The following is a 144,179-nucleotide window of genomic DNA, read 5'->3' as shown; positions in this document are numbered from 1 at the left end:
AGGCAACTCGCATACTCTTCAATTGGTGATATGAGATTAGCACATGAAGTGCAATAAAAAAAAACCAGTCCCCCATGAAGGCCAAAAGAGGTACAATTTAAACTTTTGTCCATCTGAATTTAAAATTTAAAACAGGCCTCAGATTTTTCTTACAGTTTATTCTGAAGAGGCCACATTTTTTTATTCATGTAAATAAAGCATTCCTCCGGAGCACATTCAACTTAGCATAAACTGGGGCTATTATCTTGATTTTGCACCAATCCCCAGAGTCGGGCATGACTAGACTTAATGTCAGGGGAAAGCCTTTACCTTAACCTTAGCCTTGAATATATTTACTAAAGTCACTGAATACCAGCTTAAAAACCCTAAAGGTACCAGATTCCATCTGATCTCGGAAGATAAAGAACACCGACCTTGATCACTACCAGGATGGGAGACACCCAACGAATACCAGGTGCTGTACACCAAATATCAGAGGAATGGACTGGCAAAACCACCTCTGAGAACTCCTTTCCTAAGTAAACTATAAAAGTATTGGGATCGCTGTAAGTCAACAAGTGCTCAGAGGCACATATATACACAAAGTGAGACAGAGTCCCAGTTTAACTGGAGGAGGCTATCATAACACCATTATTTTAAATAGCCCTCCCTGGTTCCCACCAACTGCACCAACTGCTCTTCTCTCTGGGGAGGGATCAACAAGAACGGTCTCCTCATCATCTGCCCCCAAGTTCTGGAATTCCACTCCCAGAGAATTTAGATGGATCCTATTTTTTGTGTTTAGGCAGGCATTTGGTGATTTAATCATAGAATCATAGAATAGTAGAGTTGGAAGAGACCTCATGGGCCATCCAGTCCAACCCCCCACTAAGAAGCAGGAAATCGCATTCAAAGCACCCCCGACAGATGGCCATCCAGTCTCTGCTTAAGAGCCTCCAAAGAAGGAGCCTCCACCACAGCCCGGGGGAGAGAGTTCTACTGTCGAACAGTTCTCACAGTGAGGAAGTTCTTCCTGATGTTCAGGTGGAATCTCCTTTCCTGTAGTTTGAAGCCATTGTTCCGTGTCCTAGTCTGCAGGGCAGCAGAAAACAAGCTTGCTCCCTCTTCCCTATGACTTCCCCTCACATAGTTGTACATGGCTATCATGTTTCCTCTCAGTCTTCTCTTCTGCAGGCTAAACATGCCCAGCTCTTTAAGCCGCTCCTCATAGGGCTTGTTCTCCAGACCTTTGATCATTTTAGTTGCCCTCCTCTGGACAACTAAATTTGATGATTAACTATGGTATGTTCCACCAAATAATTGTGCTGGTGTGTGTTTTAATGAAAATTTTAATTTGGTTTTAATCTTTTGATTGTTTAATCTCATAGAAGTTGACCATAGAGCCATGCTGGAGGACTTAGAGATTCATAGAGGTAACATATTTATCAAAATCTGTCAAATCCACAAAAACAAAACCTGCAAATGTGAAGGCTGACAGCAGTGGCAGGTTATTGTCTTTAACTATCAGGTTCCTAAGTGTAAATGAAGGAAGGAGGACATTACTCAGGTTAAATGTTTATCAAAGGCAAAATGTGCAGGCTGTGGTAGCTTGATGACTGATTAAATGAATGCAAATGAAGAACAATTAGTGATAATGCAATCACTTCAGCATGGACAAGAAGATAATCACCCATTGTGGGACAAAAGACAAGCTGCAATGAATATTGTACAGTCAAACTTTGTTATTCGTTCCAATTAGGCTCCTTTATCTTGGAGTCTCTCTTTAAATTCCTCTCGTGAGGAATCACAACTTTCAGTTTCCAAACAATAAGTAGTGACTGTCTAGAGCAGGGGTCCTCAAACTTTTTAAGTGGAGGGCCGATTCATGGTCCCTCAGATTGTTGACGGGCCGAATTATCATTTGGAAAAAAAAAATGAACCAATTCCTATGCTCACTGCACATGTCTTATTTGTAGTGCAAAGAAAACAAAAACAAAAAAACAGAACCCAGCAACAATTATTTATTTATTTACTAACTACATTTATACCCCACCCTCTCTCACCCCGAAGGGGACTCAGAGCGGCTTACAAGTTGTATGTACATACAATATATTATATTATTAGCATAGCACAATATTAGCATTATGTAATACTATATTGTACTATACCATTATACCATAATATTATTAGTAATATTACATTTAATATATAATATATAATTAATATTATCATATTATACGATATTATTATATTGTATTATTATTAGCTGCCCTGAGTCCCCTATTGGGTGAGAAGGGTGGGGTAGAAATACTATAATAAATAAATAAATATTATATTGTATTACATTATAATATTATTATCAATATTATATGTACACACAATATATTATATTATTACTATATCATTCATTTACAATATTTCATTTACAATATTAGTAAATGAAAGAACAATACAATATTTAAAAATAAAAATAATGTTAACCAACATACTGTCAACTTATCAGGATTGCAGTGGGAAGTGTGGACCTGCTTCTGGCCAATTAGACAATCAAGTAGGATTGTTGTTGTTGTGCCTTGAAGTCATTTCAGACTTTGGGTGAGCCCAAGTCTAAAACTGAGGGCGGGGGCCAGGTAAATGGCCTTGGAGGGCCGCATCCGGCCCCCGGGCCTTAGTTTGGGGACCCCTGGTCTAGAGAACACTGTTCTAATCACATATTAAGCCATGTTGTTGCCTTAAGGATCACTTTAGGGGACTCGTCAACATTGCTATAGCTATTTTAACTCGTTTTAAATGCTAGTGGACCTTTAAAATTAGAAAACCACTGTTAATATATTGACATTTATAACCATAAGGTAAGGAGATGAGAGCAAATGAAGCATCACAATCAGTGAGAGGCTTCCCACAAAATTATACTACTTTATTTCCCTCATTTTTGCTAAAATCTGAAGTAGTTTTCAGACAGGAAAGCTTGGAAAAGATCACAATGCTGGGGGAAATGGAAGAAGGAAGAGAGGCCGACCAAGGGTGAGATGGATGGACGGTATCCTTGAAGTGACTGGCTTGACCTTGAAGGAACTGGGGGCGGCGATGGCTGACAGGGAGCTCTGGCGTGGACTGGTTCATGAGCTCACGAAGAGTCTGAAACGACTATGCGATTGAGCAGCAGCTGAAGTAGTTTTCAGACAACAAAGGCTAAGAATTCTGCCTTGAATGAAAACAAAAGTCCTCTCTCAGACTCAATGGAATCACATGTAGCACCATGTTCTTCCACTTCCCAAACCACTCTAGACATTCCTGAACCTGTTTGATTTTGGAAGGAAAATAGAGATTCAAGTTTTGTTTATATCTGGATGGGAGACGAAGGATTTCCAGACAGTGCTAGGAAAGAATGATACCTGAAACCCTGGAGAAGCTGCTGCCTTTCAAAGTTGACAGTAAAGCCCTAGTTCAGTGGTTCTCAACCTAAGGTCCCCAGATGTTTTTGACCTTCAACCCCTAAAAATCCTAACAGCTGAAAAACTGGCTGGGATTTCTGGGAGTTGTAGGCCAAAAACATCTGGGGACCTCAGGTTGAGAACCACTGCCCTAGTTGGACCAATGGTCTGACTCAGTGCAAGGAGCTTCCTATGTTCTTCAAGAGTGGCACACATCAAAATATATGTAGTTTCACAGAAGATATTATAACTTGGTGCATCATTAATGCTATGCATAAAATAAATACCAGGTTTTATACCGGAGCCCACAACTGTTTCCCATACAAAGAGAAAAGCAAACTGTTCATAATCAGAAACACTGAAGATATCAGCTATTAATTTGTAAGAGATCGAGCAGTAGATCCCTATCTAACTTCTGTCTGCTCCTGGTGTAGATAGTTTCTGGCAAGATGAATAAATGACATGGCATGTTCTCACAACTCTGAAGTACCTCCAAATAATGGACAGCCTGAACATTTGTGTCTTTTAAAATGTTAACTTTGTTACAGTATTTATGAACAGGGAAGCGTATAGTTTGTCAACATTAGAGCCCTAGGTCTATGAATTTACGTTCCATTCTCTGAGCTAAGCTACTCTTTCTTTGCATGCACAGTTCTGGTATTTAGCTTTCACCTGATCTTTAGTGTTCGTTCTTATTGGCTTGTGCAAGTCTGTGTCTTGTTAAACATGTGGCTCAGGTCTCTCAGGCTCAACTCGAAGTGCCCTGAGACTTCAACTTACAGTCCTTAATCAGCTGGTTCCCACAGGTTGCTGTTATGAGTCATCCTCCTCAATTGGCCTTAATGCCTGAAAGCATGATCTGTCCTGAGCATTTCTTCCAGAGAGGAAACGAACAAAGATTGCCCCAGGTGGAGCCCCATAAGCATATTTCTAAATGTGGTAATCTATCCCTTAGAGATTCAGAGCTTTCTCGCTATCCTACGACCTCCGTACTCTTAATCTTGTAAATCAATCAGTCCAAAATGACCTAAAGCAGAGGTAGGTAGACTTCAGGTTTGCTGGATGTACTTTTGCTTTTGTTTATAAATAAAGCAGCCAGAACCAGTTGCAAAGCACATGTAGTAGCACTTCGATGAGAGACCACCAAAGAGTCCAAGGTGTTGTAGGCTATACAGGTTGGGTGCCCCTTATCAAAAATGCTTGGTAGCAGAAGTGTTTTGTATGTTGGAATATCTGTAATTTGCATATATTTACATAGTGAAACATTAGCAACCTTAGATATGCAGATGATACCACTTTGATGACTAAAAGCGAGGAGGAGCTGAGGAGTCTTATAACCAAGGTGAAAGAAGAAAGTGCAAAAGCTGGGTTGCAAGTAAACATAAAAAAACCAAGAGTATGGCAACTGATAACTGGCAAATAGAGGGAGAAAACATGGAGACAGTGACAGACTTTGTATTTCTAGGGATGAAGATTACTGCAGACATAGACTGCAGCCAGGAAATCAGAAGACATTTCCTTCTTGGGAGGAGAGCAATGACCAATCTCGTTATAATAGTGAAGAGTAGAGACATCACACTGGCAACGAAAGTCAGCATAGTTAAAGCAATGGTATTCCCTGAAGTAACCTATGGATGTGAGAACTGGACCATAAGGACGGCTGAGCGAAGGAAGATAGATGCTTTCGAACTGTGGTGTTGGAGGAAAATCCTGAAAGTGCCTTGGACTGCAAGAAGATCAAACCAGTCCATACTTCAGGAAATAATGCCCAACTGCTCACTGGAGGGAAGTATATTAGAGACCAAAAGGAAGTACTTTGGCCACATAATGAGAAGACAGGAAAGCTTGGAGAAGATAATGATGCTGGGGAAAATGGAAAGGAAAAGGAAGAGGGGCCGACCAAGAGCAAGATGGATGGATGATATCCTTTAAGTGATTGGCTTGACCTTGAAGGAGCTGCAGGTGGCAACGGCTGACAGGGAGCTCTGACGAAGGCTGGCCCATGAGGTCACGAAGAGTTGGAAGCAACTGAACGAATGAACAACAAAAAAACCCATAATGAGGTGTCTTGAATGGGTGAACCTAGTGAAAATAAGAAATTCATATATATTTTATATACACCTTATCACATTGCCTGAAGGTAATTTTATTCATAACATTTGTAGTCATTTTGTGCATGAAACAAGGTTTGGGGACATTTCTTTAACCAAAAACAAAGGTTTTACTATCTCAGCCCCCTGTGTGGACAATTTTGCAATTTGAAGTATTTTGATCTTGGAATTCCCGATAAGGGATACTCAACCTATATTTCTGAGGAAGGAACTGATAAAATCATCTCTGAGGATTCCTTGCTTAAGAAAACCCTATGAAATCCATGGGATTGCCATAAATCTTCAGGGAACTTGAAGGTACACATACATAGCATCTTTGGAGCTTCTGGGATGGTTTCAATACTTGAGCTGAACTGAACTTAACTCTCAGTAAATATAAGCTTTTATTATTTTAACAGCTTAACTGTGATAGAAAAAAAGTTATGCTTCTGCTATTGTTGAATAACTGTGAGTCATAAACCTTTGCCGACTTACTACATATCACTGCACAGATCTACCAGTAATCGCAATGACTCTATTGCCCACCCTGACCTAGAGGACTATAAAACAGCCCTCAGAAAGAGAACAAAGGTTTGTTTCCAGTTACAAAAGATGTGTAATTTGCTTCATAAAGATTCTTTTATGCAAAAGCTGTATTTTAGTCATGGCTTGGTTCGTTCTGGAAACAACATCTTTCTACACCACGAGGTCTAAACTCTTCTGCTAATAGTCTATTGCTCTTCTGCTCTCACCAATATATTTTTCTCGCTAATTAGTTTAAAAATTGTACAAGTTGTTGATCTTGTTGTTAGGTACTTTCAAGTTATTTCTGATGTATAGTTACTCAGTCATAGAGATTTCTGGGCAAAATTGGCTCAGAGTAGATTTGCCTTTGTGTTCCTCTAAGGCAGTCGTTCTCAACCTGTGGATCCCCAGATGTTTTGGCCTTCAACTCCCAGAAACCCTAACAGCTGGTAAACTGGCTGGGATTTCTGGGAGTTGTAGGCCAAAACATCTGGGAATCCACAGGTTGAGAACCACTGCTCTAAGACCAAGAAAGCATGACTTGCCTACGGCCACCCAGTAGGTTTTATGGCTGAAAGCATATTCAAACCCTGGTCTCCTGGGCCATAGCCCAACTCTCAAACCACTACACCATGCTGGCTCTCTTACTATTCTTTGTTAAGGTATTGTGCACCATAGCAAAAATATGCCCAATCTAAGGGCGCTTACAGACAGGAAAAACCCATGAAGCTGGTTTTAAAAAACTGCTTAGGCATGGTTTTTTGTCCCCACACCTCCCCCAAAACCTGGGTTTTCTCGGTGTGTGTGTGTGTGTGTGTCTAGATGCCCTCCCAATAATAATTGGGAGGTCACCCAGAAGCCCCCCTCAAAAGCCCTATTTTAAAAAACATTTAAGTTTAAAAGTTTTAAGGGCTTTTGGGGGGGCTTCGGGGGAGGGAGTGGAGCCATCTCAAACCCTTAGACTCCAGGAGCCCAAAAGTATGAGATGGCTGTGGGAACTGATCCCCAAATAGTCCCAGGACTATCCAGGGGGTCAGTCCTCACAGGCCCAATAACCCATTAGCCCCGGGTCTTTCAGAGAGACCTGAGTCTAATGCGGTATTAAATTAAATTGGAATAACTGCAGTTATTCTGAATTAATTTGGTTTTACCAGAGGCATTGTTTGGACACCTCCGGTAAACGCCCAACAAGCCCTGCATTTTGAAGTCTGTCTGGAAGGGTCCATATTCACATATAGGCATTAGTTTTGTGCTTTGATACAATACCAGGTACTAGACACATATTGTATACCAGGTATCTAGACAATCCACAAAGTGGTTTTTGGGAGAAGAGGCGTGGACATTTCTTAGCACAGAATCAGAACAAAATGAATGGTGCAACCAAAAGCTTGGCCTCAAAATTTGCAATGGGGAAAAAAACATAGCAGCAGGTTCAGTAGCAAGGTCTTCTAAGGCTTTCAGTCAGACCAAGCCCTGCATATAACCAAACTCATGTAGCTCTGGGCAAAATTTCTAAGGGAAAATCATATGCAGGGCGGATACTATCTTTGTTTAGAGTGCTGGTGTGGCACCTTAATTCCCTTGTTTGCTTGGTTTGCGTCTGGGTCATTAGGAGATGTGATTCACTGCACACAAACTTTTACACACCAAACTTCACAAGATTAAAATAAAAGCAACAGGAGCATTTTGGGCCACCATCTGTTTCGTTCATACCCATCATCTATCTTTTTATTTGACTTCTCCTAATAATTTTTCTCTTTCTTCCCCCATCCATTCATCTGTTATTCCCCAACATAACAACAGAATTTTCAAATATGTATCTTCACTCTGAACAAATCTTGCCAAGAAAACACTGTGATAGGCTTGCTTTAGGGTTGGCAAAAGTCAACATTGATTTGAAGGCACATAACAACAATTCTTCCCTCTTTTCACAGCCTCTTTCTTTAATGTTTCTCTTTTCCCCACAGAAAGCATTAAAATTTCAAGCAGTATAGAACTTTCACAATGTCATTTAACCATGTTCTCCCCAAAGAAGAAATGAATAGACAAAAAAACCAACAACAACATTGCATTAAAATGTGCTAATACCAAATTAGATCCATAAATGAGCCAGTGCTGTGTAGAAGTGATTTGAATGTTGGACTAGGATTCTGGGAAACTGTCAGGACCCTGGCTGCAGAGCACCAATAACCTTACACAGAGGCCAGTCTCTATCTAATATCTTTATTAAAGAAATATATAAAATCAATAAAAACAAGTGAAGAATATAGTTCAGAAGCAGACCTTTCAGATGAGGTCAAATATAGTCCAGAAATGTATTGTCCAATATAAGATATTAGAGTTCAAAGTTTTAATCCACTTGACCGAAACACATACTTTGCCAAGCAATAGTGTGGGGAAATAACAGAGTCCTTAAAGTCCAATGAAGCTTGACAACAAGGCTGGAAATAAACTTGATTATTGACTAGATCCGTGACTGGAGGCAAGACGAACATGAAGCATGAAACAGAGTCCGTGGTAAAACCGTGAGACAAGGCAAGGCTTGAAGCTTGATCCGGGAAGCAAGGAACTGGGATTACGAAGTCCACACACGATCTCTCTCCTCAAGCTGATCAATTGACTCTGCAAAGAATCCCTCGCGCCAAACACCTATATTGGGTCTCGTTTTCCCGCCAACAGAACTCTTTCCCTAGAGAACGAGAAGCGAAACCCAACTCTGTCCAGATGTGTGACTCCTTAGAATTTCCCAAGGGAAGCAGGCCTAATCAGCTTGATGTTTGGCAACTAAGCGTAAACTCCTCCGTTGGGCCTCTCTGACTCCCCTTTCTCTGGAATAAGATTCTTTTCTGGGAAACGGTGGGGAGTTCTGCCCAAGGCCTGTTTGGCTGAATTCTTGAGGGCAAACATCAACATCCTGCAGGTGAAGAGACTCCGGCTCTTGCTGAACTGGCGAAAACCCCATGTTTTCCTCTTCGTCTGCCACAATAGTACTAGGAACAGGACTACAAGGCCCATGAGTCCTCACAGAAACCACCCTTTCAGTCTTGATAGAGTCACCATAAATTACTTGAAGGCACACAGAAACCATAATGCAAGTTTAGAAATAATCAAATGAAAAAAATATGCTCCCATAGTGCCTAAGACTGTGCTCATGAGAGATATATACCTGCTCTGCTCTGCTGTCCAGGTACTAATAGTTGATGAGCAAATCAGGCTCCAGATCTTCCTCCTCCTTATGGTCCTTTATGGGTTTGGACTGAACCCAATGTAAATAAGCATTCCTTCACTTCTTGGAAACCTATGTTCATTCCTTTCCAGTAAAAAGTGTAAATTTTGCCACTACTCGGGCAAAGTTGCTGTTTTGCTTAATAAGGATCCTGATAGGGATTGTATGAACAGCCTTATGTTTGTATACAAGGGCTATAGGCTGCACACCCAAGACAAAGGGTGCTTTCATGTAAAGAAGCTCTTGTCACAAGAGCTTTACATGAGCAATAAAAATGTATTACAAGGTGGGCAAGCTGGCTAGAATCAATGTGATTTGCGCATTAGTCTACAACCTTGGAGACTAGAGTTTGAATCCCCACTTGGCAACGAAACCCACAGGGTGAGTTTAGACAAGTCACACTTTCTCAAGTTCAAGGGAAGGCAATGGCAAACCTCTTCTGAGCAAATCTTGTCATGAAAAAATATGCCTGTTTTGCTTTACGGTCCCCATAGATCGGAAATGACCTGAAGGCATACAAAAACAACAAGGCAAGCTAGCTATTCTATAATACTGCTCAAAAATGCCACTGCAACTTAACTATGAGGAAGTCAAATAAAGGCCCAGTCAGGTAACCAAGATATTATCACTCATTAAAAAAGACAAAGAGGAGAAAGAGAAGCAGTAGGAATTTGACAATGCAGCCAGTTCACCCGGTAATTCGGCAAGTTAGAGACCAAAGGTCAAACTATGTGTGGAGAAATTACAGTGAAATAGTCAATAAAGAGGTGTATGAATCAAAGTTTGCACTTGAACACTGCCCAGAAGCTTTGAATAGAAGGTAGGCGTTCTTTTGTGCTGTTATATTAACTGGAACAGCAAGACTTTAGCTGATTTGCGTAAGAAGTAGGTAGGTAGAAGGTAGTAACCTTGGTATTGTTGTTGCCTTAGTAACAAAAATGCTGCAAAAGGTTGTGAGGCATTATGTTTACCCAGAATGGCTTCCAATTTACCTTTCTAAAAGCAATTAAAAAGAAAGAAAAGAAACAATGGGTCAATTGAAAACACATGCTGTAGCAACTGCTTCTGCATATCATGGTGAGTGCCCACCATGTTATTGTGCATTGTAATCCTGACTCTCAGACCTTATTCAAAGATTAATTAGTATATGTGAAAGGGGGTTTAAAACACTTTTGTCAGATTTACATACAATGAGTAATGCTCATTGAAATTATATGATAATACAGTCTTGGAATTGGCTGAAGTTATGTGATGTTACATAATGTTTGCTGTCTGTTGGCCGCAGAATGCACACCCACCACCTTCTTTGAGGAAAAGAAAATTCAAGATCTTCCTTCTACCCTCTGACCCAGCTTGCCAGACAGAGTCACTTCAACTTCTCTTGTAGTCCTAACACTTTTTATCATATACTTTGACTTATTGTATATTCTCATATATAAGTTGACCTCATGTATAAGTTAAGAACAGGTCAATATTGTGGATTTTGATATGGCACATTGGTAAGTTGAGAGGGGAGTGCACCAATGCTGCTTAGGCAGGCTGCTGCCCTGGCTGCCACTGCCATTCAAAGAGGCCAGAAGCAGCACCATGGTAGTGAAAACGGCAGGGGTTGGTGTTTCTTTGAGCTTTTCCTAGGACGGACTAACCTCACCACTCTACTTAGAGGAGATGGATCCTTTTAGAATACTTACATTGACAAGTGGACAAGTTGACCCAAATATTTTGGGTGGATTTTTTACCACAGTTTATAGACCGACACATGAGCATATATATTCTTTCTTTATGCCTTCATTCTATCTCATGCCCATAACTAACACCTCTTATGTAATTCTATCTTAATTCATTCCTCAAATGGTCCCCATATCGCTATGGCTGTACTGCTTTTCCCCTCCTCCATCCACATCCCTCAAGGAGTCCTTCTCACAATACCTCACACATGGAGAATGCTAATCCATTTGAAGTATAGGCAGAGCATATACTTCAAATGGAATATTTCAAACACATACAATACATAAGCTTCAAACTTGGACTACTGCTTCCAGAATACTAGTTTCAGCTTGGACAAACTCTCCATAATTGGCACTAAAATGCAAGTTTACATTGGGTGCTGTGTACTTCCAGGATGGCTGTATGCCTGACAAGCTGGTTTCAAGGAGAAGACCAGAACAATGACTTCCTGACTGCATTTGAAGGGCTACATGAAGAACTTGTGTTGTATGAGTTCCCGGTAATAGTGTGAATACTATTCCTGTTTAACAAGACCTATGGTCAACATACTCTTCTTTTTGTTACTTCAGAGCAGGAGATGATATAGTAATAGTTTAATGCCTTTGTGTGTGTGGACAATTCTTTTCCCTCATAAAGGAATGGTAAAAATTGAGCATTGTTCACTTCAAACATTTGAGTTCTAAAAGATTTTCCAGTCATAACTTCAATATTTTCCTCATCTGCACAAAGAGAGATAAAGAGAGATTGATGGATAGACAAATATCCAGTTACTATGAATGTACCAACCTTCCATGTTGAATCTATTTTTCCTACTCACAACTTATCAGATAAGTTCCCTTTTTTTCAATCTTTCACAGACTCTAACTTTTTTGTTCTCTCAAAGGGGAAAAGATGAAAACATGAATACTCCTGTGGGAATGTCACTATTCACACCTCCTCCAATTGTCATGATGTCCCTGCTGTACAATGCCCTACTAGCCTGATGTAATCTTTCCTGTTTGGAATAAACACTTAATATCTATACCTATCTGTTGAGCTTCTTTTGTGTTTTGATTGCTCAGGCCTACAGTCATCCTTTTTTGGTAGCCGTGCTTTTGAGGTTCAGAGTTGTAATAGCATTTCATAACTGCGGTTTTCTGGCATTGTATATTTCTGCCGCTTCTGTGACTGCTCATTTGTATTTTGATTTCGTAGCCCACTTGTCGATGGATGCCCAGAATCAGCAGCATCCACCGTGGTCCTTTTTATCCTGGGCAACGACCGAGCCAGTATAGACTTCGTTTTGGTTTGATTCCCCATAATGCTAATGGGTTAGGTGCTCTTAGTTCTGCTCCTTAGCTGAGGTCTCTCTGGCTTGGTTGGACCTGCTGGTAGTTACACTACCGCCAGCACAGCTCTCAGTCATCATTGGAGCAGTTAAGCCCCTCCACCACGTCAAGGTGGCACCTGCAGGGAGGAGAGTTATTATTATTATTATTATTATTATTATTATTATTATTATTATTATTATTATCATCATCATCATATTGCTTTCATATAGTCCCTCTTCAAAGGAATGGTTCCCTTAGAAGATTCCTTGGGCGGAAAGTGACAAATTGGAATCAGAGAACTCATGCTTATCATGAGTTCAAAGGCAACATGCCACTCAGGGCACACGTTTTATTTGGCACAATGTTTCCTGGTCCATTTCATGAATTAAGATACAGTTCATAAATCCTTATGTTAAATTTAGCTTGTCAGTTTTGACAGATCATAATACACTGGTATTCAGAAGACCCACAGAACCATGTTTGTATAGTTATATGTTCGTGTGACTTGCAAATGTGGCATCCTCATAAGTATGTAGGTCTTACGGTATTCCTTTGTCACTGTGCTACCACCCAAAATCCACTAGGGAATAAGCTTTCCTAAAATGTAATGGGTCTTTACTTTGGAGGAAAAAAATGACATGCAATTGGATTGGCATATTTGTCAGCTTACTCACGTACTCCTACCATAAACACTTCATAACTTTATCTCATCTCCTTGCTCTGTCCCATTATGATTCCTCCCTCTGCCTCCCCCCTCCCCAAAAAGCAGCAAGGATTCATTATGTTAGGTTTTAATTAAATTATTTGTGAAGAGTTTGGCAATGCACATATCCATTGTGGCCAACAAAAAATAAAATGGCCAAAAATTGTGATGGGATGGGGGTGGGGGTGGGTGGACTTTACAGATAAGGTCAGAAATATACCAGTATTGGAGTAAGTCAAACCACATGCATTCGCAGTGCAGTGAAACACATGGTTCCAAAGAAGCAAGTAGGCAAAATTTTGCCATATTTGTCATTGAATGTCAAAAAGTGCAGGGGGTAGTGCAAGAACATAGAAATCATTACTCATTACTTGGGGTGTGGGTTGCTGTGAGTTTTTTGGGCTGTATGGCCATGTTCCAGCAGCATTATCTCCTGAAGAACTCACAGCAACCCAGTGATTCTGGTTATGAAAACCTTCGACAAAACATTGAATTTGCATGTGGGTCTTGTGAATGAAACCTATATATGCTTTTTTGGTAGAGTTAGGGCCCTTCCACACAGCCAAATAATCCAGAATATCAAGGCCGATAATCCACATTATCTGCTTTGAACTGGTCTGGATTATCTGAGTGCACCCTGCCATATAACCCAGTTAAATGTGGATTTTATACAGCTGTGTGGAAGGAGCCTTAGTGTCCCGTGCTTCCTCTGTTATCATCAATCTTAGAAACACACAAAGTACAGTAAAGTCTCACTTATCCAAGCTAAACGGGCCGGCAGAAGCTTGGATAAGCGAATATATTGGATAATAAGGAGGGATTAAGGAAAAGCCCATTAAACATCAAATTAGGTTATGATTTTACAAATTAAACACCAAAACATCATGTTCTATAACAAATTTGACAGAAAAAGTAGTTCAATACGCAGTAATGTTATGTTGTAATTACTGTATTTACGAATTTAGCATCAAAATATCATGATATATTGAAAACATTGACTACAAAAATGGCTTGGATAATCCAGAGGCTTGGATAAGCAAGGCTTGAATAAGTGAGACTCTACTGTATTTTCTAAATAGACGAGCTTCCAGAGAACTGTGGTGAGGAAAGGATCACATATCCTTGTATGTCAAATGCTCATTGTTTCAATTTTTTTAAAAACAAAAACGAAAAGAGCACACACAAATGCAATGTAAAATTTGAAATAAAATAAGTGTTTTCATATGTTCACATATGACAATGCATCTTCATTGCCGGTATTTTATAAGTAGGCTTTTTTGAGCAGAAATCAAGTTGTACATTTAATAAAACAATAAGTGATGAAAGAAATGTACAAAGCAGCTGTTCAGGTCAAGTTTTTTTTTAATTTAGCATATCGGATCTTTCATGTTTGCTCTCTGGCAAGCTTTGAAATAATCTGATCTAAGGATGAACAATTCTGCCTACTGACCCACTTGAGTGCCATTCATATTGAGTCATTTGTACTCCAAGAAGTATGCTATGGAGTAAGAAGACTAGTCCAGTCACCAGACAGATGTTTATCGTATGATTTGCATTGCTTTCATGTGCCTACACATTGCACAAGCATTGTTCTGGAAAAAAATTGACCTGTGAAACAAAATTAGTGTATTAACCAATTGGAAACCTACAAATAATAGACAAGTTATGTATTCTTTGATTTGTTGGTGCTTGAACAGTTATGCCAGTCATACAGTTATGAATCCTAATTTAACAGAAAGGTAGGTCACATCATAAATGGTATAAACACAATATGAGAAATCTTCTTAAAATGTTGTCTTTTAGATTCACCATTTTCTTTTTTGTGGCTGGCCACATGCACAATGACAGCAATTTTGTGAATTCCCGAAGTGGCAGCCTTTTTTGTAAGGAGTTCATGATACCTCCTTCAATTTCTAAACTATCCCAAAACAGGTGGGTGACTCTGGTCTATACTGACAAGTTTTTCAGGATTTCAGATAGAGGCTCCTATTCTATCCACAATTCCTAGGAACTGAACATCTGCTTTTTTTCCTAAGCCTGTGCTTTGTTACGAAGGTAAAGGAATTCTCCTCAATGGAAGATATGAAAATAGTGTGTTTTACAATAAAAAAGAAACCAAAATAAATGAATAAAAGGAAGGAAAAATGACATAGTACCAATGTACTTTTTAGTACAGTGGATAGAATTAATACAATATTTTATTATTTTCAGACTTCGTTCTTATTTTGCATTTTTGTACATTAAAAAGAAAGGGAAATTATCTTGCAGTATCTTTAAAACTAACAGATTTATTTTAGCATGCCTTTTTGTGGATTATAATTCCATTCCTCAAATACATAATTCCAAAACACTTGAGGATTTTTGGAATGGAAAATAGTACAGAAATATTTAAATAAATAGCTGTCATGCTCTGGAATGACATTCAGCCCTTTAAAAGAAGCCTGCTTTTAGAAGTTTTAATCTGTAAGAACAAACTGCTTTATCTATTCAACCTCACCATTCAAAAAACACAAACTGCTTGGCAAATGTTACAGAATGCGCAGAATACATAGTGACGCTCTGATATAAATGACAATTGCAACATCATAGGGATTTGAGCCAAAATTATTTCATGGCTGCTGAGGTCAGCAATGGGCAGTCCAAATGGTTTCTGATTAATGTTTACTGACATTAAAATATGTGCTCTTTAGGTGGTTCCAATATATACATACATACATACACACACACCAAATTACCAACAACAATATGGTGCATATAGACTGAACAAGTAGGTGTAACCAAACAGTATCAGTATGTTTTCATTTTTGTTTCTACATATGTCTATTACAGTTCCTGTTGTTTTACCCCCCCCCCACCTCTCTCTCTCTCTATATATAGAGAGAGATCCATGAGATTACTTTCATTATGTACATTCAGTTGGATTTTCCCAGAACTTCAGGATGATATTGCTATGAACTTCATGGAATTGTTTGTGTTCCTGCATATACATACACACACACACACACACACACACACACCAGGTATTAATAAAATGACATATTGCTTATGTTTCTTATTTGATATGTCGATTTTTCAAGTAGGGCTGGTGTCCACACTGTATCCAGGTAGGATCTTAAAGAAATATATTAATTGGTTTCAAATTTTTGGCAGCTTCAGATCTTGCAGTGGTCAAAAGCACAATATTAAGTTACTATTATGGAGTATAGGAGCTGGTTCCATTCTTATTTCTGTTTCTTAGGTTCACAATACTCTCCAATGCTATAACACCACCTTTCCCTACAGTTACATAATGCCAGAAAATTCATCCTGTCTGTAAAATCTCAGGCTTCAATTCCCTCTGGTTTTTCAGAGCCAGACCCCTCCAGATTTACTGGGCTGTTCTTTTTCTGGGAAACCCCACAGAGACTTCCTAAAAGAGAAGTCGGCGACTTCCTGTTATCCCCAGCCTGACTCCAAAGGTCCTTGGCAGTGTATGGAGGTCACAACTTTGACATGGCAAGAGTGATCTGTCCCTCCCTTGTCAGTCTGAGGACCTCATCACACGAGAGCTTGAATCCACTTTAAAGGTAAAGGTTTTCCCCTGACATCAAATCTAGTTGTGTCCGACCCTGGAAGAGCCAGTGTTGTCTGTAAACACCTCCAAGGTCATGTGGCTGGCATGACTGCATGGAGTACTGTTACCTTCCCGCTGGAGCAGTACCTATTGATCTTCTCACATTTGCATGCTTTTGAATTGTTAGGTTGTCAGAAGCTGGGGCTAACAGCAGGAGCTCACCCCGATCCCCAGATTTGAACTGCTGACCTTTCAGTCAGCAAATTCATCAGCTCAATGGTTTAATCTGCTGCACCACCAAGGGCATGAATTCTTTGAATCCACTTTCGGGAGGGGGCTTTAAATAGCTCAGCCAGACAGGTCCTGGGCTTCACCAAACTACAAACCCCAGAATTCTGCAGGAGGCAGAAACTGGATTTAAAGTACATTCATGCTCTAGTGTGATGAGGCAGTGAGAGGCAGAGATGGAGTGGGACAGAAAAAAAGAGACTGAGGGAGAGGGAGAAAAGGAAGGGCCAGAAAGGAGTGTGGATAGGGAACAAAAGACTGAGAAAGTGTATTGTTTCTTCTGGAAAACAAATCACCTTTTATATAGGTTGCTGATCCCTCTATACTGTTCAACATAATATATACCTATTTTTCAAAACTGGAAGTCATCTGGGAGTACTTTCTGGTTTTATTTTTTTAAAATCTGTACAGTTTGGGGGGACTTTGGCAAAAATATGGTCCTTGGACTCAAAATAATTACACATCCCCACCTCCAAGCAACTCATTTTGAAAGAAAACAAAATTAAGTACATTATGTAATGTTATTTGCTCACATGTTTTCTATTGACGCTTGTCTCATTTACTCCTCCCTTCACTGTGTTGCTTGTTCACTTTGTCCCTCCCATTATTGAATTTTAGATTGGGTCATGATAGGACCTTCTGTTTTGCTTGTATTACTCTGCAAAACATCTTGTACAATGCTGGTGTTATATAAATTCAAACAAGTCACAGATGAAATTAATGGATTTGGAGGTATAAGGCTTGATGGCTCAGATGTCCATGGAAAAGTTAATCCACTCCAGGTTTTAGTCTTACTTTAAATAAACTATCCAAGGTGCTGAACCTATTTCAGGGTGATAACTTAGGATCTACACAGCCATATAATGAAGTTTCAAATGCATATTATCTGCATTCTGAAACTGAATTATATGGCAGTCTAGATCCAGCCTTAGATAGCTTATTTAAACTATCTAAAGGTTAACAGCAGGAGTGGATTCATCATCCCACTGAAACTGAAGCCACTAGCTGCCTTTACCTTATAGGAAGTCGTCTCTTGTGTAATACCTCTAGGGTGCATCTACATTGTAAAATTAATGCTTTAACTGCCATGTCTTAATGCCATGGAACCCCGGATTTGCAGTTTGATGATGCACCAGCACTGTTTGGTTAAAGACCTTCCACAAACTGCAACTCTCATGCTTCCATAGCATTGAGCCATGGCAGTTTTTCCCCCTCTAAATGTCCACAAATGCCTATAGTTGGGCTGATGGTGATTCATTCAGCAAACAGTGCCACTTACACAGAAAGGCATTCTGCAGCTGGTGTTTCAACATCTGAATCTAAGGTATTTGTTTGAGCACGTGTTCAGGTAAAAGCTGCCTTTGTTTGAGCAGGACTGATGTAATGCAGGGATATGTATGACTTGACGGCACACATGAAGTCACAATGTGTTGACAAATGAAGCAAAGGCTGTAGGGAGGAAGCAGGTTTGTCTCACATGACTGGAGTTAACTGTACAACCATTCCTTGGCATAATGATTGTTAAGTGTCTAATTTAATGAATGTGCAGTCCTAATGTATGAACTGTCAACGGTAACATTAACTAATGTCCTGTCATTATAGAAGTTAAATTATTCTTTAAAAAAAACCCAGCCACAGTAAGTTGTGATGGATGGAATGAGTATGCTGGGAAAAAGTGTAGTCACTGTTCAGATAATTTGACATGTTATATAGTGGCTATTAAATATGTATCATTTGTTCTTTGTTCCTGAGGGATAGTATTTGTTTCTCGTAATGTGGGATTAGGAGTTTTGCCACTTTGAAATAAACCTTTATGCTTTTGGATAAATGATTATTGAGGAAAAGCCTTCCAGTGTTGAGGGAAGCCATGGCACTACTGTTTTATTTGCGGATGACCACAATTAACACCATTCTGTGTTACTATCCTGTGACTATCCTGGGGCAAATTTGGACACATTCTGTAATTGTGCAGTTAAGATGGGCTGAAGTTTCCAAGGTGTTCCTTAAAAAAGAATCTGAGGAAGATCTGGAAAAAAAATTAACTGAGGGGGCATGGGGAAAGGAGTGAAGTTTTGCTCTTGCTAGTAGGAAATGCAGAGGCAGGAGACATGGATAAGGAATGTAAAGCAGAAAGTGAAGGAGATACAATGGACCCTTGGTATCCACTGGGGTTTGGTTCCAGAACCCCATTTCTTGCTGTGGATACCAAAATCTATGGATGCTGAAGTCCCAATATATGCAATTTTTTTACAATGCAATGCAATGGAATGCCTGGTGGCACAATGGGTTCAACCCTTGTGCCGGCAGGACTGCTGTGTCAGCTTCAGCTTCCCATGCGGGGACATGAGAGAAGCCTCCTACAGGGTGGTAAAATATTCAGGCGTCCCCTTTGCAACGTCCTTGCAGATAGCCAATTCTCTTACACCAGAAGTGACTTGCAATTTCTTAAGTTGCTTTTGACACGAAAAAAATGCAATGGCGCAGTTAAATGGTGTCTCTTATATTAAATGGCAAAATCAAGCTTTGCCTTTTTTGGAGTAAAAAAATAATAATTCAATATGTAGATGCTTGAATTTGCAGATACGGGGGATCCACTGTGCTGAAGAAAGAAGTAGTAGAAGCTCAGGCTCACAAACAAGATTTCCAACCCCCTATCACTTTTAAATAAAAGTCTAGGTTTTCACAGACTCTAAGAGGAAGTGAAAACAGATGCACTGGGGACATGATATTGACTTCCTCTGTGTTCCCAGCAGGTTAACGCTTTGATGATCTGAACTGTGCTGACATAATGAACGCGGAACAATTTCAGTAACATTTTCAGTAACATTCAGGTTGCCGGTCTGAAATTGGGAAATGCTGCTTTAAATCCCCGCTTACTCATGAAAGTCATTGGGTGACCCTTAGCTGGTAATTCTCTCATGAAAGTTATGGTGAAAGTAATATGAGAGTGGGCGAGCTCTATTCATCCCATTGAGATAACTGAAGAATATAAATGTAATGGAAGATACCTACACGATAACATTTGGTATACACATAGTATTCACACATCAACAGAAATAATCCAGGTATCTAGTGCATATAGATGTAAATGTGGTATTAGTATAATTAGTACAGGTATCAGTATAACAAGATCATAATAATTACATGAAAGCAAATTGCAGAGGAAATTATGAAAACCATCCACCAGGACTATTATCAACATCCTACATTGCGGACTTCCGAGTATGGCAGCATGGCGGCTGGAAGAGTGATCGAGGATCTCTCGGTCACCAACTCTTCCTGGACCGGGTTAGGGCAGATTTTTCGCCCCCCCTCTCAGCGGATTGAGCTCTGAGAGGCAGCGAACCCACCGAGACCCCATCCGTGGACCTTGAAACTCCTCCGGTGAGTATAGAGACGGGAGAATGGAGACGGGCAGTGGCAGCGGGTCGGGAGAGATTGAGGGACAAGATTGTCCGAACAGACGCCTTGCTATGCTCCCAAAAATGACGAAAGAGTATTTCAAAAAATAAAGTAGTAAGACTGAAGAAGGATCGAGACACAGTTATAGCAATCTGGTGCCGGCGATACACTGAATAAGAGATTAAAAGAAAAGAGGAGGAAGAAGGAACGAAGAGAGAACAGTGAACAAGGTAACCCCTCTTAAAATCCCGGAAGGATACAGACTGTAAGATGGAAAGACTGGGAAAAAAAACCCACAACCTTCATTTTATTCGGATTTGCTGGAACATACTCACGCTTTATTGCTTTATTGCTTTATTGGTGGGGACTTGGACGGATGCCAAGCTTGGAAGGGTGAAAAGGGAACGTTGCCGAGGAATTGAGGGAGATAAGCATCGTCCTTGGAAAAACCCTGGTAAGCCCTTGTTTAGTCTACAGCCTGACGTCACAGGAGGCTCTGGAGACCCAGATAGGAGAAATGGAAGTGTGGAAACGGAAGGAGAAACAAAGAGAAATCAGGAAGGCATCCTGGCAGCTTTCCCGGCAGGGGAGTGGAGGACTAGAGGGGAAATAAATAAATAAAAGTGCCCCTCAGAAGCGAAAGGAGGAGCGAGGGAGCAGTCTGAGTGCTAGATGATCAGAGTGGGCTGGCTGGAGGAGACAAAGCAGCAGATAGAAGATAACAGTGAGAGCGGTGAGACGAGGACGAGAAGCAGACGGTAAGAGGGAGAAGAATCAGGAGGCGTGAGGCGTCGCGTGGGGATGTAAGGATGAGGACGAGAAGCAGACGAGGAGAACAGGGTGACAACGGGCGTGACGAGGATTAAACGAGGACGAGAAGCAGACGGGTTGAGAAGCGACAGAAGGGTTAGAGGATAGACAGACAAACAAGAAGAAGAAGGAAAAAAAAAAGAGGAGAGTAGAGAAGGAAAGGGAAGAGGAAGAGGAGAGAGAGGAAGAAAGAGTAGATTAAGTCAATTTAATTCCATTTAATTAATTAAGTTGAATTAACTATTAACGAGCGGGACCCCCCCCCCCCCCAAATAGGGGAGGAGGAAAAGAGTCTATAAAATTGGGGGGAAAATAAAAAAAATCCCCTTTATACATAAATCACAAAGAAGAAAATAAATATTGATAACAATCTACTTTAAACCTACAATAATCACATTAATTACTAGTTAGATAAAATTCTTTTTTTTCTTTCTTATTACACCGATATGTATAATAAATTGATTAGATATAGATAACATTACCCTGAATAAGGTTGACCCTTTCAAATCAATTTAAGGTGATAAAATTCAGCAAGTACATAAAAACCAAAAAGGACGGTGAATTGAGACTGTGCATAGACCAGGGGAAAGAACTGATAAGCCTTTGAATTGTATTGAACTCTCATTGCAGCACAACTCAAAGAAGATGTCGACACAAAAACTTAAGATGGATGAAAAAAAAGCCATGGGAAGAAAAGGATCATTGACGGACGATATAAATCTACGAGACGTGATGAAGGAACTTCAAAAAATAACAGAGAACCAAAAGATGCTTCAGGAACAAATGTTAGATATGAGAAAAGAATTATCAGATGAATTCACGGAAGTGAAGAGAGAAATAAAAGATTTACAAAAAGAAGTGAAAGAAGTGAAAGAAGACAAGCTAAAAATGGAGAAAAAACAAGAAATATTCCAAACCAGACTAGAAAAGTTAGAAGTTAAGAACAAGAGATTGGAAGAAAGACAAGAAAAACTGGAGAGGAAAGAATTAGAATGTCAGATAAGAATAAGAAACATTATAGAATAACCCAAAGAAAATTTAAAACAAATTACGACCCAAATCCTGGCAGATCTCCTACAAGTGCAGGACGAAGAGATGGATGATTACATAGAGAAAACTTACCGAGTAACCACTAACTTCTCCAAAAAAAATAAAGTCGCAAGAGATGTGGTGGTGCAGTTTGAAAAAAGGAAAATAAGAGGTGTTGAGAACAAGCAACAAAAACACCATATGTTATAAAGGACAGAAAGTGACAATACTAAAAGAGCACCCGGCAAGCACAATGCAAAAACGAAAAAAATACCTGTTTCTCACAGAAGAATTAAAAAGGAGGCATATCAGATTCCGATGGGAAAGGAGAGAAGGTATTATGGCTACATACAATCAAGAAAAAGTATGGACAACGTCGGAAGAAAAAGCAAAAAACTTTTATAAGAACTTGATGAAGAAAGAAAATGGACCAACCCCGTCGGACTCGATATCGGAAAGAGAGAGAAAGAGAGCCAGAACTATATCCCCCGAAAAAAGCGACATAGCAGCTGCTTCACAAACCCCAAATTTGATAAATCTAGAAGAAGAAGAAGAAGAAGAAGAAATCACCCAACATTAAAATTATGCAAATAAAGTGCCACTCTAATAATGTTAACGGTTTGAATGCACCTAATAAAAGGAAAGATTTATTTAAACAATTGCAAAAACAGAAATTTGATTTAATAGCTCTTCAGGAAACCCATATATGCCATCGGCACATAACACACTTAATTCAGGACAAATTGGGGAAAGAATTTATATCTTCCGCCGCAGAAAAAAAAGGGGGGTAGTCTTATATGTAAATCCAAAATTTAAGCCAGAATTAGCATTTAAAGATGACGAAGGCAGGATGGTAGGAGTAAAAATAAAAGTGGATAATCAGGAAATTTTAATCTGCAACATCTACGCCCCAAACGGGTCAAAAACATCCTTTTTACAAAAATTAAAAAGTAAAATTGAAGAACAAGATTTTGATGACTTGATGATAATGGGTGACTTCAACGGAGTTCTAGACCCGGAATGGGACAAGACAGGGATTAGACACGGGGGAAAAAAGACTCTAAACACAGGCAAATTACCAACAAATTTTTATTAAAACCTTACAGGACTGGGAACTCAGAGATGCCTGGAGAATACATCATGAAGGAGAAAAAGATTACACTTTCTTCTCAAACAGGCATAGTTCGTGGTCAAGGATTGACATGGCCTGGATGACCCCCCCCATTAATTCTTAAAGTGACTAAAATAAAAATCACTCCAAGATACATATCGGATCATTGTCCGATAGAATTCATGATTAATAAAGTACAAAGAAATCCAATCTGGAGGCTAAATGGGAATTTAATAAAATCTGAAGAGGACATCCAAAAAAATAAAAAACTTTTGAAGGAATACTTTGAAATGAACAATGTGGAGGGAACCCCAATTCAAGTAATATGGGATGCTAGTAAGGCGGTTATGCGTGGTCATTTCATTCAGCAAAACGCCCCAAAAAATAAATTGAAAAATAGAATCATAAATAAAATAAAGGACAAAATTAAAATAAATGAAAAAAAATTAAAATTAGACCCAAACAATAAAAATGTGAAACAAGAATTGGAAAGTTTGAAAGAACAAAAAAATCATGTGGAATTGGAAGAAACAGTGAAAAAATTAAAATTTATAAAGCAACAACAATTCCAAAATGCCAACAAACCAGGCAAATGGTTAGTCTGGAAAATAAGGAAGAAAAGACAAGCCCATACCATCATGGAAATCTCCTCAGAAGGAGTAAATTACATGACAGAACAAGGAATAATGGCACAATTTATAAAATATTACAGTAAATTATACTCAAAAGATCAGATTGGAAATGACAAAGTGACCCAATTTATTAGCAATCAAAAATTAGCTAAAATATCAGAAAAACAGAGAGAGATGTTAAATAAGGACATAACAGAGAAGGAAATCAAAGCAGCTATAAATAAGATGGATGGGAATAAAGCCCCGGGGCCCGATGGACTAAATGGGATATATTACAAAGTGTTCATGGAGGAAACGATACCATACCTTAAAAAAGTTATGAATAAAATCCTAGAAAACCAAAAAATTCCAGAATCTTGGTGTCAGGCAACAATAACTATGATTCCAAAAGAAGGATTAGATCCCAAAAATGTTAAAAATTACAGGCCAATATCTTTATTAAATTCTGATTACAAAATTTTTACATATATCCTAGCTGAAAGAATGAAAGAATTTTTGAGAGAGTGGATAGGAGAGGACCAAACGGGCTTCCTTCCAAATAGGCATATGAGAGACAATGTGAGAGAAATCATTGATATAATTGAATATTATGAATTTTCAAACAAAGATGAATTGGCTCTCCTCGCTATTGACATGGAGAAAGCTTTCGACAATCTAAATTGGGAATTTTTTAAATTTTTAATGACTGAATTGGACATGGGCTATAAATTTATAAATGCGATCAATCAAATTTATGATAAACAGGAAGCAAAAATTAAAATAAATTCAGAGGAATCAAATTATTTCAAAATATGCAAAGGTACCAGACAAGGTTGCCCGTTGTCTCCTCTGTTATTCATTTTCTCATTAGAGATTCTCCTAAATAATATTAGAGAGGACCCCAAATTAAAAGGTGTAAAAATAAAAAAATACAATTACAAGTTTTGGGCTTTTGCTGATGATCTGATTTGTGTGATAGATGACCCAATAAACACAATACATTACTGGCTTGCCAAAATAAGAGACTTTGGGGAAACTTCAGGATTGAGGCTAAACATGGATAAGACTATGTTATTACCTAAAAACATGACAAAAAAAGACAAGAAGAACTAACAAAAGTCTCAGGGATCCAGGTGAAGAAGAAAATAAAATACCTAGGTATATCAATAACAGCGAATAACACACAAATACTAGAAAATAACTATGACCCTCTTTGGAAAGAAATAAAGAAAGACTTAGAGAGATAGAAATACGCTAAATTATCACTACTAGGAAGAATCTCGGCAATAAAAATGACAGTCTTGCCCAAGTTTATATTTTTATTTCAAAATATCCCGATTATTAGAAATGTACAAAAATTCAAAACTTGGAACAAAGAACTAAGTAAGTTTATCTGGATGGGGAAAAAGCCGAGAATCAAAAGAATCTATCTTATAGATGAGAAGAAAAGAGGAGGACTGGATTTTCCAGACCTCCAAACCTACCACAATACGTGCGGCCTTGCTTGGGTGAAAGATTGGTCCACATTGGGGAATGCCAAAATCTTAGCACTAGAAGGAATAGATTTAAGGGCAGGATGGCATGCATACCTGTGGTATGACCAAAAATTAAAAGAAAAAAAATTTGGCAACCACTTTGTGCGATCTTCACTACTAAAAATTTGGGATAAGTATAAAAAGAAATTATATTTGAAAACCCCAGGATGGATTTCCCCTTTGGAAGCATGTCAGAGGAGAGAAACAGGAGGAGAAATTTGGCCGAGATATAAGGATATTTTAACTAAAGAAAATGGGACTTATATTATGAAAAGCCAGGAAGAGATTAATCACAAATTTCACAATGTGGAATGGTACCAATACATACAACTAAAAGAGTATTATAATAAAGACAAAAAATTGGGATTCGAGGAGAAAGAAAAATTCTGGGATAAGGTGATGAAAGCAGAAAGAAAATATATATCCATAATATATAAAAAATTAATTGAATGGGAGACTGAAACGGTACCAATAAAGGATAGTATGATAAAATGGGCCAAAAACTTGGGTAAAAAAATCTATTTAGAGGAATGGGAAAGGGCCTGGAACTCCAGATTAAAAATCACATATGCAATAGAATTGAAAGAAAATTGGATTAAGATGTTCTATCGCTGGTATTTGACCCCTCAAAAATTAGCAAATTATTATAAAAAAATTTCAAATAAATGTTGGAAATGTGAGGATCAAGTAGGAACGTTTTATCACTGCTGGTGGACTTGTAAAAAAGCTAAAAATTATTGGAAGGAGATCCACCAGGCAATACAAAAGATGTTGCAGATTAAAATAAAACTAGATCCAAAATATTTTCTCCTGGGGATGCTTAATATTCAAAACGATAAAAATAAAGAGATTCTTTTTAATTACCTCACCACGGCGGCTAGAATAATATATGCTAAATATTGGAAAAAGAAGGAAATCCCCGAATTAAGTTGTTGGCTAACAAAGATTTTGGAAATAATGAATATGGACAAATTGACATACCTACTAAAAATAACTATGGAATTCCAAGAAAGCAAACAAATTGGGATCCGGTAAAAAACTATTTGATAGAAATACAAACGAAGGTACTAATTTAATCTATATAGAAGGTTTGTAGATACAAAGTGAAGGTAAAGAAGACGCCGTCACCTAGTTGAAGGAAGAAGTAAAAATGACCAAGAAGAAGAATAACAAACTTTACTAAATAACTGTGTATGGGATGGAAGTCTTTATTATATTTTTTTTCTTTTTTTTAATTTTTTTTCTTTTTTTTAATATAATTTTCATTTTTATTCTTCACTTATTACTATTATTATGGTTATTACTATTTTTATTATTTTTTTCTTTTTTTCTTTTTTATTTTTTTGTTTGTTTCCTGAAGTCTATTCTCTTTCTTTCACCTCTTTCCTTGGAAACTATTGTTCTCACACTTTCACTGTAAGCTCTTTAATTGAAAATCTAATTAAAAATCTATAAAAAAAACATCCTACATTGCAATGAATTTCAAACAATGATGCTAAAACAGGCATGAATTTTAATAGCACGAGAAACATTTACACAGAATCATTTCCCAAAATGATTGTGCTGCAGAAAAAGAAACAGATGCAAAATATTTATATTTTTGACCATACTGGAAAAATATACCAGCAATTATCTGAAATTTGCATGTATGTCACACAGAATGTAGAGCAAATACAAGCTCTTGGGTGGGAGGAATGCCTCTTTCATTAAGCATGAAATCCAGGGTGTATATGTATTTGTTTATGCAATGACAATTTTCTTGGCTTGAAGCCTGGAATACTTGGCATAAATTATTGCATTAAAGTTGCGTTCCATGAGCAGAATATTTATCCTGTTTCAGTTGTTTGAAGCCAAAACTGAATCTTTTCAAAATAAATACTTTACAAACCCTTAATACCAGTTTTGAAATTGAAAGATACACATATTAGTCAAGTGGCAATTTCTTACTTGCTGAGCTCTACAAGCGTTGCAAGTTCTATCTATGCCCTTCAATTAGCTCTTAAAATCTAAGTACACCAGCAAGTAGAATGTGATAAAACTGAACACCTGCTGTTTCTGATTACAACTTTCTGGTGATATCCAACAGGTAAACAGCAGGAGTCTGGCTGTTCAGATACCTATGGCAAATAATAATGCATAGTGAATATCTTTGCTACAATCAATGGAATTACTCAGTGCAGCATAAGGCATCTTTAGTTGGGTTCATTGCTTCCTGGCAGTAAAGCTCAAGTGTGAGCTACCAGGGGTGTATGCAGCTGTTTTGGGGAAAGTTTAAATTCTGAGGTCAGGTGGCTAAATCCTGAGATATACAGACCATCTCCGAATTCTCTGATCTGATCTGAAACAATTCAATGGGAAATGAGGTGGTTCTGAAGCTCTATACTTGGGACAGAGCTTTGAAAGGTAGATTTTATAAGCCTAATTATGTACATTTTAAAATTTTTCCATAGATAAGTTCTCCTTAAAAAGACATAAGGAGAGGTTCTGTTTTGTGACTGACAGCTACATCTAGGACAATGTTTCCAATACTTTTCATTTCTGATAACAATGCTTTTCTGGCAGATGGAGAATCATAAGCAGTCTGTGAATGTGTTTTACTGACTGTATTCTTTTCAGCAATGAAACTCCAAGTAGGAGATGCAGGTCTGAAAACAAATTTCAGTAAAACAAAAACATTATGATAACCAATTGTGCTGGTGACAGGAAAATATTTCCTTCAGCAAATCCCTGGTGGACCACACTTGTACATTTTTCTGGAAGAGAAGTTGATATGATGCCATGTTGAGATTGGGTTTGGTTCTATTTTTAAGGATTTGGGAGGCTTGGGAATAGAGCCCCAGTGGCGGAGTGGGTCAAACCACTGAACTGCTGAACTTGCTGACCAAAAGTTCGGTGATTCGAATCCAGGGAACGGGGTGGACTTCCGCTATTAGTCCAGCTTCTGGCAACCGAACTGTTCAAAAACACGCAGATGTGAGTACCGCTCCAGCGGGAAGGTACCAATAGATACCGCTCTGGCGGGAAGGTAACGGCGCTCCATGCAGTCATGCCGGCCACATGACCTTGGAGGTGTCTATGGACAATGCTGGCTCTTTGGCTTAGAAATGGAGATGAGCACCAACCCCCAGAGTCGAACATGACTAGACTTAATGTCAGGGGAAAACCTTTACCTATACCTGGGAACAGAAAGAGGAAAATATGCCACCAAGTTGTAGCACTTATGTTTGGTTAGGGGCTACCTTTGGCGAAAAATCCTCCAAAAGGCTTTGATGGGGTGTGTTGTCTTTTTAAAACTAGCCCTACAAGATACTAACATCATCCTTTGACAGTTCACTTGTGGACTGCATGAGAGGGTGGATGAAAGAAACTTCCTGCTTCAAGGGGACTGGGGTAATTCTTGAGAATCTATGAAGAAAATGTTTGTCCTTCTTAGCTTTGGAATGATTGTGCTTGCTGTTAATATATCTTTCACAACTTCTGGTTCTCGCAGAAGCAGAGGCAGCAGGAGGACATTTTTGCTCCCTGGCTTCAGGTAGGATTTGGCTAAGATTTGGCTAAGATTTTAAACTGAGTGTGGGCTTGGCTCCTGTGGTCAAAGTCTAACTGTTGTGTGACTGTTGTGTTGAAAGAGAGCCAGGTACTTAAGTTGATTGACAGCAGGCATTGTCCACTGTTAATTGAGTTTCTGGGAAAGCTTTATTTGCCAGTGTGAGTTTCTGCCAGAGCCTGATCCCAGAAGGGCAGTTGGTTCTCGCAGAAGCAGAGGCAGCAGGAGGACATTTTTGCTCCCTGGCTTCAGGTAGGATTTGGCTAAGATTTGGCTAAGATTTTAAACTGAGTGTGGGCTTGGCTCCTGTGGTCAAAGTCTAACTGTTGTGTGACTGTTGTGTTGAAAGAGAGCCAGGTACTTAAGTTGATTGACAGCAGGCATTGTCCCCTGTTAATTGAGTTTCTGGGAAAGCTTTATTTGCCAGTGTGAGTTTCTGCCAGAGCCTGATCCCAGAAGGGCAGTTGGTTCTCGCAGAAGCAGAGGCAGCAGGAGGACATTTTTGCTCCCTGGCTTCAGGTAGGATTTGGCTAAGATTTGGCTAAGATTTTAAACTGAGTGTGGGCTTGGCTCCTGTGGTCAAAGTCTAACTGTTGTGTGACTGTTGTGTTGAAAGAGAGCCAGGTACTTAAGTTGATTGACAGAAAAAGGCACCTTTACTAACTATCCTTTGCAGTACATACAGGAAACAAAGCAACATAAACAAATACACAAAGAGGTGGTTTGTTACAGTTTGCACATAAAGTGCGTGCATATTACTTAACTGTACAAAGATCCCACTTGGCCACCACGCTCGCCAAGAGATGCAACAAAAGCAAAACATTCCCATCACATGCACCAGCTGTGGCATGTTCCGCTTTTTCACACAAAAACTAGACAACTACATCTGCTCCAAATGCAAACAGATGACTCTGATGGAGCAGAGGATCCAACAGCTCGAGCACCATATTAAGACCCTTAAGGACATTCAGGCACTCGAGCTCTTCTTGGACACTGCACAACACGCTGCTGTAGATCAGCAGCCTGCATCACACCAACACCACCAAGACCATGATCAGGAACCTTATGGGGAGATCAACTCAAAGGTAGACAACCCTCAGGCTTGGAAGGAGGTCACCCATAGAAGGAGACGCAGGACCAGGCAGCCTCCGCAGAACTCCTCTGCTCAGCTGCATTTACACAACAGATTTGAAATTCTTACATCATTAACATACAATCAGGAAACACATCTTGTGGAGGACCACAGTTTCTTAGATACCACTCAGTGGACCACCCTGGATCAATGCGCAGGGGATAGCCCTGACGGGGACAGTGCATCACCACAGTCACACTTATGTAATCATGCAAATGCTCCATCCCCAATCATAGACCAGGAGCAACAGGAACATCCTTGGGAGAGTAATGGGCTCTCGGATGTATCTCAATGGATTGTCATTGATGAATGCACTGGGGATGTTGAGGAGGAGGACAACACTTTACACCTACATGATTCACTTCAACAGGAACACTCTTCAGGGGACATACACACTGTCTTGCACAAAAGGGACCCTGTCAATCCTCAAAGGAAACAGGTCTTGGTAGTAGGTGACTCCCTCCTTAGAGGAACGGAAGCCATCATTTCCAGACCAGATGGGATGGCTCGAGAAACATGCTGCCTCCCGGGGGCAAAAATACACCATATCACTCAGAGGCTCAGCAGGCTCCTAAAGCCCCATCACCCTCCCCACCTTATGTTGATTCATGTAGGTACCAATGACACCGCTAGGCATACTTTTCAAAAGATCACAAATGATTTTCGAGCTCTGGGAACAAAGCTAAAACTGTATAATGTACATGTGATCTTTTCATCCCTCCTCCCTGTTGTAGGACACGGCTCTACAAGGGCCGGAAAAATAGTACAGGTCAATAACTGGCTCAGAAAATGGTGTCAAGAGGAGCATTTTGGCTTCCTTGACCATGGTCTACTCTTCCAAGAGGATGGACTACTGGCAAGCGATGGGGTGCATCTCACACAAGTAGGAAAACATCTTTTTGCACACAGACTCACAAACCTCATCAGGCGCACTTTAAACTAGATCCACTGGGGGAGGGGAACAACAGCCTGGCGAACACTATATTACCCACGACCACAGGGAACCGCCGAAAGGCTAAACGGAGGGCTGCACAAACACAGCAAGGACCAAGTACAGAGAGCACAATAATCCCAAATAAACAGTTCGAGGGGAGGTCACAGGGGCTTACATGTCTTTACACTAATGCTCAGAGCATGGGAAATAAGCAAGACGAACTCCAACTCCTAGCACAGCACCACACATACGATGTCATAGGCATCACTGAAACCTGGTGGGATGACTCCCATCACTGGAATTTAACCATTGAGGGCTATAACCTCTTTCACAGAAATAGAACAAAGGGGAGAGGAGGGGGAGTAGCTTTATATGTCAAAAACAGTTACGTTGCAGAAGAAATGCAAGACTGTAATCCGGGAAACCAGCTTGAAAGCATCTGGATAAGAATCAAGGGAACCGGGACTCAAAAAGATCTTGTCGTGGGTGTCTACTACAGACCTCCGAGTCAGGATGAAGGACTTGATGAAGCCTTCTGTCAACAGCTGACCAAACAGGCACAAAGAAGAGATATAGTAGTCATGGGCGATTTCAATTATCCCGATATCTGCTGGAAAACAAACTCAGCCAAGAGTACAAAGTCCAACAAATTCCTCACTTGCCTTGCAGATAATTTTATGGTCCAGAAGGTAGAAGAGGCAACAAGGGGATCAGCAACTCTTGATCTAATCTTAACAAATGTGGAAGACCTGATCAATACAGTTGAAGTGGTTGGATCCTTAGGGGCAAGTGACCATGTGCTCCTGCAGTTTGCAATACAAAGGAATGCTGAAACTAAGACAAGTCGAACACGCATTCTGGACTTTAAGAGAGCTGACTTCCAAAAAATGAAGGAATTACTGAGCGGCATTCCATGGACGCCGATATTAAAAAACAAGGGAGTTAAGGATGGATGGGAGTTTTTCAAAAGTGAAATACTCAAGGCGCAAATGCAAACAGTGCCAACAAAGAAGAAAAATAAGACAAGTGCAAAGAAGCCAGAATGGATGTCCAAAGAACTTCTAACTGAGCTAAAGCTCAAAAGTGACATGCACAAGAAGTGGAAAAGGGGAGAAATCACCAAAGAAGAATTCAAACGTATAGCCAACACCTGTAGGGAAAAGGTTCGCAAGGCTAAAGCGCAAAATGAGCTCAGGCTTGCCAGGGACATAAAAAACAACAAAAAAGGCTTTTTTGCTTACGTTGGTAGAAAAAGGAAGAAAAAGGAGGCGATAGGGCCATTGCAAGGAGAAGATGGGGTGATGGCGACAGGGGACAGGGAAAAGGCAGAACTACTTAATGCCTTCTTTGCCTCGGTCTTCTCAGAAAAAGAAAGCCATCTTCAACCTCAGCAACACGGAATGGACGAAGGATTGGGGGAAATCCAACCCCAAATAGGGAAACAAGTTGTCCAGGAACACTTGGCCTCTCTAAACGAATTCAAGTCCCCAGGGCCAGATCAGCTACACCCAAGAGTACTGAAGGAACTAGCGGAAGTTATTTCAGAACCACTGGCAATTATCTTCGAGAGTTCTTGGAGAACGGGAGAAGTCCCAGCAGATTGGAGGAGGGCGAATGTGGTCCCTATCTTCAAGAAGGGAAAAAAGAACGACCCAAACAATTACCGTCCGGTCAGCCTCACATCAATACCAGGCAAAATTCTGGAAAAGATCATTAAGGAAGTGGTCTGCGAACACTTAGAAACAAATGCGGTCATTGCTAATAGTCAACACGGATTTACCAAAAACAAGTCATGCCAGACTAATCTGATCTCTTTTTTCGATAGAGTTACGAGTTGGGTCGATACAGGGAATGCTGTGGATGTAGTGTACCTGGATTTCAGTAAGGCCTTCGACAAAGTCCCCCACGACCTTCTGGCAAGGAAACTAGTAAAATGTGGGCTAGACAAAACTACGGTTAGGTGGATCTGTAATTGGCTAAGCGAACGAACCCAAAGGGTGCTCACCAATGCGTCGTCTTCATCATGGAAAGAAGTGACAAGTGGAGTGCCGCAGGGCTCCGTCCTGGGCCCGGTTCTGTTCAACATCTTTATTAACGACTTAGACGAAGGGTTAGAAGGCACGATCATCAAGTTTGCAGACGACACAAAACTGGGAGGGATAGCTAACACTCCAGAAGACAGGAGCAGAATTCAAAACGATCTTGACAGATTAGAGAGATGGGCCAAAACTAACAAAATGAAGTTCAACAGGGACAAATGCAAGATACTTCACTTCGGCAGAAAAAATGGAAATCAAAGATACAGAATGGGGGACGCCTGGCTTGACAGCAGTGTGTGCGAAAAAGACCTTGGAGTCCTCGTGGACAACAAGTTAAACATGAGCCAACAATGTGATGCGGCTGCTAAAAAAGCCAATGGGATTCTGGCCTGCATCAATAGGGGAATAGCGTCTAGATCCAGGGAAGTTATGCTCCCCCTCTATTCTGCCTTGGTCAGACCACACCTGGAATACTGTGTCCAATTTTGGGCACCACAGTTGAAGGGAGATGTTGACAAGCTGGAAAGCGTCCAGAGGAGGGCGACTAAAATGATTAAGGGTCTGGAGAACAAGCCCTATGAGGAGCGGCTTAAAGAGCTGGGCATGTTTAGCCTGCAGAAGAGAAGGCTGAGAGGAGACATGATAGCCATGTACAAATATGTGAAGGGAAGTCATAGGGAAGAGGGAGCAAGCTTGTTTTCTGCTGCCCTGCAGACTAGGACACGGAACAATGGCTTCAAAATACAGGAAAGGAGATTCCACCTGAACATCAGGAAGAACTTCCTCACTGTGAGAGCTGTTCGACAGTGGAACTCTCTCCCCGGGGCTGTGGTGGAGGCTCCTTCCTTGGAGGCTTTTAAGCAGAGGCTGGATGGCCATCTGTCGGGGGTGCTTTGAATGCGATTTCCTGCTTCTTGGCAGGGGGTTGGACTAGATGGCCCATGTGGTCTCTTCCAACTCTACTATTCTATGATTCTATGATTCTATGATTCTAAATGAGACATAATGTTTCTCCGGTCCCTTTAGCATTTTATCTCAGCATAAGATCTGACTGTGAGATACCTAGTTGTGCAAAAAAGGAAAAGCCTCATGGTGTGCCGAGAACATTTCACTTTAGGAATCTTTCACCAAAGAGTTTGTATTTGTTTTCAGAAAGTCACAGAAGGGTGTGGGAGTCATTGGGAGTTCTTTTTCAGGGCCATTGACCCTTTCTGACTTAGGACATTATCATACGAGGGTTGGGATGTGTGTTTGTGGTTGGTTAACATTGATCATCACATGATGTTTCAAAACAGGGACATTCCAGGTTTCTCCTCATTGCTTGGTTGTGCCTTTTCATTCATGGGGAAATGTATGAATAGGTTTCTGAAACACTTCATTCCAGCATTGCTAAGTCACTAGCACGGTGCCACACTGAGATTGGAGGAATCTACATGATTTACAGTACTTCCCTGTTCTTGAGCTGTATCCATTCAACTTCCAGGAAGCAAATGGAGAGTCCCCCTGGTTACATAGCCATTACTTTCCCTTTTCATTTTCTTTTTATTTTTTTTTAAAGAAATTCACTGCACAAACTGCACAATCTCCCAGTTCTTTTCTGGCACTATTGTGGTTTTTCTTAGTTGTATAAGCATTCCCTTCATAGGAGATATACTGTTGAGGTATCTTTGAAAAAAATTACTGTTTTGTATGTTCAACAAAATTCATGTATGTACTACCAGTGTTACTTTGTTAACTAAGATTGCCCTTTGAATGTGAACACACACCTTTTATTGTGATGTGGTGTGCTGGAGTCAAATAATAATAATAATAATAATAATAATAATAATAATAATAATAATAATAATAGGACTTTATTTATAATCCGCCCTCTTTCTCCAAAGGGATTCAGGTAACAATTGGTAAGATTAGTCACCAGTTGGCAGCCCCAGAGTTCTGGCACTAGAACCCCTAAACAAGGTTTGCTACTGATAACTACACCATCCCCAGCAACATAAATTAATGTGTATGTCATCCATACTTGTTTTGATTAGTGGGTGTGGTACAAAGAGATTTATGTGTATGTGGTAATTCAGATCTGTGTTACTGCACAATTGTGAAATGACACAGTAGTTTAAACAAGAAATGGTAGAATCTTGTAATAACACCCCAAAACTTGAAATTGTAGTCCTTTTAGTCAAAAAAGGGGGCATGGCCTAGGAAGCACAAATCATAGGTTGAGTAGTTATGAGACAGTTCAGCCATAAAATAGCACAGTCTGTGTTCATACAATGCTATTAGGGGGACTGTATGATAGAAAGAAGGGCTATGCTAGAGTTTTCCAGCTTTGTATGAGATTGAGTCTGCGATGCTTTAACATGCAATTAGACCATGATGCGGAGATTTTCTTAGTTCATTTCCTAGTGAATATCTTGCCTCTTCTGAACAATTCTTGGCAAAGATTGGCATTATTGATTGTTTGGCATTGAATCTTGCTAGGTGTTGTAAGCTGCCTTGAGTCCCCTCGGGTGAGAAAGGCGGGGTAAAAATGTTGGAAAGAAAGAAAGAAAGAAAGAAAGAAAGAAAGAAAGAAAGAAAGAAAACCCTGTGATAGGTTTGTCTTGAAGGTGCACAATGAGATTACCTTTGGTTTTCTAGTTAACACTGAAATCGAACAATTCAGAGCAGTTTGCAGATAGCGAGATCCAGACTGTGGGTAGCGAGACCCAATACATGGATAATGAGATCTGGCTCTGGGCTGCAGAATCCGTGCCTGGCGAGATCCAAAGCTAAAACCCAATGTTCCCCAATCAAAGAATTCTCACCAGTTGAAGCAGAAGCCACCAATGTGATTTATTCGATCTGGCCAGAAAGGATGACAGCCAGCGGTAAGCTGCTCAAAGAAGCTGACATACATTGTACAGATAAAACACACATTATATACAATTCAGTCTTTTGTTTTTTGCGTGCACGGCAGCTGGGGTCAGCTTCACACTGATTGGCAGAGCTGGCTCTGATGTCATAATCAGCTGGGAGGATTCCCTCTACATGGAGGGGCTGCAGCACCCGGCAGCCAATTAGAGAGCTTTCCCTGCTTCCAATGCAGATTTCCCTGCTCTCCAATGGCAGGCAAGGGACAGGATGGTCAGGAAAAACAAAGGAGAATATAATTTATGAATGGGTTACATTGTCTCAACCTCAGGATTAACAAAGCGGGGCCATTAGGTCCCTCAGGATTATTGTTTCAGTGGTTGTTCAGTTAATGACACATCAGGATTAGCCCAAACAAGATTAGCCCAATCCAGGGTCCGGTCATTCTTTGTGCAGTCAGTCCAACCTGGAATCAACAGAGATGGATTGATTCCAAACATGATGGGTGCTTGAGTCCTTTGTTGAGCTGAAGACCAGGGAGACACAAAGGGAATCCCAATTCAAGGAGTGCTTGTAAAAGGTTCCCAAGGTCATGGCAGTGGCTTCATGGTTCCAAAGATATTTTATGAAAGTATAAAACACAAAATGTTACAACACACACACACACATTGGGGTCCCGTATTGTCATGGTTTGCAAAGGCACTGTGCTGTGTGTGTTATTGGAAAATGAAGTGCATAAAGCCGATTGGCTGAGCCTGTAAAGACCTGGGAATTGGTTTGATACAGTTTCTGTTCTGCTGCTGCAGAACCATTTTGGTCAAGTTTTCAGTTGCTGACTGTGAACTGTTGGTGAATAGAGCAGTATAATCAAAGAGGCCTTGCTATTTTGAGGCCTACTTTTGCTACTCGGAAAAGAGGGAGAAGAACCAGGACTGTATCCTTCTCTGAATCAGATTTGTGGAACATTGTAAATATAGTAGAGTCTCGCTTATCCAAGCCTCGCTTATCCAAGCCTCTGGATTATCCAAGCCATTTTTGTAGTCAATGTTTTCAATATATCGTGATATTTTGGTGCTAAATTCGTAAATACAGTAATTAAAACATAACATTACTGTGTATTGAACTACTTTTTCTGTCAAATTTGTTGCATAACATGATGTTTTGGTGCTTAATTTGTAAAATCATAACCTAATTTGATGTTTAATAGGCTTTTCCTTAATCCCTCCTTATTATCCAAGATATTCGCTTATCCAAGCTTCTGCCGGCCCGTTTAGTTTGGATAAGTGTACTACTGTTTTTTCATCTTTTGGAATCAGTAAAGTTCCTGCATGTTTGTTCTGCAAACCTGAGTGGCATGTTATTTTTCTGTGGGTGACTCTGAATCGTGGACTTCCATTTATCATCATCAATCCATAATACGTATCACCTAATCAGTGGATAACAGGATCTTTGGGGCATGGAAGTAGAACCAGGGTTGGAGCATGGAAAAGGGCAGTGGAAATGGGGAAAAAAGTGAGGAGAGAAGCCCTTTTTGGCATGGAGGGGCTGCATGGTAACCGGGGCAGGCAGGGCCGTAGCCAGAAAAATTTTTTGGGAGGGGTTTTGAAAATTTCGGGGGGGGGGGGTTGAACCCCTAGCACATACCCCTCCCCGCTACAAACCTGTCAATATCTGCTTGAGATAGTGCCTGGAGGGACTCTTAATGTTTTGCATCTCATAGACTTAGCATGAGGATTTGGTTAACCAGTTAAAATTCATGAGTAAACGAGATATTTTTTATAACTTGAAAAATTTCGGGGGGGGGGGGGTTGAACCCCTAACCCCCCTCACTACAGGCCTGGGGGCAGATGATGAAAGCAAAAAGGAAAGCAAAAAGGAGACAATGAAGGCTACAGTGAAACAAGTATGAAAGCAATAGGACACTGGGATGTCCGTTTATTAAAGGGGTTACAGTAGAGCCTCACTTATGCAAGCTAAACAGGCCGGCAGAAGCTTGGATAAGCGAATATCTTGGACAATAAGGAGGGATTAAGGAAAAGCCTATTAGACAGCAAATTAGGTTATGATTTTACAAATTAAGCACCAAAACATCATGTTATACAACAAATCTGACAGAAAAAGTAGTTCAATACACAGTAATATTATGTTGTAATTACTGTATTTACAAATTTAGCACCAAAATATCGTGATATATTGAAAACATTGACGACAAAAATGGCTTGGATAATCCAGAAGCTTGGATAAGCGAGGCTTGGATAAGTGAGACTCTACTGTAGTTTGTAATTCATAAAGGGTGTTTGGAGACAATGTATCCTTCGGAGCTGGCAGATGCTGCAAGTTTTCCTCCGGCAAGCCATCGGGACTTGGGGCTCCAGTTGGCAGGGTTTGAATCTCTCGCCATGGTCCAAATGAAGATTTTTGCTGGGGGGAGGGGGCTTGGCTCAACTTCAACACCATAGCCCACACTTTCTTGAAGCTTGCTTTTTCCATAGGAATGTTGAATTAACTTCTAGTCAGTGAAAATCATCACAACTATTTTAAGCAAAATAGTAAGTATGCTATGTATTTCAGATTATTTGCAACTGTATGCTCACCCATATGTCTCTTATTACAATATTGCTGCCTTTTCCATTCCCCCCTTCTCTGTTACTCTGTCATTTCCTTCCCTACTTCTACATTGTTACTACCAATGCTTTCTAAATTTAAATTGGAAGATTCTCAAAACAAGTTTCTGTCTCTTTAGCGCATGTTCCTCTGAAATGCACCAAAAACAGTGGTGGCACGATGTCAATCACAATTCACTTCTCAATTTCAGGCCAATTCAGAAACAAGACCAAAGATCCATCTGGAGAGAAGCTTATTGTATTTACTGCTCAATAAGATGTATAGAGCTTACATACTGAGTCTTTAATACAAATCCGTTATTTAATGAGTTCAGATAGTGCTGAACTGCAATTTCCAAAAGCCAGATGTCTCAATGGTGAAAACTGGGAGCTGCCGCCTGGAGACCCATACTTTGCCCACCTGGAGAAAGAAAGCTGTGCTTGTGGCAGACATGAAAACATGGAGGGAAAATGTACACATTTTGCTTCTGCATTGATAGAATGAAAAAATCCCCTCAAATTAAGCATCATTGGTAGGGCCTAAATACCCAAAAAGCCTGTCTGATCATGGAAGCTAAGTAGGGTCAACCCTGGTTAGTCCCTGGATTGGAGCAGGTCAATGAATACAGTGAGCCTTTCATATCTACTGGGGTTTGGTTCCAGGATTCCTAGTGGATACCAAAATCCATGGAAGTCTAAGTCCCATTATATACAATGCTATAGGAAAATTGTATCCCTTAAATAAAATGGCAAAATCACAATTTGCTTTTTAGATTTTTATTTGAGGGGGCACGATGGAGACGGGGGGGGGGGTATTTTCAAGCTGTAGATGGTTAAATCTCTGGATGCAGAACCCATGGATATAGAGGTCTGACTATGATGAAATTCAGAAAGTAGTTTGTGACAGTTCAGTTAAAGGTAATGCAAAAGAAGGACCTTCACAGGTCAATACAATACAATCCCTTTATCAGGGCTTAGTCTCTCAGCAGGAAATAGCTGAACTGGAACTAATAAGGACCCTTGATTCCATTTCCTTGAGCTTATATAGCGTCTTTAAGAAGCTATAGTCTGGCACTATCCCATCTACATATGAATTCAAACACACCAGAGTCTCCTTTGGAAGGAGTTTTGTTGAATGGGCTTTTAAGTCAGTGATGATGTTCAGGCAGACCAACGTACAGAGTTTGGAAAAGTTACATTTTTTGGATGACAACTCTCAGACTCTTTCAATCAGAAATGCAAAACAGTAGCTTTTTCAAGCTCATTTGAAATGCTTCCTTAGGGCAAGGCTGCTGTCAAGCTTGTTGGGATTTTCAACACGCTGCAGCTGCTGTAGACTATGTCCCTGCACTAGCATCTCTTACATGGGGGCAGCATTCATGTAGTTGCTACTGCTATTCTGCTCCTCCTCTGAATGGCTGCAAAAGCTGAGCAAGCATATTGGCCAGACAAAACAAGAATAGGGACAGAATTGTGGGATGCAGGGTTCCTGTTGCCTCTTCAGGCTTGAATTTGGGGGAGGAAACACCTCAATGATACAAACATTGAATATAAATAAAAATAATACTACCAGGTTCACTCCATGTCATTCAACAGCTGCCTGGACTGGCAGGAAATTAGCACAGCTGAGACATTCCTCTTGTCTGGTTAGATGAGGGACAGAAATGTGGAAACATAGAGGACACAGTCCCTAAATTAGAGGTGCCTAGACATGCCTTGAGTAAGGGACTACAGCTATTCAGGCTCTTGTTTACTAGTGGTTCTCAGTGAGGAAGACCCCAATTTTTCTTGTAATGTAAAAGGTCTAACAAACATCACTTCTGTCAGACTTCATAGTCTGGAGTAAGGTAGACTAGAATAAAGGGGAATGTACTGATATTTGGCGTGTTAGAAAATAAAAGCCATAAACATAAATAAAAAGTTAATTACCACCCCCTATCTCCTGCACTATTGCTTATTCCAGACAATCTAATTTTTCTTTAATTTATCAAACAATATTATGGTTTCAGGCCTTATATTATTGATGGGCCTTCTTGAAGGACTACACACATTTCATTTAACTACAGTAGAAAATTCTGGAGTTGCTGAAAATCTCCATACACTTGGCCACTTTTATTATGTAACAGTCCAATAATACAGAAAGAAATTTTCAGATAAAGTGCACGGGGCTTTTTATAAAGCAGGGTATATAACAAATGTTTAAAGAATAAAATACAACCATCAATAACCATCTGAAGTCCTGTTTCTTCTCCAGCTTCCATAACACATTGGGAGCAAGAGCCAAGCCAGATAAGCAAAGCCAGAAAACTGACTATTTTGGAGTACAGATATACCTTTGTTAATAAAGTACATGTGTTCCTGAGCATTTGGTGCCAGAGGCAGGAATAACATAGAAATAATAGAATCCTACACCACAACCACAAAATAATAAACACAGTTAAGAGCAGTTCAGAGATCTTTCCGCAGAATTTGTATACACATGTAACACTTTGGAGAAAGTAAATGAAACAGGCCAGATCATTGCTACTTAGCCCTACCTGTAGTTTTATGAAATCCAAAAAAGAAAGCTTTTGTGTTGTCGAAGGCTTTCATGGCTGGAATCACTGGACTGCTGTGAGTTTTCCAGGCTGTATGGCCATGTTCCAGAAGCATTCTCTCCTGATGTTTCCCAACAACACTTCCCAACAAAGGATTCCCCCAGGCAGGAAGCAGCCAGGCTTTGAAGCTGCCAGGCTATTCAATGCTAATCAAGCTGGCCAATTGCAACATTCACACTTGTCTCAGGCAGACTCTTTCTCCCACCCTGAACATTCCACAGATATATAAACCCCACTTGTCTAGTTTCCAGCAGATCTCACAACCTCTGAGGATGCCTGCCATAGATAAGGGTGAAACGTCAGGAGAGAATGCTTCTGGAACATGGTCATGCAGCCCGGAAAACTCACAGCCACCCAAGAAAACCTTTGTTTTCTAGTTTTGTTGAGAGGAAATAACAAATGCAAATGAAATATTTCAATGTTGTTCTTTAAAAAAGTTTTAACCTATTTGTAAGTTATAGACAGACACATTCAGGACTACAACAAATCTCTGAAATAGTCTGTCCCCCTTCATCACTTTCTCCGCTGTGCTGTTGAAGCTAATTTTATGTTTACAGCAGGCTATCGTACATTCAGTTCTTGCTTTTAAACATGATATAATGGGGAAATATTTCGTGGCTGAGTTTATACGCCTTTTCTTTCCCTCTGGGGAAATTTCTAGGTAATCAAAGAAGATGTATCATGTCCTAGCTAGTCTTTGAGCACTCTCGTCTGTAAATATATGGATGAAGAGACTGATAAACATAGCTGGCAGCTAAGAAACACCACCATACATATTTCAACAATATACGAGGGTTGCAGAGGGGAAGCTACTGGCTGAGTTTGCATGACAGCAGTGGCTGCTTGTCTGGAAACTTCTGCAGTCCTTGTGGATTTGAGAGTCCTTAGTCCATGAATTCAATCCATTTGGTTTAGAGCAATTTTGCTCAAAGTGGTGGTTTCAGGGTTGGTGCAGGTCCCTCAGACATTGGCTTCTGATACCTTATGAAGTTTCAGGGGAAAAAAAGCCCAGTTGCAGTTAATGAATCAGGACAAAAATTGTGCTTGTCCCTGGTACAATGGGGGGGGATAGGAAGTGTTTGCCTTGCCCTGGTGTCACATACCCTGCAGGACGGGTTAGTGAATTAGTTGTATGTCCTGTTTTTGGGATGTCTTCACCATGGCAGATAGACTCAGTCAAAGACAACACCATCTGTGAGAAATGTCAACCTAATGGAAAAAACGGCTGTCCCGTGGTGTCACTGGGGCCTAAGACAGGGGCAGTCCACATTGGATGGCACCACCAAAAGGGGCAACATTAAAATTACTCTCTATAAACATGTGTGCAGTATACTGTCCAGACATGTTGGTTTTGTGCATGAGAATCCAGGCAGGTAGGCTGGGATGTTTTGAGGGCAAGCTCCTGTGGTGGTAGACCAGGATCCTGGAATTTCATCTTCTGTACGGAAAAATGTCCATGGAGGTGGCATCTAAATGACAGTCTATAATTTTGTGTGTGCAGTCTCCTGGTCAAGACTCATGCGGAGCTAGATGGTCCAGGTCTTCGTGGTGGTACATTGAGGCCTTTTCTACACTGCCACATAGTTCAGATTATCAAAGCAGATAATCCACATTATCTACTTTGAACTGGATTATATGGGTCTACACTGGATTTTATACGGTAGTATAGAAGGGGCCTGAGATCCCCAAATCCCAGGTCCTGGACAGCATGGGGCTGAGACCACGGATATTATACTGAGTCACGCCAACCCTAGTGATGCCATTGCTGATGTCCTCTGTAAATGCTTGCAGAGAAACATAAAGCATCATGGAACAAATACATAATTTGTGAACTGACATGCTCAAATCTCAAATAATTTCTCCACTGGCACTGGAAACCAAAGTCTATATGCACCTTACTTTACATAGAACACAATAGAATAGTGTAAAGAAGTGTGTTTTTATTTTGATTTATAGAAGTCATGTTTGTTTAATTTCGTTGTAAAAGTCATGTTGGCTATGTTTAAAAGAGTAAGTATTAGTTACCAGTGCGGGGGGAGGGGGGGGATGGTAACCAGCTCAGCATTCTGAGGCAGGTTACCATAGTAACAAGGGTGGAGCCAACCGCCGTTTGAAGGAAAAGGAGGGAATGTTTTAAAAAACAGTTTAGTCTGTGATTTTTGGTCACAGGGAAGACACTGGTTCCAGGTTAGGGATACTTGAATTAAGCAAGTTAGGAGACTTGTTTGAGTTTATGTGTAGAGTCTGAGTAGTAAGGGGAAGTAATCCCAGTTAGATCCAAAGTGATCAGTTAATATCTTTGCAACCATTATCTAAGTGTCTATAAAGAAGTTACTGTAACCACTAAGCTCTGTGCCTGAAATAAACTTATTTTTTGTTCTTCCATATCCAAGTCTCTATCACATATATTCAAAACTAAGTTACAATACCATCTAAAGTAAATAAGAAGAATAAAGAAGATAAATTCCTCTCTACCCGACATCACCACAAATAGAATCAGATTTAAACATTTAGATCCACCAAGACCAATGCAATTTAGATCTACCAAGACTGACTGGGTTCTACCCTGCAGCTCAAAGTTCAAAATAAGCATTCAGAGGATTTCAGTTTTTGTGTTTTGAACTGGCTTAATTCAAGAATGAATGAATCAGGGATGAAAAGACTGAAGTGGAAATTGAAACTAAGTGCTGTGTTGCAACAAAGCTTTACACAGATGTACACCATTGAGGTCATACTGGGATACAAACAGAGAAATGAAGAAGTTGCTCATATGGAACGTGTACAGCACGACACAGTTTCAGTTTCCTCATTGCATTTCCCAGAAATTTTTCAGCCATGAAAGCTTTTTCAAAGAAGACAATCTGCATGCTGTTCTGAAAGAGAAAATAAAACTCAAAGATCAAGGAGTTAAATTTAGGAAAAGTTCTTTCCCTAATCAGAATGACTGCAAACCTCTCCTCCTCCTCCTCTCCACACCCATTCTGCGACCAGTCACAAGCTTTTTAATTTTAGGTTTAGCTAAATGCTCACTCCTCTTTTTCTCACTTGGCTGTTTCGATTTACAATGGGACTGAGCTATATTTTTCCCTGCTATATTTATCGTACCATAATTAACTGCTGGGCTGACATGAGGTTATTTATCTGTTTAACTTCAAGATTTTCAAGAGTGATATAGAATCCCATTGTGTTTCCTGGGCTGCTAATTATGGGGAAAAACAATGGCATTGTTTGATATTATTACGTTCTTAGTAAAATAAACAAATCATGTTGAATATATAAGATTCATTCTCCTACAAATAAAGTTCACTTGTTGGCAAGCCATCATAAAACTTGTAGCTGGATCAGTAAATTCAATGCCACAACTATTGACCAAACTGCATTGATATTGTTAGGGTTGCGGCGCTCACATTTTTCAGTTTGTTTCCTCTTCCTCTTGTTGATACTGGTTGAGCATACCTTATCTGGAATTCCAAAATCTAAAATCCTTCAAAGTCCCAGATTGTCCATATGTGTGTCTAACTTAGAGATACCTTTACTTTCTGAAGGTTCAGGGTACATTACCTCTGTTGTAGGCACACAATTATAAAAAATATATATTATGTATACAATTATAACCAGCATAATGTGGTGGCTTAAGCAATGGACTATAACTCCGGAGACCAGGATTTGATTCTCTACTCAATCGTGGTAACTCACTGGGGGATCTTGGGAGAGCCACACAATTTCAACATGTGATAGATTTGTCTTAGAGTAGCCATAAGTCAGAAATGACTTGAAACAACAACAACAACAAAATTACCTTCAAGATGTGTCTATAATGTGTATTTCGAACACAAATGAAGTTCATGTTTAGACTTGGGACCCATCTCCAAGATATCTCTTACGTTCCAAAATCTGAAAACGTCCAAAATCCAAAGTTATCTCAAGTCTGAAACAACCTAAAGGCACTTAACAACAAGGAAGTATTTTGCACATACCACTAAGCTACGGCACCTCCTACATGTGCAATATGTGGCAGGTAGTCCCCAAGTTACAAACATCCAACTTACAAATGACTCATAGTTAAGAATGGAGGTGAGACAACAGGAAGTGAGACAAATCTACCCCTAGGAAGGAGAATTCACTCCTGGAAGAGTTATTCAAGGAAAAGGTGTCTCCACTGAAACTTTATCACCAATCCTTGTTTCCACAACAAGCCACATTTTTCAAAATCCAACTATCACAGGGACAGAAAATGAGTTGAAATCTTCTGAACAGGAGCACAGACAGAAAAACAAACCCCACAGGGGTGTTAACCCTTCCCTATGATATCCAAAGCTTCTATCTATCTATCTATCTATCTATCTATCTATCTATCTATCTATCTGTGGCTGGAATTACACTTAGGAAATGTACCTGTTCTAGCTTAAATACAAATTCAGTTTAAGAACAAACCTACAGAACCTATTTTGTTTGTGACTTGGGGACTGCCTGTACTAGTATGTAAAATATCATTTTCTACTGCTTTTTCAGGCATCTAGCGATGCATCTCTACACTGAAGAATTAATGCAGTTTGACACACTTTAACAGCCATGGCTCAGTGCAACAGAATCCTGGATTTGTAGCTGATGAGGCACCAGCGCACTGTCAGAGGAGGCCTGGGACCTTGTAAAACTACAACTTCCATGATTCCACAGCATTGAACAATGGCAGTTAAAGCGGTGTCACACTGCTTTTATTCTACAGTGCAGATGCACCCTAGGATAGAATTCCTTTAAGTGTATGCTAGCCCAATAGCTTATCATTGTTTAGGGTGCTGATGTGGCACTTTAATCCTCGTATTTGCTTGGTGTGCATCTGGGTCATTAGGAGATGTGATTCACTGCACACAAACTTTTACACCCCAAATTTCACAATATTAAAATACACAGGAGTACATTGAGGGCCACCACCTTTTCCTATTAGATTTGTCCAAATAATTCTTTGCATCTGTTGGTTCTTGAAATAGCAATATACTTTGCAAATATGTATTTTTATTCTGCCAAGAAAATCCTGTGATAGGCTTGCTTCAGGGTTGGCATGAATCAGAAATGACCTGAAGGCAGAAGATGGCATTTATTAACTCTCATCACAGTGGTTCCACTGCCAGTGACCTCCAAGACCTCTTTGTTTTAACTCTGTTTTTCCAAAACAAACATAGAAAGGCAGACTTGTTTTTTTTTTTTCAAAATTTTAAACTGTGTAGTACAAAAATGTAATGTTGTTACTATCAATACAAAACCAGCCAGTGATTACAATTGTGGTAATTCCAGTCCAAGAAGTACCTCTAAAGTGTAAAAATAATACAGCCTGACATCATTTCAAGTGCCATGGCTCAATGCTATGGAATCCTGAGGTTTGTGCAAAGTTTGGTGAGGGAGGCACCAGGCGCACAGGAAAGCAATGGCACGACCCCCTATGCAGCACCTCCATGATAAAGTCACTGTAAGTCAGCAGTGCCTTGAAAGCCCCCAGGCAAGGCTGAACTACATACAGATCTGGGTTGCTGTGAGTTTTCTGGACATGTTCCAGAAAATTCTCTCCTGACGTTTCACCCACATCTATGGCAGGCATCCTCAGAGGTTGTGAGGTCTGTTGGAAACTAGGCAAGTGGGGTTTATACATCCGTGGAAAGTCCAGGATGGGAGAAAGAACAAGTGTAAATGTTGCAATTGATTAACTTGATTAGCATTGAATTGCCTTGTAACTACAAAGCCTGGCTGCTTCCTGCCTGAGGAAATCTTTTGTTGGGAGGTGTTATCTGGCTCTGACTGTTTCCTGTCTAGAATTCCTGTTTCCAGAGTGTTGTTTTTTATTTACTGTCCTGATTTTAGAGGTTTTTTTTTAAAAAAAAAATACTGGTAGCCAGATTTTATTCATTGTCATAGTTTCCTCCTATCTGTTGAAATTGTCCACATGCTTTTGGGATTTCAATGGCTTCCCTGTGTAGTCTGGCATGGTGGTTGTGAGAGTGGTCCGGCATTCCTGTGTTCTCAAATAGTACGCTGTGTCCAGGTTGGTTCATCAAGGGCTCTGCTCTGGCTGACTTCTCTGGCAGAGTTAGTCGGAGGTACTACCTCCAGACCCCTTCCCTGCGCCCGCCCTCCTCTTCCTCCTCTTCCTCCTCCCTGGAGGGCGGTGCTGGAGGGAGGCGCGCCTCTCCTGGGCTTAGCAACCCCGCCGTCTCCAGCGTCAACAAAAGCGAGTGGCTGGATGGAGCCAAAGCAGCGGAACTGGCGCCTCTGTTGAGACACAATGGGATGGAAGCCGAGAGCGGGTCGAATCAGGTGAGGAGGGGGAGGAGGAGGAGGAGGAGGAGGAGGGGGCGCCTGGCCTGGCCTGGCCTGTAGGGGGCGCCAACAGGCCCTCGCGGTTGTCCCCTCTCCCGGATTGGGGGCCATTGCCCGCCCCCGCCTGTAAATGCCCCTGGCCCTTCTTGCTCTGCAGGCTGGCACTTCTTGGCTGGCACCTGGGCCAAGCGGCAAGACGGAGAGGGCAGAGCTCCCTCTTCACCTACACTGCAAAAATGAGTGAGATGCCCATGGTTACAAGTATTGCATGCCATCACCCTTCCTCTTCCTTCCCCTTCCTCCTCCTCCTCTTTCCATTTTTCCTTTTTTTCATCCTACCCTTTTTCTTCTCCCTTCCCTCCTCTTTTCTTTTCCTTCTTTCTTCTAGAGTCATAGAATCCTAGAGTTGGAAGAGACCTCGTGGGCCATCCAGTCCAACCCCCTGCCAAGGAGCAGGAAATCACATTCAAAGCACCCCCATCCAGCCTTTGTTTAAAACCCTCCAAAGAAGGAGCCTCCACCACAGTCCGGGGGAGAGAGTTCCACTGCCAAACAGCTCTCACAGTGAGGAAGTTCTTCCTGATGTTCAGGTGGAATCTCCTTTCCTGTGGTTTGAAGCCATTGTTCCGCGTCCTAGTCTGCAGGGCAGCAGAAAACAAGCTTGCTCCCTCCTCCCTATGACTTCCCCTCACATATTTGTACATGGCTATCATGTCACCTCTCAGCCTTCTCTTCTCCAGGCTAGACATGCCCAGCTCTTTAAGCCTCTCCTCATAGGGCTTGTTCTCCAGACCCTTGATCATTTTAGTCGCCCTCCTCTGGACGCTTTCCAGCTTGTCAACATTTCCCTTCAACTGCGGTGCCCAGAACTGGACACAGTATTCCAGGTGTGGTCTGACCAAGGCAGAATAGAGGGGGAGCATGACTTCCCTGGATCTAGATGCTATACTCCTATTGATGCAGGCCAAAATCCTGTTGGCTTTTTTCGCTGCCGCATCACATTGTAGGCTCATGTTTAACTTGCTGTCCACGAGGACTCCAAGATCTTTTTCGCACACACTGCTGTCAAGCCAGGCGTCCCCCATTCTGTATCTTTGATTTCCATTTTTTCTGCCGTAGTGAAGTATCTTCCATTTGTCCCTGTTGAACTTCATTTTATTATATTCGGCCCATCTCTCTAATCTCTCAAGATCGTTTTGAATTCTACTCCTGTCTTCTGGAGTGTTGCCCATCCCTCCCAGTTTGGTGTCATCTGCAAACTTGATGATCGTGCTTTCTAACCCTTCATCTAAGTCGTTAATAAAGATATTGAACAGAACCGGGTCCAGGACAGAACCCTTCGGCACTCCACTCGTCACTTCTTCTTCCTCCTCCTCTTTTTCATCCTCCCCTTTTTTCTCCCGCCTCTTATCTTTTTCCTTTTTCCTTTTCACTTTCTCCTCCTCCTCCTCTTCCTTCTTCCTTATTCTCCTCCCATTTCTTCCTTTTTCCACCTCTTCCTCTTCTTCCTCTTTCTCTTCTCTTCTTCCTTTTTCTTTTCTCTTTCTCCTCCTCTTCCTCCTCTTTTTCATCTTCCCCTTCCCCCTCCTCCTCCTTTCTTTTCCTCTTTCCCCCTCCTCCTCTTTTTCCTACTCTCCTCCCTTTTTCTTCTCCCTCTTCTTACCCCTCCTCCTCCCTCCTCTTCTTTTCTTCCTTTTCCCTACCTCCGCCTCCTCTTATCATCATGGTCATGATATAAAACAATTATTACATAACTAATATATAATATTAATTATAGCACTTTGTATTTAATTTTAATATTTGGTCTTAAATATTATGTTAATGTCATTAATCACACCTTTCCGGAAGGAAAAAATGCATACATTTTGCTTATGCATTGATAGAATTTTAAAAATATGAACCAATTAAGACTAAGGCATATGTGTTGTCGAAGGCTTTCATGGCCAGAATCACTGGGTTGCTGTGGGTTTTCTGGGCTGTATAGACATGTTCCAGAAGCATTCTCTCCGGACAATTCACCTGTATCTATGGCAGGCATCCTGAGAAGTTGTGAGGTCTGTTGAAAACTAGACAAGTGGGGTTTATATATCTGTGGAATGTCCAGGATGAAAGAAAGGACTCTTGTCTGTTTGAGGCAAGTGTGAATGTTTCAATTGGCCACCTTGATTAACATTGAATAACCTTTCAGCTTCAAGGTCTGGCTGCTTTCTGCCTAGGGGAATCCTTTGCAGGGAAGTGTTAGCTGCCCCTGACTGATTCATATCTGCAATTCCTCTGTTTTCTGAGTGATGTTCTTTATTTACTTATCATAGTTAGCGTCTTTATCATAGGTAGCGTCTAAATACCCTACAGCAGGGGTTCTCAAACTTTTTGAAGCAAACATTTATCATGCTCAAAGAAATGTATTTATGCATATATATGAGGCATGGGCAAACTTTGTCTAATTACCATGGCCATGAAATCCACCCCTGAAAAGCTGTGGTTTCTATTGGATAATTGTAACAAATATGTAAAGCACCATATCATGCTGAATCTCAGGATTTATGGTACCACTTTTCATTATGCCATGACAGTTCAAGTGGTGTCAGTCTGCATTAATTCTATAGTGTAGGTGTGCCTTAAGTCACAATGACAGTGTGATCATATACCTGCCTATTTTGAAGCAAATTCTATTGTGTTTAATTCTATTAAGTTCAATTAAGTTATCATTTTCAGTTTCCTCAAATCAGCTTCAACGTATGGCCATCACATGAATTAAAGATTTCAAAAGTCCCCAACGTCAACAGCCTTGCTCAGATCCTGTAGTCCCAGGAATGTGGCTTTCTTCATTGAGACTATCCACCTGTAAGACAGTCTTCTTCTTTTTTCACTGCTTTCAACTCTAACAATCATCATTTTTTTCTAATGGATACAGGATTGTAGCCTAATTTACTATTAGTCCCATTTGCACATTCCAGTGAACCTTTCTTCAGAGAATGGGAAGCAGTATGTATGAGGTTTCTGGAAGCAGGAATAGTTTTCACCACACTGCCCATATGAGGGAATATGGTTTTAATGATAATTATGTCTAAGTAGATGATTAAAAACATGCAGTGGTTGCACCCTCATGAACTGTGTTTTCATGTGGTTTGAAAAGGATTTCACATTTTAATATGTGGTTACACATGGGTTCTTACGGAAAATTTATATTCATCAAAGAAATCCATTTTGGGGAAGATAAAGGAAAAATAAAAGTACTTTCAAAGACTACAGCTTGAAAATATATATTTGGAATATAATTCTCAGAATCGTGCAGCTGACATGGACTTTTCTGAGTCCCACCAATCCACTCAATAACTAAGATTTTAGCATAGGGGAAGGACTGAATTTGTTTGCAGCAGTGATGGAGAAAGACATATCTAACTTTCCCTCTGCACCATTTACCAACCCAAACCCCTTCTGCACTGCCTTATATCCCAGGATCTCATCCCAGATTATCCCCGATTATATGGCAGTGGAGACACCTATAATCTAGTTCAAAGCAGATAATCTGGGATCAGATCCTGGGATATAGCGCAGTGTAGATATAGTGCAGATATCACTCTCTTCTCAAGGGAACAAGGCCAACTTTACCACCAGACAGGATGAGGCTGCTGCCACAAGTAGCAGATATTGGTCTATGACAGTGAAGTGTTGGAAGGCAAAATCTATGAGTGCTTTTGAATACCCAATGCTCAAGATTGTCTGCTAGACTCGTGTACAGTGGAGGATGTTATCAGAGATTAGCACTGAAGCAATGTGGTATAGTGGTTTGAGAGAGGGACTAAGAACACAGGGTTCAAACCACTGGGTGATCTTGAGCAAAGTCATACTCTCTCATCTTTGGAGGAAGGCAATGGAACCCCCGCTCCCTCTTGGTATTTTATTTATTTATTTATCAGAAGTGAAACCGAGGGTACATTTGTAATATATTTAATAATACAAATAAAGTTTAAAACTTGGCATTATACTAAATGTCCTTTGACCAGAATCTGGTCACTTGGAGTGCCTCTGGTGTCACTGCAAGAAGGCCCTCCATTGTGCATGTGGCAGGCTCAGATCTCATTGAAGTAAGTGGTCTGTGGTTTGCTCTTCCCCACACTCGCATGTCGTGGACTCCACTTTGTAGCTCCATCTCTGAAGATTGGCTCTGCATCACATGGTGCCAAAGCGCAGTCTGTTCAATGCTTTACATGTCACCCAGTCTTCTGTGTGCCCAATGCAAACTCATGGATTGAGGTTCTGGGTTTTAGCTTGCTACTTTTGGACTCTTGCTTGCTGAGGTCTTCCTGGGAGTATCTCTGTAGATCTTAAAAAGCTATTTCTTGATTTAAGGCATTGGTGTGCTGGCTGATATCTGAATAGGGGATGGGCTGGAGACGTCACTGCCTTGGTCCTTCCATTGTTGGCTGCTACTTCCTGGCGGATGTCAGGTGGTGCAATACTGGCTAAACAGTATAATTTCTCCAGTGGTGTGGGGCGTAGGCATCCTGTGATAATGCAGCATGTCTCACCACTGTCCTATCGTGGTGAGATGTGTGCCAAACTGGGCATGCATATTCAGTAGCAGAGTAGCAAAGCGCAAGGGCAGATGTCTTCACTGTGTCTGGTTGTGATCCCCAGATTGTGCCAGTCAGCTTTTGTATGATATTGTTTCTAGCACCCACTTTTTGCTTGATATTCAAACAGTGCTTCTTGTAAGTCAGAGCATGGTCCAGGGTAACTCCCAAGTATTTTGGTGTGCTGCAATGCTCCAGTGGGATTGCTTCTCAGATAAACCTCAGAGCTCGAGATGCTTGTCTGTTCTTAAGGTGAAAAGCATACGTCTGTGTTTTAGATGGATTAGAAATCAGCTGGTTTCCCCTGTAATAGGTAGTAAGGTCACCTAACGCTTTGGAGAGCTTCTGTTCAATTATTTCAGAATTTCCTGCTTGGGCGGTGATGGCACGATCGTCAGCATAGATGGAACTCTCTGTCTCTTCTGGCAGTGGGTGATCATTTGTGCAAATGTTAAACACTGATGGAGCAAGCACACTCCTCTGAGGGAGGCCATTTTTTTTGTTTTCATTATCTGCTTCTCTGCCCCTGGAATTGAACAAAAAAAAAAACACTCCAGTATTGTAGCAGATTTTCTATGAAGCGGGTTTCCTTTCCTGAAGCCAGTCCCCTCAATAATAAGTCTTGTCAAGAAAAGCCTATGATAGGGCCACCATAACTTACTCGACTTGAAGGCATATATCAACAACAAAAGATTGAGCTGCTAATCAGGCTGGATTTTCTACATGAAGAGGAGGAGGGTGCCATCTTGTCTTGCCTCAGGCAGCAATATATTATGGTCTGATCTAGGTGTATCTGAAGGAAACAGTGGCCTCTTGGAGGCAAAGTGAAGTGGTGTGCCTCCCACCGATCTCCTGTGTCTCCTATACATTTGCAAGTGCATCAGGCAGAAATGCAGTTATGAACAGGCTGTCGGGTCTGATCATGTTCTCTTCTAGATTAAAGTGTGAGGTGATGTTGATATATTCCCATATAAGACAAAGCATGCAACCTTACAGCAGAGAATTGGATGAGGTTAATGCTAAATCCATTATAGCTCTGAGATGGCTGGTGTTTCATAGTGGAATAGTTTTCTTTAGTAAATTAAGCTAAACTAGAAACGAAGCTAAACTGGTCCCCCTTCCCCCAAGTCAAATGCAGAAAGCTATATGTAGGCAGCCTCCCAGGTTTCAGTGTTTTGTTTGGACCTTTGCCAGTTTCTTGCCTTGAATCTTTAAGCCTCTAAGCTTTCTGAGAAATCCATGCATTTATTATGGGGCATATAGCTTTCTTTGCACAGATGGCTGCATCTGTTAAAATCTTAGCATTCAGTACAAGCTCAGGCTCAAGGGATATTTGTACACATTCTCCCAAATCGAAGGAGAAGTCTGGCTGAATGAACTCTTTCTGAACTTTTCAAGTGAATCTACAGTAGCTTAAACTATGAAGCTTAAGATAATCTTTTTAATTATTTTCAAAAGAATATCCATGTTAGTCTGTTGAAGCAAAACAACTAACTGTTAAGTGGCATTTTAAAGATCTAATAGATTTATATATATTTGTAAAATTATGCTTGTTGAACTCTGGACTCTTTAAATTCAAGTCTAAGTTTGCTTTCCATTCAGAGTTTCTAGTAATTTTTGTTCCCTTTTAGAACCATTATGTACCCCCTCCCCCCATTCCCCCTCTCTCCATTTGCAATAAATTTAGCCCGGAGCAGCTGTAAAGAAACATGGCATTTTGTTACACTAGGCAACGTTTTAACACTGTTTAATTTGCAGTGTTAATCCCAGGGTGGACTGAGTTTTGCTTTTTCCATGTAAACACATTATGTGTGATTAGATGTCAGATGTGTGTCCAACGTGGATGAGCTTGGATGCCACTTTCAGTAAGAGTTGAGTCCTGTTTGGAGTGTGAGCAGCTAAGCAAACCATAGTCCTTCAATTCATGCTTTATTTCGTAAGACATCCCAATCTGGGAAAAACTGATACCCTGGCTTTTCTCTCTCCAGAGAATTCAGAGAATGACTCCTATTTTTTTTTGCCATTTACATTGATATTCAGAAGACAGAGAAGCTGAGGTAGACAAGTGAGGATTCAGATTCATCTTTTCACTATTAGTTTTTACAATTTGCTGGACATCCCATACAGCTTCATATAGTTTTATTTCATTTCATTCTGAATTATATTTCACTACTTCTCTGGGTTTATGTTCCTTTCTTTCATGATGTACCATTTTCTAGTGTTCCTAATTTTATCTACAGGCTATTTTCACCTTTTCTTTCTTTTTTGTGGGAGTGTTATATCTTGTCTTCCACTGTCCCACTAAATAAGGCCAGTGGATATTAAAGGAATAGATTTGATGAAAAACACAGTTGGGACCAAGGGATCCAAGCAACGGATGCTAATTTGTAAAAGATGATCATAACTGATTTTTTTACAGATAAAATTTGCAGTTATCAGAGTCATCATATGCTTTGGGTTGTTGTGAGTTTTCCGAACTGTATAGCCATGTTCCAGAAGCATTCTCTCCTGATGTTTTGCCTGCATCTATGGCAGGCATCCTCAGTGGTTGTGAGGTCTGTTGGAACTAGGCAAATGGGGTTTATATATCTGGAATGTCCAGGGTGGGAGAAAAAACTCTTGTCTATTTGAGGCAAGTCTGAATGTTGCAGTTGGTCAGCTTGATTAGCATTGGATAGCCTGGCAGATTCAAAGCCGGCTGCTTCCTGTCTGGGGGAATCCTTTGTTAGGAGGTATTCGGTGGCCTTGATTTTTTCCTGTCTTGAATTACTGTTTTCTGAGTGTTGTTCTTTATTTACTGTCTTGATTTTAGAGTTTTTTTTAAATACTGGTAACAAGATTTTGTTCATTCTCATGGTTTCCCCCTTTCTGTTGAAATTGTCCACATGCTTGTGGATTTCAGTGGCTTCTCTGTGTAGTCTGACACAGTGGTTGTTAAAGTGGTCTAGCATTTCTTGTTCTCAAATAATATGCTGTGTCCAGGTTGGTTCATCAAGTCATAGAATCATAGAATTGTAGAGTTGGAAGGGCCATCCAGTCCAACCCCCTGCAAGAAGTAGGAAAACCTCATTCAAAGCACCCCTGACAGATGGCCATCCAACCTGTGCTTAAAAGCCTCCAAAGAAGGAGCCTCCACCACAGTCCGGGTCAGAGAGTTCCACTGCTGAACAGCCCTCACAGTGAGAAAGTTCTTCCTGATGTTCAGGTGGAATCTCCTTTCTTGTAGTTTGAAGCCATTGTTCTGTGTCCTAGTCTCCAGGGCAGCAGAAAACAATCTTGCTCCCTTCTCCCTATGACTTCCCCTCACATATTTGTATATGGCTATCATGTCTCCTCTCAGCCTTCTCTTCTGCAGGCTAAACATACCCAGCTCTTTAAGCCGCTCCTCATAGGATTTGTTCTCCAGACCCTTGATCATTTTAGTTGCCCTCCTCTGGACGCTTTCCAGCTTGTCAACATCTCCCTTCAACCGCGTGCCCAGAATTGGACACAGTATTCCAGGTGTGGTCTGACCAAGGCAGAATAGAGGGGGAGCATGACTTCCCTGGATCTAGATGCTATACCCCTATTTATGCAGGCCAGAATCCCATTGGCTTTTTTCACTGCCGCATCACATTGTAGGCTCATGTTTAACTTGTTGTCCACGAGGACTCCAAGATCTTTTTCACACGTACTGCTGTCAAGCCAGGCGTGCCCCATTCTGTATCTTTGCATTCCATTTTTTCTGCCGAAGTGAAGTTAAGTGTCCTGCTATGGCTGACTTCTCTGGTTGGCTTAGTCTGCAGTGCCTTTCATGTTCTTTGATTCATGTTTGGGCAAAGTGTGTTTGGTGGATTCGACTTGTCCACAGCTGCATGATATACAGTAGACTCCTGCAAAGGTGAGAGGATCCCTCTTGTCTTTTGCTGAATGTACATTTGTTGGATTTTCTTAGAATGCTTCTGGAACATGCCCATACAGCCCAAAAAATCACAGCAACCCAGTGATTTCGGCCTTGAAAGCCTTCGACAACACAATCATATGTTTTTTTTCATGACAGAATAACGTCTTCAGAGGCCATGTTCCTCTTCATCTGCTTTCCTCTGTGGACAAGCTCTGTTTAATAAACCTATTATTGTTCCCAACAAAATTAGGACTAGACAGCTAGCCTAATTTGGCCCTGTCTAGACGGACACTACAGAATCAGCCTTTGAATGTGCTGATTAGCACAGGGAAAAGGGTTGACTTATTTCCAGGTTGTCATCATCACAAGAAGGAAGGGGTTGATTTACCATTCTTTGCTGGTCACATGAACACCTTATAATGATGTCAGCAGACATGATAGGTGATGGCCAGAGCACTGTATTTAGCCAGAAGCCATGGCATTGACATGGAAGATGAAGTGATGGTCCAGTGATGCTAATGTGGTGCTTCAGCATGTTTGGCTGTGTGAGTCCTGTCTCCATATTGGTCGCTCCAGTACATCCTGGCTTAAATGGTCAGCTCCTGGAAGAAAAAGTAGTGATGTCCATTGTAATCTCAACAATATTGCTAAAATATATTATTTACAAATTAGTAAAAATATGTGAGGGGTGGATCTATTTCAGCTTGGAGTTGTTGTGTGTTTTCTGGGCTGTATGGCCATGTTCCTCACAACCTCTGAGGATGCCTGCCATAGATGTGGGCGAAACGTCAGAAGAGAATACTTCTGGAACATGGCTGTACAGCCCAGAAAACACACAACAACCCTGTGATTATGGCCATGAAAGCCTTCGACGACATATATTTCAGCTTGCTCCAACCTACTCCCTTGTCTTGTTCCCCTTGGGGACACTTATTTAATCCCATATTATCAAGTGATTTCTAGCCTTCTCTCTCTCTGTCTAACAGTTTGATGGTGAAATGAATAAAAAGACTAAAATTGTTGGCACAGAACCTGCAGAGCACACTACACATGCACAATTTTCTATGGAGGTTTTCACAGGAATCAATCTTTCCTGTTAGAGAAATCAACCTGAGTAAAAGTGGGAAAGTTGTGTTTATATGTGCAGAAGGAGAGAATACCAGTATGGAATTGTTTTTGTAGAATACATCCAGGACCCCTTCCATACAGTTGAATAAAATCCCACATTATCTGCTTTGAACTGGAATATATAGCAGTGTGGACTCAGATAAAGCGGATATTGTGGGATTTTCTGCCTTGATATTATGAGTTATATAGCTTTGTGGAAGCGGCCCAGGTTTTTATCATCATTGCCGAAATACCAGAAGTTAAAATATCATTGAGGAATTGTTATGCTATTGGCATGCTGCAATTGACATTTATATGGAACCATCTCACTCTATGATTCCTATAGTATTCAATGCTTAATAGCATTCAAAATATTTGATGTATATATTTAATTTTGTTATTATGTGCCTTCAACTCATCTCCGACTTTTGCTGTCATGTGCCTTCAACTCATCTCCAGCTGAGCTGAACCTAACACAGGCCTCTTCCACACAGCTGAATAAAATCCCACATTTTCTGCTTTGAACTTGAATATATGGCAGTGTGGACTCATACAATCCAGTTCAAAGATGATATTGTGAGATTTTCTGCCTTGATATTCTGGGATATATGTGGAAGGGCCCACAGGGGTTTTTTTTGCACAAGATTTGTTCAAAGAGGTTTGCTTTTATCTTCTTTCATATTGAGAGAATATTGCTTTCCCAAGGTCTCCCAAAGGGTTTCCATGGCCAGGTGAAGATGTAAACTCTGATCTCCAGAGACTGAAGTTTGAGCTACACTGCCCTATATCCCAGGATCTGATCCCAGATTATCTGCTTTGAACTGGATTATATGAGTCTACACTGCTAGATAATCTGGAATAAACAGATAATCTGGGACCAGATCTTGGGATATAGGATAGTGTAGATTCACTCTGAGGCCTCTTCTATACTGCCATATAAAATCTAGATTATCTGCTTTGAATTGGATTATATGGCAGTGTAGACTCATATAATCCAGTTCAAAACAGATAATGTGAATTATTTGCTTTGATAATCTGGATTATATGGCAGTGTAGAAGAGGCCATAGTGCAATGCTCAGACTGACTAGACTATGCTTTCTCTCAACATGGGACCTAAATTATATAATTCCATGTAGGAAGTACCTGGAGTTAATACATATCGTTGTATAAAGGTGATTACTTTGTAAGGATTTTGAAAAGTAAATTCAGTCTTGCACAATAGCAGTGAAATCAGTTTTTCTTTATTACCTGTCATCAGTATTTAGAGGTAACTGTTTCCTTAGAGACAAAATGCATGACTTGCTAGTTGGTACTGCAGTGGGAACCATTGATGTAGATGCTGCACTGTGTAAGGGAGATGGCATTCAGCATCTTCTGTCCAATTTTCCAAATGTTCAGATTTTCTTAGGGTTGCAGCTGCACTGCAGATTACAATTATCTTTCTCTTGACATTTGTCAAACAGCAGAAATTCTCATTTTCTCCTTCTACCTACCTACCTGTGCACACGCACACACACAGACACAAGGAGGATGCATCTGCATTGTAGAATTAATGCAGTTTGGTATCACTTTAACTGCCATGCTTAATGCTACGGCATCATGGGAATTGTAGTTTTACAAGGTCTATAGCCTTCTCTGCCAAAGAGTGCTGGTGTCTCATCAACTACAACTCCCTTGATTCTACAGAATCGAGCCATGGAAGTTAAAGTGGTGTCAAACTGCATTAATTCTACAGTGTAGATGTACTGTAAATTCAGTTTCTAGTTCATAAAATTGTTGGAGCTCTAATTTCTTTGTCTCGTATCTAAAATATTCAGGTCTAGTCTTGATTGTATTTGTTGATGCTATCAGTATAACCAAAATATTTTTTCATTCTCATTTTAAGGAGAACATAAAAGGAAGCAAAGAATCAACGTGTTTAGAATGATTGGCAAAATGGGTAAACGGCTTACCTGGAGTGAACGTGAGTATTTTAAGATGATGAGATTTCACTAAGTAATTCACAGCCAAAAGTTCTGATGAACATGCTTTGTGTTTTGACAACTATGCTGCCAGTCTCTCCAATGCAGTTGTTTTTCTATTTAGGGCATATATAACTATCATTATATTTTTGGATTATTTAAGTAAAAAGCAAATACCGGTAATAATAACAACAATAGTGTTAGCAAAACCTCTGTAGTTTGTCACAGCACTGATGAAAGTAAATTGATATTTGTGTAGCATGTGTGATGTCATGGGATGCTCCTTTATGCTCCAGTTAATCTCTGAATGAAGCTGCCAACAACCTTTTTATTTATTTGCAACTTCTCTGAAGACAAAGATTGTTTGTTTGGCTGGGATAATTGTTTCAAGCAGGCTTTTATTACAAGAAGAATTATGCGAGGATAGGATTAGGAAATGGAAGTCTAATGGATAGAGGTCTTGCATACAAGGAAATCAAAGGGGCAGATAGTCTGGAGGGCTGAAGGAAGAGTAGTAGTAGAGTAGAAACAAGAAGGTAAAGGAAGAGTAAGAAAACAAGGGGAATTGAACAAAAGAAGGGCATAGGACTTAGGTAGATATTGAAGCAGGATAACAAACACAGAAGCAGTTAACCTCACCACATTCAGAGGGCTGTAGGCCAAGAGAGGCATTGTTTCTTAGCAAGTGAAGACATCTAGCAGGACAGCAGGAAGACCAAAGTGACACAAAATAAGAAGTGGGGTTGAAAACAAAGAGTTGAAATAACAGTGAGTAGGTGAGACATGGATTGAAAAGGAAAGCCATTGAAAAGTGAGGCTAGGCAAATACCTATGATGATGTGAGTACACTTGAATAAACACATGTATATTAATTAACGGTGCCTCTTAAGTACATGGAAAATAGAGTACATGGTGTCACTTGCTGACGCGTTGGAGAGAAGGCCATTGTCACTTTTCTTTTATTCTGTGAGGTCGTTAATGATGAAAAGCAATACTCCTTCCATTTATTTTGTGCTATATTTTGTGCAGTCTCTTTGGCACTGTGAATATTTATTAGCAAATTCCAACTTCTCCAGAGAACCTTAAAATTTACCAAATAACATTGAAGTTTGCTTAAACAGGATACATGTTTATTTCTATACCTGTCAGTAGATGAAGATTTTATTTATTTATTTATTTATTGATTGATTGTATTTATATTCTGCTCTTCTCACCCTGAAGGGGACTCAGAGCAGATCACAGAACACATATATGGGAAATATATGGGACTGTACCACTATCTTATGTCCTTGTTCCCCGTGGTTTTTATTCTTATTTCTTTCTCACCCCGAGTTTTAACTTAGTATTCATGTGGCCCGCCCTGGTTTTTATTGCTTTTCTGATTTTGTGTTGTAATGTATATTATTATCTATTGTATTGTTTAATTGTGTTATGATGTGTTGTTTTTATATTTTGTTATATTGTATTGTTCTGGGCATGGCCCCATGTAAGCCGCCCCGAGTCCCCGTTGGGGAGATGGTGGCTGGGTATAAATAAAGTTTATTATTATTATTATTATTATTATTATTATTATTATTATTAAATATTTAATGCTGTTATAAACTGACAAGACAGACAATTGTACATACAGTATATAGAGGTATATATATAGGCTTTTCCATCTTCGGTGCCTTCTACCTTCCACTGGAGTCTAAAAACATGGATGTTCCAGTGCGCTTTTGAGGAAGAGGCCGCCAGCCATGTATCGTGTTTTCAAACTGTGCTGCACTTTAATATTGCCCCCTCATTTTATAGGTTTTAGTACTATAATGCGATCGGTTCCTTGTCCTCCCCCACCCATCTCTATTTTACTCATGGAATTTACTCAGAGTTTTGCACTAATCACCCTCTGTACATAGCAATTGATGTCTTGGTTTTAATAATTGTCATGTTACGTTGTATTATAACTATGTTATTATATTGTGTTTTAAATTTATGGACTGTTTTTCTTATGTAAGCTACCCTGAGTCCCTTTGGGGAGATGGAGCCGAGGTACAAGAATAAAGTTGTTGTTGTTGTTGTTGTTATTATTATTATTATTATTATTATTGGAGGTTGTGCTCGGTTCTGGCCATGGGTGTGGGTGCTGTCGTTCCTTTCCCTGCCGATGAGTTTGGTTCGTAAACTTCCTCCTTGATCGAATCACCAGCACTTTTCTGGCATTTCGTTATGGGTGCCTTATGAGTACTTCCCCACTTAAGGGGTATCTATTTATCTACTCACATTGCTGTTTTCGAAATTGCTAGGTAGACAGAAACTGGGCTAAAGGCCAGGAGCTCATCCTGACTTGGGTTTCAAACTGTCAACCTTTTGGTTGGCAAGATTTACTGCAGCTGGCAGTTAACCTGCTGTGCTAAATAGCATTCTCCTTATACACTACACAAGAGCTTCCATAATTTTCACGGAGCAATATTGAGGAAGAGCAACAAACTTTATGGTTTATCCAGCCATAGAATAAAAATGCTGGGGGACTATCTTCCAACGGATATATTCAGAAATGGCAGAGTCAAAGCATCCTGTAGCAAATGGAAGTTAAGATCCTTTGTTTGAAGACCTCCAGCAACAGATAGGTGCTCTGCCCTGTAGATGGTTATTTGAGTGTGAGTTATGGCTAGGAAAGTTTGAAAGAAAGCCAGAATGGCTTGTTGAAATACCTATTGTTTATCTGCTAGAATCAGGACTTACGAGGGTTGAATGAAAAGTAATGCCTCCTTCATAACTCCTCAGTAGATGGCAGTACTGGTATTTGGCAGGTACTGGCTTGTTCAGTAGACTTTCCTCTATAGTTCCATTTGGCGGGAAGCCTTAGCATTGAACGGCTGTGTTGTTAAAGTGCAAAGTATGAAACCCTGTGCAGACGGTCGGTCAGTACGACTTAAGCAACGTGCAGTCATTGAATTCTCGACAGCAGAAGGTGTCACCCCAAAGGAGATTCATCAGAGAATGCAAGCTGTTTATGGTGATTGTGTTGATGTGAGTACTGTGCGTCATTGGGCAAGTAAGTTTAAAGATGTTGAGCTGGGAACATCTGACTTGTGTGACAAACAAAGAGTTGGATGTCCTGTGACAGCAACCACTGAGTTTCATAAGCAAAAGATTGACAGATTGATTCAGGATGATCGTCGTATCAGAGAGAAATTTCAAGCATACTTGGCATTTCATAAGAACATGTGGGTCACATTATTGCTTTGCTTGACTATCGGAAGATCTGTGTACGATGGGTACTGTGAGACGCTGGTTGCGGAAACAGAGTGTCGACTTCTTCCGTGACGGATTAAGAAAACTTGTTCATCGTTGGCAGAAATGTATCCAATTGTCTGGTGATTATGTGGAAAAGTAAATAGTGGTAGTTAAAGAGCACCTTCTAAGGATTATTTCTGCATTTGGTTTATTAAAATATTCCCATCCAAACCCAAGTAATGATGGTGGAGGCATTACTTTTCATTCAACCCTCATATACAGCAGGTGACTGAAAAGTTCTTGGCCTAATTGCAGTGAACATTTTCTCAGGTATCTTCTGCAGATGAAGGCAGTTAGGACTGATCCTCTTCAAATTAATAACTCCTCTCAGTACTTGTGTTTATAAAGAAATAGTCATATGAATATACAGGGTGTCCCAAAAGTTGCCATACATAGGGAAAATGGGAAATTGTAGCTAACAGTATATTTATTTGCAAAATATTCACTACAAAAATTTGCAAAATATTCTCTACTTGTTGGATACAGTATTTGAAAGTATAAAAATATAAAAATATATAATACAGCAGAGTCTCACTTATCCAACATTCGCTTATCCAACTTTGTGGATTATCCAACACATTTTTGTAGTCAATGTTTTCAATACGTGATATTTTGGTGCTAAATTTGTAAGTACAGTAGTTACTGCATAGCATTACTGCGTATTGAACTATTTTTTCTGTCAAATTTGTTGTATAACATGATGTCTGGCTTAATTTATAAAATCATAACCTAATTTGATGTTTAATAGGCTTTTCCTTAATCCCTCCTTATTATCCAACATATTCGCTTATCCAACATTCTGCCGGCCTGTTTATGTTGGATAAGTGAGACTCTACTGTACAATATAAAATATAACAACGGTTTATTAATTTTCCTATGTATGTATGCATTAGTAAGAGAACTTTGGGTGAGATAGCTGAGGAAGGAAGTGGGCTGTAGTTTTGCTGTATATTTAAGCTTATAATGTCTTTTCTTGACAGAACTTATTTTGAATGAAAAGCCTAAAAAAGACCACGATAAGTCTCATTCGCTTGTTGCCTTCGATAAGGACTTGGAAAAAAAAGACAGAAGGAATCATAGTATTCAGTGGGATTTGGATGTGCAACCTCTTATCTCCTCTGTAAAATGGCTCCAGCTTCATGGGCTCAAGAAGAATAAGATGACCTTTTCTCAGATTTTGTCCCAGATTGGATTTCGTCACAAAGAAGGTGTTATGTTATAGGCAAAGCTGTAATGGATAGCTCTTTTGCATGATGTGTAGCCTAATCTTTCGCAAAAATAAGATCCAATAGCATATGCATAGCATTATAGTTTCGTGGTCAGTGAGGCCTGAACATGCAGATGACCTAGTATGCAGTAGAAGAAAGATGGTACATGCAAAATAACCTTGAATTTTCCCTTTCCCCTCTTTTTTAACTTATAGGGAATGCATACATGTTTCAGGAAAAGAAAAAAAAACATGAGAGAAATTTCACACAAAACCACAAGTATTCACACATGTGTTTGTATGTGCCTTCTAGGTTCCTGTTGATTTGAAATTCATAGAATTTTCTGAGGCAGAAAAATTTCAGAAGTGATCTAACCCTCTTCTGAAATATAGTCTACAGTACCTGGCATTAGCTGATATTCTCCCTTCAACCACCTGACCCTACTTAGCTTTCAGGATCAGATTTGTCCACATTTTGTTGTGTCAGAACCTGGAATTGAAAGGGATTGAAATGGCTTTTTTTTGTTTGCTTAATGTTTGTGCCACAATAACATTTTACATTAACAGTATTGGGTATCTTGTATACATCAAATGTTAATAATGACAATTAAATCATTTCCAATTCTAGGTTGTAACATCACAAAAAGTGGAAAATTCAAATGTGTGAGTCAGTATTCCTGTAAGCACAATACGTAACATGAGTCCTGTGACCATTCGTGTTGTTAATAAACAAATGCTATGGCTATTTGCATATGATTTACAGTATTCCTAATAAGACAAATGGTTGTACTGTGTCAGCAACCTTAGTGTTCCAGTATGTCACACATGTAAAACATCTGTCTATTCTAGATTATGTATCTATCTTGGGGAAACTTGTGGCTTCACGATATGCAAATGGACTGTATCGCCAATTCAGGACAGAGCCAGATGGCAAGCTGTATAAAGTAAGTATGATAGAGTCATAGTTTTCCTTTTTGAAACATAGCATAACATTGACTGACTGAATGGAGTATAGTAATACAGTCTGACTCCCACGTCCACTGGTGGGATATGTTTTTGAACTGGTGCTTGTCAGCTGTGATGGACTGGATGAGGAAGAACAAATTGAAATTGAATCCAGACAAGACACAAGTATGACGATCAGTCATAGGGCTGATCAGGGTATTGGGTTGCAACTATGCTGGATGGAGTCACTCTCACCCTGAAGGCGCAGGTTGGCAGTCTGGGGGTCCTTCTGGACTTGGCGCTGACCCTGGAGGCCCAGGTGTTGGCCGTGGACGGGAGGGCCTTTGCACAGTTAACAATTGTTGGCCAGCTGCGCCCATATCTTGTAAAGCCTGATTTGGCCATGGTGGTACACGCCTTAGTCCACACTAGAATATTGTAACATACTCTATGTGGGGTTGCCCCAGAAGAGTGTTTGGAAACTGCATACAAAAGTCAGCTGCTAGACTGCTGATAGGATTGGGATACAGGGAAAGAACTACTCTGCTCCTGAAGCAGCTACACTGGCTTCCAGTTTGTTTCCAGGTGCAATAAAAGGTGCTGGTTTTAGCCTATAAAGTCCAAAATGGTTTGGCCCCAGCCTATTTAAAGGACTACATCTCCTATCAGCTTAAATGAGCCCTGAGATCCTCAGGAGAGGCCCTCCTCTCTGTCCCACCATCGTTACAAGTATGGTTGGTGGGAATGAGGGAGAGGCCTTTTTGGTGGTGGCCCCACGGCTCCGGACCTCCCTCCCCAAAAAGGCACATTCAGTCCCTCATTATTGGCCTTTTACTTCTGAGTGAAGACCTTATGGAAGCTGGCCTTCCCCGATAACACACAAGTCTAGTCGCTTTGGTCAGATAAGACCTCAAGGCTCATATAGCCAGAGTTATGGAGCTCTGAACTGTTCAGCTTATGTTTTAATGTGTTAGGACAATCTCAGTGGTTGGAGGTGTAGAGTTTTAAACTGATAATGTGTTATTTTTATGCTTATTTATATTTATGTAATTTTGGGTTGACATTATGTGTTGATTTATTGTCCATATGTTGGGTTGTGGGATGACGGGTTTTGTATTATGTATTTGCAGTTTTATGTATGCTGCTTTGAGTCCCATTCATGGCAGAAAAGCGGGATAACATAATAATAATAATCATAATAATCATAATTTGGGTACATAACATAGAGCAGCACTGGAGGACATAGAAAATGTCTAGAGAGGACATACCTTGTTGGAAGTGTATAAATAAAACCACAGGTGCCGGTTTTACAGATATGGAGATTATACTATAATGGTCTTGTCCAGCTTTCCAAACCTCACCCTACCAATAGCAATTCCCATCTCTAAAAGTCCCGGAAGTGTGTGCAGTTTCTTGTTTAAATGTAATCTTACCATCTTAAGCCCCAACAAAGAATTAAGAAACCAGAACTAATCATTCAGTGGTGTTCTTGACATTGACATTGGACTTATCTTTTGATTCTGAATTTCAAATAGGCCAAGTCAAAACTGGGTGTGGAATTAACAATAAACAACTTGGTTTATGCAGACTCAATGAGTAGAGGTGCCAAAATTAGTTTGCTGACATTTAAAGTATTCAGGAAAAAACTGTGGACACAGATTCTTATCAAAGTGAAACTTATTCTTTTGGCTTCTGTGGTTTAAAATTATTGTTTGGGATGAAAGCTGGTTTCCACAGGAATAAGCATCCTGGCTATTTTAGGTTTAGGTCAAAATACTGATTAGGTGGTAAAGGTAAAGGTTTCCCCCTGACATTAAGTCTAATCGTGTCTGACTCTGGGAGGTGGTGCTCATCTCCATTTCTTTTTTATCCCCCCCTTTTTAATTGAATTTTATAATCATAATAATCATAATAGTACTTCCCTTTCTTTAACATTTACCTTCCAAATCTTTCTATATATTTTCCTCCCATTCCTCTCACCCTCTTCCCCCCTCCATTTCTAAGCTGAAGAGCCGGCCTTTTCTGCAGACTTCTCCTAGGTCGTGTGGCCAGCATGACTGCATGTAGTGCTGTTACCTTCCCACCGGGGCAGTACCTATTGATCTACTCACATTTGCATGTTTTCGAACTGCTAGGTTGGCAGAAGCTGGGGCTAACAGCGGGAGTTTACCCTGCACTCCGGATTCAAACTGCCAGCCTTTCAGTTAGCAAGTTGAGCAGCTCAGCGGCTTAACCCGCTGCACCATTGGGGGCTCCTGAGTAGGTGGTAGGTAGATGGAAATCACAGTTCCAGAATTTTGGAGATCTGTTGTCTATTCTTGTCTCTACCATCTCGATATTTCTTTGGTATATTGTCAGGAAACATTTTTCCAGAATAATAGTTCCTGTTTCACTCCATATTGGATTTTGCTTAAGAAAATAAAATTTGCGCTAAATGGTCTACACCAGTATTTACATGAAACACAGTGTAGTTTTTATTCTGGACTAGGAAACTGACACTCCAAATGTCTTTGGAGTGCAACTCTTTACCATTCCTTGACATTGGGCAAGATGACTTGGCTTAATAGAAATTGTAGATCAACATTTGAAGGGCCCCAGTTTCTTCTGCCCTCATTGATCTATTAGGTATATTAATCAGTGATGTCCGCATCTTGAGACATCAAAAGATTGGACAACGTATGCACTTCTCATGCTTTTGAAATTGTTTTTATTTAAATACAGTTGACAGCCAAAAAAGATCTACTCGTTGATTTTGTGGATTGTCTTACTGAAGCTATTGAACTATATAAACAAAGAATGGAGTGGTTGACCACTGAAAGCCGGCAAATATTTGGGGTGATTCAAGAACAGAGCATTACCATTGTTATGGATTTTGGTGTTGCTTCTAGAGCTGAGTTTGATCTGTGCAGAGAAGCACTTTCAATGGTAATCAGACAGCAAGTGATCCAGATCACCAAATTTAATCTCATTCAGTAAGTTTTTCATTCTTCATTCCTGAATTTTTTAGAATACTGTAAGCTGCAATGGGGACAAGCAATCAGTGGAGACAAATAGTCTGGAAATGCAACAGATGTATATGTCTATTGAAAGTTATCAACAAGGAAGGATACATGTAAACCATGAGAGACTGCAGCAGTTTGCTTTTGCCTGATCCTACAGGAAAGGGAAAAATGGCATCTCCTCCTCTCTTCTCCTCCTCCTCAGTGAATTGAATGTTAGCTGGTTTCGCATGTTGAACTCAGTTTGCAGTTATTGACATAATCTCAGGTCAAAGGAGAAAGGTGGGAGAAAGAGACCAAAACAGATAATTTTGGGGCAACAAGTGGGGAAAAAGTGGGGCAAAAAAGTGGGTCTGCCTCTGCCAAATCAGGACCGTTGACGGGTATGGCAATGGTCATTACTGTTTGGGACACAACAGTGTAGCCTTGGGTTGAGATACTTTGCCTATGACACAAGAGGGATCCATTTTTTAATGAAAGTAACTGTGGAATCAGTAACCGGGGGATTAATATCATATTGGTTGTATACTGTACATGATGACTCTCCCTTAGGTTCACTGACTTTTGAAGCTTGATGTTCAGTGAGATAATATTTTAAAGCTAGAGAAGCATAAAGTAAAAATTGTTTAAATGTCACAAGTATCTAGAATGAAGTTTGACACCATGGCTCCATGCTGTGGAATAATGTGACTTATAGTTTTACAAGGTCTTTAGTCTTCTCTGCCAAATAGTCCTGGTGCCTACAAACCCCAGGATTCTATAGCATTGAGCCATGGCAGGTAAAGTGGTGTCAAACTGCATTAATTGTACAGTGTAGATGCATCTTTGGTCTCCAGTAAACCTGGGGTGGGATGGGGACATTGCCACTGTTACAGTTTGCAAGAAACCTAGAATAAACTATCTGAGAATAAACCCTTTAGCACAAACGTGTTTGATCTAAAGTCCCCTCCTTTTTTCATAGTCCGCTTTTAGACTGGGAGAATGAGGAGGACTTTGTCATTTAATGTGTATCCAAGTGATTTTGTCTGAGAAAGTCTGCTGACATTTTCTGGACATTTGGCATCCAGATCATATGTCAGTCTAGACGCTGGATAAAGCTACTCTCTTCTGTGATCCCAAGAATTGTCGGGCTGTTACTTGGATGGGGGTGTATGTATTATCCACTTCCTCTTAACTCACAAGTGTTGCATTACGAGACAGTATAGTATTTCCTCGGAGTATTTTAGCTCCTCTCTTTTTTCAGAGGGGCTCAAGATTTTGTGAAGTGGCAGGACAGTGCCGTTCCTGTTACAGAGGAAACCATAGAAGCTGCCATTGAGTGGCTCTGGATGATGGACCATGTGCCAGCTGTTTGCCACACTGGCCCCACAGAAGCTCTCTTGGAGGCATTGTTTGATGATATGGTAATCTCGTGTACATTTTCAGAAGTCTTACGTTATGATTAAGGATATCCCACTGGGAATGGAGATTGCAAATGCTATAGGGATGAATTATGAATGTGCTAAACGCTAATAAAAGAATGTGGGCATTCTTTAGAAGGAATTTCTTTCAAGTCATACTGCATGCTGGTGCTTACCAATATCATATGTGCATAGAAGTATTGCATTCCAAAAACAGAAACATTGTTTCAATCTTCCCAGGATGGTTTGAAAAGCAGACCAGGTTCAAATAATCATATACAGTAGAGTCTCACTTATCCAACATTCGCTTATCCAACGTTCTGGATTATCCAACGCATTTTTGTAGTCAATGTTTTCAATACATTGTGATATTTTGGTGCTAAATTCGTAAATGTGACCTTAAATGATTCTAATGCACTTTATCTATTTATGAATTTGATACCCATAATGTGCACCGTACACTTTGCTTATCCACTATTGCAACCTCATTGTTTTTAACCTGATGTTTTAATTCTGCGTTGTGTTTTTAACTTATTGTGTATATTTTTTATTGGTTTTGTTTTTGTCCTGATGTTTTATATTTTATCATTGTTTGTATTTTGATTTTGCTGTAAGCCGCCACGAGTCCCCTTTGGGGGAGATGGAGGCGGGATACAAATAAACTTATTATTATTATTATTATTATTATTATTATATTATTATTAAATACAGTAATTACTACATCGCATTACTGCATATTGAACTACTTTTTCTGTCAAATTTGTTGTATAACATAATGTTCTGGTGCTTCATTTGTAAAATCATAACCTAATTTGATGTTTAATAGGCTTCTCCTTAATCTCTCCTTATTATCCAACATATTCGTTTATCCAACGTTCTGCCAGCCCGTTCATGTTGGATAAGTGAGATTCTACTGTACCAGCTTCTTAAGTGGGGTGCTGCATGAGCCTTTTCCATACCTAGGCATTCCCTTCAAACAAACCACAAATAAAGTAGGAAGACTGTACTTATAATAAAACTTTATTTATACCCCGCCACCATCTCCCCAACGGGAGACTTAATCGTGTTTTTGTCCAGCAAGGCCAAGAAACTATTATAATCTGCTTGGAAGGGTGGGTGGAGGATCAGATATCCACACAGGATATTAAATCTACAGTAGTACAATATTTTGGATTTCAAAATATGGTTGAAAATTACAGACTTCCTAGCTTGATTGCTATATTGCCCAAGGACGAGTGTCTTCTTCCATCCCAAGGATCAAATTCAGTTCCAAAATGATGCCCAGTGATTGCATTCTAGTCGTCTGAAGGACCCCCAAACAGTGGAACCAAAAGTATCAATGTATTATCACTGAAAACTCTTACTTGCGGTTCCTGAGGGTAAGTGTGCATTTTGAGTGGGGAAAAACCTATATGAAAGCTAGGAATGGCTCTCTGAGGAACTCTAGAGGGCTGGATTGGGCCCCAGGGCCTGTGGCTCTCAGCCTTGTGAAATAAGATGCAAAGCATGAAAAAACATCTTGTGCATATCTTAGTTTAGTAAACTAAGATAAGCATTACCATGGTCTTTGTCGTCCTTCTCAAGTATATATGTCAGATACTATTTCTATTTCAAGAAAGGAAACTTTTGTTAATATGCTTGAGTGTATCCAAAAAAAAACCTAAATATGGACAGCATAACTTCAGCATTACCTTTTGGGTTATCAAAGGTAAGGCAGAAGGCACATTGAAGCAGTTGAGTTAGAGAGGGATGCACATAGAGTTAATACCTCTAGGAAAATCTTATTGTTCAGGCAACATTATATCCCAGGCAAGAAGAGTTTTACGTTCTTGTCCTGGAGAGCCCAGTGTTTGCATTCAGTGGGTGAGGCTAGTTTAGTTGTTATGAACATTCAAGGAAGTCGTCAAAAAAAACCAGTGCTTGTAGGTCATCTTATGTAGTAATGTTTGTGCAAACATGTGCATACATTGCTGTTCTAGCTCTGGAATCTCCTGACATTCAAATTTCAAATCACCTGTGCTTTCAAATTTTTCATTACAGGCCTAAAGGCTGGTTGCTTGCTGAAATCTTTAGTAAGCTGAATTCTGCAAGTAGCTGTGGTGTTTATGGCAGCTGGACAATCACAGAAGTACACACACTAAGCTAGCCTTTAAGGCAACTTGCACACGCACACACACACACACACACACACACACAGAGTGTCTGGCTTTTGCCTCTGCTGTGCCAGAAACCATTTCCAAAGTTTTCTTGCATTTTGATTTATTGGCTGTCATGACAACTTAGGGGCCCTTCCACACAGGCATATAACCCAGAATATCAAGACAGATAATCTACATTATCTGCTTTGAACTGAATTATCTGAGTCCACACTGCCATATAATCCAGTTCAATGTGGATTTTATACAGCTGTGTGGAAGGGGCTGTATAGGGAAGAGAGAGGGAGATCCTAGTAGTTTGGCACTCATTATACAACCCTTGGAGTCTCCAGTGGCACAGCGGGTTAAACCATTGAGCTTCTGAACTTGCTGACCAAAAGGTTGGCAGTTCGAATCCAGAGAGCAGAGTGAGCTCCTGCTATTAGCCCCAGCATCTGCTAATCTAGTAGTTCAAAAACATGCAAAAGTGAGTAGATCAATAGGTACCGCTTCTGTGGGAAGTTAATGGCATTCCATGCCGGTCACATGACCTTGGAGATGTCTATGGATAATGCTGGCTCTTCAGGTTAGAAATGGAGATGAGCACCAACCCCCAGAGTCGGACACGACTGAACTTAATGTCAGGGGAAACCTTTACCATTACCTTTTTATACAACCCTTTGGACTGAAAGCCTGCTGTGATGTTTACTGATTCCCTTTCCCTTCACAGACAGAAGCAGTCTACTATTTTGTCGTGGGTGATATGCTGGAATGCACAAGGCATTTGCTATTGGAGAAGATATCACAGATCTCATGCCCGGTCCATTCTGTATCTTTCAATGCTAGAGAAGAAGACACCATCACTTTCTTGAAGGAGCTGAGCCAACTGACCACTGGCAGGTAGGAGGTAAATGTAATAATTTCAAACTATAAATATGTTTGGAGAATGATACAGGAATATTTACAGTCGCACTGGGGGTTTTTTTTGGTATTATTTTCACATAAATTGCAAATTGTTTGTGACAAAGAATGACTTCAAAGCAGGGCTTGGAAAAGTTACTTTAAAAAAGAGACATAAATTTCCAAAATCCCTTGATTTTTCTTGTTGGGGAATTCTGACAGTCCAAATAAGTAGGCTTCTTGAGATCTGCTTGATGATCTGGTATTTTTGTTGGTGCATCTCTCTTTCTCTGTGAATAATGTTAACTAAAATGGTGGGGCCTCAAGCATTTTTTAGGTTTGCAGTCAAAACAGTAACCCCTGAGTTAGCATTCCTGGAATAATTATGGTACATGAACAACAGTGAGTAATATTTGAGCTCCTGATGATAGAATAAAAACTGTTACACCTTCTCTTCTAGTGAACCATTAGAACAGCCTGATGCAATTGGGTTGCTTTCCAGCTCCCATGATCCCCAGCCAGTGATAGTGGGCATTGCAGTCTTAAACTATCTACCATGTATCAGGCTGCCTCTGAACTCTAGTTCAAGGGGGAGGCTGTGTGGGTGGGGAAAACCATGCTGGAGGGACCCCTGAAGAACAGTTCTCAACATCTTGCCAGATATGTCCATTCATGTGTTACGAAGCCAGTGTGTTTGTATGCCAGATGAGAAAGCTGTGACTTATAAAAACTTTCAGAAGTTCCATGTTGCTAATACAGCACACATAATTAAGAAAATAAGTAAATGTTGTAAATATTACTTTCTAATTTTTATAGACTGAGCATCTCTTGTTCGAAATTCTGAAATCCCAAATACTCCAAAATCCAAAATTCTCCACACGGGTAACTGAGATAGCAACACTTGCTTTCTGCTGGGTCAGTGTATACAAATTTTATTTCATGCACACAGTTATTAAATTTATAGTATAAAATTAAATTCAGGCTTTGTGTATAAGATATATGAAAAATTAATGAATGAATTCGGTGTTTAGATTTGGATCTCCAAGATATCTCCTTATATACGTATATATATACAAATACACGTACTCCAAAATCCAAAATATGCCTGGTTCCAAGCATTTTTTATAAGAGATATTCAACATGTATTTTGGCATGCTTATTTTAGGACATTTTACAATACTATTTCTTTTGATGCATATGGGCATGATAGTGCTGGTTTGAAGACTGATTGAAGTAATTAGATTTATTTATAAACTTTTAATTTTTCCAAGAAGCTCAAGATGGGATATGTGGTTCTTCTTCCCTTTTATCTGCTCAACAGTATCTCCCTTTTCTTATCACATGTGTTTGGTTGGAAGATGGTGAATGATTAGTCTACGATGTAGTGGACCTAAGTACTCAGTGGGATTGGGAACATTGGTCGTCTTGCTCTTGGTTTGGCACTGTAACTTACTATATCACTCTGGATAGATTTTTATCTCCTTAGATTATATTCTAAAATATTTATCCTTCAGGTTCCATGCATTTGCTGAAAGAACTGATTATGTGGTCATGATGGAAACTTCAGTGACTGAAGAGGATGAAAAGTATTTAACTGCCCAGAATTCAAGAAAACTGAAAGGAAGTCTGCCTATAGGTAAAACAAAAAGAATTTAATTGCTGTTTGTTGTCCTTACATACAATATTCAAGATTTCAATAGTTTGATTTTAAATATTGGGGAAATTGGAGAACTGGTATGTAGTTAACTGGAGCAAAGATGGACAGGTAGAATGCTTCTTTAACACGTCTAGGGGAGAGGAAAGGAAAGAATGCCAAAGTTGTGACAGAAGGAGAAAGATACTGTGTTGATATTGACAGCATCTTGCTCCTTCTGAGTGAGGGAAGGAGGAGGTGATATCAATTGCTCCACAACTACGGGACCCTTCTCTAGAGACCAATAAAATATTTTTCCTAAAGATCTTAAAACTTAGCCAGGCTTACACAGGGGCTATGGTTTTTCAGACAATGTGAATCCAAGCCATACACTTAATGGACCGCTCTGCACAATGTATAGCTCTCAATGGTGCAATGCTAATGGTTGTAATCTGTAGCATCATCTGGATTACAGAAGTGCTCAAGGAAGAGCTTTGTTACAACTTGTCTCCTGCAACTGAATCTTTCCTTCTCTGAAACACATTTGGAATTAGTGTTTGAATTTTTCTCTGAATCTTATTGCTTACTGATGTTCACTTTTGGTCTACTAAGGTCCTCATCAGGGTTAATTTATATATCTAGCCCTCCAGGTGATTGTATTATATGAGTCTGTTGGAAGATACTATAGAGTCACAATAGAAAACCTAGCAAATTCCTAGAAAGGATACGTTGTTGTTCATTTCAATAGAATTCGCTATAATCCACAGTCTCCTATTTCCACAGGAAGTTCAGGAATGTAAATCTTGTGGATACAAGGGTTGTACTATATGTGTGTTTTAATCTGGTGTTCTTTTTTCTAATGTATGCTTCATCGTTTTGTGTTGTTTTGTTTCTGAAAAATACTTTTAATTGTAAGCTGATTTTATTGCAAGAGCTTGCTCTCAAAGTCAGCCAAATATTTACCTAAATCAATTTAAGCCTTTGAAGCAGAGTAGGGTCAAGACGAAGCTGGGGGCTTGCAGGAATACCATGCAGAAGCTGGGAAATAACAAATATATATTTTTAAATTACATGAAATATTGGCAGAAGGAGAATGCCAGTATTTCCTCCTTTCTTGGAAGTTGCTCTTGATTTTTATTGAGAGGTCGGCTCAGACTGTGAAGTTTCTTAAGAGGGTTGCTCTTTTAATTCCTTACTCTTTAATTTAGTTCAGCTGCATTGTAGTAATTGCTCACATCTTACCCAGCTCCACTCAGTTCCATTGTGAGGAGGGACCTTCCTTTATTCTGTTCCCTAGGCATCCTGTTTCTATTTCAATGGGCAGACTGAAAGCTGCTGCGGCTTTGGCTCTTCAAATTATGCCGATGCCCCTTCATGCTTTCACTGAATTGCAGAGTGATTTTAATCAGCCCAGAAGTGCAGTAATCTCCACGAAATGCTTTGTGGGCCGTGTCTGATTGCTTTTACAGAGCAGCATTTACACATTAAAAGGGAACACAATGAGTCTTGGGCATTTACGTAGCATTATAGCAGTGGTCTTGTGATGTCATAGCTGACCAGTTAGAGAGCTCCAGATCCATCAGGATGCTTTAAAAGAGAAAGAGAGCATTATTGACTGCAGAAAAGATACTGGATGATATGTTTGACTTGCTTTTTATACAGGCTTTTGATAAGAGTTCTTCTTGAAAGGATGTATTGAGCCGATGATTTTATTTTATTTTAAAATAGTGGCTGGATTTTGCATGCAAGAAAAGGTGTGTGAGTGTGTGTGAGAAGAGAGAAATAAAGATGTATTTTTAAAGTGCACAAACATGAGTTGCAGTGATAGTGCAGACTAGTAGACTTCAGTAGAACTGGTGGATCTTACAAAAAATGTTTGCTACTAAGGCTTCACGGAAGGTATTCAGTCTGGTAATGCTAATGTAAGGTCATTCCCTATATCACAAAAAGCTGAGTGCAGATATGTGAGTTGGAATCCAGTATTTGTGATGGTCTGACTCAAAGCAGGGCTTCTTGACCACCTATCTTGAAAAGTCCTTTCTTCTCTGTAGCAGTTGTTGACCTTACAGTGTTCACAAATGTATACAGATACAGAAAGTAATGTTCTTGAGCAGCCCTACCTCACTGACACAATGGCTATCCCTAAATGTCACTTCTTGTGCTCTTTACAAAGTCTTTCTGTCCAATTCTTGGCACTGCAATTTAAGGGAGATGTTGACAAGCTGGAATGTGTCCAGAGGAAGGCGACTAAAATGATCAAGTGTCTGGAGAACAAGCCCCATGAGGAGTGGCTTAAAGAACTGGGCACGTTTAACCTGCAGAAGAGAAGTCTGAGAGGAGGCATGATTGCCATGTATATATGTGAGGGGAAGTCATAGGGAGGAGGGTCCAAGCTTGTTTTCTGCTGCCCTGGAGACTAGGATGCGGAACAATGGCTTCAAACTACAGGAAAGGAGATTCCACCTGAACATTAGGAAGAACTTCTTCACTGTGAGAGAGAGCTGTTCAGCAGTGGAACTCTCTGCCCCGGAGTGTGGTGGAGGCTCCTCCTTTGAAAGCTTTTAAACAGAGGCTGGATGGCCGTCTGTCGGGGGTGCTTTGAATGTGCTTTTCCTGCTTCTTGGCAGTGGGTTGGACTGGATGTCCCACGAGGTCTCTTCCAACTCTGTGATTCTATGACCTTCTTTTTCAGCCTCCATGTGAGCACAACCACACATTTTGTGAATTTAATTATGAATTTAATTATGAATTTAATCCTAGTGAACAAGTTTATTTCTTAAATAGATGAGAAATAGGAACAATTAGAATGCCTATTTTTTGTCTTTTAGTCTTTATAGCCTTATATGAATTGCATAGTATTGGGATCAACTTCCTGACTGCTCTGTCTATGATCAAGAGGATCCATATTTAAAGATCTGTCTAGCTTCTTTGGATCTAGTTGTGTTGCTACAGGCATTGCCAACTGCATCCAGCACTCCTTTCATGCTGTGGCTGTAAGGTTTACTGTTACCTACAAAGTACTTCTTTATCACCAGTGTTTTAAGGGGCTTGCACCATTGTATAAACTAGTCAATTATAGTTGGATCCACAGCGACTTCATACTTCAAGGACTATTCCAGTGTATCTTCAGTCAGTGTCTTGGTGAGGCTGCCTTTGTTGCTTTCTAGGATGTGACAATAATACATGCAAAATAATACATGTTGCAGGACGTATTTCCTTGTGACCAGCAATTTGGCTTTTTGTGCAGTAGGAAAAAAACAGAATTTACTTAGGCGATCCCTCGTAGTTCGAGGATGATGGTCCTCCATCTTCGCTATCTTGGGGATGGATCCGTAGATGGCTGAAGAGACCTATTCTTGATCTACATGTTCTCCCGCAGTGAGGACATCGGTTTCCAGGTGGAAGGCGGTCCCGGTCAGGGTTGGCTTGACGGGCCTTCCTCTTGGCACGTGTCTCCCTTAAGCCCTCCATTCATGCCTCTTCGAACTCTGCAGCACTGCTGGTCACAGCTGACCTCCAACTAGAACACTCAAGGGCCAGGGCTTCCCAGTTCTTAGTGTCTATGCCACAGTTTTTAAGGTTGGCTTTAAGCCCATCTTTAAATCTCTTTTCCTGCCCACCAACATTATGTTTCCCGTTCTTGAGTTCGGAGTAGAGTAGCTGCTTTGGGAGACGGTGATTGGGCATTCGGGCAACGTGGCCAGTCCAGCGGAGTTGATGGCGTAGGAGCATCGCTTCAATGCTGGTGGTCTTTGCTTCCTCAAGCATGCTGACATTTGTCCGCCTGTCTTCCCAAGAGATTTGCAGGATTTTTCTGAGGCAATGCTGATGGAAACACTCCAGGAGTTGGGTGTGATGTCTGTAGACCGCCCACGTTTCGTAGGCGTAGAGCAGGGTTGGGAGGACAATGGCTTTATAAACAAGCACCTTGGTATCTCTACGGATGTCCCAGTCATCAAACACTCTCTGCTTCATATGGAAAAATGCTGCACTCGCAGAGCTCAGGCGGTGTTGTATTTCAGTGTCGATGTTGACTTTTGTGGAGAGGTGGCTGCCAAGGTAGCAGAAATGGTCAACGTTTTCTAATGTTACACCGTTAAGCTGTATTCCTGGCATTGCAGAGGGATTAGCTGGTGCCTGTTGGAAGAGCACTTTGGTTTTCTCGATGTTCAGTGAGAAGCCAAGCTTCTCGTATGCTTCTGCGAAGGTGTTTAGAGTGGCTTGTAGGTCTTCTTCTGAATGAGCACAGACTACATTGTCATCGGCATAGTGGAATTCTATAACAGATGTTGTGGTGACCTTGGTTTTGGCTTTCAGTCTGCTGAGATTACATAGCTTGCCATCTGTCCGATAGATGATTTCCACTCCGGTGGGAAGCTTCCCATCAACAAGGTGAAGTATCATAGCAATGAAGATGGAAAATAAGGTAGGGGCAATAACACATCCCTGCTTGACACCCGATTCCACCTTAAATGGGTCACTTTGGGAGCCATTGCTGTCCAAGACTGTTGTTGTCATGTCATCATGGAGGAGCCGCAGGATGTTCACAAATTTGACAGGGCACCCGATTTTGTGGAGGATGGTCCAGAGAGCGGTGCGATTCATTCTGTCGAATGCCTTTGCAAGGTCAATGAATGCCATGTACAGAGGTTGATTTTGTTCCCTGCATTTTTCTTGGAGCTGTTGTGCAGTGAAGATCATGTCCACTTTTCCTCTGGAGGGGCGGAAGCCATTTTGGGATTCTGGGAGGGTGTCTTCTTCTGAGACAGGGAGAAGGTGGTTTGCAAGGATTCTTGCGAGGATTTTCCCAGCGGAGGTTAGATGGAGATACCACGATAGTTCCCGCATTTGTAAAACATGAACAAAACTAGCCTTATTGGTGATCTAACATATCCAGCATGTGCAAGAAAATTGAAGTCTAGTACCTTATGCTGCACATTCTGTGTTTTTCTTCTAACAATGCAGTTGATTAAATGAACAGTAAAGAGGTTTAAACATTCCATTTTCACACCCAATTAATTCTGGCCAATGTATGATTTGTTTGCTGTTAAATTGCAGATGCCCAAAGGAGATGAGATAGTGATATTTGACTTGCTCTCTCTGATTAAGACCTGATAAAATAAACCTTTTCAGTCTGTTGTTTTTATCAAGGCTTTGCAAAAGAACAGTGGGAAAAGCATGCGCTGCACTGAGCTAAATCTTTCAGACCAATTGGAATAACCTGTACATTGGGTGACTATATTCTCTGGCAAGCATAGCTTGCCGCTAGTACCCTGATGGACTATAAAGCTGCACTTCTGAGGAAATGAGTTGCTTGATGGGAGTCACTGCCAAGAAAACATGCTAAGAACTGGGGTGTATGCATATGAGCTAATAGGTGTCCTGCCAACTCCAGCATAATGTTTTGGTTTACAGCCTCTTCTTGGCAAGATGCTAGAAGTTAGAGGGATAATCAATAGTTTGATAGCCAACATGAGCGAAGCTTGCTGTTCTCCAAGTTGCTTCCCATAGCTGCGTAATAGCTTGATGTAATTATGGGTGTTGATGGATAATGAAGATATTGATGTCGTAAGCAATTGTTATGGATGATGTTATCTGTTTCTATGCAACAATGACTGGAGTAATTTAAATAGTTGAGGAAGAAACACAGTTCACATTGATTACATAGTTTTGGCAACAGCAGGTGTACAATTGTAGTTAAAAGATGGAAAAATGAGTTTAGCAATGTGAAATGATTCACCAGCTGGTGGTGATATGTGATAATCCTAGAATGCAGTGTGATGCAGAGATCGGTTCCTTGCGCATGATGCCTCCTGAAGAGCATTTTTTAAAGTGAGAGGGGCATTCTAGGGCACAAAAATGAAGGCCACATAGTAGCCCAAATGGGCACTGGTGGCATACCTAGAATTTGGGTAAAATTTAACCAAATCAAAGCTATGGCAACCCTAGTGAAATACATTTTTATACATGGATAAATCTCCCTTGACCACCGAGCAATGGATAGCAAACATTTGTCTGTCTACTCATGGAGTATAAATTCTTTTGCTACAGTAATGGCATGTAAGATCTAGCCTTGTTGACCATCACTTAAGTTTCAAGCCACAGAGACATAGTAGGAGCAAATGTCTACATGTATTAAACATTTTTTCTAGTACAAAATTAATTCGTTGTAATACATGCATAGAAAGAGGGTCAGCAATGGACCCATCAATATCTTATGCCACAAGAAAACGTTTATCTGTGTTGCACTGCACAGATAAATGGGGCCGGGCTGTGGCACAGGCTGGTAAACAGCTGCTGCAATAAACCACTCTGACCATGAGGTCATGAGTTCGAGGCCAGCCCATGGCAGGGTGAGCACCCTTCAATTAAAAATAAAATATAGCCCCTGCTCGTTGCTGACCTAGCAACCCGAAAGATAGTTGCATCTATCAAGTAGGAAATAAGGTAGCACTTATAAAAGTGGGGAGGCAAGTTTAACTAATTTACAACGTTGGAATGAGGAAGTGAGGAAGTGCCATCAGAGTGGATGATGAAGCAGCTGCTTCCCCTGTGGCCAGAATCGAACATCCCATCAGGAGAAGGTTAAATTGCCTCTGCGTCTGTCTGTTGTCTCTGTCTCGGTTCAATGTGTTTATGGGCATTGAATGTTTGCCCTATATGTACATAATGTGATCCGCCCTGAGTCCCCTTCGGGGTGAGAAGGGCGGAATATAAATACTGTAAATAAATAAATAAATAAATAAATAAATATCTGGCCAATTTCCTATTATCGTAAAGAGTTGTCTAATGCACAGACCTGGCCTTATCCACAGAACTCTTGGGATTTGTGGTAGGTCTGATTTGCAGTTATTTGACAACAAAATTAAGTTCTGAGCATCTAAATGAGGCTGCTGAAATGAAGAATTGGGGTTAGTCGCTCTGGACTTTTCAGTGAAAAGAGAACAATTGACTTAGTTAAGTCCTGACACTGAAATCAAACTCCTAGAGCTTAATCTATTTTATATTAAATGCACCTGAAAATAATTAGTATTACCATGCTGGATGTCAAAATAGGCCAAGAAACTGGGAAACCCCTTGCTGGAGATGAGGAAAGTATTCATATATGCTGTCCAAGTACTACTTGTAGAAAGGATATTTTATGTGTTGGTGCTGCCACACGTATCAGAAACCTTCTTCAAGAAGGTTCACTGGGTGCCAGGTATAAACTTTTAAAAAGTTTATCATGTCATTATAAAATTAGTAAATTGCTTTATCACTAGTTTTTGGTTTCCCCCAGTCATTCTGATCTTATGTTTATTTACAAACAAATTTCTCACGAAATTCCAGGAATCTTGCTCCTGAGTAAATTGGCATACGATTGCCGACCAAATGTTTGGTACAATATCCAATAGGGAGTTTTGTCCATGAAATGTGAATTCTTTAAGTTTCTATTTTGTACGTTGTGCTTAGAACCTAAAAACTGAGAGAAGGAATCCAAATGTATTGTCATAATTATTGTAGTGTTATCACTGGGTAGTAAAAAGTCAACTAGCGAATGATACCTTGCTTATAAGTAAGACTAGATGGAGATTTCATCATATTTTAACAGTTGTATATTACTGTCTTAAAAATGTATATGAGCAAGTTAAATTTTAGGAGGTTAGTTTTCTTCTTCATTTAAAAGAAAAATAAAATTCCCAGGAGATGGCAGTATACAATAACACATTAAAATGGCACAATAATAGGGAGAGAGACAGGGGGCAGTGTGATTGTTATTATTAGAAACAGTGCGTTTGTGTAGTTTCAGTTTCTGAGCCCTTTCACACAACTGAATTGCAACCTTGTTATTCCATTTTAGGCAATAGAATTTGCAGTTTAGGGAGGTCTATTTAAGATTCTTTGCCAGAGACCTCACCAAATGACAGATCAAGGCTTTGTGAGTAAAGTGTTATCATAGGGCTACAACTGTGCAGTGTGAGAGAGCCAAGATGAACCGCAGTTACAGCAGTTTTGGCATCCTTTCCCCTTGGTGTTTGATATAAGGGTTTTTTTTTTAAACCAAGACTTCCTACAAAATGGAGCACAATTGGGACATTTTGCTATTGACTGTGTGGCATGTGGCCATTTTATTATTTGCTGTGCCAGGAAAATAAATTCTTAACATTGTTTACAGCAACTGCAGTGTCACTGCAGCATCATAAACTATTACATTACCTTGGCGCTGAATTGAGTTAAGTTAATATTACAGACAAATAAAGCTGATCCTGAAATTTAATAATGGAGATCCAAGCTATTACTGCTTTCTCAGAATAATAAATGTGTACCTTTTCAGGTGCATTTAATTTTAAATAGGACAAGCTCTTCAATATTTAACAGTAAGAGTAATTTTTGTTTTTGCAGTCTTTTGTTGTGCCTTGTCTCCTGAATAACTGTATGAAGACTCCTGAGAGCACCTTTGACCAGCTGTTTTTATTTTTATTTTTATTTTTGCTTCACTGCACTGTTTTTATGAGCCAAATGTCCAGCATTAGAATGAGTTGGATGTTTGGTGAAGGATTATCAGAGAAGTATCATATTACACTCTTGTGGCAAATGTCAAGATTTCTTATATAGTACGGTATGGCCCAGTATCTGCAGACTTGGCACGGCTATGGGAAATCACAGATACCAGCAAACTCTATTGAAATTGAGGATTTACAGACTCAGAGTACCATAGTGTTGTGTAGAAGGTCCTCATATATATATATATATATATATATATATATATATATATATATATAGAGAGAGAGAGAGAGAGAGAGAGCAAGGCCATGTTTTATTGGATGTTGATCAAGGAAATCACAGGTACTGATCCTGTGGATATAGGGATGATGCTGCATAAGCAATTGTGGCTTAAGGATCATTATCTCTGAGAAGTGGTACATTCCTGCATGCTATGCTCACGTGAGCAATTGGCCTTCTTTGTAGGATCCTCGTTGGTGAGGGCCACATGTTGCAAGAGTGTCCCGGGACCTTTCCTATTACACAATCATTGCACTGTGATGCCCCTGCAATTGCTGGGGTTCCAGCCAATGGTGAGACAGGACAGTTCTCTGGATGAGAATTCTAAATGGCTCTCAAGAAACTGCAAATTCCAGGATTCTACAGAATGGCAGATGAAGTGGAATATAGTACTCTAATCACATTGTATAGGCAGAAAGGGGAGCAAACAGAACAGAATGTTTGCCTTTATCACTCCAACATCTCCTGATTTTTTTTCTTTGAACATGTTCTTCATGTCTCTAGGAGACATGGGGCAATTCTGCTAGGTCCTTTTGGACCTTCTGGGGCAGTTTTAGGCTCAGAAGTGTTTCCCAATTTGCAGGCAACTGGTCCTATTGTCCTATTGAGAAGAAGTTTTGTTTCTTGGTTTGTTTTTTTTAATGTCAGGAGTGACTTGAGGAACTGCAAGTCACTTCTGGTGTGAGAATTGGCCATCTGCAAGGACGTTGCCCAGGGAATGCCTGGATGTTTTGATGTTTTTCCATCCTTGTGAGAGGCTTCTTTCATGTCCCTGCATGGGGAGTTGGAGTTGAAAGAGGGAGCTCATCCACACCCTCCCCGGGTTGGATTCGAACTGGCAACCTTTAGATCAGCAACCCAACCTTCAAGTCATCAGTCCTGCCGGCACAAGGGTTTACCCTACTGCGTCACCAAGGGCTCCTTCTTTGTTTGTTGCCAACTATGAGCTTTATTTTTCTTGTTGCTTACCTTTACAAAGAAAACGTTAAAAGGTTCATTTGGGTAATCCAGGCTGGTGGAGACGTCCAAGGTGCTGAATACCAAGCCTTTGGGATCAAGCCTTTGGAGAACAATTGTAGTGCAATAGATAGATATGGAATTATGTTCAATGACTACTGGAATGGCCTGGATTATGATTGTGGATAGCATGGTTAATAGTGAAGGTATTGTTTTTGAATGTTTTTAAAAAAATGTTTTAATGTGTTTTAAATCTATTTTAAAATTTTTATTTTAATGTACATTGTTTTAAGGCATCACATAGTTGCCTGTGAGTCCCCTTTGAGGTTGAGAAAGGTGGGGTATATGTATGTGGTAAATAAATAAATATATATATTTGCAGATTCTATTTACCAGCTTTTGAACCCTGGATAAAACCCATGATAGATTCATCACCCCATTGAGCCAATATCCCTCAGCCTTCACTGCATTTGGGGATACCATTGCAGAACACACTTGTTTTTAATTGACCTAGCCATTCAGAATCAAACCTAACTGAAGCACTAGTTCTGCAAGCTCAGAGCTTGGGAAGATAAATGTAAGACACGTAATAACTTATTAGAAAAAGGGCATTCTCCTTATCAAAGCTTCAACTGGGGAATGCCCTCCCAAAGGAGGTTAGCCTGGTTCCATCCTGACTTGTTTTGACTTTCTCTTTTATGAAGGATTTTATCAAGGGCTTTTTTGAGGATAGAGATCCTACAAGATTGATTGAAATATAGAAGGGAACCAGACAAGGTTGTTCCCTTTTATTGTTTATTTTATCATTGGATATTTTACTGAGAGATACCAGACAAAATTACAGAATCTGAGGGGAGAGGGTTACAAATAAAGAACAAGCTGAGAGTTTATGCAGATAATCTTGTGAAACATAACCTATCAGACTCACTGAAAGCTCTTTGGAAAAAATTAAAGTGCTTAGGACATGCCCCAGGTTTAAAATCAACTGTGACAAAATAAAATGACTAACTGTAAACATGACCTCAGAAGAGGATAAGGAAGCCATTGCTCCTCCAGTTTTTTTCAGTGGATAAAGTGGATTACATTTTTGAGAATCACAAAGAAAAACAGTTTATTGTTTCAAAACAAATATGAAAAAGTCTGGAAAGAAATTAAACTTAGAAAAATGGGGAAAGTTAAATGCATCCCTTATGGGTAGAATTGCAGTAATAAAAGCAAATGCTTTGCCAAGGCTTTTGTTTTTCTTTCTATCCCTCTTATAAGAAATGGAATACCATTTGTGCAATGGTAGAAAGAAATTTCCAGATTGGTCTGGCAGGCAAAAAAGTCCAGAATAAAATTCAGGACACTGTGCAATGCTAAGGAAAGGAGCGGTTTGGGAGTCCCTAATCTCAAATTGGAATTTGAGGCCTGAAGAAATGGATATTGCTTAGAACTGTGAGACTTTTGGAAGTTGTTGGTTACTGTGCTTATCTTTGGTATGATCAAGTCAAGGCACATTCTCAGTTTAAAAGTCATTAGAAAGGATCTCCCGTGAGTTCAGTATAATACAGACGCTTTCCTTTAAAATAATATTAGCCCCCCAACTGCAGGAAGACTTTTTCTGCAGAAAAGATGGAGATTACTGTTTTATGATTTTTTTAAAAAAAATTCTGAACAAGAAACATGGAAGTTTAAATCAAGAGAGATGCTTCTCAAAGAAGGCAAAAGTTTTAATTGATTTGCTTACATGCAACCTATGGATAGCTTTAATCAAGATAAGGGAAGTTAGAGAAAATGAGTTTTATTAAGAGTTGTGTAAGGAAGATGATTATGTAATAGAAAAAGTGTTTAAATAGCTTTTGAAACTAGAATCAGAAGATGAGCCTGTTTTTTTTTTCCGTGTCAGGAGCGACTTGAGACATTGCAAGTTGCTTTTGGTGTGAGAGAATTGGCCATCTGCAAGGATGTTGCCCAGGGGATACCCATGTGTTTGAGGTTTTACCATTCTGTGGGAGGTTTCTCTCATGTCTCTGCATGGGGAGCTAGAGCTCACACATGGGAGCTCACCCTGCTTCTTGGATTAGAACCACAAATGTTTGGGTCAGCAGTCCTGCTGGCACAAGAGTTTAACTCATTGTACCATTGGGGCGCCAGATGAGCCTGTAAAGGTGTATGATAAGGTGGACCTAATGTTTTGGGCATAATATTAATTTGGATGTAGGATGAAAAAGTGGTCCAAAGATAGAACATTTGGTTTGGCCAGTATTTTAAAAGAAAACCTAGATAAGATGTATCAGATGTATAGGGGATACTGAACACCAAATAGGTTGTTGAAAGTATCCCAGGATGTTTCATACCAATATTAGAGATATCTGGATAAGAGGAACCCCTTTTTCATATGTGGTTCACATTTAAAAAGGCAAAAAGTTACTGTCTAATATTGATATATTAATCAAAACAATTAAAGTTACAGTGTGAAATTACTGGAATTATTTTTGATGGCCAGTATGGATAAAGATCTTGGGAGTAAATATGGATTATTTTTTTGATATATGATAACAGCAGCAAAACATTGTTTGCTCAAACTTGGAAATGGAATGAAGTAGTGATCATGGAAGCCTCGATAGTTAGGGAGCCTGAGTTGCCAAATCAACACGGGCCAAATGGCCAAGTGGCCAAATCAACACGGGGTCTAAAAGATATGATTCTTGAAATTAATGGATTATTTTTAGTAATATGAAATCAGTGTAACAATCTGCACTTATGGATATTAGTAATTTTTGTGGGATTATTGAGTTGGATCTATAATGACCCAATAGTATATTTTCTTTTTCTTTTCATTAGTGAGGTTTGGGGGGTGGGTGGGTTTGGAGCCTTATTGTGAATTAGTTGTATAATTTTTCTTTCCTCTTTTCTTTCTGTTTCTTTATTATTTGAATGCATATTTCTTAGATTGTAAAACATATCGTGTCAAAAATTAATACATAAAAGAGTAAATCAATTGAATGCTTCTGCTGGAGAAAAACTAATAGGAGAAAACATGTCCCCTGGTTTCTATCTACAGCTCTCACTTTCAGAATAACTTTTCAAAGATATAAGACAATGCAGGCATAGGGAAGAAATAGAGACATTTCTCTCTTTAGTGACCTATGATCAAAATACTTTTTTATTAATCAAGGCATGATTGTTTAAATTCCAATAAAATCACAACTTCTTTGTTCTGTTTCTGATAATACCAAAGCTGCTATGGTTTGCTTCTGTGGCATTGTTTCATCTGCATAATCTGAAATACATTCTTTCTGTATTTACTTCCCAAATGAATTTGTAGTAGTTGTTCATAACTGTCTTTTGTAAAGAGTGGATGCCTAGAGAAGCTCTTTTTGTCAGTCAGGATCAGGGACTTGGATGAGGGGCTGCCAAGGTGTAGGCTATATTTCAGAGGAAGGCAATGACAAACAACCTCAGAGTATTCCCGAGTATTCAGAAAATTCTTTCATTGTCTCCATTTCTGTACATCTCCCATGTCCTCAAATACAGGAACAGGTGTCAGAGAAGATGTATACCTGATCTGGAAGGAGCTGGAAGAAGCAAGGAATGCATTGACACAAGTTCAGAGGATTCTGATAGAATTAGAGCAATCTGAATGTGTTCCAGGTATTTCATTTGTATACTCTATGTGTACATTCTTAAATTCTGACAAGTAGGTAGCAGTGCTCCTTTAGTTACCAAAAAGTAACTATACCCTTCTTTGACAAGCTGACCAATGATCATATAAAACCTATGAGAATGACATTACACCCCCCATGTTGCAGGACATTTACAGATCCATGGATCTTGAAGGTTTTTATTGGGTGGTTTAGTCCACTTCTAGGGAGCCCCCAGTGGTGCTGCGGGTTAAACAATTGAGTTGCTGAACTTGCTGACCAAAAGGTCGGTGATTTGAATCCGGGGAGTGGGGTGAGCTCCCATTGTTAGCCCCAGCTTCTGCCAACTTAGCAGTTCAAAAACATGCAAGTGTGAGTAGGTGAATAGGTACCGCTTTGGCGGGAAGGTAACAGCACTCCATGCAGTCATGCCGGACACATGACCTTGGAGGCATCTACAGTCAATGCCAGCTCTTCAGCTTAGAAATTGAGCCGAGTAACATCCCCCAGAATCGGACACAACTAGACTTAATGTCAGGGGTAAACCTTTACCTTTACCTAGACAACATTGGTTCTTCAGGAAAATGTATAGGTTTTTCTCTCGAAACGCACTGACTAAAGCAAAGATACATTTATTCAGTCCCTACATAGCCTCTAGGTCTGTGTGTGGTATTTTAACCATGCACCATCTAAGACCATGGAAAGGTCTTTTTTCACTTTCGGTTTCTTAAAAAAAAGTCTCTTCTGTGCCTAAAATGGCCTATGGAGGCTGAAAATCTAGGAGAATTGTCCCTGTTTTGCAAAAGACTTTTGTGGCATTGATGGGGATTTTTTGAATCCTGTTGAAGGCCACAAGTTGCACTTTGTCTCCCCCTGTTTCACCTGTAAATATTACCTATTTTTGTTTCATCCAACTCTATTATTCTATATATTTTGGGTTGACTGTATCAGATTTATCAAAGAAATGCTTATTTAGTCACATTTTTCTATCAGTTTCCAAAACTGACAGCTCAGTACATGAATCAAATGTCAAGATTTATGTGAATTCCAAGGAGTGGCTTCAGAAGAATGGTTTGAAGGCACAGAAACTGACCATCTCCAGAGCATTTGCTGATTCTGCATTTCGTCATGTAGATGGAATTGTTGACATAAAAACCAAGCCGCAAGATGAATCTTTGCAGACTGATGCTGTGGGTAACCCAACCACTATTTTCTTGACTGCAGTTTCATCCTATAGATTTTACAGATGTTATACATTGTGAAGTTTCATATTGCTATTCTATAACTTACTAATTTGATATCATTATAGAATCCTTATTCTTTTTTCAGAATTTTGTCTTCTTAGTGAAAATGAGGGGTGTTATAAACATCTTTGGGGAATGGCAGTGCCTCTTAAGCACATATTCAAGCTTATAGAGCAAGGGCCTCCTGAATGAACCGGAACTCTGTAGTAATACATTTTGAAGGTGAAGAACTTTTGAATGATCTCTGCTAGAAAGGGAATTGGGTTGGATTCAAATAAGTTGGCTAAATTTAGTTTTCATTGAAATCTGTGGTTCTTAAGCCATAACTCTCTTGTTCCATTGATTTCAATGGCACTTAAGAGAAACTAACCAACAACAGTTTCACATTGTACAGTTAGATCACTATGATCCCTCTAACTGCTACAGCTCCATGCTTTGGGCTTGTAGTTTGGTGAAATAGTAGAGCTCTTTGGTCAAAACATGTAAATGCGCCACAATAAGATGCAACTAGGGAGCCCCCGGTGGCGGAGTGGGTTCAACCGCTGAGCTGCTGAACTTGCTGACTGAAAGGTCAATAATTCAAATCCAGTGGGTGGGGTGAGCTCCCGCTATTAGCCCCAACCTAGCAGTTCGAAAACATGCAGCCATGCCAGCCACATAGCCTTGGATGCATCTACATACAATGCCAGTTCTTCGTCTTAGAAATGGAGATGAGCAACACCCCCCAGAGTTGGACACGACTAGACTTAATGTCAGGGGAAAACCTTTACCTTTACCTAAGCTGCAACTTTCAGGATTTCAGAGGATGTTGCCATGGATGTTAAAGTGGAATTGTTGTGCTTTAATTATGTAGTGTGAAAGGTCATCAAGTTTGGATCCAACTAATTTTGTTGAAATCCAACAAGGAAAGCATTTTTGAATAAGAAGCCTGCTTTAAGATTGTGGATTGTCTTTCTTTATGCTTTTGCTTTTTCCTATCGGTGATATAGTACAAAGGCTCAAAGCAGTGGTTTAATCTTATCAAGTCCTATTATAAAAGTTAGATTGAGCTCAGGGTGATCCTAAGCCCCAGTGTTAATATGTTACTTTTAAAGGGTAGGCTGCTCCTTGATTCCTTTGGTAAGCTGAATTTGTGGAGGCTATTTCTCCATTGGTACTTTGCCTTTAAATATCATGTAATGTGAATTCTTCACTGCAGTCTTTTGTCATTTTAGGAGGCCAATAAAAAGATAATCCATGCAAAATACTGTGATGGTTTTCTTCACACAGTTTTGGAGGATGGTTCTATAATTCACATACATTTGGATGATGAACGTTGCAAGCAGTATGAAGAGCAAATGAAGAATGCTCTCAATCAAATGGAAAGAAGGTTGGATTGGTTTCTAATGAAATATTTTCACAATGTGTGTTTAGCAATGGAGAAGGTATCCCATGCATAATTATGTCATTGCAAAATACCCAGGTGGCATTGCAAACCACAATCAGATATTTTAATTTTCATTTTTAATAATATTTTCATAAACATTTGAAAAGATGCAGTACAAGTAATAAGTGGAGAATAATTAAGTATAGAGCTAGTATATTCCTTCATTCATGTGACCAATACAATTTCATTGCATAATTCTAAAAAAACTATCATTTTGCCAGTATTTGCAATTGGATTTAAAATAAAATCCAGATGTAAATATTTCACCCCTGATTTAAACTTCTCCATTGTAAGGCATTGTTCAGTATCCAAAAGCCTCATTCATGGACCATGAGCAAGAAATGTCTTCAGCCTGATTTCTAGTCTCACCTAGAGTGGACCCATTGAATTTATTGCTGGATACTAATACAAAACATGTTGTTGTTGTTGTTGTTAAATTTATTTATACCCATCTTCCTCCCCGAGGGGACTCAAGGCATCTAACAGTCACACATTTTGATCAATTTAAAACAAAGCAAATACGTTTTTTTTTTTAAAAAAAACCAATTAAATTGTATTGTATGTTGTTAGGTTAAACATACAGTTAAAATACAATAAATACAATTATAATGCATTTTAAAACACACAAACCCTCCAAAACTCCCACCCACAACCTCCTCAGCAATGTTAATCCCATTTTAAAAGCAATTTGAATTGTTGAAATGTAGACCAATGACCCCATCATGCTGAAACATTCCAGTTAATATAGTGGACTTTCTGGGCTGGAATAGTGGACTCCAGCAGCATTGGAGGTGGGAATGGGAAGATTTATTTCTTTTCTCTGCACCCATGTCTGAAAAGAGAAGGGGCGGAAAATCCTCCGGTTACAGAGGAAGAGTGAGGAAGAATTTTCTCAAAGTTTCTCATAATATCATGACATTCTCACTATGTTGATATGGAGATGGGGAGTTTGCATTATTTTTATATCGCTATTCTTTAGACGTTTAAAATTACTGTTGATATATGGAAGTTTTTGTAATAGTAATCTGGGGCCTATTTGACTCCTAAATCAGAATAAAAATGCTTTGTACAAGCATCGGTGTGTGTGTATGTGAACAAGAAACCTGCAAAGTGAACAGTTCATACAGTTCTCTGGGTATTTTTCATTTCATGTCAAAAGTATTTTTGTGTAGACTTCAGGAACTGAAGAAAGGGAGCAGAGCGCTCTTTGGAGATATTAAAGAGGACCACATCTATGTTCTCATTGATACATCTGAGTCCATGAAGGAGAAACTGCCAGTAGTGAAACAGAAACTATTCCAGCTCATTGAAGTGAGTGTAAAAGGAATGCATAGAAATTGTATTTATTTCCACCAGTAAGAATATAGGAAGCTGCATTGTACCACTGGCCCATCCAACTTGGTATTGGTTATAGTCACTGGAAGCAGTTTTCAATGCAAAATGTGACATTTGCCACTAAAATATGGTTTGGGAAACCAAATATCACCACTGGGAAACCAAATATCACCACTGATGTGCTAGACGAAAGAAATATATTCCTGTAGTTATTGTTTGTCAGCATTCTTTATGGATCATTTCTTGCAGGAACAAGTACAGAACAAAACAAAATTTAACCTTGTTAAATTCGATGTTGAGGCAGTAGCTTGGAAAGAGAAACTGGCTGAAGTTAATGAACATAATTTGGAGGATGCTTTAAGTTGGATAGAAGAACTGCAAGTAAGGAAGTTGAAATATAACTTTGCTAATTATTCTTGAGTCTGCAGGCTTGGTTATAATTATAGGTTTTTGCAGTTTCTGAACTAGGAAGTAGGATGGAATGATCCCTACAAAATCTGTTTTGTAAGAATATTCAAACCACAGTTTCTAGTTGTTATGTAACAGTAAACTGTGGTTTAAGGAACCAGGAAATCTTACACTCAGTCAAATCCATGAAGCAAGGACTACCATAGTTTGATTTAGCCAGTTGATGAAGTCTTAATGTCAAAGAACTTTTAATGTCAAATGTGATAATGACTTTAGTTTTTGTCAGAAAATTAAATAGCTGTAATCAATAAAACTGGCTTTGAGAACACGATAATTCTTTATCCATGATGTTATGTTGACTGTATAAAGAATGGATCTGATGTTTCTCCGACCAAGTTACGTAGTTCCTCTCATCAGCACACTTGACAACTAGATTTTACAGTCTATACTTTCGTTGGTACTAATTTGTCCATTTTCATTTGTCTATCGTTTAGGTTGGAGGTTCTACAAATACACTGCAAGCACTTCAGGTTGCCTTTTGTGATCCTGACACTCAAGCCATTTACCTTCTTACTGATGGGAGACCTGACCAGGTATCTATGGAAGAAGTAAATCATGGCAGGGCAGTATGATGATGTAACACTGGCAATATGACAAAGCAGAGCCTTGAATAGATCATAAGTGGCCAAACTGGGGTTAACCTGGCAGTTCAAGGAAGACACCTGCCTTTGACTCCTCACCAACTCCTGTTCCAGCCTCCAATTGGAACCATGAGAGGTTGGGAGGAGGAGGTAGTGATGACGGAGATAGCAGAGGAGGCATGATCTCTCTGCCTCCAAAGTAAGAAGCTTTAAAAACAACAACAAAAGCAAAACAAAAACCCACCAAAAATGGCTGGGAGGAGAGAAGAAGCATCGCTGAGATGCTTTAGCAAGTTGAAAGGGAAATGGTGATAGGGCAAGAGAGTCATCAGGAACAATGGTGATAGGGCAAGAGAGTCATCAGCGGGCATCAGGATTATTTTGGGAAGGGGAAGCAGCAAGTGTGTGGATCCTGGGAGATGTCTAAATAGGGAGAAGGAAAGGCATCTAAAGGAGGAAAGGAGGGAAAATAGCACAAGGAACATATGCAGGGACCAGTTGGCTGATTCTAAGCCACAGTAAAGGCATGGTATTGTAGAAGAACGACACAGAATAGGAGTAAGAATCATATGATCCTCCAGATGTGGTTGGACTGAAACCGTAACCTTCCCCCTTCCCCTTTTAACTGAACTGGATAGGGATATTGGGAGTCACAGTCCAACAAATTCTGGAATGCTGCATGATTCTCTTTCAGGATATAGAAGCTGCAAGCACAACAGATTTCAGTGTGTTATGGAGAAGGGTGGAAGCTGAAGCTGAGATATTATACAAAATGGAAGAGGGCAGCTAAAAACAGCTAGGATGCATTTACGTCTCCTCTAATGTCAAGTACAACTGGGCTCATGTGTGTTACCATAGGAACATGAAACACTGACTTATGTAAAGTCATATAGCCCAGAATTGTCGGCACTGACAGAGGTCCTGGAGATGCCAGGACTTAAACCTATGACTCCATAAATGCAAAATCTATACTCTACCTTTGAACTACAGTATCTAAATGGTGTTCCTCATATTCCTGCCTTTTATCTGTAGCAGTTAGTGACATATAGACAAAAGGGGAAACAGAAGATCATGATACCATAACATGATGCTAGTTTTACAAAACATGACAAGGAGATGGGCATTGGAAGCTGAATGCAAATATACAGAGTCTGATATATAATTCCTTGTAATAAGAAATACTCTGTATTTTTGGTTATAGTTATTGTTGGCAGCTAATAATTGACTTAAGGCTTTAATCTTTTTTTTTTTTTTGGTTTCTGTTTTAGACAGTGGCAGTTAGTATTTCTGGTTCTCTTATGCAAAGCCTTTAGTTTAGCTGACAGCAAGTCCACATGTTTTTATGACCAGCAACATTGCAGCTTTTTTTGTTAAATCAGTTTGTTAGTTTATAGATTATAATGCAACAATTTAATATGTGTGCTATACTTTTTATTTGTTTTTAAAGTTAATGCCTTAAAAGTAGTATTTAAGAAAGATTATTTGTTTAATGTTCTTTAAATTTTGTCCAACATATTGGTTTTATACGTTTTGTTTCCATTTATATTATAAACTACTTTGAGTCCCATTATGAGAGAAAGTTGGCATGGAAAGAAAATAAAGAAGCAAACAAACAAAATATCTGTCTTAATACATTTCCCTCGCTGTCTGTATTGCTTTCAGCCCCCAAATACAATTTTAGCCCAACTGAAACTTCAACGAAATATTCCAGTTCACACCATTTCCTTTAACTGTGATGATACCGGAGCTAATAAATTTCTACATGAGGTGGCTAGTGAGACAGGTGGACGGTTTCATTACTATCATATTCGTTTGAGGGACCCTGATGCTCCAAAACCCTTTGAGGCAAGTCTTTAAAATTTATTTCAAGAGATTAGGAATTTTCCTTCCCCCTGTTGCTCCACAGAGGGCGCTTCCAGACATAAGTTAAACCCACTTCGGAGTGAGGTTAAGAAAACGCTCAGAAGTGGGTTTAAGACCCAACACCCCAGGGGGAAAAATGGGCTTTGCCCGTTGGTTGCCCCCATGCTGTACCGAAAACTTTCAGGATGGCATTGGGCCACCCAACCCCCCCCCCCCCCCACCCCAAAGCCTTGAAAATAAAGTAAAATTTATTGGGTCATGATTAGGCCTCCCTGCAGCCTTCTGGAATGTACCAATGGTGAGCTAGGAGTCTGGGGGGAGCGGTTTGGGGGCCCCCTCACCTCTTAGCGTGTCATTGGTATGTTCCAGGAGGTTGCAGGGAGGCCTAATCATGACCCGGTAAGTTAGCATTGCTGTAGGATCTATGAAAGGCTGTTCTGTAGACTTCTAGAATTGCAACTCCTACTAAGATGTGAAAAGGCATTATGTAGCTCTTCCATCTTTTGTTTCCTGATTTTTTAAAAAAATGGAAGAAACAAGACAAACAGAAGGGCTTCTTGAATGATGTCAGACTGAATGTGTGCTGATTTTAAGAGGTTCTACCACGTAGATATTTCTTAATGACATTAAAGGCACCATATCCCATCAGATCTTGAAAGCTAACCAGGGTCAGTCCTGGTTAGTATTTCCATGGGAGACTGACAACGAACACTGGATGCTCTGAGATATCTTTTTTAGAGAAAGGAACTGGCAAATGTACCTCTGAATATTTGTTGCCAAGAAAACCCCTTGAAATTCATGGGCTACCATAACTTAACAGGCGACTTGAAGGCAAACACACACACCCTGTGGATAATAATTCAGTCTACAAAGATACTGGCAGAAGATGCAAATGGATTTGTCCCAAGATGAAGTGCAGAAAATTAGTGTGTGTTTGTTAAATTCTCAATGCAAGCATGAATCATAGAGTTGGAAGAGACCACACAAGCTATTCTGTCCAACTCCCTGCCATGCTTAGAAAGCACAATTCACATGGCCAACCAGCATCTGACTACTTGTTAAGTGGGTGTAAGATGATTATTATATGTATAATTATTGTGATATATAAGGAGGTTGTCCAAAATGACTTTATGAAGATTTGGTGTCATCATCCTTACTGATAAGAGAAATGTGTCATGTTGCAGTGACAAGCCTAGGCTTTTATTGATAATTTCTTGGAGTTTATTAGTGATAAAAAATTGAGAAAAACAAGAATTGTTGTGACTGTTTTAAAACACTGTGGATTTTATATTACTTTTTTAAAATCCCTAATGAATAGCACAACAACAACAAAAACAACAACAGCAACAACAACAAGCTTTATTTGTACCCCGTCTCATCTCCCTAGGGACTTGGTGTGGCTTACAACCAGACAAAAACATTAAGTAGTATACATAAAAATTAATCACATATTAGTTAATAAAAACAAAATATCTCAACAATATAAGCATAAATAAATAACCAACTTTTAAACACTGTAAGACCCTATAAAACATTATATAGTGCCATTTAAAACTAGCCATTCTTATCATTAGAGGATCCAGATTATAGTTATAATTATAATAGCCATTTAAGACCTGTCCGATTAGGGTGATTGTTATAATTAGCCATGGTTAAAGGCCTGCTTAAATAGCCAAGATATCAATTCCTTTCTAAATGTTGTAAGTGTGGGTGCTTGTCTAATTTCCTTGGGGAGAGGATTCCAAAGCCAGGGGGCCACTACCGAGAAGGCCTTCTCCCTCGTCCCCACCAACCTCACTTGTGAAGGAGGCAGGACCGACAGGAGGGCCTCTCCGTCTGATCTTAAGGACCAAATAGGTTCATAAAGGGAGATGTGGTCATGTAAATAGGCAGGACCTGAACCATGTAGGGCTTTATAGGTGATAAAATGCACTTTGAATTGGGCCTGGAAGCAAATCAGCAACCAATGAAACTGCTTTAGCCAGGAGGTAGTATGTTCCCTACAGTCCGCCCCATTCAGCAGTCTGGCTGCAGATCTTTGTACGAATTGAAGCTTCCAAACCGTCTTAATAGGCAGCCCCACACAGAGTGCACTGTGGTAATCCATCCAAAATGTAACTAAGGCATGGACCACTGTGGCCAAGTCTGGCTTTTCGAAGTACAGTCACAGCCTGCTTACCAGTTTTAACTGTGCGAAGGCCCTCCCAGCCACCGCTGATACCTGAGCTTCAAGTGTCAGTGCTAAATCCAGGAGGACACCCAGACTGCAGACCCAATAAGCTGCACTGATGATGTTTTGTTTATCTTTCATACTTCAAAAATTGGATCCACTATTATCCATTATAGTTTTGTTGAAAGCTGAAATGTATTACATTTTCAGACAAGAATTTTCTGCTCTGCAGTATTTGTTTTTGTAGATTGTTGATTGAGTTAAAATTGCACTTGGGGAAACTGTTACTAGTAAAATACTTAGAAGATCTTCCTAGACGTGAAATGTAATGAATGCCAAAAAAGAAACGTAAGCAAAAATAGGCACTAAAAACAAAGACTCACAGTTTGGGATGCAGGAGAGATAAACTTCAGAAGTAGTTGTTTTTCCTTTATAAAATTGCAGTTCAGATTTTTTTTTATTTAAAAGAATGGGTTCATTTCAGGGATAAATGTGTTTCCAATTTTATTTCCATGACCCATTTTTTCCTGTTTTGACAGTGTGAGGATATATATCTACTTAAAAAAGAAATTGAACAAGGAGAAAAGGAACTGAAGAAAATACAAACCTTCCGCACTGGCAAAGTATTGATGGATTTGTTTAATGGAGCAAAAGATCCTCACGATAAGTATGTACTCAGATTGCTTTTCCTTCTTGCACTGCTTTTCTGACTGTTAACAACTTTTGTCTTGACTGAAAATTGGATAAGAAGGGCTAAATTGCAAGTAAAGATATTACACTCTGAAATCAAGAGATTTGGGTGAAAAAAATAACTGCTGTGCTTGGAACAAAATACTTCATTTTTATGGGTGAAAATGAAAAAAAGCTAAAGGTTTCTTTGTTGATATTATTTAGGAACGATACAGTAAAAGAATGGTGAATTGGAAAATAGTACTCAGCTGAGAAAAAAATGGGAAAGCTTCCAATTTAGGATGGAATATATTGTGGCCTTCTGTATGTATTGTTTGTCAGTGCTATATTTTCTTTTTCTGCAATTTCAAGCAAGTCTCTCTGTATTGCTGTTATCTTAGTTAGCTTTGGGTGACTCTCTGGTTGTAATTTAGCTAACTCCTCATGAACACTGTCTTCCCATCTCCCCATTGCAAATGTTCTAAATGTATTTTGTGGACTGCTATGGAATTGTTTTCTCTTGCCAAACTGGTCAGAATCTTTTCTTGCCACAAGGAGGGATCCTCATGTCCAAAGGATCAAAAGCAACACGGCATCATTAGTTGTTTTCTTCTTGGAGAAGTTTCTTTTCTGACAAATACATGCACACCTTGATATGTCACTTCGAGAAGTACTGGCTTAAGGTGTTTAAGACATATGGTTGCACATGGAAAAACATATGACCAGAAATTAATGTTTGGGCCAGATTCCTTCAACTCCAAATGGAAAAACCTATGGTTGCTCTTAAGGAGATACCTCTTGTTTGGTTGGATGTTTGTCCAGGTACTGATTATCCAGGAGCTAGTATTGTACACTTGTTTTTGAACATCACGCACCGATTATCTGTTGCACGCCGTGTACAAACACAGTCAGCATATTTCACTATGTAGTGTTTCAGTCCTCACACTTATCAGAATGGCTTCTCCCTGATATATATGTGTGTGCACTTTGTCACAGATAGTGACTTGTCTGTTTCTTAAACAGACATCGCAGGCAGCATGTCACTGTAACCCCACGAGTTGAGGGAATGAATCCCCCATCCCCAAATAGGCCACATTGTGCCTCTGAAGAGCCTGCTTCGGCTTCACCACAACCTATTATGGATGGATGGCAGGCACGCTTTGAGAGTCCAGACAGAAAGAAGAAAGCTTTACATGCAGGTAAAAGAGACTGTGGAGATTACTCAGTAAAACATACCCCATATCTGACGTATGGTCAATTCAAACTCCTTCATACTTCACATTATTTCACACCAACAGCATGCATGATACTGCACTCCTAGTATTTCTGAAATTCCTGCATTATACCAGGGAAGGACAAAACAAGGATGGAAAAAAAGGTCCAGATTGACACATTTCAAAGGGCTTTTCTTCATGTATTTAGTAATGCTAACACTGCTTGTGACTTTTGATGTACCTCTGATATCCTTAATAAGTATCATTTTATTTAGATATGGAAATGTGTGCAGTTTTCCGATTTAATCTGTAACCTGAAACATCTATTTTATTTAATCCAGAGGTTTGAGATAGAGGGTTATGTTGCTGTGTATTTTATTTTGCTCTCCCAGTGTTTGAAAAAGGATTCAGATAATCCAGGTTATCAAAGCATAACATCCACATTATCTGATTTGAACTGTATTATCTTAGTCTACACTGCCATATAATCCAGTTCAAAACAGATAATGTGGATTTTATATGGCCGTGTAGAAGCTGCCATCCAAAAACATAACATAAAAAGAAAATTCTCCCCTCCACACTTCAACTAAAATAAATATATAGAAAATATATTGAATCTGGTCTGGATACATCCAGATGCTACTTTTTTCATGAAGTTGGCCTGCTGCATTGATGGGATTTTCTGAAGGATTTAGACTCCAGCTTCTGCTTGTAGCTGCTCTGTGTTTTCCCATCTGTGTCCATCTTATTTTCTTTCCAACAAAATGTAATTAGGAGGAAAATGTAGAGCAGCTCCAGAATGTCTTTTACGGGAGCCTTCTTTCTAGAAATATCCTTAGGATTTTGTCTGCAATACTTGTTGTCCTTTGAAGACTGTCATAATTATCTCCATTTGCCTTCTTATCCTGGAATACAAAAGTTGAAGTGCAGATTTTCAAATACAAGTACTATTCCAGTCCAGCCAACTGTGTAGTTGCATCATTAATTGTAACTCTGTTGAATGAGCTACAGTTAAAGTACTTGAAAAATGGTGTGCACTTTTCAACCATATGGAACACTATGAAATTGGAAAGGTAGGGAACCAAAAGTGTAGAAATTGTACATTTATACATGGGAAGCTTCCTGGGACTGTATTTGCTGAATGGGCTGTAAGCATTAAAAGCAATTTGTCATTTTGAGAGTCACAGCAGTTTTTCGACCTGTGTGGATTTCTTTTGACAGAACAAACAAAGAGTAGCATGCTTAGATCTCAACGCTATTCAGCAAAATCTACTGATCACAGTCAAAATGGAAGGATATCTCCTGAACGAAAAGGTAAGCTTTGAGGCTGGGGAGAAGTTATATATAGAGAGACAGCAATTCTAACAATTTGGCATGCTGAATTAAATTCATTCATTCATCTAGTATTTATCTTCTGCTGCAGGGGCATATCACTGTACTGTCTCAAGACGTGCAACTGTCCTGGGTTCAGGAGTCAATTTTCTTTCCCTGGAATACTCTGGGAACTACCGTGTTTCCCCAAAAATAAGACAGTGTCTTATATTAATTTTTGCTCCCAAATATGTGCTAGGTCTTATTTTCAGGGGATGTCTTATTTTTCCATGAGGAAGAATTCACATTTATTGTTGAACAAAAAAATGAACATTTATTATATACTGTACAGTAGTTGTCATCACAAACCAGCATAACCAGACAAACTGTAAATCCTATCAAGAATTTCTTGTTACTACCATTATTTCCATTCACAACACTCTATGGTACATACATTTACCGATCCTGCATGCTCTGATGTTCTGTTCAGCGTTCGATGTTCTTTGCTAGGTCTTACTTTCAGGGGAGGCCTTATATTTAGCAATTCAGCAAAAGCTCTACTAGGTCTTATTTTCTGGGGATGTCTTATTTTAGGGGAAACAGGGTATGTGGAATGGCAAAATGTCACAAAATAAAACAAAAGATCTTCAGCAGTCTAATCTTGGTTTTGAAAAAAAGGTGTTTTTTTAAAATGCTAAAATAGTATGGGACATTTGGACATCTGCAACCTGTTAAGAAGAAATCTGATTTGGAAGCTTTCAGGCTCTTACTGACCTTGAGTGTGTACACACACACTGCACTTTGCCCATCCTTTCATTACTGATTTTTGGGGCACTGATTTCCTCCTTTGGTTCAATTTAACATCTCTGTAGAAATTGCAGAATCTAACTGGGCCCTGAATTGCTCTCAGTACTCCCAAGAGAATAAAATATGCTCCCCATTGTGATGTAAATCCTGAATTCACTGTGGTCCAGCTGTGCATTAGGAATTCTGTGCACAAACCAACCATTATCCTTGTCTTAGAGAGCAATTTTAGTTGTCTGAAAAGTCGTTCAAAATGTTGGTGCTTGTGTCATGATTGAATTGTGCACATGTTTGGGACAGTATCCATGCCAGGTCTAGCACCAGAGACATTATGTTTATTTATGTTCTGATGGGTCTGTAAAAATTATCCCATCAAGGTTATTATAGCCTTTTAGGTTATGGATTCTCTTTGGTCTGGCTCAGGTATAAATGCTTGTGAATCAGGCCCGAATCTGTTACCTGGGCAGCAATCAGATTTTGGCCTTATCCAAGGCTTAAGTGCTTTCCGAGTACAGATTGAGTATTCCTTATCCAAAATGCTTGGTGGGACTAGAAATGTTTTGGAATTTTTCCCCCCAATTTTTAGAATACGTGTATTTGTATGCACATACATATCTTGGAGATGGGACCCAAATCTAACCACAAACTTCATTTTTGTTTCATATACATCTTATTCAAATAGCCTGAAAGAAATTTGATACCGTATTTTCAATACTTTTGTGTGAAACCAAATTTGTGTATGTTGAACTATCAGAAAGTAAAGGTGGCATTATCTCACTTATGTGGACAACTTCAGGTTTTTTTTAGTATTTGGGATTTTGGAATTCAGGATAAGGGATGCTTAGCATGTACCAAACTTCTGTAGTTTTCCCATCTATTTGCTTGTCCTTCTGCTTTTAGTTCTTCCTAGGTCTATTTGCAAAACATCCGAAATACTCCAGAATCTGAACTTACTCACGTAAGTGAGACAATGATGTCTTTGCTTTTCTGATGGTTCAATGTATACGGTCTTCATTTCATGCACAAAATTATTTAAAATCTTGTCTCATCTACAAGATATCTCATTATGTACATGCTCGTATGTGCAGATACAGACATCCTATTTTGTTTTTTTTTAAGTTCAAAACATTTTGGTGTTTGTTTTTAAAAAAATTATACCTCGCTGAATTTTTCACTTCTCTAGGCTTTCTGAGAGTTATGACCCAAAAAGTAATGTTTCTAAGCTCTGGTTTCCTTGACTATCCATATTTCAGTGCCGCAATATGTAAAACTGCATAATAATGTTGTTTTTAAATTTCATCCACAGAGCAGAAGGCACCAAAAATGGACAAAAAGATGGATAAAGAGTAAGTAGATGTTAATGGAGGATAGGTTTTTTTGTTGCTTTTATATTTAAGAACTCCTTATTAGTGAATCTCTGTGCCTCATTGCCTCTCCCTTCTCTTTAAAAGCCTTTCAGATATCTCTTCAGCACGATGGCTCAAGACGCATGGCTTGGTTGCAAAGAGGCTCACCATCATGGATGCCTTGGCTCCCACAGCTATTCCCCGCACAACTAAATACATCCCGAGTCTAGACAAACATGTAGTTTCAAGAGTATTTGATGATGTAAGTGTCTTTTTGTGCCCTTTTTAGGCAAACTCAAAATTAGCAACTGAATGTAAGTGTCAATTAATTGTATTCTCAACTGTTGAAATCACAATGTGCACTTAGGGAATGTGTGAATGGTCACTCGTTTTGATTTTGGGGGCTGGAAATAGCAGTTACAGGCTCCTCAGAAAAAGTGCTTCATAAACTCATTGTTGTAGGGGATATCTCCCTCCCCTGCATCTATCTAAACTATGACTTTCTTTTTTGCTTTCTTTGCTTTGGTGCCCTTTCCTGTCTTCTTTCTGGATCAGTCATGGATGGTCTTAGGCAGTGATTCCTAAATTCTAGTGTTTTGTACCTCAACTCCCAGAAATCGCAGCTATCTTTGCCAGTGATAAAGGATTCTGGGAATTGAAGTCCCAAACACCTGGAAAACTAGAGTTTAGGAAACACTGGCCTGAACCAACCAAGGGTCATGTAGTGAATAAAATGACATCATGGTACTATGTAGGCTTTGTGATGTTACCATTGGGGCAAAATAAAGGCAATTGAAACAGGAGGGGGAGAGAGTTCTTTTAGGCATTGCTGAAAATATATTTAAATAATTTGTGTGTGGCTGCTGAAAATATCTGTGAAAAGTTAACTGAGTTTACATGAGCAACCTGTACAGTGGGCTTAGTAAAGCAAATTCTTTGAAAAGTGATATCATAATTCTAGAAGCCTGAAAAAGTGATATAATACATTTTAATTCTGTGCAACTACAGTTTGACCCCATAGCTATGGCAAAAATTGGCAGCCTCTATTGGCTTCCAGGAGAGTTTAACTAGAGAGCTAAGAAGTATCTGCAAGTTTTGAGAAGGAGCATTTTGACATTTTCATAAGAAATTTTCAATTTTAGTACATTCTCATATCAACCCGAATTCTTTTTATATATAGGTAACAAGTAGTTACCCATTAAAATTTCTCTTTGTTGCAGATGGTAGGAATATTTTACTTTTCAAACAGTGAAATAACATGGAAATGTGTTATATTTTGTATGCGAACTCTCCAAGTTCTGCACTTTTTTCAAGACTCTTATTGGTTTCACTTTTACTTGTATTTAACATAACCCCCATTTTGTAAAGCCTGAATACACTAAAGGAATCGGATTTCTTTTGTACTTGGATGTTAAATAAATTCTGGTCTGGTTCATCTTTGGAAGGAGAACTGTTAAAGAATAGCAAGTGCTGTAGACTGTATTTTTGAAAAAAAGTGCATCACCTGTGAGCATTCCTTGCCTAAGAAAAACCTATGAAATTCAAGGTGACTTGATGATACACCCACCCACACTTGTACGAATTCCATTCCACACAAATAATTGCATTTCCCCTTTTGACCAATAGCTGGCAATATATGGCTGCTGTGGGTTCAAAAATGGACAATGTTTTTTAACAATCGCAGAAAGTGTATTGTGGATGATGACACTGAGATTCCACAATTTGGAAACAGTATGTACAAGAGAGGGAAGAACATAAGGGAGAAAAAAGTAGAGGAAAGAAAAGATCGGGTCATTTCCAGACTCTAAATCTCCCTCCTCAAATCATTAAGGCTTTGCAACTGTCCTTCCATCAGCAGTCAAGGAACTTGTATTCAGGTGGACCTTCAGCACCTGCCATGCAGTCAAAGTTTTTTATAAGAATGCTACACTTTCAAATACTTTAATGACCATATTTTATTAATGTGACATTTTGACATTTTAAAAAATATAGTGGGGTCTTTTACACCTGCTTGGGCTTGGTTTGAGTACTATCAAAATCATAGAATCATAGAGTTGGAAGAAACCTCATGGGCCACCCATTCCAATCCCCTGCTAAGAAGCAGGAAAACCACATTCAAAGCACCCCCGACAGATGGCCATCCAGCCTTTGTTTAAAAGCCTCCAAAGAAGGAGCCTCCACCACACAAATCTCTGGATGCTCAAGTCCTGTTATATACAATAGCATAGTACATGATGTTCCTCATATAAAATGGCAAAAGCAAAGTTTGCTTTTCAAAGTTTTTTTGGGGTGGGGATATTTTCAAGGCATGGATGATGGAATCCCTGGAAGCAGAATCACATTTCATTTAAATAACAACTAAGGACATAGTGGATGTGAAAGCCGTACTAAAGCTCAATAATGCAGCTGGTAAATGTATTTTGTAGATTAACCCAATTTATTTACGGCATTTCGATACTAGATCCTTTCATACTGCACAGTTATAGCACTGTGATCCCGAGTTAACTTCCATGGAGATATTTACTGGAATTCTGGGATTTGTAATTTGGTGATGTTCTAGGGTCCTCTGGCAAAGAATTCTGAGTACCCTTCTTAAACTGAAAGTCCCAGGAATTCATAGGTTGTTATCGTGGCATTTCAAATGAAAGGACGGTGCTATAAGTGTGTAAGGTGGGTTCACTCATTGGATTGTACTCTCATTCATAGTGGTCTGTTGCATAAAGTGAAGATATTGCCCTTATAAGCAAAATACTAAAAGAGAAAAATATGGAGGAAATAATAAAAAATACATGCAGATAAAGCTTGTTATTCTGCTGTTATAGTGACCAAGTGGAATAGCCATTGAGAGAAAATAGTTCTCAACAAAAAGGAAGAGCCAAGTGGAATCCCATTCCATCAAAACTTCTGAAGGGAAGAAATTTTGGTTTTGAAATGAAACTCAAATCTCTGCTTTGCTGCGAAGGTCTGCATTAGTGTTGGCTACCATCTCCCTCATTCCTTATCATGGGAAGCAATTGACCAACACATTACGAAGTTCTGTGTTTACTGAAATGGTTCTGCATCAAAAAACAACAATTATTCTCACTCAGTTTTGATGGAAGTACACGGTTCCTTCTCATCTCATACCTCAAGGAAAACACTAATCCTCAAATGAATGAAAATGGTTGTGCATTTCAAAAAAAGTCTCTTTCAGATATATAGGACACATATATGAATTTTGTGTTTACATTTGGGTCCTGTTTCCAAGAAGTCACTTTATGTACATATATGCAAATATAGGAATGTGAAAATATGAAACATTTGAACTCCAAAACACTTTTGGTCATAAGCATTCACCTGTAGTATAAAATGATGGTACCTTAAGATCTTTAGTAGATTATTTTAAGATCTCTTATATGTACCCCACTGTCTGTAATAGAGTGAATGCACAGCCTGGCAAATTTACTTTTCAGAGGGTAATACTCAGAAATCCTAGTGGGTGTGCTAACTGGTGGGCCTTAAGGAGCTGTCTTTCCCAAAAGTAACTTCCAAGTGCTTGGTGAGTAGCTGTCAGCAGAAGATCCTTCTTGGTGTTTCCATTCTCCTTCTGCTCCTTCTAGACGTGCTCAGTTTTATCACTTTATTGCCAGGCAAAAATTACGTTATTTTGCCAGTCATGTAAATTCCCGTGGATTTATTGTTCTCTTCTTCAGCTTGAATTTTACTGATTAGTTTTTGGTAAGTAATTATATTCAGCTAAATTGTATTTTATTGGCCTTTTAAAAATCAACTATGTTAGTGTATAGTTAGATAGATAACTGTCAGTTTTTTTGTGGGAGAAAGGAAGAAAAAGTTATTCTCACACAAAGCTTTGCTCCTCACTCAGTTTAGTTAGAGTCTGCGATTGCGTGTGTTCAGAATTTTGCAATATTTTGAAGACTTGCTTGTTCTTTATGCTGCAGGTTCTCCCCTTTGCCCATGTGAGCAGTGATAAGAAATGTGTCACACTGATTAATCCTCAAGCAGTGGATCTGGATGCCTATAAGAAGAGGCTGAAAGAAGCAATAAAAACATATGAAAGGCAAGTCTGATCAGCAGGAATTGGATTCATATTGAGTGAACCCAGCCATGTGGATTGCTGTTTATCCTGTACTCTATTTCACCAGAGTGTGGCTGGCTTTAGCTTTTCTAGTATCTGGGTGTAAGCATATCTGATAGAGACTCAACTGTGTACATCTGGCAAAGGGAGAGTTGGCTCCATCTTGTACTCCAAGGCTGAGAATCCTGTTGGGGTTCCACATATTTTTGAGCAACATCACCCAGCAGCCTTAACCAGCATAATCAAAGGTGATGAATACTGGGAATTGCATTCCAAGAACATCTGTTATATGGTTCAGTTTCTGAATCAGTATGGCAGAAATGGGTTTCTCTTTGTGAATGATTAGACTGATATGACTGGAACAGATTTGAGTCTAGGAGGATGATTACATTCACCACGAACCTGGCCTCAAACCATTATGTGAGATTTTTTTTGCCACTTCCTGGAGAGATTTTCACCAGCACTCTGGAGACATATGAGGTGGGGAAAAAGGGAAAATCACAGCAATGGAGGTAATCCAGCATTTTGGGGGGGGGGGGGGGTGTTTATAAAGTACTTTGCAAGCTGATTTCACCATGCAGTGTGGTTTACATTTGGGGCTCACTAAAGCACATTAAGGTTCTTGACTTGGATTTTCTTGCTATTTTGCGTAATGTGCTTTTTTTTTGGAAAATAGTCTTTATTTGCAAAAATTTTTTATGTACAGATAAAAACTGGGGGGTGTTGAGGGGGGTGGGGGAAAGATGGGGAAAAAGGGGGGGGTGTCTGGGGAGGGGGGAAGGGATGGAAAGAATGGGATAGGGAGGGGTGATAGGGGTGTAGGATACTTCCTGGTCTGCTCCGGGGTTGAATTTTTTTTTTCTCTTTCTTCTTATAGAATTTCTTCATTTGTTTCTTCTCTGCTTCTAGTCAGGTTTTTTCTTCTCAATTAGTTCTTCTCCATGTGTTACATAGTTTTCTTTAACTTTAAACTTAAGAATCTCTCTACTTTATTCCAATCTGTTTCCTTTCTTGGTCTTCCCTGTTGTTTTGCCATCAAATAAGTCAATCTATCCATGTTCTTAATCTCCGTTACTTTTATAAGCCACTCTTCAATCGTGGGGGATTTATTCTGTCTCCAGTACCTAGCATACACTATTCTGGCTGCTGTTGATAGATACGTTAGTATCTTTTCATCATTAGATCCTGGTTGTATTTTGGATATATTCAATAAAAATATTTCTGGTAATTTGGGGAGGTTGTTACCTAATATTTTTTGAGTATGTTCATGAATCATGTTCCAGTATTTCCTTGCAAATTTACATGTTCACCACATATGGTGGTACGATCCTTCTACCTCACCACATTTCCAACATTTTGTGCAATTGGTTTTATTAATTGATCCTATTTTTTAGGTGTAAAATGCCACCTATATAACATCTTGAGCCAATTTTCTTTCAAATTGTAAGAGTACGTAAATTTGATTTTTCTATTCCAACAGGCCTCCCATTCTTCCATTAGTATACTCCTTCCAATGTTTTTGGCCCATTTGATCAGCGTAATGTGCTTTATGGGCTTGATTCATGCTGCAGCTCGTTGGTGCTTCAAACAGGTTTTTATGGTCAGTGGTGGGCATGGTGTTAGTTATGGAAGGACAACCAGGTTTGATATTGTGGCTGTTGTGAAAACACTGTTTTAAATTATTTTGACTCATGGCAGAGAATAACAGATTGAGGGCAGGAATGGAGTCTGTTCTCCTTCCAGATAGTATTGGATTGCAACGATCAGTCTAGACCCTGAAACCTGCAAGACCTGAAAACCTGGTTGTTTCAATGTGCTTTTGACTAATTCGGCACAATTTGACGGAGTCCTTTTACCTCCACCTATATCCAGCCACTGAACTTTATTACTGGCCTATCTTATTAGTGACCTTGCAATATATTGCACATGTATAATTTCTTGCCTTGCCTTCAATTTTTGAACACGCCCATTGCGCTGGGCTATTGATTATCAGTTGTTGTTGAGTTTATGTTTTTATGATTTATATATATATATATATGTATGTATGTATATGTATATGTATATGTATTAGTTCATTGTAATTGAATGTATCTTTTGTTGTATTGTTGTAACCCCAAACACATAGTGGGACGCTTCAGGTTGTGGGTAGAGTGTTCATCCAAAAGGAGTGAGTGATTTATTATTATTATTATTATTATTATTATTATTATTATTATTATTATTATTATTATGTTGTTGTTGTTGTTGTTGTTGTTGTTTAATCATAACTACTGGTGGCTCATATACTGAGTAGGGTGGAGAGGGGGCATGCCACTGCTTGGACCATGGGCTGCTGATATCTATCACAAATGTATGAAATGAAAGATTTGCAGTGATTTATTTAAACAAATACACAATCTCAGTAACAATCTGATCTGTGGCAAATTGGCTTTAATATACTGATTCATCTCTAAAATTATGCCTTCTGCTCGTTGACCTTGCCTGTATTTTCAGATTGGTTCTGGTTTCTAGGAAGGTGAAAACACTTTGCTGAGGCTTGATTGCAATAGCTCCTTCCTTATTGATTCCCCGAGTCAGATTATTCCAGTTGAGTCTTGGAGGAAACTGCCTAAGCAGGGGATTTGTTTCGGGGGCCGGGGGGGGGGGCAGTAGAAAGGATGTGATCCTACCCTAACCCTTGAGCATATTTCCCACCTTTTATTTAAACAAAGCAAGCCCAGTGTGTAGCAGTTAGCAAACACAGTCTTGTGATAGTGCTTCTGCTTAGGCTGCTTGCATATCATATTCAAATTCAGATTCTGGTCCTATCATGTAATCTTGGATGACCACTATGTATATGAACATTGTGCTAGATATTGTACAGCCCACACAAGAGATAAACAGCTCGCCCTCAAAACTTGCAGTTTATTTGCATTTGTATTATGTTGTATATTTCTTCTTTGAGTTTTAAAAACTCATTTGTGAACAAAATAATTTTTGTAAACATTCCATGTTAAAGTCTTCACCTAGCCATAAAACTCATATGGATCTCTTAATTAACCTAAATATAGCTGCTATCCTTCTTACTGAGTTTTGTCAAGTCTTTTTTGTGTGTGGGATAACTTTGTACTTTCAATTCCTCCAGCCTCCAAATAGCCCTACACATTGAAAACAGTTGCTGTTTTACTCTATAAGCCCCTGCTAAGTGTAATGTCAAGAGGCCAAGTTTCAATATGAAATAGTTTGAAAATGACCAAGAGCAACTCTATTTTTTTCTCTGCCACATCTGTTCAGACTTGTCATATTACGCCACAAACAGAGCATTATATTTCTGGGAATTGAATTTGCAAGGGTAGCAGCAGTTGTTTCTGAATTGAAATTGGTTAAAAATTTTCTTGACATCCGCTAAATTGCACAATTTGTGTTCACGTGCAAAGCCCTCTCTCTCTTTCTCTCTGTGACACACACACACACACACAATGCATGGCATAAATGTCTGCTCTCTAGATTAATAATCTAAATGCTATTAGCATGAAATATAAATGAAGCAAAATGTGATGATGATAATTTCATGCCCAGTAAGAGGAAAATGTTTCTGCTGATCAACAAACAATTCCCTGACAACCCACCCAAAAGAGCGACCCTAAAATTATGATGCAGAGTAATTGCAAGCATACGAAAATGAGCAGGTGCTTAACAGACATCTGCCTGTCAGAAATAAATAGCCCAGCACTCTTGGACTTTGTGCTCGTGAATAAATTAAGGGCTTTGCGCATGTGTGACACAAATTATACTGTAGTGTTTATGCTCTAGAATGCCTGAACATTTTTGGCATAGTAACTCTAGCCCCAGGCTTCCAGAGGGACACACTTGTGGTTCAAAGAAAGTTGGTTTTCGTCCAGATCTTCTGCCAGATTCAATTGGGCTAAGTCTTATTGCACCTGCAGGCTTTGGCATCTCACCAGAGCGGGTTTAGAGGGAGGCTTCTATTCTCCAGGTGGTGATTCTTCATACCTTTTACTGCAGTATCCTATAGACTGTGAAGAATTTGTTGATACATTTTTTGTCATCTTGTTTGCTGCAGCAGCTACTTAAAATGAAAGGGGGAGTGTATTCACAGAAGTCCTAGTTTACTCTCAATGACAAAATTGAGGTAAAAGGACAAGTGTGATAAAATAGGCTAGAAATTTTGGTTGTAACATACAAATAGATCACTAAGAAAGGATGTGTTAGAAAGATTTGAAATTTCCTCTTTGTTACGGTCTTAGAGAGAATTTTAATCAAATGATGTACTGTAGGAACATGACACCAGAGATATTGTCTGAGACAGAGTTTTCCAAATATTTTCTGTTGGTGACACACTATTTAGATGTGCATCATTTGGTGACACAGTAATTCAGTTTTAAACCAACCCCACATAAGAGATACAAATACAAACATAAACTGTAATAACAAAATGTATAGGGACACCACATATCTCATGAAAACCTCTCATTTTTAATTTTTTAAAAATATATGATTTGTAAGATATACACATACATTTCCAAGATTGTTTTGTAATATTTTTAGTTGGAAAGCTTTGATCTAAAATGTATAAAAGAACAGTGAATGTACATTTGTAATGTGATAAAACAAGAAGAGTCTTTCTTTCATATGTGGTGCAATTGTGAAAAGGCTAAAATATGGGTTCAAATTTAATCTAATTTTTAAAAAGATCAATAACAGTTAAAACCTGAACTTATTATTTGATGAATAATCAATTCGAAAAGTCATGGAAGAATGCTTCTCTACATGAGAACAATTGCAAAAATATTATATGCTGAGAAATGGAAGAGTGAATCATTACATAGCAAAGAAGATTGTTTATTAAATCTGAATGATTTGGTGGAAATGGACATATTGTCTGTTTTAATGAAAGAATGTTTCTCATGGACTAAGAATTGGATAAAGTAACATGGGAAATGCAGACAACTACAAAATTTGAAAAAGCAATAATACAATTAAAGCCGAATGGTACAGATGAAGTAACAAAAGGATTAATAAGTACAATTTATAAAATAATGATAGAAAGTGATCCAATACAATTTGGAATAAAAATAAATGGGTATGGGACTTAAGAATCAATATTACAGAGAAAGAATGGTTAAAAATTTGGAAACAAAGAATTATCAAAAATATGTCCGTGAGAATTAAAGAGAATTATTACAAAACAATTTGGGGTGCTTACAGACAGCAATTTATTGTGGGTGAAAACAGGTTAAAGTAATCCATTTTCACCTGTGTTGCTGTCCGCATGGGTGCCCCAAAAAAGCGGGCTTTTCCATTGCTTGTCTCCATTGCAGCGCGATAACTACTGTGCTGGAATGGAGACAACCTAAATCCCCCCTAAAACCTTTAAAATAAAAGGAAAACTTTTATTTAAAAGGCAGCCATTATGCCTATCTGCATGCTTCCTGGTGTACACCAATGTTGCACCAGGAAAGGAGGGCAGGAGCGCCTGGAAGTATGCAGGGTAGGTTCCCTCTTTGCTCCTCCTGTCCAGACGGATTCCTCAGTAGAGCTAGAACTACCCGGTAGTCTGTCCCCACAAGGCCCATACTCCATTAGACCCGGGTCTTTCAGGAAGACCCAGGTCTAATGGAGTATCAAAATAATTTGTGACAAAGCAGGGTTTCCTTTGCCAGTAGTTCTTCCTCTTTTACCTGTGGTATTGTGAAAAGTCCGACGGCCCAAATTTTGGGCCCTGTCTGGATGGGCTCTTGGAGATGGTACATGACTCCAGCATTGTTAAGTTATTATAATAGAAACAATCTACACAATTGTTAGAGGTGCAATAAAAAGTTGGGACTTGTATACATTTATGCTGGGAATGTGAAAAGATAAAAAAATAAAAAGGTATGTGTTGAAATCAATGATATACTATCAATTAATCTATAAAAAATTCACATATAGCACTTCTATTCAATTTTGGAGATTTAAGATTAAAATGGCAAAAGAAAGAATTAACAATAATTTTTGTTGCTGCTTTAAGATTAGTTATAGCCAAAAAATGGAAGGGAAAAATATGAATACGAAATTGCTGTAACAACAACTTTAAAGTTCAGAATTAGCCTCTTTGAATGAAGGGAAATCATATTTGAAAGTAACAACATGATAATTGCAGAGTCATCTCCTTTGAGTTCTTATTATATCATTTTTTTTACTGAATAACATTCATATAAAGTAAAAATTGAATAAAACATGGAACAAATATACACTACAAACTGCAAAAACAAAAAGAAAACTACACACATAGAATTACCAAATAGATCAGTGGTTTTGAACCTGTGGCTCCCCAGGTGTTTTGGCCTACAACTCCCAGAAATCCCAGCCAGTTTACCAACTGTTAGGATTTCTGGGAGTTGAAGGCCAAAACATCTGGGGAGCCACAGGTTGAGAACCACTGACATAGATAAAAAGTTTTATTTTAGGGTACATGTGGTTATAGTTATGTTTTAGAATAGTATGTTACATTTTATTTAGTGGTGTTAAGACAAATTGACCTCACTCTTACTATTGTTGCCTTTTCATTAACAGGCGTCTTGACCAAATTGTTTGGAGAGCGTTACCACAGGAAGAAAAAGAGAAGTAAGATGCTCCTTTCTTTTTTGTCAGTTCAAGATTTTAATTTGTTTCAAAACCATGCAGTGAATGAGATCTCCTTGTATTTGTCTTCTTGGGAAGTATCCCGTCAATATTAAGCATTCTATTTGCAGACTTTTGTGTATCTTTAATGACTTTAGCAATCTATGTAGAGTCTCAGAGTAATGTGAGGCTTTTCATAATGGAATACACACTTCTCGCACAGGGCTTTCCATCTCTTCTGATTGGAAATGTGGGAGCCATGATCTTTGAGTTTCTGTGGTCACGGCAGGCTCTAGAATGGTCTCAATGAGGCTGTACACAAACAAAAGCTGCATGTACGAATGCTTAGGTTGCCATTTGAAGAATCAGTTACAGATAAACCATCAACCTTGACATAAAAATGCTCATGGCTGTTTGTTAGCTAGTGCTACCAAATTATTCTCTAGATCCAAATAATTTTTTTTTTGCTTTCATAGCTGGAAGTTGAATCATAAAAAGGTGAGGCTTCAATTAGAAAGATATGGGTGAATTTTGCTATAATAGATATTACTTTAGGCCAAAAAAGAATATTGTTTCCCATGGCCACAGTAGCAGATTAGGAACCTATGGATTCTGTGTCCTTGTCTATGTTGTCTATGTTAGATGGGAGGTTCAGAGAATTTTTGTCCAAAAGAAGCAACTTTTTCAAAACCCTGGTCCTCAACATATCTGTTTAATGAGCTAATGTATTCATTCTTCTTTTCTGTCAGTAACACAACATAATCAGTAACAGTTTTATTTAGCCGCTGTAGTTACAAGACATTTATTGATCCCTGTGAATTTATCTAATCTGGATTTAAGATGCTGTGATGCTTTTTTGTGACGAAACCCTGCCATCACATTTCATCACAGGATTTCAATGCTTTTGATAGCAACATATCAGCCAGAGTTTTTTTTAAAGATACAGAAATACTCTGCCAAGAAGAAAAGATAGTGAACAAATTCTTAACCCAACAGGCAACACGTCTGTCTGTTACAAAATGTTCTGCTTGAGACAACTCCTTGCATTTCTATGCTTCAGGGTTAAAAATTCTCTGTGAACTGTTGTGATATTTGATCAAGCCATGCAAATCACATTAAATAAAGTATTGAAGTGTCATCTTTGTTTTTAGGTTTGAACAGGGCAAGCCAGTATCATATGTGGATCATAAGGAGTCATTATTAGAGGCCTTAGAAAATGCAGGTTGGCCCATTACCTATGAGGATGTGATGCTGTTGGAAGAAGAGATTCTGATAGGATTAACATATCTACAGCAGGCCATTGAACTTCAGGAAGCTTCGAGAGAGGAAACCCAGAGAATCTGCCCTCTCCGGATCAGTCCCCCTAAAGAGGTAGATCACATTCATATTTAATTCTTGCCTTTTTAAAATAAGAACTGTATAAAGTGACTTGCCACACAAACACACCAGCACTAAAGGTGCAAAGTAAATTTGACCTGTATTGTAGCCGTACCAATTTTAGACCTAAATCCAACTAGAATAACACTATTGGCTAACCTTCTCAAAAACAAATTCTGAAATGTAATACTTGTGAGATGATAATTTCCTAAGCAGCATTCCCAAACTTTATATCTTCAGATAGCTTGAATTGCCAGACTGTAATTTGTAGTCCAAATACATTGCCTGGATAATCTGTAATTTCTGATACATCTACACCTTTCAAAGATGTAAACGTGAATACACTAAGGGCACATCCACACAGCTCGCAAAATACACAAGCTCCCTCATTTTTGCCTGAGGCGCTCAAGTGACACCTCAGGTTAAAGTGAATGCATTTGGTACAAAGCAGGAAAACCATGCTTTGTCCCGAGTTAATTTGACACCTGGAAAGATCTTTGCCTTTCAAAAGACATGGGTCTTTCCAACTGTGGGCCCTGTGTGGATTGGGCCTGGGGATTGCGTTGCACGACTTCTGAGCCCAATCCACAAAGCTGTTTTGAGATTTGCCCGGAAACCCCAAGATAGCCCCACCCCCCTCCCCAAACCCCTTAAAAAGCCTTAAAAAGTAAAAATTATGTACCTGGCTGCCATTACTCTGCTGCCAGCCCTTTCCTGGAGCATAGAAATGATGCCCCTGGAAGGGGGGGGGGGAGCAGGAAAATCACTCCTCGCCTCCCCCTTCTCCTCGTGTGTCATTTCTATGTGCCAGGAGAGGGCCGGCAGCAGGGTAAAGGTGACTTGGTAAACAAATTTTACTTATAAAGGCTTTTCTGGAGGGAGGGTTGTTGGTGTCAGGGCATCTGGACACCTGCCCCCAGGAAACCATGTTTTTGGTTTTTTTGTGAGCACAGAAGTTTGGCCTGACCCAGATTTTTTAAACCTGGGTCAGACTGGACTTTTTCCCTGTGTGGAATCGGCCTAAATCTAAAATGTTCAGTTAAAGATTGCTTCCTTTTTATGCCTAAGTAAGCATGAACAACCCTATTCTGAAGCAGAGCAATCATGTTGTGTAAGTGAAAAACCACAAACCCCTGCCCCGTTTTATACAGAAATCCATCCTCTCTAATACAAGAGTCTTGCAGAAGAAGCAGGAAGCACAAACTCAATTCGTACCTTTAACCTGCCTCGATCCCATGGCTAGAGCGCAGAGCAAGATTTAAACTTCTCCTTCTACATCTTGTTCCAATAATCCAAAAAGGGAACTGCATGGCCTAATTGTTGTTTCCCTTCAAATTGATTCCAGGTTTTTGTGGCAAGATTTGTTTAGAGGGTGTTTGCCTTTGCCTTCCTCTGAGGCGAAGAGAGTGTGACTTGCTCAAGGTCATCCGGTGGGTTTCCATAGTTGAGTAGAGATTCAAATCCTAGTCTCCAGAGTTGTAGCCCAATGCTTAAAACAGTATACCGTACTCCATATATAATTAAGTATAAGTCAAACTCAGGCATACATCGAGGGAAGGTTTTGGAGGCAAAATTGTGGATTTTGATATAGGTAAAATAAAGGTAAAAGTATTCCCCTGACATTAAGTCTAGTCGTGTTCGTCTCAGGGAGTTGATGCTCATCTCCATTTCAAAGCCGAAGAGCCGAGGGTCATTCCACAAAGAGGGGAAGTGCTACCTCAAGGACCAGCCACTCCTGGCCCCGCTGTTGTTTCCCACCCAGGCATTCAAAAAGGCCAGAAGTGGCCTCATGGCAGAGACACCAGAGGGAGTTGGGGCTTCCTTTACGTTTCTTATGGGATAGACTAAGCTCTTGCTTTTTGCTTCTCTACTCTGAGAAGGAGTGGTTCTTTTTTTTTTTTTTTTTTTTTTTGGTAAGAGTTAAAATACAGTACTCATATTAGCCCATGAATAGGTCAACCCAGGTTTTTGGGTTAAGTTTTGACTAAAATGGGTAGACTTATGGGGGTAGTTTTCTAGGTCCTCTGAGTATATAGCGCAGTCCACTGAGAACCAGGGGCTTATTTGTGTGTAAAAAAAGACAAGTTTTAACATCATGATTTGAACCTAACTCTAATGGAATTTAAAATACGCCACTATAATGGATAAACACTATGCAGTTGAAGGAATTGGGCACCTTTTACTTAGAAAAGAAGCGATGGTCCTTGCTGTGATTGACTGATATAATTGAAATGGACAGTTGATAAATGAAAACGTTTTGCCTAGAAGGATTATGCTAAACCTGCCATTCAGTCAGAGAAACAAAGAAATTATTGAGAAGAATGTTATTAAAATGCTAATAAAGCTGCTTTTAAGGGAAAAGAAGAGGCCTGAAGGAACATAAAATAAAAGAAAAATGTCAAAGTTTGAAGAGGTTTCTAACTGGGCATTTCTTCAGACTGCAAAAAATAAAAAGCTCTTATATTTGCTAATGGCTTGAACGGTGCTTGCATTTAAATGAGGAGGGATTTAAAATGTATCTTGTACCTATTTGCCTGGAAGTTCCATCCTTTAGCAAACTCTATTCCTAAGTAAGTGTCTGAAGCGTGATATGTTTAAATGTGTTGCCCAGAAGCAATCAAATGATCAAACTGCAATGTGATTTAGGGATTCTTTAAGATAAGCTTTCCCTTTCAAGTTGAAAGAATATAAGGTAGCTTCACAATCTTGTTCCCTTTCCAAGTATGTTGAACCAAACCAGCATCCGGAAACTATGGAAGCATACGTTTTTGGCACTAGTTTGAAAAAAATTGTACAGAATTTGCAAAGGGTAGCATCAGAATGATGCTCCTTTGAGATACTAGTCTGATCTGAAGGACCACCACTATACAAGCAGTATGAGTATGGACTCTCCAAAAGATTATATATGAGTTTTGAAATTATTATAGTCAAGCTCTCTTTGCATTTCATCACCATCATCGTCAGATCTGATAAAGACTTGAGGAGGGCCTTCTTGGTGGCTGTCCCCACTCTGTTAAGGTCCCTCTATCTCAGGCATGGGCAAACTTGGGGTGTCCTATTGTTTTGGACTTCAACTCCTTCCTACCGGCTGTTAGGAATTCTGGGAGTTGAAGTCCAGAGGGACCAAGTTTGCCCATGCCTGCTCTGTCTCCTCTTAATGACAGGTGTGAGCACATGTAGTCAAATATATTACAATTGCCAGGATCATTGATGATAGGTTTTTGGGAGTTAGAGCCATTTAATGTGTGGACTGGGAAACAGTTGGCAAGTCATAGAAATAGAGGAATTTAAGGGAAAGTTAAGATGGTTATCCCTGGTTTTTTTTTTTGCTGTGAAGTACTAAAGAAAATGACTGACTGGACAGATAATAATATTGGCCCTCTGTACCCACAGTTTCTGCATCCATGGATTCCACCATCTATGGCCAGAAGTATATTCTCCCACTCTCAATTTTTTTCCCCAAAACCCACTAAACCTTGGTTTTGCCATTTTAAATAAGGACATCATTTCACTTGGATGTATGAAATAGGACTTGGCATTCATGGATCTTGGTATCCATGAGGAGTCCCTGAACCAAACTCCAGTGCTTACCAAGAACCCCCTATAAATCTATCAAAGTCAGGAGCTGTAAATAGTTTTTAAAATCTAATGCATACTTATCTAAACATATGAAATAAATAAGGCTGCTTCCTCTGATGTCAGTTTATACTGATGTATGCTTTATTCCGGACCAGCAATATTTAGTATTTGCAGTCTTGCACTTGGCAACCCTCCCTACTGACATATCAACATATGCTGTGGCCCATGATGTGATTAACACCGGGACAATCACTTATCCTGAGACAACCTGCTTTAGCAGCCTAATCAGAGCACCAACCCCAGTAACTGCTAATCTGCAACTGTAAAGCTTTAGGAGCAAGTGGCAGAAAGGCCGGGCAGCATTTGGAATGGCTTTGAGCACCATGAAGAAATAAAATGTGTCAAAAATGGTTGCGAGGTTTTTATTCTCATCATTTCATCCTTTTAATGAGCATACATAGAGAATCTTTGCTAATTTTATACAATTAATGCTTTAAAAAACTGATTTAGAATCAGCAATTCCTTACTGCTACTTAAAAAAAACAGCATGAATTATGGGATGTCCATAGTAATTGAATTTTTGGTTTAAACTGCAAGGTAAATTAATTATTTGGTTATTAAAAACAAATAAGAATTGCATTACTGAATCTGCTGACAGATTAAAATTACTGCTGGTGTTTGTACACATGGCTATATAAGTCTAGTAGGTATCCACTTATTTTTTTTTTGTAGGAAGAAATGTGTAGGGTCATTGCTGATTTTGGTATGAACCAGATTCAGCGAAAGGAAGAGCTCATATTTCACAACAGTTAAATGGTCTAATATCGGTTCATTTTTGTTGTCTAGAAAATGAATTATTCTCATAATTGCAAAACTCAGCTAAAATTATAAAGGCAAAAATAATGGTTAGCATTTATATAGCACATTTTCAAATGGCCAGTGCACTTCACACGTATTTATCTCAGTGATAGGGCTGCATGAGTTGTTGTGCCATTACAGCTACAAGGCAATAGCTTGAAAATAGAGTCAGATTTTCTGTTCTTTTGCATAGAACATTATCCTAGTAATGCCTACTTATGCATAGTAACTCTCCTGAGACACCTATTTCCCATGGCTCAAGGCAATTGTGGCTTATAACTGTCTCTTCAGTCTCTCATGCTTTTCTCTAGTGCAAATTTGGCCTCCACTCCACATCTTAATAGAATCTGAACAGTATTTCAATTCTTTTTATTTTTACAAAATAAACTTGGGACTGTGTTTCAGAAAATACAAACATACAGAGCTGTCATACATCCACATTGTCTTAAATTTTTTAAATAGCCTTTCTTTGTCAGAACTAAGAAAATGTTACATTTGTGGGCTTCAAATCTCCCAAGAGCCCTGAAAAGTAACCTGCAAGCTTTTCTCCTTAGACCTACCAACTAAGGTCTTTCACAAGTCTGAAGTATAACTAAGGTTTTGTTATTAGAAATGCTGGGTATTTCAGGATGCAAAGCTATACATCTCTATTTTGATGCAAGTTCTATTGTATTCAATAACATTTGCTTCCAGGTAAGTGAGTAGAGGATTATGTCTCCTGCATAGAAATGATGCATGCTAAAACCGAACTAGAGTCCCTCTATGACATGAGAAAAGCCCTTTAGAATAATTCATTATTAGTGTTGAATATGGAAAAATGCTCTTTTTACTATCCCCCTAGGCTAAAAGTGTTTGGGTTCATGCGTATTGGCTCCGTGTGTTTTGTTGCTAGTGGCTAGAACCCTGTTGGTTAATCCCAATTAAGGTAGAGTCATTGAACCAATTGTTGAAGTGTGAGTGAACACTATGCCCTCCAGTCATCTCAGTTTGGCAGGAACAGTTCTGATTTATTCTCCCTTGCCTCACTGTTTTGAGTTAACACTCGCAAAAAGGGGGAAATTGAGGTCAGGAGAGAGAAACCAGCATATGTTATGCTTTTAACATGCCCCAGTTTCTCTCTCCTTCCCTCAGTTTCCTTCTTTGTCCTAGGGTTAACTTCCATTACTGCAAACTGAATTTAAACTGCAAAGGTAGCGTACTCAATAACTTAGCAACAACGTGGGATTGAGTCTTGCCCTTCCCAGCAAACTGCTGCACCCTGTCCCCATTTGCCTTTTCTTCTTCATTAATAACTTTTGCCATCTTGACCATACCCTGATGCTGCTTACTTACACATGCCCTAATTTTTGTCAGTGGAATGTTGGAGGGTACGCAACACATGGGTAAATTCAATAGATTATGTGACACTGCTCTAGTCAGAAATAATAAGATTGATGCCCTTACCTATTTATGATATGCATTGCAGCAATGATGGAATGGGGGAGAATAATGTGGTGTGTATAACTCAGACATTTCTATCAAATCTACAGGTAAAAAAGCAACCGAAAGGAAAAATGATTGACGCTCTCAAGGGCCGAAAAGTCATTGCAAGATCAGAAAGCACTGGATTTTACTATCCAGGTAAATATTCCCTGCATGGCGGCTAAGAATTAATTTTGTCAGAAATTCCATCTGAAGTACATTAGTGCTTCAAAATACCCAGTTAAAAGATCTGAATTGTGCCAGCACTGTATCATTGAGTATAAAAATGAATGAGCACTCTAGAGCCTTTATATGTGTACTGAAGTTGTCCCTTATGTGAAACTTGGAAAGTGTGCAGAATGCAGAGGTCCTCCTTTTTACACTTGGAATAACCAGTCACAGTTCCTTTGGTTTCCTTAGTACTGTTCACACATTTTAAAATAACTTTCCTTTTCCCCTTGGCAAACAATTTGATTTTACATGCTTTTAGGTACAGTCAGCCCTGTACAATCTTTGGGGGTTTTGATTCATGGGGTCACAGGACTCTGTGAAAGTAAAAAAAGCATAAAAACATGGCTATTTTTTAATTGACAGAACAGCTCTCTAGAAATTTCTGCATCCTGCAGCATGACTCTATGGTCAACTTCAATTGGAAGCTGACTATAGAATTGCACTGGAGGACCCAGAGATGCCTAGAGAGAAGATTTTAATCAAATCTAGGAATAATCAAATCAGCAAACGTCTAACCTGTAAAAGACCTCCCCAAAGTATTTCAAGATAGGAGCAAAACTCATGTTGTAGATATAGTCCTTCAGAAAACCTGAACTCAAGGTGTACGGGGATTTGTACATCATAACCAACACTTTGAATTATTTCTGGAAACAGTCTGCAGAGCTGTTGTAATAAGGAAGTGTTATGCTTCCTATAACTAGTCAGTAGTCTACCTTTAGCTCTTCGAACCAGCTTTGTTTCTGGACATTCTTCAAGGGTATAGAATATGTTACAGTAAACCAAATGGGATGTAACTAAAACATGAGTCTCTATGGCCAGATCACAGCAAACGTAAGAGCTAGGCTGTTGACCAGAACATCACGTAGCGCAGTGGTTCTCAACCTGGGGTCCCCAGATATTTTTGGCCTGCAACTCCCAGAAATCCCAGCTAGTTTACCAGCTGTTATGATTTCAGGGAGCTGTAGGCCAAAAACATCTGGGGACCCCAGGTTGAGAATCACTGATGTAGAATGATGATATAATACCAATTTTAAAGAGCTGCACTGCTGCCCCTCTGTTTCCAGCCTGACTACTAAGTGTAGTCTTTGTCACTTGAAAGAAATTTAGCAGGAAACCCAGTTGAGATACTGCTCTTTATTTATTAAAGCATTTGAGACTTCATGGATATTTAGGCATGTACATGGTTTTTGAAACTCTTTTATTCCTTTTAAACCATTATTACTACTTAACTTGTTCAATGTGTTCTATTCATTGGTTAATTAATGTGTTCTATTCATCAACATGCGAGTGTAGAGAAGGGCAACCACAGACCACTTACTACAATGCAACCTTAGCCCTGTCACATGCACAATGGAAGACCTTCTCACAGTGACACCAGAGGCACTCCAAGTGGCCAGCTACTGGTCAAAGGAAATCTAGTACAATGCCAATTTTTTAAACTTTGTTCATATTTTTAAATACATTATAACTGTACCCTCAATTTTCTTCTGACACTATAAATAAATATTCATTGGTTTCAATTTGGAATTATTAAATTGGTTTAGATCATATTAACTATTCTATCTGCCTTGTGCTGTTATGATAAAAGGGTGGAACACAAATATATAAATGTTTTGTGTGAGAACATGAAGGTCTTCCCTCCTGTGGCACCTCAGTTGTGAAACCTGTTTAGGACCAATGCTGGTGGCATTTTGTTACTTAGGACCTCATCAGATGGGCAGGGGAAAGTGGAGGAACCTCCTCCTTTGTTCCCTACTGTCTTTCCTGTCTTCTGTGATGGCTGGCCATCCCACGTTGTTTCCCATCATTTCCCGTGCTTTTCCCGCTTCCTCCCCATTTTCTGCAAGTAGGAGTTGAGTAGCACCCGACTCCTCTGTTTTCTGTCTGAACTCTGTTTACAGGTGCTGGCAATACGGATTCCCATGAGCAGCCATCAGAAGTGGCTGTGCATCGTGGGATGGCCTATGTGGGACTCCATTTTGCCAGCACCTGAAAACTGAGAGAAGACTCACAGAAGACTGCATCTGATAAGGTCCCAGGTAAAAATATGGCTTTTAAAATAGGTTTTGGGGCCTCTTTGATTTTTCTTGCATGTGTTATGGTTTAAAGATAATTTGAATTGATTTTAACTATCTTCATCTAACTTTTCGAATGGGTTAATATGTTTTTAATCTATTTAAAGTATTTGTTACATTTTCATATTTTAAAATATGTCTGAAAACTGAAAGACTATATAATATACTGCTGGATATAAATACTGACTGGAAAGCATGTGACAGTTTGGTCTTCAGGTTTGAGTGTTTGACTAGGACCCCAGAGGCCCCTTCTACACTGTCAGATAATCCAGGTTATCACAGCAGAAAATCCATATTATCTGATTTGAATTGGGTTATCATAGCCACCTTCTACATTTCCCATATATCTCCGGAAAATCTGGGATCAGATCCTGGGATATTGGGCAGTGTAGAAGGGGCCTTAGTCTACTCTCCCATGTAATCCAGTTCAAAGCAGATAATGTGGATTTTATACAGCTTTGTAGAAGGGGTCTAAGAGACTAGATTCCCCCCTCATTTGATCATGGAAATCCACTGGATGACATTTGGTGCCACCCTGCCTCTGAGGAAGGCAAAGGCAAAATCTCTGAACAAATCTTGCCAAGAAAAGTATTTGATAGGTTTGCATTATAATCGCTTTAAGTCAGAAATGACTAGAAGGCATACATTAAAACAAATAAAATATTTGACATATGATTCCTAAGAATTTTAGTTAAGGGATATTTGGGTTTACTTCATAAACTGTACGACATAGCATTTAATATATGACTGATGGAATCAGCTGTTTCCTGCCTGTCTTTGTTCTAGGGACAGCAATAAGAAGTATCACCCCTTTTTATGCACTTGTTGATTTTCTTCATGGGCACACTGAGATTGTACCAATTAAATTCATTATTGCTGTGGGTGGTGCCATGCCTTGTCCTTCCTTACAGGTAGGAAATTTACTGTTTCTTAAGACAATACATGTAAGTAATGCCAGCAGAGTGTTTTTGTAATGCCAAGCCAGCTCTAGGACGATTGATGATCATCTTTAACAATTGTCTTTTTCCGTATCCCATTCTACTTTGATTCCCACAGGTTGAATATTGTACATTTAAGGAAATGAATTGCAATCCCATAAAAGCTTTTGATAAAAAAATCAGAATACAGTAGAGTCTCACTTATCCAACATAAACGGGCCGGTAGAATGTTGGAGAAGCAAATATGTTGGATAATAAGGAGGGATTAAGGTAAAGCCTATTAAACATCAAATTAGGTTATGATTTTACAAATTAAACACCAAAACATCATGTTATACAACAAATTTGACAGGAAATGTAGTTCAATACGCAGTAATGCTATGTAGCAATTACAGTACTGTATTTACGAATTTAGCACCAAAATATCACGATGTATTAAAAACATTGACTACAAAATGCGTTGGATAATCCAGAACGTTGGATAAGTGAGACTCTACTGTACATGGAACCACTGGCACATTTGAAATTAACTGGGGAATAGAAGTTTCTAGCACAAAAACCTATGCTAGAAATTTCTTCTGCTCAGTCTCAAAGGTACAGCCAAATTCCTTTATTTCTTTTTATGCTAAAATTGATGGACATGGCCAGCTCTTTGATAACCAAAATCAGTTTTAAAAGGTACTACAAAACTCCTTTATTCCTTCTTTCTTTTCTTCTTTTTTATGCTGAAACTAATATGGATGTTTCTAAGAAATAAGTAATAGATGGAGATGGAAAGAATATTTGAAAAGACTTTCTCACTGTGAGAAGAAAATTATTAAAATTACTAATTGCTTCTTTTGAGAAGCAAATTAGTGAAGAATTATATCCCTAGTAATGAAAACTGCTTCATATTTCAATACATACAATTTTCATGATCTATGTATGTGCCAGGGGGATATTTTATTTTTTCCAGTGTTGGTGCAAATGTATATACAAGAAAACTGCCAATCAGATATTTCTTTCCTTGGTCCTAGCTGCCCGAGGAACAAAGCTACTGTTGGTACTAGTTTCTTTTTAATGGCTAATATGAATTCGGCATTTCACTGGAACCCTAGCATGGAGGGATACGGTTACTGTCACTGCCCACATGCTGCAGCACCACTTCTGATGTAACTGTTGAAATAAACGGGTACATTGACTTCCTTCACACATTTCAGATATCTCCTCATTTGGTTCTAAATACCTGTGGCTGAATGAAGAACAGAAGAGCCTTGAAGTCCAACCATGTTTTCATGTTATTTACCTCCCCGTAACTTCTACTTTCAACCTATGATCTTCCTCTTAGACCCCGTTGCATATTTTTGCCAGGTTCTCTCCTGTTTCCAGTTTAACACTTCTTCTTCTTTTTCTTAGGCGATCCCTTGTAGGCCGAGGATGATGGTCCTCCCATTCTGGCATCTTTGGGGGTGTGTCTGTAGGTGGCTGAAGAGACCTATTCTTGATATGCATGTTCTCCCGCAGGGAGGACATCGGTTTCCAGGTGGAAGGCGGTCCTGGTCAGGGTTGGCTTGACATGCCTTGCTCTTGGCCTGTTTCTCCCTTAAGCCTTCCATTCGTGCCTCTTCGCACTCCGCAGCACTGCTGGTCACAGCTGACCTCCAGTTGGTGTGCTCAAGGGCCAGAGCTTCCCAGTTCTCAGTGACTATGCCACAGTTTTTAAGGTTGGCTTTTCCTGTCCACCAACTTTTCATTTTCTGTTCTTGAGTTGAGAGTATAGTAACTGCATTGGGAGACAGTGATCGGGCATTCGGACAACGTGGTCAGTCCAGTGGAGTTGATGGTGTAGGAGCATTGCTTCAGTGCTGGTGGTTTCTTCCAGCATGCTGACCTTTGTCCGCCTGCTTCCCAAGAGATTTGCAGGATTTTTTGGAGGTAACACTGATGGAATTGCTCCAGGAGTTGAGTGTGATGTCTATAGACCGTCCACATTTCGCAGGCATATAGCAAGGTTGGGAGGACAATGGCTTTATAAATGAGCACCTCTACGGATGTCCTGATCATCAAACACCCTATGCTTCATTCGGAAAAATGCTGCACTCGCCGAGATCAGGCGGTGTTGTATTTCAGTGTCAATGTTGACTTTTGTGGAGAGGTGGCTGCCAAGGTAGCGAAAATGGTCAACGTTTTCTAATGTTACACCATTAAGTTGTATTCCTGGCATTGCAGAGGGATTAGCTGGTGCCTGTTGGAAGAGCACTTTGGTTTTCTCGATGTTCAGTGAGAGGCTGAGCAAAGGTGTTTAGAGTGGCTTGTAGGTCTTCTGAATGTGCACAGATTATGTTGTCATCAGCATATTGGAATTCTATAACAGATGTTGTGACCTTGGCTTTGGCTTTCAGTTTGCTGAGGTTAAATAGTTTGCCATCTGTCCGACAGATGATTTCCACTCCGGTGGGAAGCTTCCCATCAACAAGGTGGATTATCATAGCAATGAAGATGGAAAATAAGGTTGGGGCAATAACACATCCCTGTTTGACACCTGATTCCACCTTAATTGGGTTGCTTTGGTAGCCATTGCTGTCCAAGACTGTTGCCATCATATCATCGTGGAGGAGCCGCAGGATGTTCACAAATTTGTCAGGGCACCCGATTTTTTGGAGGATGGTCCAGAGAGCACTGCAATTCACTGTGTCGAATGCCTTTGCAAGGTCAATGAATGCCATGTACAGAGGTTTATTTTGTTCCCTGCATTTTTCTTGGAGCTGTTGTGCAGTGAAGATCATGTCCACTCTTCCTCTGGAGGGGCGGAAGTCATTCTGGGATTCTGGGAGGGTGTCTTCTGAAACAGGGAGAAGGCAGTTTGCAGGGATTCTTGCGAGGATTTTCCCAGCGGAGGTTAGAAGGGAGATACCGCGATAGTTCCCGCAGTCTGTTCTGTTCCCTTTCTTGAAAAGGGTGATGATGGTGGCATCCTTGAAGTCTGCTGGGATTTCTTGGGAGCAGTATTACTATATATGACTCAGGTAGCAACCATCTACACTGCCATAAAATGTAAGGCGGTTTCAGACAGGACTTTAACTTGGGTGCAATCGGGTTAAAAAGACCCGATTGGGTCTGTGTTACAGTCCACACATGCCCCAGAAAGCACGTGCTTTTCTGGGGGTGGGGGTGTCTTTTGTCCAGACACAAAAGACACCCCCCCCCCCAGAAAAGCCTTAAAAAGAAAACATAACTTACCCAGCCGGCATTTCTCTGCGACTGGCCCTCTCCTGGCACATAGAGTCTTGTAGTACCTTTAAGACTGATTTTGGTTATCAAAGAGCTGGCCAAGTCCATCGATTTCAGCAGGAGAAGGGGGGGAATCGCTCTCTACACAAATATTATCTTTCTCCCTTAGGTCGTATCAGCCTTCCACACCAGCCAGGAGATCACCCTCCTGGCCTTATTTCAATTCCCCTCCTTGCCCCTGGAGAGGCTATTGCACCTGCTGGATGACAGAAGAGCCCTACTCTTCTACAAGAACAGGACTCAGTTGGGGAGAAAATCCCCACAACTGTTTCTATCTTAGGCTACGGACAAGGCGGGTCATCCTCTCTCCTTCCAACAGCTTTCATGTTGGATTGCCTCAATAATTGAACTCTGTTATGAACTTGCCTGCTGACCTCCTCTCTCCTCAGTCCGGCCTGAAATGACGAGGAGGTCTGGCAACCTCCACAGCCTTTCTCCATGGGATTCCACTGGACCTCATTTGCAAGGCAGCCATCTGGGCCAACCCTCTTAACATTTGTGTCCCACTATAGATTGGACTCAAGGTCTCACTTGGACACTGCATTTGGCAGGTCAATTCTGTCCTCTTGCCTGACATAAATATTGTCTTGCCTCAGGCTACATACCCTATTTCCCCGAAAATAAGACATCCCCAGAAAATAAGACCTAGTAGAGGTTTTGCTGAATTGCTAAATATAAGGCCTCCCCCGAAAGTAAGACCTAGCAAAGTTTTTGTTTGGAAGCATGCCCGCCAAACAGAACACCAGAAATGTACGCACCATAAAGTGTTGTACATGGAAATATTGGTAGTAACAAGAAATTCTTGATAGGATTCAGTTTGTCTGGTTTTGCTGGTTTATGATGACAACTACTGTACAGTATATAATAAATGTTCATTTTTTTGTTCAACAATAAATGTGAATTCTTCTTCATGGAAAAATAAGACATCCCCTGAAAATAAGACCTAGCACATCTTCGGGAGCAAAAATTAATATAAGACACTGTCTTATTTTAGGGGAAACACGGTATATGCACATTTTCTGTGTTATAATGACACAATAGACAGTGAACTTCTGTTTTCAAAACCTTATTGTGCATGATTGCATAACAAGTACAGTAGAGTCTCACTTATCCAAGCTAAACGGGCCAGCAGAAGCTTGTTTAAGCGAATATCTTGGATAATAAGGAGGGACTAAGGAAAGGCCTATCAAATTAGGTTATGATTTTACAAATTAAGCACCAAAACATCATGTTAGACAACAAATTTGACAGAAAAAGTAGTTCAATACGTAGTAATGTTATGTTGTAATTACTGTAAGTACGAATTTAGCACCAAAATATCACGATATATTGAAAACATTGACTACAAAAATGGCTTGGATTATCCAGAAGCTTGGATAAGTGAGGCTTGGATAAGTGAGACTCTACTGTATTATTTAATTCAAAAACTTATAGACGTGTTGCTCCAAAAATGTTGGGATTTTGTCTTTCCCCTTTCCTACTCACGGTATTATCTCTCTGCTCACTTTGTCTATGTACACTTGTTTTCTCTGTCAACCCAATGCTAATGTGCCTTCTGCTCTGTCTTCATGTGTGTGTATTCAGAACCCATGAAGAAGAAGGACAGGTTGCTTACCTGTAACCATGTTTCTTCGAGTAGTCTTCTGTGAATTCACACAAACCTGCCTGTTTCTCCTCTTAACATGCAAACCTCCTCCTTTCTAGCTGCTACTGTGGCTCAGGAACTGGGGAGCGCAGAGCCAAGGGTGCCTTTTATGCCCTAGGGAAGTGTGAGTGGGATTACCACCAAAATTTGAAAGATCACTGCTTGGGAAGCTTCTGTTAGAGCCTGCGCCGGTGAAATAAACTCCATATGTGTGAATTCAGATAAGCAACCTGTCCTTATAAAGTTTGCTTCTGCCTCTAAATTGTCAGAATAAAGGTATTATATTAATATGAATTTTGAAATATGCGGAATGCATGTATCACAGAGTAAAATTACATTGTCATCTCACATAGTATTAAAATATTAAGACCTTGGGACAGTTCAGTTTAAAATGGATGTGCACTAACCAGCTCTTTTTTGTTTTTCTATAGGTTGGAGATTATGTATTTGTCAGAATTAGGAAAACATTGGGAGACGAGTATTATGTACCTGGTGTTGTGATAGCAACCCCCCGTAAAACTGCAGCAGATGATAAGCTCTTTACAGTCTTGAAATATAACAACAGAAAGGTAAGCAGATAGGCCAATTAACTAGTGAAATGGCTATGTATTCTACCCTTGACACTAAAGCTATTTTGCACTACTGCTTTCACAATTCCCACTATGACCATATTGGTGGGGAATTCTGGAAGATCTAGATAAAAGGGTAACCTATCCTTGGAAACACCAAAAGCTAGGCTAATATATTTTGGGTTGTTCTGAGTTTTCCAGGCTGTATGGCCATGTTCCAGAATCATTCTCTCCTGACGTTTTGCCTACATCAGTGGCAGGCATCCTCAGAGGTTGTGAGGTATATTGGAAAAACTAAGCAGGGAAGGTTTATATATCTGTGAAAGGTCCAGGGCGGGAGAAGAACTCTTGTGTGTTGGAGGCCAGTGAGAATGTTGTAATTAATCCCAGTCCTGGGTGTTCATCTTTTGTCTGGTGTTGATATGAAGGTACAGCAGTTCCTTGTCTTTGTTTGCAAGTTCTTTGCAGAAAAGAAAGGCAAAGGTTTCCCCTTAACATTTAGTTGAGTCCGATTCTGGGGGGTGGTGCTCATCTCCATTTCTACGTTGAAGAGCCATCGTTGTCTGTTGACATCTCCTAGGTCATGTGGCCGACATTGACTGCATGGAGAGCCGTTATATATCCCTAGTATATATATCCCTATTGTAAAGATATTTTTATACTCAATGTTTCGATAATTGTCTGCATGAAACAAAGTTGAGAGCAAATATGTCATTACCTCAGGCACCTATGCGGTCAATTTTGGATTTTGAAGCATCTCAGCTTTCTGGATAAGAGATACTCAGCCTATAATATGTAATTACTGTCTCTATTCAGGTCTACATAATTATTTTGTTTCTTTCTCTGTAAATCTTACTCTCCAAAAATTCTGTCAATCTATTTTTCTTTGAGCAGTGGCTTCTGCTGTTATAGAAAATTATCATTTTATCCACTGTGCACTTTAAAAACCTGCTTAATAAACTCATGTTTCCCCCCCCCCTCTCTCTCTCTCTCTCTCTCTCTATCTATCTATATATATACATACATATACATACACACACATATATATATGTTTGTTTTGTTTGCATAATTGGTGTGGCAGTGTAAAACGTAAAAGGCTATATGGCAATTTTGCTTTTGCAGGAATACTGTGTACGAAATGGGCTTATTAAAATCAGTTATAGAAGGTATACCTGTTCCTGCTGCTACATAAACATGACACGAATGATGAATTATCTTGTGTGAGTATGACCAAATCCTTTTTGTTTTTATAAATATGGATACACACATAAATTTGAAGGACTTATATATCAAATAGAGTAATAGACATCCTAGCGATGGTGGACCAGCGATAATACTGATTTTAGATTTCTGTTCCTGACAAAAAGTAACCTCTTCCCTTACTCAAAACTCTATTCATATTGGAAGGCAAACATCCAATGTGGTTTTCATTACAAACATAAGCATTTGTACTTCCTGCTCCCCCTTTTTTCATGTGCATTAATTTTTCCACCTAGTTTAGCCCTTAACTGTGACGACAAGCATGCAGAATTGTTGTGTGACCCAACTATATTGCTATTCCAAAGGACATAGAGATTTAAGGGCATACTGGAGTCATGATAGGAAGAGATAAATGAGATTACAGTACTACTGTAGTGAGAACTGTTAAGACTGACTATTTAATGCAGTTTTAAACCAGTATTGAAGAAAGTGATTTTACTGTGCAGATGATTAAATAGGAAATCCTGCAACCAGTTTGAGGCCCAAATGGTAATTGCACAAACCACAGAGCATTGCTGTACATTAAGGGATTTCTCTTGCACCCTTTTGTGGGAGTTTGTTGTCTGGCTGCCACAGTTTGAAGCTAACTTTAAACTGCATTAAATGGTCAGTGTAGATGGGTCCTATGTGTGAATGGTATGAGTGGTGTATAAGTGGATCGTGTGTGGCAGGGTCTAGGTGAAAAAAATAGGAATGGGAAATGAGGATGACAAAGATACTACAAGCAAATAAGATGCAGCATGTCTTCCAGCACTCATTTCAGCTTCTACTTTGAATTCTAGACCAAACGTAAAGGTTGCAAAACACTTCCACAGAGGAGCTCCAGCTGAAGAGAGAGGGAGAAAAACAATTGCTGTAGGAGGGGATTATAAGAAAGTGCACAGAAAAGGGAGAACTACAAGCAAGAAGGAATATCTCGAAGCATGGGCTTCATCGGATTCTGATGAGGAGTTGTTTCCTCCTAGTAGGACACTGAAGCGGAGAGAAAGTAGTTCCTCGCCACCTCCTCATGTCAAAGATGCAAATGCAGGTACAACAAGGAAACCCGAGAAAGAGTTTAGTGGGATTATAAAATCGGATTTGCCTCAGATGGAAGGAGATCTTCTTAAGGTCAATTGATCACCTGCTCTGTATTTCCTGTTGCTCTGGCCATCTAGTACTTATTCAGGGGTCCTTTCTATTACAAAATTATACTGCTATATAGTCTAGTTTAACTACAGTGACAATATCCTATGTAAGCCTGGGGTGTGTCGTTTTGTGAGGCATTGGAGTTTTCTGGTTGAGAATTCCAAGTACCCCCTCCATAAATGACAAATCCCAGGATTATTTAAGGTACTAAAGTGGAATGCAGTTAAAGTGGAATCATCATCTCACTTTAAAATAGAATCATAGCACAATGATTATATAGTGTAAAAAGGCCCAAGATCGCAGTCATTTGTTTGGATACACTGTTGCACAAGCCAGAGGTTGATTGTTTTGAGAATTATTCTTGATGCTAATGTGTTCTGTTCCTTTTCATAAAGTCATATGATTAACCTCTGACTCTTTCAAACCCTTTACAAATTATCCCCAATAATTTATAATGATCTCGGGTTGTATTATTTTTTGGACTTTAAAATCGATCATAAGAAGGTATCTGTGATTGGATTGGACGGACAGTTTTAGAGGATGGTGAATGTTTCTAGTCTTTCATCTTCTTTACCATTTTAAAGGTCCTTCTACACCAGTGGTTCTTTTTTTGACCAGGGACCATTCTCCAACATTAGCAAAAGGGTTACAAATCAGTTTTTGGTTAACTTTAGATTCGGTTTGTTTCTTTGAGGTGCTGATTCAGAAAATTGCATTGGATAGGCCACACCAGCTCTAGTTTCTGATACAGAACATATGCCATCCAGTAGTCACCATCTGCTCACTACAGCATGTCTCGCAAACCTTATTTTAGGTGGGCCGCGGCCCATGAGTTGGAAACCACTGTTCTACATTGACCATTTAATGTAGTTTGAAGCCAACTCAAGGCCACAGTGGTCACAAAACACACACCAGTAATGTAGCAGACATCTAAGTGTATACAATGCATTAAGAAAAAGTCTCAGGAAAGTCTGAGTTCAGCCAACAATGTGTTGCAGTATATGCCAGTGTATACCAGATCCAGAGCAAAATTAGGTCTGAAATCCAGAGTGCATTGTAAGCACCTGCCCCTGCAGAAGTGCAGTGAAGAATCCGGAATGGAGGCGGTGGAAAAGGAGCTAATTGACATTCTGGGAAGGGTAATTGATTTCCTCTACTGATAACGGTCACTTCCCCTCTTTTTCACCCTTTGGCCTCTGGTGCACTGATGTGCATACCAGCAGAAAATGAAAAACAAACAAACCAGGTAGAGTTGTTTAAGGCCAGGTTCTGTGATAAGTGTAATCACGTGCCTGGCCTCAGACCAGTTCTAACCATGGCAAACTGATCATTCATGCAGCAAAACTGGTTCCAAAATGAATGATCATGTCAGTGTAAAAGTGCCCTTAATTCTCCCTGTCCTCCTTAAGACACTAGAAAAATTGTATTAGTCACTGATCTCCCATGTTTATTATGATGAACAAAAGTCACTTTTGTCAAGATAAGCAATAACTATAATTTCTAATTTTCTGCGGAAATGCTGAGAAAGTCTGAAACCAGAAACCAGTGGAGTTTTACTTAAACTTCCTGATTAATGTGTACGGTTTCTACCTACATAAAGAATTTATCATTTTCTATTTAGGAGTAATGTCTACCTAAGTTTTTATCAAAATAGTTTCCTTATATAGTACTATTCTCTTTGGTCTTGTTAGTGCTGGAACAGCTGTGCATCTTCGATGCTTAATTCTGTTGGTATTAATCTTTCTTGTGAGTCTTCTGTTAGTGTGTATTGTATGTATTCTATATAATGTAAGACATAACTCCAATAAAACAAGATGGAAAAAATCCAGTGTGCATCAATTGCCATGACATATATCTGAGAGATCGTGTATTTCTGTATGTGTAGCTATACTTAATGGAATTCATTTCCCCAATTTCTTTCTGCCCACCTTCTCTTCTGGTGCTCAGTTAATATGCCTCTGAATTATTTTGTAGACCTATTTTGAGCAATTTGTCTTCAACATCAAGGGGAGACAAAAAATAAAATAAAGGGCAGAGCATGGATAGGACACCTCAGGTCCTGGGGCTGAATCTGGCCCATGGAGGTTGCTTAAACAATCATGCCGCATCACTCTGGCAATGTTGTTTTGTGAGTTCCCAGCTTTTGTAAGATCTTCCGCACCGTTCATGGCAACTGCAATGGAGTTAAAGCCTTTAGCTATTTTTTGCCCTAAAGTGAAAGCATAAAGTAGGACTTGACTTGTCTTCAATTATGTTCCCCTTCACTAGCATCCTTTCTATATTCGCAAAGAATTTGACAATCAATAGTGCAATATGTTTTTGTTGATGTTTTACTGAGGGACCAACTAGTTGAGAGCAAAGTTACCTGGTCAGTTCATTTTCTACCTGGATAAAGATGTTCAAGAGAATTTTAAAAACTTCTGGGAGCCCAGGTACCTTCTGGAAAAAGTCATGCACTCAATAGAGGCTAACCGGTGATATGTTTTGCTGATGAGATTATATTTCTACATTTAACTGAACACATCTTTGTAACTGGACAGTCAACACATCCCAGAAATAAATTGTTTCCACAAGTTGTGTCGATTTTGAATGGAGGTAGATATTGTCACAATCTTTTATGCATGATCTCTTTTTTTAAAACCTTCATTTCTAAATCTCATATCTCTGCTCATTCTTGGCTTATTTAATATCTGACTTGGATGTAAATTTTGATTAAACTGTCTGAAAAGATGAGTGCCGATTACTTTGTCTTCTGACTGCACTGGCAGAAAGTGGAACAGATACGTGTTGATCTCTGTTCTTGCAATTTATGTGACCTTCATAATATTAGGGACGAAGGAATGTGTCCAATTTTATGTTAATTGCAATTTTACTTTATTCGGTCTTCATTTGCAAGAAACTGAGTTCAATTAGCTTTATTTCAGGTAAGTGTGTATATTGTTGTGACCTCAATATAGATTTAAAAACTGTTGCCACATTTTGCTTTATAGCTACTGATGTTTTCTTTTGCTTTTCCATATGTAAATTCAGTTTTATTTAATTTCACCAAAACCCTTCACCATCTCTCCTAACTTCTTCTTTGACAGCACTTGTTTCTTGTGGTTCACCACATCGTAATTCTCTGAGAGGTAGAAAGCAGCGGTTATCTTCAAATGCTTCCGAGTATAGGCTCCTGAAGAATCTTTGCTACTCCCACGAACCTTCTGGGCACCAGAAGAGCGTCTCTCCACTGGTTAGCAAAACTTTGAGCAGCATAAGCAACAACAATGACAGCCGAAGCAGCAGCAATAGCAGTGCTAGCAAGGTCTCCCTTTCCAGCATTGAGAAGGTGGAAGAGTTGGCAAGGCGGCTTCAGCAGTACCACATCGCTCAAAGGAAAGGCCACCCGACCAACAGTAAATGAGAAACTGTGCAGGGCAGTTAGGGGAGCAGCAGGGAATGGCCACTAGCTGCTGAACTTCATTATATCCATACTAAATAAACAATTTAATTTGATATTAAACTTTTAATATTAAAATTGTGCAGCACCGCAAGATCTTTGTAAGGAGATCTTTTAAAAATAGGCTATGTAATGAAAATAAATACCTTCTCTAGATCTAAATAGAGGCAGCATGGCATAGTGGTTTGAGTGTTGGACAGTCACTTGGAACTTGAATCCCTATTCACTGTAAGTTGGAAACAACTTGAAAGCGTACAATGACAATGACAACCACAACAGCCTAAATATCCTGAAGCCAGCAGATACCATCTAACCTTGGAAGTAAAGCAGGGACAGTCTTAGCAATGGTACTTGGATGCTCATTTGCCAAATAATATGAGATAGTGTAGGCTGTATTTCAGAAGAAGGCAGTGGCAAAACACCTCTGAGTACTCCTTGCCTAAGGAAACCCAATGAAATTGCCGTAAATCGGCAGGTGAATTGAAGGAAAATACACATACCAAGGGTAAAAAAGTCCTGACACAACTTTTTATTTTACTCTAAGCATTCATATACAGAATACTTTTCCTTTTCTTCTGTAAAACAACCATAGTTGTCCCTTTCAATATTATTTCAAAATGAAATAGCCAAATTAGCAAATACTTGGAACACACACAAAATGTCTCAATTCATTGGCAGTTATGAGAAGATAACACTATGTAACAAAATTTGAAAACTTATCTGTTCTTGGTTTGAAAGTGTTATTCCTATTTAATTTATGGTACTTTCTTTGAAAGTAATTATTATACTCCAGAAACTTCATCTTTGTGACTGCTACAAACAGTGTTGAATTGGTTGAGACTCAATGAGATAGATATTCATTGAAAGATTAGAGCAAAACGTGCTTCATGATGTCTATCAAAAACAAAGTTTATGCAGTTCAATAAACCTTTTCCATGTTTTTATGATATAACCAATTAGGAAATGACATTTATAATACAGGAACAACAATCGCGTCACATAGTGTAATTCTATTTGCAACACTCTGTCACCAGGAAGATGTGGTGGAACCCTTATCCAGATTGGCCCTGCCATTCCAACCCATGGGCTCCCATCACTAAACTATCCCTTTGCCCCCAGCATCCTCCTGGACCCATTGCTACTTTGCCTACATGGGGAATAAAGATATGCCATGCTGCGTTATAAATATTAATATTGATCTCCAAAATCTGATCTTATGGAGGCATGTGGAAAAATCTGAAAACCAAAACTGTTGAAACAACAAGTATTGAAAAGGTAACACAATTCGAAGAGGTAAAGCTATATAAGAAAAAATTAAGTAATTGTGCAAGCAAAAAGACTTTAATAGCAAGCTGGCAGTATAATGTTGCCAGGCATACTTTCTTGTGAACACCACAGAAAAGGCCTTTCCTTGCAATCCGAACACATTTTTCCAAACAGCAATGTACAGATGATTTCAATTGGAGGACAATATAGAACAACATGCTCCTTCAATTTTCATCATGATTTATTTAGTTTTTTTTAAAGGTAATCAAATCACCAATATCATTGAATTGGACTTGGCAGCAGATAGCCAACCAAAGTGTTTCTTTCAGAACTGGTGTAGCATTTGGTCATCTACATCCGGGGAGGGCAGCTGTGACTCTCCAGCTAATATTGAGCCACAACTTCCCTTCCCTAGCTACCATAAGTAGGTAGATGAGGGATTATGTGAGTTGCAGTTCAAGATCACTTGGATGGGCTACAATTATACACCCTTGGCTTAGATAAATCACTTGAAATTATAGTAGACAGTGACTGCTGTAGTAAAAACTGCTGATCAATTTTCAAGGGCACATCATGTATCCTGCATTATATTTATCCAATGTTCATGAATGAATCACCATGGCTAGAATTTGAAATCCAACTAAAGATAATTAAGAGTGCCACTTGGTGATATTGTGTCAAGGGACATCCCAAAGCTGATGCCAGCTTCTTCAGGAGAGGTAAGGTGCTGCCCACAATATGTAACACACCATCTCCCTAGACCTGGGAACTACCAACCTGCAAGAGTTCCATCTTCATTTTATTGGTCTTTATCCAGTATATCCAGTAAATCCAGTATGCTGTGTCCAGGTGTGTTGTACTATTCCAAAGCATTGCATGACTGAGAGCAAAGTGTCTTCTCCATACCAATGACCCTTTACTCCAAATACAAATCCCCTGGATTACCTCACTCAGTAAATTCTTATATATGTTTAGCTTACCAGGAGGATAAAATGAACCTGTATACTCAGCTGAGGAGCAAATAGATCTGCAGAATCTCTGGCTTATCCCCTGACCCAATACCGGACGCAAACACTGACTGGAATCCTATATGTCCTGTTATGTTACACAACTTCTCATATACCTAGTTACATAGCAAAGGTGTTAAGAAATACTTAATTCTAAAGATGTGTAACAGGACACTGGCAAGAGTGCATAGGGACTGATGTGCATTGGTGAGCATTGCATATCAATGCATATTGTTCCTTGATGTGCATTGTGCACATGGACACCATGCACACTCACACAACATTGATATACATTGGATACTTTGCCAACATAGCAGCAGGCCTCTACTAGAAATTGTTATTATACAACTGTGCAATTGTAATTCCTTCAGACATAAATCCAGTTATGAAGACATAAGGCTTCAATGTTATTCTAGCAATTCTGTATCTTCTTTTACTTCATTTATGCTCTGCCTTTCCCCAAAATATGATGCACTCTGGGCTACAAGAAAGAAAAAGAAATACATGTATAACATTTAACTAGAAACATACAAAAAGCTTAGATTTAAAAAGAATGAAACTAGTATAGCATGATAAAAAAGAGACCCGTAAAGGACATGTTTGCCTTACTCAAAAGTAACACTAAAACCCCATCTACACTGCCAGATAAAATCCAGATTATCTGCTTTTAACTGGATTATATTAGTCTACACTTGCATATAATTCAGTTCAAAGCAGATAATCTGGATTTTATCTGGCAGTGAAGAAGGGACCTAAGACAAACTCAGTTCCTGGTGAGAGGATCTGATTTCTTATAGATGGCAGCAAAGTTTCTTCACTGGTTCAAACAATGCCTATTAATGGATCTGATGAAATTGCCAGAGAATATTGGGCTCTGAACTAGGAATGTGCTCTGCACAATGAACTATAGCTTCCAGAAACTCCACAGAGAGAATATTCGGAAATATCTTGTTTCTGTTCTCTGAGGCCCCATCTACACTGCCAGATAAAACCAAGATTAGTTGCTTTGAACTGGATTATATGGCAGTGTAGACTAATATAATCCAGTTCAAAGACATTAATCTGGATTACGGTATATAGCAGTGTAGATTCAGCCTGACATGGTACAGCATATGTTGCCTGATTACTTACAAGTGTATTACTGGGAAATACCAATATTTCTTCTTGATTTGCAGGCAGAGAGATTTCAAAGCTACCAATGTTTGAAAGAAAGGCACTTTTAGCAGTCCCTCCGATCTGACTTCAATTCTTGGAAATGTAAGTGTGTGTATGGTAGGTAGATAAATGAGCAATATAGTCTGAGTATATAATGCTCCATTCCTTCCCAAGTATCAATGAATTTTTTTTTGTTAAAAGGTTTTTAAAAAGTAGACAAAGGGTATATCTGCAATAAACAATACATACAGTATTTTTCACCAGCCAGATATAAAGGTCCCAATTTCAGATCTACCTATGAGGTGAAATCTGCCTGCCCATCAGGAATTTACAGTTTCCTCAGGCAAGAATGAGAAAATATAAAGCATATGGAGCAACTACTGTGTGAATAATTGTCTCCACTCAAACTGTGGACAACACAACTGGGCATCGTATCAGTACACAAAGTAAGAGCTCTTCTGTTTCTATTTTCTCTGGTATTTGAGTGTCTGTGTCAACAACAGGCATTTCCATCTTCTTGTTCCACAGAGAGACTTGGACTCTTGACAGGAGTGCCAACCAAGTCAGGAAACCTCATCTGCTTGATCTAACCATCCGTTTGTTGTTTGGACTGTTGGTTAGATTTCACACCAGGAATCTGTGAACTCATGGAGGAAGTGTGATGACAGAAACATTTGACTGCTATGTGTTACTTTGATTTCCCACAACTCATTAACACTGAAGCCTGTTACTACACAGCTGACAGCCACCCTGCTCCTTCTGAAAGGGGTTTGGAAACTCAGAGATTCAAATTATGTTACTGAGTATGGATAGTTGAACTCAAGGCAGACTGATTTGGATTGAATTTTTTCCCCAAATCTAGCAGATGTGAAGTTCTTGTCAGCTGCAGACATGGGGGCTCCCAGGATGAGAACACAAGGTATATCCTATGAGGTAGGCAGAACATTTAATGGTCACTTTTTAGACTTCAACTCCCGAAATTCCCACCATGGCTGACATCAGTGCTGCCTGGGAGAGTTGTAGTCCATATAGTGATTGTTCAAAGTTCTGGCAGAAAGGTAGAAAGGCATTCCTATATGAAAAAGGCAAAAGGGGTAAGAGTATGATGCATTTTATTCCCCCCCCCCCCTCTAGCCATCTTCACACATTCATTTGAGAAGAAATTTTAACCACTCAAGTTGACACCTTTTAAGAATCAGGTAGAATAATCAGCATGCTCATAAAGTTACAAAGTAAATTAGCTCTTTCACAGAGAATTTGGTACCAGCGGTAGTATTAACATGAAAAGAATAGGGATTTCTTCACCACAAAAAAGAACTGCTGTTGCTGCTCAGTCGTTTAGTCGTTTCCGACTCTTTGTGACCTCATGGACCAGTCCATGCCAGAGCTCCCTGTCGGCCGTCGCCGCCCCCAGTTCCTTCAAGATCAAGCCAGTCACTTCAAGGATACCGTCCATCCATCTTGCCCTTGGTCTCTTCCTTTTTCCTTCCATTTTCCCCAGCATCGTGATCTTTTCCAAGCTTTTCTGTCTCCTCATGATGTGGCCAAAATACTTCAGCTTTGCCTCTAATACCCTTCCCTCCAGTGAGCAGCCGGGCATTATTTCCTGGAGGATGGACTGGTTGGATCTTCTTGTGGTCCAAGGCACTCTCCGGATTTTCCTCCAGCACCAGAGTTCAAAAGCGTCTATCTTCCTTTGCTCACTCTTCCTTATGGTCCAGCTCTCGCATCCATAGGTTACTATGGGGAATACCATTGCTTTAACTATGTGGACCTTTGTTGCCAGTGTGATGTCTCTGCTCTTCACTATTTTGTCAAGGTTGGCCATTGCTCTCTCCCAAGAAGTAAAGTCTTCTGATTTCCTGGCTGCAGTCTGCATCTGCAGTGATCTTCACACCTAGAAATATAAAGTCTGCCACTGCCTCCACGTTTTCTGCCTCTATTTGCCAGCTATCAATAGGTGTAGTTGCCATGATCTTGGTTTTCTTGATGTTTAACTGCATTCCAGCTTTTGCACTTTCTTCTTTCACCTTGGTGATAAGGCTCCTCAGCTCCTCCTCGCTTTCGGCCATCAGAGTGGTATCATCTGCATACCTAAGGTTGTTAATGTTTCTTCCAGCAATTTTAACTCCGGCCTTGGATTCCTCAAACCCCGCATGTCGCATGATGTGTTCTGCATACAAGTTGAATAGGGAGGGTGAAAGTATGCAGCCCTGCCGCACTCCTTTCCCAATCTTGAACCAGTCTGTTGTTCCCTGGTCTGTTCTTACTGTGGCTACTTGGTCTTTATACAGATTTCTCAGGAGACAGACAAGATGACTTAGTATCCCCATACCACCATATTTCATATTTCAACAAACTTTTTATTCAATATGAAACAATACATACAAAACAGTCCAAATTGGTTAAACCACCAGCTGCAGTAAATCTTGTCAATTTGACAGTTCGAAGCCCAGGTCAAGGTGATCTCCTGGCCTTTAGCTCATCTTCTGCCTACTTAGCAGTTCGAAAGCAAAATGTTACTAAATAAATAGGTACTGCTTAAAAGTGGAAGGTATTTAAGGCACCCATAAGGAAATGGCAGAAAAATGCTGGCGATTCGATCAAGGAGAACAAATGATACGAACAAAGCTCTTCGGCAACCCCCTGTGGCCAAAACTGAGCACAAGCCACCAAGATGCCGAAGATGGGAAAAACTCATATATACCTCTATCTATGTACAATTGTATGTCTTGTCAATGTATAAACAGCATTAAATGTTTGCCGCATATGTGTGTTCTTTGATTCGCCCTGAGTCCCATTCGGGGTGAGAAGGACGGAATATAAACCCTGTAAAAAAAAAACTAAAATAAATAATCTAGAGATCATGGGATAGCTTCTTCCAAAATCCATCTATGGATTACTTCTCCTTTCATCACCTTCCATTGATTTATGGTTTCAAATTCAGTGGCCAGACTTGTAGATCTAGGTTTCTAACATGCTTTCCATGCTTCTCCATTTTGCTCTTATTGAGGTTCTGGATGCAGCTGTTCTTTACCTTGTCTCATGTATTCAAGCAGACTTGTCTGCAGTAGGATTGGTTAGAGTGGAATACCATTCTTTATTGTATTGTTTACTCTTAACACTGCTGCAATTCAACACTCAAAGTCTATATTTGTCAAGATCTCTTTAATGGTTTTCCCAGTGCTGCTGCTGCTGTAGCAGCTTTCAGCTAGGCAAAAGATGAAGGGGAATTGGGTAGGTGTAAAAAGGATTTGTAAAAAGGTGTATCCTTGTCAGAGGCTTTGTTAAGTGAGGTGTGCACAGCTGGAACAGATCTTGATAGCCATCTCATCCAACCCTTTGCTTGATGCAGGTTCTTGCAACAAGAGCATTCTTGCAAAATGACTTTCTGGCAAATGGGAATCCATGGTCTCTCTTTTATTATTAGGAACTTTATGTTAGTATATTAGACCTACATATTACTCAAGGGATTCATGTAATATAGGTTTTGCATAATCTAGAACCCATTTTTTCTTACCTGAAATGAACAATGCCATGGGTTTCTAACCAAAATATATCATGTAATCATTCTGGAGGATCTAGAAAATGCCTGGAGTAGTGTTCTTTTTCGCCTTCACTGTAACTGTATGGTCAACTTCTCCAGGCATTTTCTAGGTCCTCCAAACAATTGTTTGGTATTCAAAGCTCTTCACACATAAAGGAAACTGCATTCAGTGAGCTTGCATAATAAATGAGGCTACTGTATGCATCTAGAATCTGCTTGTCTGCAATTTCAATAATTAGCCCAAGTCCTGCCAGAAAAGAAGTTTGGTCAATTTAGTGTTCATTCTCAAAGTCACATGTACTTGCTGTGAGTCATGCTAGCCCTCCCAATATAAATATTAGGGGCAATGACGGGCACAAGATGTCTTTAGGTGGGTTATGAGGTTACTGGCTCTGGTAGAAAGGCCCGTCTCCTTTCAGTGCCATCCTATGTGGTATTATTTTGAACCACAGGAGTAAAGCCTTAAACAAAGGAGGTAGAGTCAATGGCTATATCCTTCCCTCATTGAAACAAGCAGGTGAATTGTGCCCTACCACTATTCATATCAGAGATCATAATTAATTTTTGGGAGATTATAAGCACTTTTTTCTTTGCTACGGCATATCAAAAGAAGAGAGTTGTGGGGTTAAATTAATTTTCCTTTTCTTGATACAAAATGTTGACATTTGTTATTCCAGCGTGGTTTATCATTTGTTTTGTTTTATATGCACTCACAGTGTTGCTATAATTCTCATTTCTTGCTGGAACACATCTTTTCTATAGGAGTCCAGTAATTCTTTGCTGTGGTTATTTCACACAGTGAGAACTAGGTACAAAGAGTGACTTCTAATAAGTATCATGCAGAGTGTTCCTTTTATGACAAATGTCAGGTTATTCATTCTGTCCATGACTTTTCTGTAACCAGTTTCTTAGGATTAGTAATTGCATTGATGGGTTTTAAAGCTGCATTTATTTGACTCAAGACCACTATCCCCTGTGCACATTATTTACAGTAGATTTTGCTGGATTTCAGTCCCCAGCATTCCTCACCATTTGCTATGCTTGCTAAGGTTGCTGAGAGTTGCAGTACAAAAACATTATGAAGGCAGCAGAATCTGCAGGAATAAATTGTCTCAAAATGTAGTGGACTCTACCTCTGGAGGTCTCTAAGCAGACACTGGATGGGCATCTTCAGGAGGAGTGCTCTAGCTGCATATAGTTGAATAAAATCCCACATTATCTGCTTTGAACTGGAATATATGGCAGTGTGGACTCAGATATCCTAGTTCAAAGCAGATATTGTGGGATTTTCTGCCTTGATATTTTGGGTTATATGGCTGTGTGGAAGAGCCCTGTGTGCAATCAAATGTCCTGGCTTGGGCTTCTCTGTTGATGACATCCATGAGGGATAGTAGAGGTGGGTCGGGGTTGCTAGGAGAACATTCCTAGCTTATAAGCCCCACCTCCCTGCTCTCCACACCTCTCCATGGATAAAGCTAGCTTCAATAATCATTATTTGATGAGATTTTTGCAGTTGATCATAGAGTCACACATGATTTTCCCATCTCCAGAATAAAGCGAATTGAGAATATTTAGTCAGATCCCTGTTTCCCAGACCAATCTATCTCAAAAGGATGGAGTATTAAATCTAAAACCATTTTAGTAAAAAGGCAAAGGTTTCTCCCTGAAATTATGTCTAGTCATGCCTGACTCTGGGGTTTGGTGCTCATCTCCATTTCTAAGCCGAAGAGCCAGCATTGCCCATCGACACCTCCAAGGTCATGTGGCTGGCATGACTGCATGAAGTGCCGTTACCTTCCCACCAGAGCGGTACCTATTGATCTATTTACAATGCAAGTTTTCGAATTGCTAGGTTGGCAGAAGCTGGGGCTAACAGCAGGTGCTCCCCGGATTTGAACCGCCAACAAGTTCAGTCAGCAAGTTCAACAGCTCAGCAATTTAACCCACTGCACTACCAGGCACCCTTACCAACATGAACTAGGAATTTTGTATATCTCATCTGAAGAAGATAACATTAAGGCTTCATTTAGCTTTGTGGTCACCATTTGTGGGACTGAAAGCTAATCTGCCTTCAAAACATTTTGCCATTGTGTGGCTTTGGGTGTCTAATTATCTGTTATATTGGTTTCTCTATGGTGAAATGGGGATAACAGAATTTCAAAAGGGATTTACGGAACGCTGATTTACTATAAACAATGATTATTGATGCTTGCATTTTGCCTGCATTTTCAGGAAGAAATCAGTTTTGAAAGAAATTACAAATGAAACGTACAATCACATTATTTGGAAAACAGAAAATTTAACAATTGATATTGTCGCCATCTGAAGGGCTTTTGTGAAGAAGATGGAACAAGCTTGTTTTTGTGAATTCAAATAAGAGCAAATAAGATTCTGACAAAACATTAGGAAGAACTTCTGAAAATAAGACCTGTTCAACACTGGAATAGACTGGCTTGGAAGGTGTTTTGCTCTCTGAGGGCTTTTAAGCCAAAGTTAGATCCCCATTCCTCAGTGGTGGTTTAGCTATAGATCAGTGGTTCCCAACCTTTTTTTTTTGACCAGGGACCACTTTGACCGGGGACCACCCTCCAACATTAGTATCAAAAGGGTTATGAATCGGTATTTGGTCAACTTTAGATTCGGTTTGGTTCTTTGGGTTGCTGATTCAGAAAATTGCATTGGATAGACCACATTAGCTCTAGTTTCTGATACAGAACATATGCCATTCAGTAGTCGCCGTCTGCTTTCTCTAGAAAAACATATTTAATAATCTAGAGCTGATGTAGTCTATCCAATGCAATGGTCAGCTCTGCGGAAAGGAGCTGAAATAAAATAAAGAGGAAGGAGGTTCGCGGACTGGATTTTCATTCTCATGGCCCACTGCTGGGCTGTGGCCCACAGGTTGGAAACCACTCCTATAGATTCTTGCCATTGCATAGGGTAGGATTAGATGAGTTTTGGTATCCCTTATGAATACACACAAGGAGCCCCGGTGGCGAAGTGCGTTAAAGCGCTGAGCTGCTGAACTTGCGGACCGAAAAGTCCCAGGTTCAAACCCCGGGAGCGGCGGGAGCGGCCGCTGTTAGCTCCAGCTTCTGCCAACCCAGCAGTTTGAAAACATGCCAATGTGAGTAGATCAATAGGTACCGCTCTGGCGGGAAGGTAATGGCGCTCCATGCAGTCATGCTGGCCACATGACCTTGGAGGTGTCTACGGACAATGCCAGCTCTTCGGCTTAGAAATGGAGATGAGCACCAACCCCCAGAGTCAGACATGACTGGACTTAACGTCAGGGGAATCCTTTACCTTTTTACTTATGAATACACTCCCTTACATTTGCAGGAACTCATAGGCTTCTCAGTTGCAATGAACAATTATAAAATAAATTGCAATTTTAAAGGGTTATATACATTTTGAGATAAGTACAGGGGAGGAAAATGTTCATTTTTGCTACAGTTTCCCTAGGGAGTGAGTCATGTGGAACAAACATGAATACTTCTCTGGAATGAACTTGATAAAGCAAAACAATCATATTTGAAAAATA

The 144,179-nt window shown here is 39.6% G+C and overlaps 1 protein-coding gene across 4 annotated transcripts; it reads left to right on the top strand.

Annotated features, from left to right (window-relative positions):
- The first annotated feature begins 47,192 nt into the window (after positions 1-47,192).
- On the top strand, positions 47,193-133,716 carry vwa3b (von Willebrand factor A domain containing 3B). 4 transcript variants are annotated; one of them, XM_062975372.1, is made up of 29 exons: positions 47,193-47,342; positions 58,799-58,876; positions 63,134-63,361; positions 64,210-64,304; positions 67,027-67,277; positions 68,548-68,707; positions 71,570-71,739; positions 73,254-73,375; positions 86,612-86,728; positions 87,712-87,908; positions 89,177-89,331; positions 90,561-90,699; positions 90,973-91,104; positions 91,626-91,724; positions 93,435-93,617; positions 96,345-96,472; positions 97,498-97,673; positions 98,910-99,002; positions 101,110-101,149; positions 101,255-101,411; positions 105,091-105,209; positions 111,783-111,833; positions 112,982-113,201; positions 119,174-119,264; positions 122,198-122,322; positions 127,696-127,833; positions 128,956-129,053; positions 129,876-130,123; positions 133,308-133,716. In XM_062975372.1, the coding sequence occupies exons 2-29, from the start codon at positions 58,837-58,839 to the stop codon at positions 133,622-133,624; spliced, it is 4,089 nt and encodes a 1,362-aa protein (XP_062831442.1). In that variant the 5' UTR covers positions 47,193-47,342; positions 58,799-58,836; the 3' UTR covers positions 133,625-133,716. The 4 variants fall into 4 exon arrangements, with proteins under 4 accessions (XP_062831442.1, XP_062831441.1, XP_062831443.1 ...); XM_062975371.1 differs by lacking the exon at positions 47,193-47,342 and adding an exon at positions 47,362-47,585; XM_062975373.1 differs by lacking the exons at positions 47,193-47,342; positions 93,435-93,617 and adding an exon at positions 47,362-47,585.
- Positions 133,717-144,179: the final 10,463 nt, after the last annotated feature.

The sequence above is a fragment of the Anolis carolinensis genome, chromosome 3, assembly GCF_035594765.1.
Source record: "Anolis carolinensis isolate JA03-04 chromosome 3, rAnoCar3.1.pri, whole genome shotgun sequence".
Classification (NCBI taxonomy): Eukaryota; Metazoa; Chordata; class Lepidosauria; order Squamata; family Dactyloidae; genus Anolis; species Anolis carolinensis.
The sequence above is the reverse complement of the archived record's forward strand: the minus strand, read 5'-3'. Positions and strand labels throughout refer to the sequence as shown.

What these genes read in the sequence shown, in the direction of transcription:
- vwa3b (XM_062975371.1), top strand. An exon ending in GTTGGATAGAAGAACTGCAA is followed by an intron (nt 91,105 to 91,625) that starts GTAAGGAAGTTG and finishes TCTATCGTTTAG; the next exon opens with GTTGGAGGTTCTACAAATAC. An exon ending in CACTGGATTTTACTATCCAG is followed by an intron (nt 119,265 to 122,197) that starts GTAAATATTCCC and finishes TCTTTGTTCTAG; the next exon opens with GGACAGCAATAAGAAGTATC.